Here is a 132,468-nt window from a genome sequence, read left to right as displayed (position 1 = left end):
GTTCCTCATAGCCTGAGTCGCTTTGGGACGTTAAATCCCCAAAAACCATAAACATAAAGGCCTTTGACCTAAATGCATTTGAGCTGAACGCATTTCCACAAAGGCCTAAATCCTGAAGGCCTTCACCCGGGCCTTCACTCAGATGAAGGACCGCCAGGTGTACACACAGCGCGCCCCCCCCCCCCCCCCATAAAAAAATGCCTTCGCATTCAAAGCACGTAAGTAGGCTTAAGTGCCCTCTAATTTTTGCCCGAACCTGTACCTTCTATTAAGCCGCCGTGGTGGCTCAGTGGTTATGGCGCTCGGCTACTGGACCGAAAGACGCGGTTTCGATCCCGGCCGCGATGGTCGAATTTAGATGGAGGTGAAATTCTAGAGGCCCGTGTACTGCGCGATGTCAGTGCACGTTAAGGAACCCCAGGTGGTCGAAATTTCCGGAGTCCTTCATTACGGCGTCCCTCATAGCCTGAGTCGCTTTGGGACGTTAACCCCCCCCCCCCCCCCCCCAATCGACCAACCAACCTTCTATTATATTTCTTAACCATGCGTGCGCATTACAATGGGCAAGTGTATGATATAACAGCGTCGTTCGGGTGGGAAGGCTGAAAGCACCCCATGCAGTTCTTTCGGTGGAATCACAGCGAAGATGAATAGAACAGAGAAGGTCGGTAAAGGAAGGTGATTTAGTCATGATGGAAAGCAGCGCGCCGAGCAACACCGTCAAGATAACGCATGAAAAGCGAACAACGTATCAACATCTACCAGAAAAGTATAGACGAAAACAAATGACTGGCGATAGATAGGGCAGCGAGGCCGGTAGGAATGTTTCGTCTTCCCTTCCTTCTCTCTTGGCTTATATATATTAGCGGCTATACCAGTGAATTCGCCTGCATCTACATCGTAGCGCCCGCCGGGTACACATGGCTGACAGCATTTTCGGCTCCGGGGTGACGTTGAAAGGCTTCGGCAAGTATCTGGATGGCAAAGACGTCCAATTCGTGGGGGACCGTCCCATCCGTAACGTGTGTGTGTCCTGCGGCGTCCTGCACTGCTGTCTCAAGGTGTCGAAGTGCTTGCACGGCTTCTGCCTGCCATGCAGCGAGAGGATGGAGAGATTGTGCGCGTTATGCCCGCTCGATGACCAGAGCGTGAACTTCAAGAAGGCCATTGTTAGTCACCTTGACAAAACCGGCATGGCCGAGTACCAAGTGCGCTGCGTCAACAAGTTGCTGGGATGCCCTTTCGAGGGAAGGCTGAGCGACTTGGGGGAGCACGTCCGGAAACGCTGCCTCCATAAAGGGCTGCCCTGCGAGAAGTGTGGTTTACACATGCGGCCATCGCATTTGATGTACCACACGTTTGTGTGCTCCGGTGCACGAGAGACCGCTGCAGCTGGCTCTTCAGGAAGCTCGGTTCCCAGAGTCAAGAAGGAAATGGAAGAAGCCGCACAAACCTCGACAGAAAGTTCGACAAGTGATTCTGACCTCGAAGAACTCGCTGCGAAACCGACCTTGCCGACAGACGTTGCGCATGGAAGAAGCAACGGTGGCCAGCCTGCAGGCGCTGCGGCACAAACGCCATCTGACCGCGTCCTTGCCGTAATCCGTAATCACAGGTGTGCTCTTCTGAGGGAGCTGGAGGGCGTCGAGAATCCAAACATCCTCATCAATTGGCCGGACAGCACCGATGGAGAAGCATCCGCGACCGGTGCGAAAGAGGGCAAACAAAAAGGGAAGTCTTCGAAAAGAGGCAAGACATCGGGCCAGGGGTCCCAGCCTGCATTTAACCTCTCGACAAAAGAACTGAAGAAAGTCATGAAAAAGTGTAACCCGATGGCCTCGCCCGCGGACACAGAAATGATGGCAGAAATGTTGCGCGGGCTAAAGGACGGGCTCAAGAACATGCCGGTCAAGAAGTTACCAAAAGCGACGCCAGCCAAAACAGCAGCAGCCACAGAAAGAAGCGCTCACAAGTGCCCTCGAGGCGAGGCCACAGCGCTGAAGGCAAGTTCCCAGGGTTCTTTCTCCCACGTTCCGAGCAGTGCGTCTCGTGCTTCTTCCGTCAGCAAAGAAATCTCCGATGCGGACAGCTCGATCGCAGCCCGCCTGCAAGCGTTGAAAGACCTATCCACCGACGAGGATTCCGAGCAAGAGGAACTGTGAGGTCAGCCTCTGGCCTCATGACGCTCGTGAGCATTCTCGAGACTGCGACACGGTACCGACAAAGGATGGGAAAGGTGTCCTGTGCCGACACAGGCTCCGAACGGCCTGCCTGTTGGGAGCGTTCGACGACTTGATCTTTTTCCTGCTGGAGCTGTTCTTATATTTGAGGAACTGACTTCTGCTCGTGGCTGTTCACCATTAGGGCATTCCTCGACGTCCTTCACCCTTCTACGCAAGCCCGGATTACTCCAGCGTAGCTCCGTACCAGCCAGGCACTGTCATCTAGCGCATTGTACAAGCAGATGCGTGGCTCTTCTTCCTTGCTGCGTAACTGAATATTCCTGGAACGTTGTTGTGACGTGACGGGTGAATTCCGCCGGCAGTACTATTTTTCTTTACTTGGCGTATGTCCGATCGTCATAGCAGCGTGTTGCGCGAAGCTTCTGCCAGAAGAAATAGGGTGTCCCTGTTCTTGACATCTTTGTCATCTTTATAAACTGCTGCCTGGCATTTTATTTTACTGACGCGCTCAACTTCGGGAATAAAGCAAGAATGAACTGCACAACTGTTTCGTTTTTATCGTGTTCTCCTGCTTTTTTTCCCGGTCGATAGAGCAGAAGCATATTACTCTCACAGCAAATTTGGCAACGGCATTCACAAGCAGACATAGGAACCGAGAAAGCAGCATCCATTAGTGCCATTGTGGCTGTTACTCTTAATGCGTTCTATCCTATGAGTGTGCCGCTGCGGTAATTATGAAATCTCGTCCAGTAGCTCGACGAAGCTTCAGCGTTTCGATTCCTGAATCGTTTTTCAGTACTTCATTCTATCTACGCCGTACACTTCACTGTTATAAAAAACAAAGCGAGGACTCCCTATTCTGCGTTGTAATGCTTGCGTTACCAGTGCAACGTTCAACCCGGAAAGCAGGGTTCGTTCCATGGATCATGGTGCACCATGCACACCAGTCACATTTTTAGCTAAGTCCTGCTTTCGCTTAGCGTAGGTGAGCTCATGGATCCAAGGGGGGTGGTTGTAATCTCATAGGCTACACGAATATAGTTATGTAACGGATGCAGCGCTGGAAGTGACGTAGTGCGCCATTAGCTGATGGGGCATCGGGCCACGGCAAGTAACTGCAATAAGGCGGGAGAAATAAACGAAGTACTCGGCCGCTGTATCATGGGTCTTTATCTGAGGTCGGCAGTAATTTTTTTCGTTCTTATCTGACTGTATGTGGTGGACGCGATGATGCTTGCCTATACTCAGTTAAGGGACGACGGCCTCTTGTGTGGGTTGGCTACAATGTCTACATTTCTTGCACTGTTTTTCTTTCCACCCGCATGTATCTTTTTTAGATTTTTTGTCAGATAATTTGTGGTATCGATACACTGTACAAGAATGGAAAGTTGGGCGATTGCTAATTGGTTCATCTGGAAACAAATCCTGCGCGCAAAACTGGACGGAAGCAGATGCACTTAAACGCAGCGCTGAAGCAGCGATGGGAAGCAATTATTAAAAAAAAAACAAATTGTCACAATGCGTGCTTGTCAAGTTTGTATGTTTAGAGTGGGCCTAATTGGGTCTTCACGTTTCACTTCCGTAGTGCGCTACTCTGGTTACGACAGTAACAAGGAACGAAAGAAGTCACACGGACGGACCGAGTGCTCTGGCTGTCCGTGCGTTTTTTTTTTGTCCCTTGCTGCTGTATTCACCCGAGTAGCGCTATATAGAAGTCAAGCATATGAAGTTGACTTCGTCAAGTCAGTTCTCACTGTTTGTCAATAAAGGCACTTCCGATGCGAAAGCATTATGCGTTCCATTAGCACTAAAGCCGCCGTCCGTCGCCGTCCACGAACGCCGGTGTGCGAGGTCACGACACGTTGTTCATGAATGACGTAGGTTAACGAATGAAAATCATGACTGGTATTAATAGTAATGACTTATGACTCAGCCATTTTGCAACGTAGCATGACTCAGCACTTTAATGCTATCGTACTATCACACGTAAGGAATCCTAAGTGTCTGCCAAATTTTTTAAACGAAAACTCAGGGTAGTCTGGCTTACTCACGTGTCCCCATATTACTGGATGTAATATATGCCTCCGCTAAGCTCCCGTGCCACCTGATCTTGTTGTCTGAATAGCAGAGTAGCGCTGCGTAGGCGTGGAAAACAATTTTTGCACGAGACACAGTATTAGGCAAAGTTTCTTTAATGGGAATTTAGGGCGGTACTGGTAATGCCCCCGCAATCAGATCCTTCTTCATTTTCCCGCTCGTCCAGCATACGCATTACTGCAAGTTAATGGGTGCGTAAACATTGAGACATTAAACTTTACATAACAAGCGAGTAAACGTTACTCGATTTCTGTAGCTTTAACATCTTCAATTTTAGCGCTTGTTTTATTTGCATCGTGAAAAGGCGGTAGTTTCTTGCAATTTTCTGGGATTATTCTACGCTGTCGGGTACAGGTGATGTACAAATGTCTAAAGTTACTTTCGCTCCGTGGCTACGGCTATATATAGGCTAGTAATAAAATGCTTTGCACTCAATAATCGAAGCTACAGCCTACATATGAAAAGCAATACGACCTACCTTATATATCTAGTTGTTAAGAGGGCATCAGGTTAAACACAGGCCCCAATGGAAACTGAGCATTTTTGATGACCCAGGTGCCACTTTTTATGAAGACTATTGCCTCTCAAGAAATGTGACACTACCCACATACCACATGTTGACATGGATCATTAGAAGAAACACCCAACGGCGTCCTATATGGTTTGACTTCATAGAGTCTCTGGCACCTGAGCCTATTAGGAAAATAGAAGGAATGAAAATTAGAGAAAGGAAGAAAAAATATTTACGACTGCTCATCCGGACCACCGAGCATGCACAGCGCAATAGAGCCTGGCGATGAAATAAGGGAAACTTCTGGTACCTCTTTCTTGCGGGAAAGCTCCCTTACAAAAATTTCTTTAAACAGTCTATAGAATGTTCATAGACTTCTGCCTATAAAGTATATAGACTCTTCATAGACAAACCCTAGAGAACAGTCTACATGGAACACAAATCCTATAGACAATGTATAGATTTATGGCCATTCACTCTTAGCAGAATTTTGTCTATAAACAGTCCACAGACTATCAATAGACAAAAATTAATATCTATAGGAAGGCAACGGAGTCTATAAGAAGTCTACAGTACTGCCTACAGACAATTTTAATAAGGGAGGGCCAGTGGTGATGCACTGAATCAGGTTTGTGAGTATATTCGCGACTTCAGCATTGCACATTGCATATTCTCTTTTTAAATAAGCTCAACAGAACTTCGAATTCTGTCATGGTTGTTTTATTTTCCAGATATTTTGTGGTTCTGTATATTTTATTCAAATCTTTTTCTTGTATTACTGTTCCCTTATGCGTGGAGCCTCGTGCAAATGTTTAAATATCTACACTAACTTCTTTTTGCACTCATCGCCAACCCTTTGCCGATTGCCTCCCCCCCTCCCCGTTTTCCCGCGTAGGTTTTAGTCATTGCAAAAGTGGTCGACAAAACTAACGACATCGGTTTCCATGCGACTCCCAATGGCTAAGTTTAGTTATTGACTATGACGCTCATTATTTTAGGTATAACGATGCATACCCTTGGTTGCTCTTCTCCGTCATTATTTCGTCATTGCCATGCATACATCAGGATAATGCTCTGATGCAATGCATAAAAAAAGATGATTGGTCAATGATTAAATTTGAAAAGAATTTTTGCTGGATATAATTAGTGTGCGAAGTTATTACCAGTTCCGTTTCGCACTGTAATTTTAAATGGGCTGCTACAAAGGGACTTATTAACAGTCTGCCCTTGTGTTTCGATGGTCGCAATCATGTCTGTCAGGAATAAGCAGTGCTATGAAGGGCAGATATAACACAGGGTCTGGACTAAGCCGAATATAAGATACAGACATTGAGTCATCTCGCCCTCTTGCTCCAAACACCAGAGTCGTCGTGAACTATTATGTTAGCGATTTCGTCTACCGATATGTACACTGCAGCTAAAGTTCTTGCTCGCAATCAGCATGGCCGCTTTTCGTTTGATGATGATGATGATGATGGATTTGTATCGCACAAGGGCAACTGTGGCCAAAGAGCGCCACGGCACAAAGTGTTTTCGATTACTCAATTGATTACTGAATGGGTCTTTGACCCCACCTTAAGGTGGGGTCAAAGACCCATTTCCCAAACATTTAACCCTAAATACGCCGAGCACCGGACTAGGGGAAAGATTGTACCCATCGTATCACCGGTTTGTACCCGGTGGCACTGGGGATCGAACCCCGCACCTCCCGCATACGAGGCGGATGCTCAGACCACCTGGCCGCCGCTGCGGTCTGCTTTTCGTTTGCTTACGCGAAGCATGAGTCACCTTTTCGCTTACCCAGTGGCCTAAGGCGGAGCACTCTACGTCAGTTTCGGAGAGGGCTGATAACCCCTACATGTTAAGAATTCTTGCTGTCCTGCTCTGCGAGGGCATAACTGTGAGACAATGGAGCACAGCTATTGCTCAAAGACTGTTCTTCCAAAGGGCAGCTGGATTATAAGGCTCTGCTGCAGAGGACATCTTCGTCATTTTATTTTCTTCGAAAAAATTTGTCCTCTCTCTCGCCTGACGTTAATATTTCACATATCAAGAGCGACAACTCAAGCAACACAACAGGCTAATTTCACCAGGTTTCAAGATCTTTTGAGGTTCGGTGTTTAGATAAGGTGCCTTAGAACTGCTGCAGCATAGCCCATTTTCGATCAATAGCTGGTCGGGGTTATTGAAGGTGCGACACGTAGAGAAATTAGCCATTTTAATCCACTTATAACATGAATCTATCTTTGAAGTTTGGTCAATGTGTGTACCATAGACTTTAAGAAACGAATCTTTTTTTTTTTTTGCCGTGAAGATGGCATGAAGCGCGTTCTTTAGTGCCTTAAAACGTCGTTTCCAATGTTCAGCGCAGCGGAGAAATGGAATTTTGCACTTTGTTTTCGAGCTTCGTGGCCAGCTCAGAACTTCTCTCAATACTGCAGCTGAGATCGATTAAAAACGCGCACAAAAACTTGATAACCCTCGCCTTCAGTGCCATGACTGGGGAGGAAAAAATGAAATTCAGGCTGTGAAAAGCGGGAGCGTTGTCATGTGACTTTTGCAGACTAATTTCTATTCTTTCATCATACGATACCTGTTTAACTGCTGTTGGCTCCGTTTGCTAGTTCTGTTCGGACTACTCCCGCGACTGTCGAAACACGAGCAAAGTTGCTTCCCACGTCAAAACAGAAAAATAGGGAAACAAACAGCAAGTAATTCGCCGTCAGCATGGACGTATCGAAAGTAGTGCTACCTATTTTGAGGAGATTTTTCATTCATTAGAAAAAGGGCGTGAAATACAATTACAGCTGTGGAAATATTTTAACTCGTGCATCTCATTTTAAAAATTTTCGGGGTGCACTTAAGAATAAAACATCTATCTTGTTCATGAATATCCGTAGTGTGACTGAATATCGACACTTGGGTGTAGTCATCACTTGTGACTTAAACTGGACTACGCATGTTCAAAGCATAGCTAGCAAAGCAATGAACAAGTTATTTTTCCTTAAAAGGGCCCTTCGTCATTCTACATCTGATACAAAACTTCTTGCTTACGCCACTTTTATCCGTCCAGTCTTAAAATACGCTAACGTACCTTGGTTCCCCCACACTAAAAACAACGTTAAAACACTCGAAATGGTCCGAAGGAAAGCCGTTTGCTTTATCTTCAACTGCTATGGACGCATGCAATCAGCCACAGATCTTTTACGCAAGGCTGGAGTTCACACGCTGTCCAGCCGTGCCAAATTACACCGTGTAAAGTTTTTGTATTTACTGCTTAATAATGCATTAAAGATGTCTCCCACAGACATTGTTCCTAAAAACACAACTAGAGGAACACGTCACAAGCATGCACTCACCTTTGAAGAATATTTCTGTCACAGTAATACTTTCCGTTATTCTTTTTTTCCACAAGTTGTCCGAGATTGGAATCGCTTGCATCCATCAGTCACAGCCCAGCGCACCATAGACAAATTTATTACCCTCGCTAAGAGCTTTCTGCTTACATTCCTCTCACCGTAACCTTGTTCATATTATTTTAATATAGTGTTCCTCTCAGTGTATTTATTGTATTCAAGTGCTATCATCAGTTTTATGACTCGATTGCGTTATTTGTTATTGTCATGTGTATTGCATGTTTTGCCTCTATTTTGACTCTAAAAAAATATTAGCACTGAGCCTATATTTGTATGTTTTGCCCTCTCCTGTAAAAATCCCAAGAAGGGATTGACAGTATTTCAAAATAAATAAATAAATAAATAAATAAATAAATAAATAAATAAATAAATAAATAAATAAATAAATAAATAAATAAATAATACTCCATTCCCAAAATCCGAATTGATTGTGCCCTTTAAGCCAAAATACGAACAAAAGGATTATGCAGTTATAATACTCATTAGTTGGTTTGTATGGAAAAATTTTAAATTATGAATAGAACGAGCGGCAACAAAAAAAAAGAAGTTACTTTTCAGTGCTGTCACTCTCAAAAAAATGTCCACATAAAACAGCATTCTTCCTCTCCCCTCATCCTGCACCATGTGATTTCCTAATGTCATCTAGGCAGAAAGAAACAAAAAAAGTTGAAAAGTATCATTAAGCTCCGCCTTATGGATATGACGCGATAGCGTTAATGTCCTTATAGGCGGAATCGGTCATTCCAAATACGTCCATAGGAGTCCTCACACCTCTCCTTCCGCAGTGGTGCAGCGGTTAAGGTATGCACCACTGCCCTGCAGTGTAGGGCGCTGCCGCCGGTGGGTCTTGATCGACAGGTTACTCTTCCCGAGCAATCTCTCGCGATCAATCATCAATTTAACAGCCTCCTGCCATGGTGGGCAGTTTGCGATGACGCCACAGGGTCACGTGACCTTGGTGGCCCACCTTGGTTGCTTCTCCGGGATGGGTGGCCACCTGGGCTACTTTACACCACCCTATCCTTCGCCGACAACGCCGATGCCGGATTTTGTGGGCAACGGAGCCTTTCACGCTATCGCGTTAAAATTGCCACCATTTCTAAACTTATAGTTCCCAAAGGGACATGCTTATTAGTTAACTGTGAAGCGCCAAATTTTCTGGCAATTAAGATACAGTTATACGCCTTGGTGCCATAAATAGAGGGTTTTAATGACACAGCGATCCATCATCCTTGAAAGTTTCTATGAAAGCGGCGTAGTAGTTCAAAAGTTGAAGCTGCAGTTAGCATCGCAGCTCAAAGGAAGTAATTTCAATCCACCGCTCTTGGCAGAGACCACAACATCCTAAAGCGCGACAACTGGGCTTTGTGGGTTGTACCATCGCGATCAAAATATTACGGGACGCGTGTACTCGAAAAAAAAAAAACGTTTATTATTGCGCTAGCGCAAAGGCTGTCAATCCGAAAAAAAACTGTTGTCTGTTACAGTGTCCAAAGCCAGCTAAACGTCCTGAAACGAAATAAATGCGGTCGAGACTCCGCCGCGCCTGGGTTTCGAACCCGTGGCGTCGCAAAACAGATCATCTTCGCTGGCCGCAGCACTAGAGCACATAGATGCTATTACCGTATTTTTTTTTCAACGATCCCCCCTTCTGTTTAGCTGGCACTGTCTGGCGCTGTGCATTGCACGTCGTTGTCTTCATTACCTTTCGCCCTTGAGCAGTGGATCCAGAAAACATCGCTATCACAGTACCCTCTTAAGGTGCGTTAAGCGGTCCCAAAATTTTATAGTGCGCTATCAACAAGGTTTCTAATCAGCGATTTCTCCGACCTTTTCCTGAAGCCTAGCCTCGAACCAAAAGCAAGATGAGACGCGAAATTCTAGCGCACATACTTCGTATTTGGCCAAGTAAGTTAAATACACAAATTTTTGCAGCTCTACCTCATGATAGAGTTCCGGGGCATTCTTACCAGGCAATAGAACACACTTGTCCCCTCATACCCTGATGCATTTAAGGCTACTAGATTATGTAACTGCGCCGAAAAATATTTTTTTTGTTCTGCGCATTCATGTCCTGCTTTTGATCGCGACAGTACATCACGCATCAAACATAAATTGTGTAGCGCGTGGGCATGTATGATATCAGCACCTGCCGCCTCGGTGTTTTCGCCAGCAAGCACTTTCGGAAAGGAACGTGCGACGTGATTAAAAAAAAAGGACATACCGCCTTTGCTACCCCTCCCCCTAAGGAGCGCGTCTTCTATCTCTGTCTATCGCCTTCATCCGTCCAGCAAGGCGAAGTTCAAGGCAGCGTCAGCCCGGAGCAGGCAGCTGGCACTGCCTGCAGCATGTAGGCAGCCAAAATAAGGCGCATAGATAGCGTTCACAATCGTCAATCTGATCAGCCCTCTTCGTGTCCAAACGGGATAAGGTATCGAGCATTCCTAACCCAGAAACGAGGAAACGAAAAGCGCTGGCGTCATGATACGTGACTGATAATAAGGTGCCAGTCGACCGAAGACAAGACGCTAAAGAGGAGCGCATTTCCCCCGCAAACACAAGAACGAGTTCGTTTCTTTCCTCGCGGCATCAGGCCGTTTCTGAAGGCGCACAGTTGCACTCCGACCACCAAAGTGACGCGGATGGCTCCTACCGAAACCGCCGACCACTTTGCCGTGACCCTCAGTGGTTTCGGGGAATTTCTCGACTGGCGAACGGTGCAGTTTGTCGGCCGCTGTCCCAACAGGAACGTCTGCACCGCCTGCGGGGTGCTCAGCAACCGCGTCTGGGTGACCCTCTGTTCGCATGTCTTCTGTCCATCGTGCCGCCTCCGAATCGAAACCTTCGACTGCAACTGCCCAGCGGACGGTAAGACCATCACCTTCGAAAATGCTGCCCTGCTTGAGTTGAGCGAGTCTGACTTGGACGGATACAAGGTTCGCTGCATCAATGCCGGCCGCGGCTGCAAGTTCGAAGGATTGCTGGCCAGCCTCAAGCAGCACTTCTTGCTTCGGTGCGGCTACAACAAGGCCAGCTGCCGCAGGTGCGGAAGGAACGTTGCCCGATGGCAGGCGGTGGAGCACAGCGCGGCTTGCCGAGTAGGCTTAGTCCCGGAAGCCATCTTGGCTCTGAAAGCCAGGTGCCGGGAGAGAATGGACGATGGACTCTTCAAGCGCCCCACGACTCCCGGCGTCCGTAGCAAGTCTGACCAGGCGAACGGGAAGCTGAGGCGTTCTGCACCGGCTGTCAATCCTGACGATTTCCCGTTCCCAACTATACCGACTAAACGACGGTGCGTGATCTACCGTGTATGCTCGGGGATGTCGTCGCCGATGACTTCAAGTCCGTGAAGAAGAAAAGTCTGATGAAAAATGACCCAGCACACCTGGAAAACGACGGGGCAGCATACGAAACAACGGGTTCAAGTCACCAAATAAGGCTCAATCACAAGAAGTATCACACAACGCGGCTTCAGCTACATGGAGACAAAACTGACAGGACACAGCGCATCCGTCGATGTGCAACTGGCATCGTTGCCCCAGCGGCGGAGTTTAGGAGCCGTGCTGAAGAATCTGGCGGCAGTGAATGCGATTTCGCCAACTATGACAGAGATCATCGTCTATACAGATGCTTTGCGCGGTTCAAGAACCGACGATGTGGGTCACGAGGCGGCAGATGACACAAGACGGCATGCAATGTTGAACCGTACAGACAGGAGCCGTGAATAATTTGGCCATGATGTCTAAGTCATTGGACTCATCCAAGAGGTCCATCGTTACGTTCTACTGACACCGCGGAAGAATTTTAGCCTCGGCGTGCAAATCGACACTTCTCACTGAATAGCACCGCTGGCAGGAACACCGAAGTGTTTGAGAAGCGCAGTTACACAATTGCAGCGTGGAAGATATAGATTCCATAGGACTGAGCGTGCCCCCACAAGAAGATGTTGATGCTTCTCGCGGACTGGTTCCACACCGGAAGTGCTTTCGATGCTTCCCGATGCAATAACAGCCGTAATTGCAGCTAGTGACTCTGTGAAAGTGACAGATGGACTGCGGGTGAACTAGGTGGTGAAGAAGCAGCAATCTGAAACCTCAGTTGATCAGATTCCCCCGCTTGTTAGCCTTATGTCTGTCACTGTAGACAATGCTTGCGTTTGCGTCGTTCCGAACGACCTCTGAGAACAACTCGCTCCAAGCTTTGCAAGCGACAATGTGCGGTCGCTATTGTCTTCGCTGCAGCTTCTCAGGTGAAGTCTGTTCTCAACTCTTAGGGCTTGTTTGAGATCTTAGGCTAGAAAACTGAAATGCCTAGACGTGCTTTCCTTAAACTTTGTGTATTTCGTAGAAAAGGGACGCCGTACTGACGTCCTTTCAGCTAAGCGAATTTCCAGACGATAGTTGTGATCACTTCAATCGGTGCGCTTTCGAGCGGAAGGCACATTTAAAGGTCGTTCACGCTGAACACAACACTGTGAATATTGTTTTGGTTGTGTGTGCTGTTCGCTCTTCTGCATCACACATTATCATAATCATCATCAAAAACTTTATTATTAAACATAAGTTTTGAAGCACGCCGCTTGTTACACACAGCTTGTTACGGATTGAATTGATTGGATTTTGATGCAATTTTTTATGAATGACTGAATTTTGGTGCAATTTTTTGAGGACGTCAGCTTCATCACGGATGAAGGTCTTTCTGTTAACGTCAAGGTTGCGTGATAATTGTTTCACAGCGAAAGCTGGAGTAGCTTTGTTCAAGCTACTAAGTAGAAGCAAATTATGGGGTTCAACGGCAGCCGTGTAATGCGTTACGTGGGCACCACCGCCATGTACCTCAGAGCGCGATTGAGGTGTCCACTGACCCAGGGAGCCTGTTACGCGCTTTCCTTTCCTGAAAGTCAACAAAGGGCTTTGACTGTGAATAAAACAATAAAAACTCGACTGTTTTCTTCCTTCAAGCGGGCCCTGGAGTCTGTGAAGTGCGCCGGGAATAGGATCGAGCCGAATATAGCAAGCGGAACTTAGGCCGAGTATGCACGGGAGCGTACAGATGCCCAACCGGGCAGTCGCCTGTGAAACGTCAAAGTGGGCCTGTAACTCAGTATCTTTCAGCTGATATTGCCAATCAGTATTCGCGTATTGATGCGGTAAGCCGGTAAGCATAGATGTAATAATTTTTAGAGCACTTAATTTATTTAATAAACATTTAGGCGGAACAACAGGCGGAACATTCAGGCGGAACTGACATTTTGTCCACGGCCTCGGCCGTGATGCAGCTTTCATGTTGTTTTAATTCCTGTATCTTAGCCTGACGGGCCGTTTCCGAGAAGTAAGCTTTTCTGAAGTATAATTTCGAGGCAGGTGACCAGCGAAAAGAGGAAACTAACATTTTTTGAAGGCTACGAGTGATACTGCAATATCGGCGCTATGATGTGTAGCCGGAACACGGCCATATCGCTTTGTTTGTCAGGCCAAAGGCGAATAGATTTTTCTGGCGAGCTACTTTGCCTGATCTCGAAACTTGGTCGTTATTTTTAAATCGAGATCCTTTACCTGACGACCGTCAGGTGCTATTGATGCTATCGACGGCGCCCAGGCTTTATTTTTTTTTCAGTTTGCGCGCACAAGATCACCTGATAAACAGTTCCGGCTGTACGCCATCCTTGTGTGACGTTTGCAAGTTTCTTCCGGCTTTGGAGCTGCCGTCCAATCCATGTGATAATACCTACAATATCTCGCTTTCCAACCATATGAGTGTTGCGGCCGCGACAGTTGAGTGATAACTTTCTTCATATGAATAAAAATGAATAGTGTTTAATTCAACAAAGGGTTACGTTTAAAGGGAGACTGTCAAGTCCCCCTGCATCAGTATATTACCGCGTTGTAGTCTTAACAGGGCTATTTTTACTTATTACAAGGATTTCAAAAACTTAGTATACAACAAGAAATGAAATGCGGCTATCGCAATCAGTGGCCGTTCTCATGAACTGCAATAATATAAATTCCAATTTTTCACACGGATCGGTGATGTGAGATTGCACTTCCATCTACTTTCAAGGGGCGGTCTTGGGGTCTTTTTCAGTGTCTGGGTGCATGAGCTCGAATCAACGGAGGGGTGGGGGGGGGGGGGGGGGGGTCTGTTTTAAATTTGAAATGCTACGCCACAAATGGGCCTCCAACAGCCGACAAGTATGCACATCGCCAGGAAGGAGTAAATCAATTTGTACTACTAATAAAAATTGTGTTTTGTTGCATCGACCCAGGCAATCGTGCGCCAAACTCAAAGTTAAATGGGTTGGCTTTCGGTGTGGAAATAAAATGCCTTTCACGGGTCGCATATCTCGTTTACAAGGTTTCGTTTATTTCAGAGCATAAGACGAGGGAAACTTCAAGACCTTTTACTACTAAGAGTGACTACTAAGAGTGAAATTGCGCAGAATGCGCTGTTCATAAAATAGTAGCAAGCGCTCTTTTATTTTAGCATCCAGTTTAGCACATCAGTATAAAATTTGGTTAGTGATGATCCCTTCTCTCAGGAGCACTTGCAGCTGGGCGTGTTGGTGCATATTCAGGAAAGACTGGAGCTGAAAAATATGAACGCATATGTAGCGAGCGAACGGGACGAGCGCTGTACTTTAAACAAGCTTTGTTGGAGGGAGAGCGGTTATGCAGCGGTTATATATAAATATATATATTTATATACGGTACACGTACGGTACAGACCGTGCTCATGGCAATTTAACGTTTCTGCAGGCTAAATGAAAAGCAAGTTTTTGCAGCATTAGCGCTTTTCTTGATGTTTTTCTCAAATCAAAGCAATATGCTAACATTCACAAAAGAAAATTAACCGCGAAAGTTTATACTTCTGGCAAAAACCATAAACTTCAACGGGAGTTATCCTGCACCAAAGACTGATGCAATTTTTTTCGCCCATTCGTTGTTTGCGCCTGTTTACGTGTACACAGATTTGTTTTTTAGATGTTTCAATAATACCCTGAATAAAGAAATAATGCCCTGAATTTCGAACTTGTAATTGTGACAATATACCTCTGTGATTACGGTTTTACAATTTAGGTGCTACAAACGACCAAATATGGGATGTTCACAACTTCTATGCAACATTTACATTAGGCATTGCTTCGTTAGCCTCGGCCGTGATGCCACTGATGAAGAAGCCTTGTTCAATCTCAATCCCATTCCCACTCACCCCGACACATTCATTCGAAGACATATCAAAGAACAGTGCAACGTCGAACTATTAGTCATGATGAAGCATTTTTTTAAAGTAGTGACGGACTCCCAACAAGTCTGCAGGGGCTACCTTGCTGGAAAACCTCACGGATGGGCGAGCACATTATTAAGTACACTCACACTCACACGCAATAACATGGACACCTGGTCACGAAGGACTATTGCCGGAAACGAGGTAGCGAATGATCCAGCACGGGGTCCCACAAACCGGGTAGATCCCCATTCCTTCCTCACCCCTCTTCTAGGACCCTATGGTGACAGACTAGAACACCTTAGGCTAGAAAAAGACATTTCCCACCGCTACACAAACAACTGTCCCCCTCGGATTCCATTGGCTGGAAGAGAATACAAACAAACACATACCCGAATATTTGCATTTTACACTAGATTACACCCACACAATACCCAAGTTACTGTCCTTGGGGCTGAGCAAGCCCCACGCTCTACCGTATATCTTATCTTGGGAATGCCAGGACAAAAGTTTATAGCAGGCAAAAAGTTTATAGCGTCATAACCGACACACGAGCAGTGGGAGGAGGCCCTGACCAGCGAAAACCTGGACTAGCAAGCCTGGATCATCCAGCTAGTCCACCAGCAAGTCAGCTGCCAACAGCGGAGCCCTGGACTAGGGGCCCCGACCAACCGGCTCCTGCGACTTACTCTATCCTAAAATAAAGTTTTCTCTCTTTCACTCTGTCCCTGCCTAGTGCCAAGTTTCCTGGAATCCATGCAACGACTGTCCCTCCGTCTTTATCGGGGAAAGCGGAAATTTTCGGGGATGTATAAAAGAACGTGAAATGGAATTTAGAATGCGGCAGATAACATAACGCATTCTTGCTTACCTGGTGAGACCGCCGGTCACGGGATAGGTTAGGATGATGCAGCGATTGTGGCAACACATAAGAATGGGCTAGAAAGAATAGCTCTATGGTCTTTATTGATACAGACGATGCCCAACACAGTGAAGGAAAGAAGGCACACTGCATTGTATCGTCAGAAAAAGCATTACGAAGGATGCTAAATGCTATATAGGCCGCTTTCCTATCCGAGTCTAACTGTAACGAAGGGAAATGTCAATTTGCTTTTGCGCTGTAATAAGGGAGCAATTACTCATTTGCATCCATCGGAGCGCAGCCATATGACTAGAAAAGAAAGCTATTCAGCTTCCTCGGAAACTTCGTAGGAAAAGAAATTCTTCCTGGTCAGGGGATCCAACACTGAGCTTGCATTGTTCTCTATGCCAGTATTCGCATTTAAAGAAATTCAACGATTGCTAGATGCGCGCATATTTCTCAATGTTTCTCGTAAATTTCTAACGAATTAAATTTGAGATTACACTTACGTGTGACCAGGCGACGCCCTTTACATCTACCCAGCGTGACATTTTAGTGGGAGGTCACTACTTCGCGATGTCAAAACGGCTCACCAAGTTTGTGTGAAGCTTGACCTTGAGGGTGACCTCGGCCAAACCATAAATAGAAAAGTAAATTGTACCGCGACTGGGTCTCGAACCCGCGACGTTGCCAGCAGATCAGCTTCAATGGCCATGGCACAAGAACACTATGATATCGCCGCACCCGACCAGGCCTCGTGTTAATGCAGCCCATTCTCGCGCTGTGCAGATCGTCGTTTCATACACTAATACTACTATGGAACTAATATACAAAATCTTGCGCTGTGCATTGCAAATCGTCGTCTTCGTAACCTGATACTACTGTAATCAAGAACATGCTCCTGCGCCGACGTCAACTACGACAATGGTCTTCAGGCGGCCGGCTGACGCTACTGCTGGAGAACTGCCTTTTGTGACCCTGCCTCTCACCCCGCTGTTTCACCGATTACTTGCGCAAGTCTTTGTCGCCGGCGCTTCCCACGTCACCAATAAGCAATTTTTCACTAATACCGAACTAATATCGTTCCCAGACGGGCCGATGACCAAGCAAAGCAAAACCATGAGCCAACGAGGCTAAACGCATTTTTCCACTCGTCTACTCGGTTTACCTACGCTAAAACCCTGCCCAATTTCTTCTGGCATTCATGCCCATGAGTAAGTGTAAAGAAAGGTAATAACCCTATACTTCGTATACGTAGAGGCGGGAAAGCGCGCAATCAGTTCTGCTGTTCACAGAGTCACCAAGGTCTTGGAGTCACTGTGAGGAGGAGGACTAGGTGAAAAAACTTTATCTAAGGCCAGAGGGCCCGTAGAAAAATTGCGGCGAGTAACGTGAGCAAACTCGGCTAGCAGCCTCGCGAAGGAAAGTAACGATTCGAACACTATCGGACAGATAGCACGTGAACTGTAATCGATAAATCAGCAAGACCGCAAATAGAGGCAGAACAGAAATGGGGCATGTCACTCATAGTTTGGTGAGGCTCATTTGAAATTTTTATCGTTTCTTCTTTTCCTTGTGGCATGGTGTTAGTAATCACTGATAAGGTGTGAGGATGCTAAAACGCAGCGATTGTCGGGTGCAGATATTAGACATAAGCGGCAGCGAAGGCTCCCGCATCACGTTATACGGCTTCAGTGACCTGTTGGACGGGAAGGCCGTCCCCTTCGTCGATCCACGTCCCATGGGAAATGCGTGTGCGTGCTGTGGTGCTGTGCACTGCAGAGTCAAGTTGGCGAGGTGCTTGCACGCGTTCTGCCTGCCTTGCAGCGAGAGGATATTGCAGCTGGACGCGCGTTGCCCGCTTGACGGCGAGGTGGTGTCCTTCAAAAATCTTTCGGCTTCTTGCCTTTGCAAGTGCCGCACGATGCGCTGCTCTAACGCAGCGTATGGATGTGAATTCGAAGGTAGCAGCTCAGCCGAGTTGCAGCACCACGTGCTGTCAGACTGCCGGTATAACCGCGTGATGTGCAAGAACTGCAAAAGACAGGTACTTGGGTCTCAGCATCACGACCATAACCAGGTGTGCTTGCAAAGAGAAGTCGCTAGAGCCGGCTTTTCTAGAGACACAATCTTGAAGAAACGCGTAGAGGTAAGCGTCGCAAAATATGTGTCCGACAGTTCGGCACGTGCCTCTGAATCGGCGGAAGCAACAGTGCAGTGTGTCCCGTCGAAAACAGCGTCAGCCCAGGAATACGACGACGAAGCGAATGCAAGTGCCACGGAGCAAACTCCTCTCATGAAGCCAAAGCACTTACTTCGCACTGGCGACGACGTCGTCAGGCTCGCCAGACAGCGGCCCCCTCTCGTCAGGCAGCCACATCACGTCGAAAGTGTGGCTGAGTCACTGGCCAGTCCCGCGTCTCCTGGGACCAGCGGCGGAAGAGCTGCCGGGACGCGTGGAAGCTCGTCGCCCGCATGCGGGGAACAGCCTACGGACACAAGCGAGGTCCATCATAAAAGAAAGTCTCCGGTTCGACCCAAGACTTTGGACTTGGGAAGTAGGCGCCCCCCCAAACTGACGGCATCGGCACTAAATGCAGCTTTGGCAGCTACTGCCCTGACGTTGCGGACTGACAACAGAACGGCACCCACGGGTGACATGGTGAGCTCGCTTTCGATCGCACTAAAAAATATCTCTTGCAGCGCCTCCGATGCCTCTGTCACGCAGGAGGCAAAGAAGGCTGAAGGTGGCCGAGTCTTTGGTGCGGGCACAGCTAAAATTACTAAGCGCTCGCCCGGGCACTCGATAACCCACCTACAAACTTTGAACGAATCCGAGAACGAAGATTCTGAGCAAGAGGAACAGCCTTGTCAGTTCAACGCCCTGAGTGCACAACGCACTGAGGATCGTTCAGAAAGCAGTGCAGCTGTCGGCAGCTGGCAGAGTTCGCACGAAGCCAAGGACGCATCCCAACCAGACATGACAGGGGCACTCGATAAGCGAAAGCTTGGGTACCGATGAAGGTGGTGCAGCTTCTAATCCCAGCCCGACCAGAGCGGCTGGGCCGATGGAAACGCTCCTATTATTACGCCATTTTCGCAAGGCCACCTTCACGTTCTCCCGGCGTCTCAAGGGCCAGAAGCGCTCTCGAGACTGATTCTATGGTGTACATGGAGAGTGAGAGGGACGTCATCTACGGCTACACGTTCCGTGTGGCCTGCCGGTTCCAAGGACTCGGCGGCTTAATCTTGGTCGCGTTTGGATTCTCCCTCTGCTCGGGAGAGCACGACAACTTGTGCCGTTGGCCATTCGATATGAACGTTTTCCTCCAAGTGGTTAACCCTCGCCAGGGCGCCAGGAACATGCTCGTCCAGCTACGTCCGCGTAAGACGGTGGCAGAAGGTGCATTCAGCAAGCCGCAACTTGGGTGGGATAATCCGCGCTGGTTCAGTCAAGATTACGCCTGGGCCAACATTGTGAGAGCCGGGTATGTCATGGAGGACGCACTACGCGTTGAAGTGTGGTTCGAGTGATTGTCGCTGTGGATTCTTAGACGGTGCCTCTACCTGAGGAAATGGTATGAACGCTGTTCATCTCTCTTATCGTCCATTTGTAAGGAAGACTGTGTGCGTATGTTTTATCTCACTGACGCGCTCATATCTGAATAAATTTCAACAGTGAGCTAACATGTTTTTTTCTACTGCCTCTGTGTTCGTCTTAAAAGCCCCCCCCCCCCCCCCCCCCAAAAAAGTATGCATTTCTACCCGGTGAATTTACCATTCAATTGTGCCTAAAGTGCTTCAGGACTGATCCTCTTAATTAAACCTGCAGTATTCAGTATTGTTTCGCAACGTTTATATAGGCCAAATATTCTATTTTATAGCAGTTTAACGTCCCAAAGCGACTTAGGCTATGAGGGACGCCGTAGTGGAGGTCTCCGGAAATTTGGACCGCCTGGGGTTCTTTAACATGAACTGACCGCACAGTACATGGGCCTCTACCATTTCGCCTCCATCGAAATGCAACCGCCGCGGCTGGGATCGAACACGCGTCTTTTTGGTCAGCAGCCGAACACCGTAACCACTAAGCTACAGCGTCGCCAACTATTCCGTCCAACCGTATCAGGTGGTTGCACGGGTCTACTGCTCGTTATGTGTGCCAGCTCGGCCTTCACATGTTCAGAATTTCTATTTCGAAAAGTGCGTTTTGAGCCTTTCGCTGTCACAGGACATTTTTCACGTTCCTTTCGCCCCGTCTTTCGATCTAGAGAGAGAAAGATAAACAGAAGGCCGGAAAGACAGAGGATAATCAGGCGATGTCCACGTCTAGCAGCTGTAGATCTTTCTGTGCAAACTGCGAGCTCATGACAGCGACAGTCTAATTACAGCTGCGACAGTATTGGTTACTGCCAAACCATGCACCAGTCCAAAACAACATCGGCCGGAACAAGAAGTTTGGTGTCGGCGCGTTTCACACTTTTCCAGTTCCTGTGTACAAATGACTGGTTAGCAGCGCACATGGCCTCATCGTTCTTTCCACGCCTAGAAAACTGGTTGACGAGGGAGGTGGCGATTACGGGCTAGGACTAGGCATGCGCTTGTCCCAGACCAAGTTTCTAATTACGATGTCGCAGTAATGCAAGGGCCATCAGTAGAATTGTGCAATTTCTTTCTTTTCCTTTTGCCATGCGGTGCTCATGCCACAGTAAATAAAATGAACCAACGAGAACAGTAGTTTCTTCAGGTATGACGGCACTACCAGGCAGAGGAAATACACAATGGTGGCGCCGAGTCTTGGCGATACATGTTATGTATTGCTGGTTGTAGAAACAAATCATCACTTTTTCGAAAAGTTGCAGCTCGCACTCGCCGCTTGCAGAATATATGCATTCGTAACTGGCCGCTGTAGGTCGGTGTTATCGATCAATCCGGTATCTGGGAACGCAAGACAACCAGTGTCAAGCTAGCGGCGAGTATTGATATGGGGCGCGAGTACTTAGTTACGGAACCATTTTATTCGTTCTTTCTCTGTAGTGCAAACGAGGTGAGTGGGTACGGAAAATACTTATTTTTTCTCCTGCTATCAGTTCGAACAAAGTATTTGGCGACGAGATGAATCCAACATGTAAGATGCGACGGCCTCTTACACGCACTGGACAGATTCTAGGACCGTTTCTTAGGAGAGCCGAAAACATTAGCTCATCCTTTCTTCTCTGTCGGTAGGTGAAATATCTTCAGCGTCTATATGCCTGTTCTGTCTGCCACGCATGCATGCAACACTCTTGGAACACTTTTTGCAACACTTCGTGCCACCAGTAACGTAAATCCACGAAAATTTCAGGGGGGGGGGGGGGGTACGCGGTTCTCTATCCCCTTCCCCCCTCACTCCCCGTCCTAACATACCCAGATGCGGGTATAATCCGAAGTATCGACACAGCTCGCGCCGTCAGCAGAAGCCAGCTGACAGGCGACGAGACAGAGCAGCAGATTCGATATTCGACGAGAAAAGGCTACTTAACATCCCCAAGCGAAAGGCCCTTACTGTTCAGCTACAAACCCTGCATAGTGCCCCATGCGCGCAGTTAAATGTGTCATAATGCGCCTTATCGCGTAGCGGTGAATGCTTTCAACTTGAGCAAAATGGTATCTTCGCCGGCGTTCCTGACCCACGAGGCTGACTAATTGCAGACACTGTATTTTCGGACAAACATTGCGTAACACATGCGGATTTGGTCCTCGGGGTTGCGAATCCCTTTCTTGGATCTGGAGAGTGTTTGGCATTTGGAAAGCTACCAGACCTGCACGAAGGGGAGCTCTCTCCTTATTTGAATTCGATATGATTCCATATTTGTCAGTCTCGAGTCGCCTTGAAATGAAATTCTCGAGTCGCCTTGAAATGCAAGTAAAGCTAGGTCCATAACAATGCGCTCGTAGTGCGCTGGGACGCTATGCGATATCATTGAAGCCTCGCCGGAGCAAGCAGCCGCCGTCCGACGTTCGATGTAGCATCAGTAATTGGTTGGCGTAGGGTGTGACGTCAAAAGGCCACGTCACATGCGGCCGGTGTGGAGGCGAGCGTGACGGCAGCTACGAGCTGCGCCTGGGCGTCGATGATTGGTCGGTGCGGAGTGTGACGCTATGCACCACGTGACAAGGTGCAAGCGTGCGGCACCTCCGCGATGGCGGCAGTCGGCGGCTGCGCTTGGATATGTGAGGCGACGAGGCTCTATGCTATCGCACTGACACACGTAATTGAATTGAATGGTAATAGCATCGGGATGTAATGCTGTAATTGATGCAAGGCACGTTATCTTCCTTCCATGGATCACTAAATATAATTGCTCATATTAAAGGACAGCTGAAGTCAAAACACCCGGAGCTGATAATGAGGTCACAACGGGGGCAAACTTACAGAGGAGCAAGAATATGAAGGTGCTGCAAAATTTGCCCCGTTACACTGAAAAACGCAGAGGCGTTTATTCAACTCTGACCACTGCAACTGTCGGCGGGAGTTCACGTTCCCCGCACTGTCCGAAGAGGCGACCACATGTGCAGAGCGCCGTTATTAAAAATGGAGAAAGAATAAAAAAGACATCGGCGCAGCGTTGCACCCGTCATGCTCCGACATCTGCGCCCGTGACAGGCCGGCAAAGCTGGCGCAGCCGCAGAAGCGCTAACCGCGAGGCCCCAGTGCGTCGCACAAAGAGGCGAGTGCTGCTGGACGAGAGATTCTTTTTGGGCGGGGAATCACGTGCGTCATCGGCGTAGCCAACGGCGAGTCCTGTTTTCGGACGACGAAGAATGGAGCCGACGGTTCCTCTGTGTGCGTTGGCGATCACTCGGCCGATCCCGTGGAGCTAAACCATAGAAGCTTTGCGACTGCAGGAAGTGCGAATGTGTCGTCACTGAAAGCAGGGCGCTTGAGGGCCTGGTGCTTGCATCGGGTGCGGGCCTGCTGGCTGACAAGAAAATGGATCTTCCAGAAATGGTGAGTGGTTTTAAGTTACGCGATTTAACGAGAGGCGCCCTTGGCTTCATCAATTCTAATGACGCCAAGTCTTTTAGAGAAGATGGGAAAGGTCTGCTGTAGTGTTCATAAGCGGCCTGAGAACCCGAGCGCTACTGCCACATAGTGCGGTGCAAAGCTTGATAGGCGTTCCAATAGGTCGAATCTGTTGTGAAACAGCGTCAAAGATGGCGGGATTTTAAGGGTGAGGATAAGCGCAGCCTTCCAGTTTGCACATCTTTTCTTTAGCGCTGTTTCGTTGTGAACGTGTAGCAATTGGCCTAGGCTCATGATTTACTGATCCAGAATACATCCCATTTGGCTGTCTTTTCGAGTAACTGACACGCATGAGTCCGTGCGCACGGTTCTTTGGTAGGTGACGTCCTGTAATCAGGGCCTTAAACAATAGTTAGTTGTGCTGCAGGTACTAAAAAAAAGGAGGAACTGTTTAGTCGCTGCTAGATATGTTCGATTGGTAGTGTATAGTACATGCACGCTACTGTACATGGATACGGCTGATATACTCCCACACAAAATATCCTGGCATATATACAGTGGAACCCCGTTATAACAAACGGCCTGTAACTCAATAATGGATATAACGAAGAAATGGAGATTGCCCTTTAAAGCTTGATCAACACGGGCTATAACGAAACTACAACTATAACGAAATAATCTCCAGGCCCCTTCAAATTTGTTATAACGGGGTTCAACTGTGCACTCAAACACAGGGCCTTCAGAGGGTATATAATTAGTCCTGTGTCCCTAAAAAGCTGAAATGAACATTTCTCCAACGCAACACAAAGGTCATGCGCACGCAGAGTTGCAGGAAAGCGGTGTCGTGGCCTATTTGGTGCTCGTGAACGGACCCGATGGCACTATTTCTTCGCACTTCTTTGCATTCCACTACGTAGCTTACCTGTTTTTTCAAAGTCCTGCTATTCAACGATGTCGGAGTAGAAGGAATTAAAACCGCCGTAGTTCCCCAGCTGTCATGTGGGGTGCTGAGTGCTCTGCCGCGGCGGGCTGCCGACAAAATTATTGACACTGACGACGAAAGCATTCCTTCGATATCCATTTGTGTATGTTCACTTTTTCACTGACTGAGTACACACATATGACACCGTCTACAAGGAATTATTGAAGTGCACTGCTTTTGGAAAATTCCCGGGCCACTTCACCTACAACAGCGATATTATGCTGCCACTAAGCGGTGATACAGACGGGTACAGACACTCTTCAATGTATGATGCAGAGGTGTGCCTGCAAGGTTACCACAGGTAACAGCTGCAAAGCGATGCCCAGTCAAATAACCGAACATGCTCGACGTCAGTGCACGTTAAAGATCCCCAGGTAATCGAAATTATTCCGGAGCCCTCCACTACGGCACCTCTTTCTTCCTTTCTTCTCACTCCCTCCTTAATCCCTCCCTTACGGCGTGGTTCAGGTGTCCAACGATATATGAGACAGATACTGCGCCAATTCGTTTCCCCCCCCCCCCCAAAAAAAAACCAATTATATACATAAACAAGTTGAATACAGTGTAGCGACGAATTCTTGTCGAAGGAAGAAAAGATGCGTCTTTATGGTACGCAATGCAAAGACAATGTACCCCGAACCGCTCGGTTGCACTGCTCATATTTACTTCCGCAGGGCGGTTTCGGGTGTCTTGTGGCAAAGCGTGAAAAGGGTGTACTGTACACGCAAGTGACACACACTGCAGCGCGCTGTTCGTTTCCAAGAAGAAAACCAAGGCTGCCCGAATTTTAATGAGAAGCAGCTAGCGAAGGCAACAGTGCAACGCATACGATGTGAGCAAGTCGGTTCCCATCATCCAAGAACACGCGGCCCACGGAATTTATCGCTGGGATCGAAACGACGATGACCCCGCACTGTCAAGCGGCCGTAACTTTGTGCTTCAGCTGCAACTGTGTCGCCTTTGTGTTCTGACGATGAGACAGCTCGAAGTTCCAAGAGCTGAAAGGACTCTAAAGCAGTCAAACCAGACTTGTATGCCCTCCGTTTTGGTCACGGGTGACGTGAATGCTGACGCGTTGGTGAGCGCGCTGTATGACAGAAAGCTAAAGATTTTGAGAGGATATTGCCTGTCTGGTTGGTTGGGTTTGATAACTCATATTTAATTGCGAGACATCTCCAACGGCAACTTTTTGTTTTAAAAAAAACTGACATTTTAGAGCCGGCTCGGCTCTTTCTTCAGGTGCGAAGAAGACAGTTTGGCTAGCAGCTTTATGTATATTGAAAGGGGGGGGGGGGGGGGGGGGGGGGCGTCGACCCGAGGTTTTATTTAAATATTTTCCGCTATTGCACTAAAATTCGTGACGTCAAAAGCGAGATGACTCTGTGATCACTTTTAAGATATGAATGGCGGTGTAGACTAGTAGTAGTAGTAGTAGTAGTATGTTTATTTGGCCATATTATATACAATATGCCCTCGAGGTGAGGCTAAAGGAGGTAGACCAAGCATACCTCCTGACAAGGCCTACACCCCGATCACACATCATGGAAAACGGGGGCCGAATGGACAAAAGATAAAAAACAATGAGCAAACATGATCACAATAGAAAATAGTTAATGATAGACAATACTAAATATCAATTAACAATAAACGAAACATTTCATATTATGCACATTCAAAAAAAAATAATATAGGAAACAGAACACAAACACACACTCAAAAAAAAAAACCAAGTATACAGAATTAGCTGAAATTTAACCGGGGGGGAAAAGAATCGTCAGTTTTTTCTTGAATGCAGACACACTATAACTTTCTAAAGCAATCTGAATAAGATACTGGTAGGCATTACACAATGTTATAATTTCATAATCAGTTGTTTGTTTACCATAATTTGTTCTGGGTCTTGCAGTAGATAGGGCAACGGAACGTAGACCATACGCAACGTTTCTTGAATTATAAGTATTAGAAAAAGAGCTAAAGTCATGCTTGACTTTATAAAAAATGTGAAGAGCCAAACTAAAATTGTATGAATTAAAGAAATTGCGAACATGAAATGTTTCAAAAAGATTTGCTTCAACAGATGAACTTGAACTTAATAAACGTAGAGCTCTTTTCTGGAGAGAAAGCAATTTGTATGAATCAGTTTTGTTGCATGTACCCCAGACTAGGTTGCAATACACCAGGTGAGAATGAACAAGGGCAAAATATAACTGTTTTTTAACTTGTAATGGGAGGAGATGTCTAACACGATAAATAACATAAATAGATCTGGCCATTTTTAGTCTAATGTAGTTTATATGATCACTCCAACCCAAATCGCTACGAAAAAACACACCAAGGAACCGGCAACTATGAACTTGCTCGATGTTAAAGTCATTAAAAAATAGTTTGATGTGATGATCTAATGGTTTGTTTTTTGGATGGAAGAGCATAAACATTGTTTTGTTTACGTTTAATTGAAGTTGATTTACATAGAGCCAAACCGCTAACTCCTCAAGCCAGGCATTACATTGGTGTTCAATTACTTGGAGACTGGAGCCGGAAAAAAAGACATTAGTATCGTCGGCATACATCATGATATTAGGAGTTAATGGAATGTTTACAATGTCATTAATATAGCGAATAAATAAAAGTGGTCCCAAAATTGAACCCTGAGGAACACCGAATTTTATCATACCAAAACTGGATTTTACATCATGAATCTTAGTGTACTGTATCCGTGCAGTTAGATAACTTTCCAAAAGTGAATTTGCCACTCCACGGATCCCGTAAGTCTTTAATTTATGGAGCAGTATTGTATGTTGCACAGAATCGAAAGCTTTGCGTAGGTCAAGAAAAATTCCAACAGAAAAAAGCTTAGTTTCAAAATTGTTAATTATAGAGTTTTTAATATCTAACAGAGCAGATTCTGTTGATTTACCGGCCTGAAAGCCATACTGTTGGGGGCAGATAAGATGTTTAGCTTGTAAGAAATTGTTTAGTCGCCTATAGAGTACACGCTCAGCTAACTTCGAAAACAGTGGCAATACCGAAATAGGACGGTAATTATTTGGGTCATTTTTGTTGCCTCCTTTGAATAAAACGGTAACGCGCGCGACTTTTAATTTGCTAGGGAATACACCAGAAAGTAGCATTCTGTTACAAATATGCGTAAGAGGGCCAGCAATAATATTTACAGCACATTTGATAGGAAAAGCAGCAACTTCGTCATCTCCAGGTGAGCAGGTGTTCCTAAATGAATTAATGATAGAAATAACTTCATCCACTGAAGTAGGGGACAAAAATATAGATTCAGTACTGCAAGAGGGTAAGTATGAGTCGACAGTCCGGGTTGAATGACATTGAAGGGCTACACCGCCTTCCATCTCAACCAGATAAGGTGCCTGTGGTTCTGATCCGTTTTGCCAACCGATCCACAAAAACAGACTGGATTTCAAAGCGCAAAGAATGCGAAGATGACATTCGATTCTTTGATAACCTGACGGCTTCTAACAGGAATTTACTGTGGCTCGCTAAAATGAAGGCTAAGGAAATGAAGTACGCTTTCGTCTGGTCTAAGGAAGGAAAGATCTACGCTCGAAAGCAACCTGGTGCACGAGCCATCAGGATCGCTTGTGAGGAGGACATTGATAAGATGGTTTAATCACTGTTGCTGCGAGTCTGCGTAGTACGTCTGCTCAACAATGGCTTATTTTACTGCCGAGTCATTCACCGAATTTCTAAAGGACGGTGCTTACAATCCTCGCAACACACTATCTCTTTACCACTTGAACTGTCAAAGCCTAAAAAATAAATCAGAAGAAGTAGAAGCTGAATTAACTAAACTGAACTTTAATTTTGACCTTATTGCCTTCACTGAAACATGGTTTACCTCAAATGCAGATGTCAGCGAGTTTCCTGGTTACAAACCCATTTCAGTATTTCGAGATGGAAAGCGTGGTGGTGGTGTATCTTTATATGTGCAAAATTATTTGTGCTTTGAGGTCTTGTCGGATTATTCACTTGTTTGTACTGATTTTGAAACTGTCTGCATTGTTTTTCATAGAGTTGCTATTATGGTTGTGTATCGCCACCCTCAAGGAAATTCTGACAATTTTTTTCGCTTCATTGATTGTTTTCTGAAGTTTGCAAACCAAAACAACTGGCGTATCATTGTGCTAGGTGTCTTCAATATTAACTTTTTGGAGGATAACGCTCTGAAGATTAATTTAAATGAAATAATGCTGTCTAATGGGTGTGACAATACTATTGAATTGCCTACTCGCATATCTTTGCACTCTGAAACATTAATTGATTTGTGCTTCACTAATTTCCCACCTCAGAGTTGCATATCCGGTGTTTTTTTTTCTGGTATTAGTGATCACTTGCCTTTCTTTTCACTTTTTCCTGATACGACCAAATTGAATAAACCCGTTCACGCTCGTAGAGTTAATGATGAAAAGAGCATCTCCAGATTTTGTCACTTGTTGTCTACAATTAATTGGGTAGATGTATATGGTGAAAATGACTCGTCCCGTGCTTATGATATATTTATTCAGAAGCTGCTTAAATGTTATTACGCCGCGTTCCCAACTCAAACTATAAAAAAACATAGAAAGGCTAGAAAAGAATGGATGACAGGAGCACTTTTGAAACAAATTAAAGAAAAGAACAAAATGTTCTCTCGTTTTTTGGAAACGCGATGCCCGGATGATTTAGTTAAGTTTAAGAAGTTTCGAAATAAATTAAACTCAGATCTAAAGAAAGCTAAATCTTTTTTTTATATTAATAAGTTTTCGTCAATCTTACACAATCCTAAATTACTTTGGCAAGGTATTAACGTTATTATAGGGAACAGGAAGAATTGTCTTCCCTCTGAGCTGAAAGTCAATGGGGTGAATTATGCTGGAGTTTCACTTGCCAATATGCTGAATGAACACTTTTTAGCTGCCGGAGCATACCGACCTTCTGCTAGCTGTCATTCAACCCGGACTGTCGACTCATACGTACCCTCTAGCCCCAGAGATCCGCACTAAACAAGCTGTTTTCGTCTCCCGACTATTTGCTTACAAAAAGGGCCGGTGCTGGCGATGCCTCTATTCTGTTTTAATACGATAGCATTAAAGTTTACGTCGGGAGCAAAATCCGCTGATTGGTAGAGAGAAGTCACATGACCTTGTGGCGTCTTCCGAACATGGCCAGCGGATTGTGAACAACCTGCCCACCGCGGCAGGTGGCAATTGAAATCAATGATCGGTCTAGAGAGGTCACGTGACCTTGTGACGTCATCGTGACGTCCCCACCGGGTTGTGATATATGAGATATATGCAAATGCCATCCCCGTCACAGCTGAGCGGATACCTGCTGCTGCAGCTAGCAGTCGGAACATGGCGGTTGATGACGCGAAAACTGCAATGAAACTGACGCACACACACACAGAAGTTGGAACAGAAGCTGCGACAAGGATGAAATCTAACGCTATCGAATTCTTGTGTTCAGGAGACTTAAGCGTCCCTATGATTCTTTTTTTCTCTTTTCTGGCTTTTAACAGCTGCGCACTCATTCAAACCAACCTCTTGGTCATTAGGATGCGGTAATCTGTCGGTGCAGGCCAATCTGTGTTGGTCCTTGGCATCCTTTTAACCCATTTCCTTGGCAATGCTAGCACACAGTGCGGAAATAAGAACATAATATATTTCTCGTGGACACAGAAGTTTTGCAAAGCATATCTTTTTAAGGCTTGATGCCGTGCTTTTGTTTATTGTACCAACGCAAAACAGCGCTGGGATGGGGCAATAAGAAAGCGACTGGACGAAGCACTGTCCCGTCTCCCTTATCGTCTCCCGTATCAGCACTGTTTTGCATACTGGCTCGTGCTGAGAGGGGCAAGAAGCACGAATAAGTTTTCGTGGAACGCGTTCGTTACTCGCGTGAGCATTTGTTCGAGTCTTGCTATCATCTCAAGCACCGTAGATTATGCTCTGAAAGCGAAGAATCATTGCGCACTGCTGTCAGTCTTCAGCTATTTTTCTTTCACAGCTCTCTCCCACCGGAGCGAAAAGCTATTTGAAAACGAGAATACTGAAGCGGATTTGCAGCTACGCTGTGAACATAGTATTGTTCAGAGCAGCATCAAAGAGAGCATGGTTTTGCATTGCCTTTCCACCCTTCATCTACGCATTTGTGGCCTTGACTCTATCCATCTATGTGCCGATATCTTTATTACAACGTCAGCTGCAGCCGTTCTCCGCAGGAAACTGCCATCATGCAGAGCCCAGGGCACGATGGAGGCTGTATTGCATAACATAACGCAACATGACAGCCGGAGGGAGTTCGTCGATAAGCTTCAAATTAAAATGTAAGGCCAATTCGCAATGCCATTTCCATATACCGTTTCCTGTTGAGAGGGTCGATGCTTTAGCAGATGGCGTCACGGTTGAACGGAGTGATGATATCGCCGGACAGCGAAAATGGCATGCGCCACGAATAAATAGAACGTGCTGCCGGCTATTACATTAAGAGGGCCGGGAATGGGTTGAAACATGTGTGTAGCTCCGAGCTTGCCCAAGAAATGCTTATATGGAGGCACCGGATTTGCTGAGCGCGGAATTTAAACCACCGACAGTTTGCGTTATGTAGCACGAGGCTGTATTCGAAAGCGGGCACTCGCATGTGTGACGTTCATTGTGTGTGCTACGAGGGTCCGCGTTCGACGGCGCGGCGTTGACGGAACCCCCAGTGGCTGCAAAAGCACTCAAGGGAAAACAATTCAGCTGGAAGAGAGGAGATCGGCGACAGCCGGTCTCGTTTTGGAAGCAGCCAGCACACATGTTTCTACTGTATATGGCTGCAAGCAACTTGAATGGGATTGCTTTCGGGCCTGCCGCCGTGGACCGCACGGAAAAGACCCAGGTGAGAGCTGCGTCCAATTACCGAGCCATACTCGTTGAGAGTGAACGACCAAAACGAAGGGGTTTAAGCACAACCGGACCCCCTTTCCATAGGGTCGGCACGTGTCGAACGCCGCCGCCGCCGCCGCCGCCGCGGGGAGACGGGCGTTATCTTTCCCAATTGCCGTGACCGTGCCGGGGACAAAGGGGCCTCGTTTCGGCGGGCCTGGCCCCGTGACAAGACGGCGGGCATCATCACCAACCCTCCCGAGCACATCCCAGGACAAGGGACCACTTTCCCGGCCTTTTAGTGACCTCGCGTTCCGGCCTTGAGTGGCGAGTGTCATTTGATGGAGAACGGAGGTCGGTGACCCGCGGGAACCGTCAGCGGGCCAGAGACCGTCTACCACCGCCGACGCTACCTCGACGACAACCTTCTTTCCCTCGGACTCAACACGTGACGGGGGCGAGATTATAAGTGCGGTGGTGTGTTTGTGCGCCCAAGTGAAAGCCCTAGGCCCCTCCCACTCCGGCGTGGGCGTCCTCACCCTAGGGAATGTGGGGATAAGAGGATGCAAAAATCGACAAGGAGTACGGAAGAGGGAACGCTCAGGACGACATCGTTCGCCAAGGGGGCCTTCAGCGCCGAAGCCCGACGGCGTGCAGCTTCTGCCAGCAACCGTTCGAGCTCAACTCCGGAGCCCCTCCATCGTCCCCATGAAGTCGTCGGCACGTAAGCTCGGACACCCCAGCCTCTGATGTATAATCAATAATCAGGTATAATTATTGAATATATCTGTTTGTTTAAACTGAGCCATACGGTGTCTCTTTGCCTCTCCGTCCCGTGTGGACCTGCGCATTATGGGGGGTCGTCACACATGTCTTACTCATCAAGAATGTTGCCCGACATCAATGTTGTGTTACTAATCGATGAAATCACGCTCTACAGGAATCTTTTAGGTTAAAACGTCAATCAATCAATCAATCAATCAATCAATCAATCAATCAATCAATCAATCAATCAATCAATCAATCAATCAATCAATCAATCAATCAACCAATCAATCGCTATTAACAGATTAATCAGTCAGTCAGTCTGTTAATCGACCATCAATCAATGCAGTGTTGTGTGCTCAAACCTTCATATCGCTCCTTTGACATGAATATAGAATAGAGCTAATGCACTTGAGTTACATTTGCTGTGATGGATTTGTACGGGAGGCTTTCCAGACTTATTGGCGCCTTACCAAAGCTGTAGTACTAGGAATAACAGTAGTAGTAGTAGCAGCAAGAATTTGTCTTAACAGAAAATTCAACGGCGTAATGAAAGTCTTCGCTTAGAAAAGGTAGGGACAGGCTGTTAATTTTCGCCTCGGAGAAGATGAAAACGTTTCTGAAAACGTTTCTAGTTTTTTTTTGTACCGACGTGAAAATTAGCGTCATAGATACGTTTCGGCCTGCGCATGAGGCATATGTCCATTTACTGCTTGGAAGTCATGGATAAACGGAATAGATTTCTTAGTTACCGTCAGTGCATTGAGTTATTGCTATCTACGTAACGCCGGCCTGTCACGTATCGCCGCACATCCCATTTTGCAGTGACAGATTGTATTAGAATAGAAACCGTTAATAATCGTTCCGCCATTGCACAGTTGCTCCACGGTGCCCGGCAGGCCTTTGCAGGAGTGTGATGATGACGATGAATTTTTAAAGCCAAAGGGAAGCTTTTGGCGAAAGATCGCCAATAAGAAATTGCGAACGCCTGATCAACCCTTAAGAAGCCGAACGCGACAGCGTTAGAAGTGACTTACCCCTCCTCCGCAACTCCAGAAGCACCATTACGGAACGCATGCATCCGTCTCGGAGCCTCTTAGTTTTTGAGAAGCGCTCCCTCTCCGCTCCTCTTCCCCCACGGCTACGTCACGCACCCTGTCACATGACACGACCCGCTAACCTCACAGCTAGCAACCCTAACAGAGAAGTGGAAACTTTCCACACACTCTTGACTGCTGCGCTGCTGACACCCTGCCAACCCCTCTGCTCTCCGTGTGTGACGTCATACCTCGTTCTCATTGGTTGACGTGTAATAAAGGAGCAATTTTTTTTGGCATCAACTCAACCGCAGCCATACAGCTGCAAAGAAAAGCTATACAACTTCCACGGAAACTTTGTAGTTTCTAGTGGTACTGCTCCGGTAAAGCTGTGGCCCTGGGTTCGAACCTTGGACCAGGAGGAATTTTTCTGTAAATACGAAGTTTCTGAGAGAAAGCTGTATAGCTTTCCTTTGTAGCCGTATGGCGGCGCTTCGCTGGATGTCAATGAGTAATTACTCCCCTGTAAAAGGTATCTAGGGGAATCCCCCCGTAACTGTATGGCTGTGCTCCGGTGGATGCCAATGAGTAATCACTCCCTTCTTACAACTTTACTTTACCTCGGGGGATTTCCTTAAGCATTCAACCATCATTGGTTGACAGTGTCTGATGTCACGACCGCCGCCGACCAATTCCGAATTAGTGCGACAAAGCGCTCGGCTTTTCCTCCGAACGTCAGCTCTAGTGCTGTCGCATCAACAAGGTTAAGTGCTGCCAGACAACGAACAGACAAGGAACATTGTTGCAGGTTTTCGTGACCTAAGGAAAATTCAGGGCGCGATATTCTTATTTTGTTCGTGGTTACCTTGTCCTTTCTTTGTGACTTCCACACTCCGCAATTTTATTGCAGGCGAGACCAGAGTTTTTCGCTCTTCGTAATACGAGTACGTCTCACTTGGACGGGTTCAATGTCTGAGCTGGTTTATTTGTGTTTCGACGAAAGCTCGTCGTTTGCCAGCGTTCCCTCCCACTTTCAGGTTTAAATGAATGCAGGACAACTCCAAACAATTTTCATTGTCATCAAACTTGACTTCATAGCTCTTTCCAGCTATTTTGGTGCTTGTTCGGCAGCAGAACAAGAAATTATTGCAAATAAATTCCCAGTTATAAATTTCTCCACCACTGAGTTTAAGCTCCCAACGTTAGGGCCAAAGATGTCTACGGCCAGCGCAGCACTATCGTCTTTTAAACGGTTTTCCATCCGTTTAAAGTAAAACAGTGGTGTAGCCTAACGGCGGGAATTTGCACACCAAAATCTGCCCTAGCATCGCTGCGGTTTACTTGGCGATACCTGCATTTAATGCGATAGAGCGTGTTGATTTATTTTTTGTGGAACATCGAATTTCTTCCCACGGCCAAGGAGGACCCAAGCTTCAAGACGAAGACTTCGTCCTCTACCGCTACTACTTCCTAAAGGAACCAATAAAGTTTTTCATTCATTCATTCACCGGCGTTTTATGAAAATTTCGTTTTGGGGGAAAGGAAATGGCGCAGTATCTGTCTCGCGTATCGACGGACAACGTCTCCACGGGGTATCAGTACTGTGTAGGCAGCATTGAGAGAACTGCGTGTGTTACTTTACCGATCATCGGGCACTGTTTATCTCTGTCAAAACAATTGAATCAATAAACAATGTGTTTCACCGAATACTTCTTCAATGATTAAGATTTCATTCTCAACAACAAGCTCCACAACATGCATCACCAGAGGGGAACTGCAGTGCTCGCTACGTATATCCTGGTATAGCTAAGCTAAGCCACTGCCAATTTTTTTAAGCCATGGTGGACTACGCGAAGATGATGCTTACTTTTTGCTGAAAAAAAAAACATTTTGGCGATGTCAACTACCTGGTATATGTGCGTGCGTGCGTGCCCGCGTGTTGTGTAACTACGTAACCTCTTTCATCCTTAATCACTGTCACCCTGAGTGTCATCTCAGGGACATGACAACGTAGCGTATGTCTCCCTCTCAGTTTGCATGGACTTCTACGTTCACGCGAAAATTCCCATGTGAAGAAGCAAAAGTTTCTGCCAAGAAACCATGTGTCTAACTATCACCCGGCTATTGTCAAGATGGCGCAGGAACAGCCAGGTGACGCAGCACAATTATCTTGTCTACTATACTCACTACTTTCCACACCACTGCTGATGCGCTCACAAAGCATTGCCGTTATCCGATTCCGTTCACTTACCGGTTTCTTTACCCACCGAGTGGGATTAGCAGTGTGCCTTGCTCACTTCTAACATTACCTTGGTTCGTTCAAAGTGCTGGTGCGCACCAACAGTTAAGCCCAAGTCTCTTTTCGGGTGTAACGGCGCTTTCGCGCTTGAAAACAGCAGCATAAAAGGTCACAGAACTAGTCGAAGAAAAATACATGACAGCGGCGGTCGAAACTAGCTCCTTTAAAACAAGCACATGCAGTACACACCTGAAAAGGGAAGGGCCAAACACTTTGTTGAACACATCAAGGGCATATAATTAGAGGAAAAATGCCTTTAATCGTCCGTTTGTCTGCCCATGAGCTTGCAAGTGGCTGTGTGCGGTCGCTATATACCTTACAAAAATGGTCTATATACAGTCTATAGGCTTCTTATATACTCTATTGCCTTCCTACAGATGTTTTTTTGTCTATTCATAGTGTATAGACTGTACATAGGAAAAAGTCTACTAAAAGTGTATGAACATAAATCTATACCATGTGTATAGACTGTCTACAGGATTTGTATTGCATACGGACTGTTCTCTAAGGCTTGAATATAGAGAGTCTATAGACTTTGCAGACGGTAGTCTATGGACAGTCTATAGACTGTCTAAAATTTTTTTCGAGGGCTTGCGCCTTCGCGCCGGAGTGCAGAGCTGAGTGAACATGCAATTTACGGGTCCCGGGATTGCATCCCGGCACCTCCATGACGAGCGTCTTGTTCTGCAAAAATGTCTCAGTGCACCATAAATTTTGCTTCACAGGCTCACTACAGCTCGCCACGGGTGGTGATCTCCGTGGTGCTCAAGTGGGTTGCGTTACTCTCCCTGCCTTTGGGCTGGCCGGAGCTGCACCAGAGGACGCTGACCTGCACCAGGGTCAAGTGCTACACTCTCCTGGATGTCGCATACCTGGTAAGAGCATACCATGCATCCATGGCCCTGCTAACGCTGCCATCAGGTCTACTTCTTCATTGGAGCTTAGCACGCTTACTTGACAAAATTTTAGCGCAAGTGTCTCTTCGCATGAATGAGAGAGACTCGGCTAAAGAGTAAACAAGTGCCCTCCATTTGTAGCCTTTAAATTGGGTATCTTCTTTAGATTTTCAGAGAATACCCTCGCGGTGAGAAAAACGAATACTCTAATCATAAAGGTTGCCATTATTTTTGGGCGTAATAATAATAATAATAATAATAATAATAATAATAATAATAATAATAATAATAATAATAATAATAATAATAATAATAATAATAATAATAATAATAATAATAATAATAATAATAATAATAATATTAATAATTGGTTTTGGGGGAAAGGAAATGGCGCAGTATCTGTCTCATATATCGTTGGACACCTGAACCGCGCCGTAAGGGAAGGGATAAAGGAGGGAGTCAGCGCACATAAATTTGGGAAGGAGAGCGCTCAAGCAGCGTAACTGTAATATTGATAAGTGTCATCTGTGAAGGGGCTCACGTTGTTTAAGGAGGCCGCGTGGCCGCTGAAGTACGTGCGCATTTTTCAAATTGTGTCAAGAACTGCACGGTACAAATGTAAAAAATAAAATTCTTTTCGCAAGAGGTGTAGCCGGCAGCGGACACAACAAGTCTCCTTTGTCAGCGAGCAGTGCCGTGAAAAATAGTGTTGTCGCTGATTGTTTTTCTCGTTCTGGCTTGTAAAGGTGTTCTGTCGGTACAACACCAGAAATACATATAAGACACAAGCGAAAATAACGCAATCACATCACTGGCAGCCGACATTCGGGGAAAAAGAAACTAAGGCTGTGGCTAACTGAATCCCATCACGATATCGTTGAAGCCAAATTCTTAAAATTTATTCTTCATAACAATTTCGTTTTATTGGTTTCTACGATGCTTATTTTGGTGCTTAGCTTATTTTGGCGGGCTTCCGAGCTCCATATTTCAAAAGCTGACAAATAAGGACACAATTTGCCCGCAACTGCCATCGAGCAGCGTAATCGCAACGAATACGAAGGTCTAACCTGCTCAGCAAGAGCTAATAATTGAGACAAGTAGGCGGCGAAATAAACTTGCAGCTTCTCAAGTTTTCTGTGTCGTTTTCATGAGTTCGCATCTTTGGACAAACTACAAATTTTCGAAAATTTGTTTTTATACTGCCCAAACAGAAATTACGTTGATGGTGTTTTCTAAAGCGAAAATTTTGTGTCCAACAAGGAGATACACTTATTATGCAGAGCTGTTAGGTTTTTATGATTCAGAAAGTCGCATGTCTAAATAAGACTGACATCCAAAAACAAAGTTGTTCCTAAGCGGTAGCAGAACAACAATCTACAGGTGTTCCCCTTATCTAATACGAAGGGCCTTTCTGGGGTAATCTACGTCGAAAAAGTGAACAAATTACTGGTACATTTAAAATAGCAGCTTTCCAAACTGACACACTTTCTAGATCAGTGCGATGAGAAGAACTTTATTGAGACTCAAGGTAAGATATTGAAAATTTGCCTCTGCCCTAATGTCTTAAAGCTGCATCATACCTGAAAGGTTAGTCAATTTAAATCGTACCAGTGGTTCAAAAGCTGTTGACCCTTAAGCCCCCCATCTCCCGTTAAAGAGAACTAAGGCAAGATATCAGCAAAACCGTACAGCTCCAGTTCAATAATCTTAATTCTAAGAGACACCACAGAAGAGTCGGGCTGCCACAGAGCACTGGAACAAACACCTAGATTCTGGGTCTCAGTAGTTTGGCTCCTGCCTAGTGGCCCGGTGAGGGCTAATTATAGCTGCGACCAGTTGCAGGAAGGCGCATAATTAGCTTGCTCGCTAATGTGGTGTGCCTGTGATACGTCTGGTCTAGATTGGATGTCGCTGTTCTTGTTGCTGTTAGCTGTACATAAAATGTTTATTTTTTTCTTGCTCGTCTAACACTATGGGCTTAATTCGTTCCTAGCCTTGAGATTTCACGCAGAGTGACCACACGTCGGCTTGGAACATTACGAAATTATTATGATTGTTTATGGTTATGGGGGTTTAGCATCCCACAGCGACTCGGGCTATGAGGTGACGCCGTAGGGGAAGGCTCAGGATAATTTTTACCACCTGGTGTGCTCTGATGTACTAGCCTTTCACCTCCATCGAAATTCGACCTCCAAGAACGGGATCGATCCCGCGTCTTTCGAGTCAGCAGCAGCCAAGCACTACAACTACTGAGGCACTGCTGCAGCTTTATATATATATATATATATATATATATATATATATATATATATATATATATATATATATATATATATATATATATATATATATATATATATATATATATATATATATATATATATATATGGGCATGTTCAGATAAGAACGGTAATCGAGGTTTTTTTGTTTTCAATTAAATTTTTATATGTGATGGGTAAATGTGTCCACACAAAGGAATGCACCTTAGTTTTGCAAGGAACTTCATGGTTTTCTCGGAAAAAAATCGTATGCCACAAGAGGTAGAGAATGTCGTTTTTGCCACTTCGCAAAGTTGCAAGTTTGGAGCATCACTGTATGCACAATAAATTGTTTCCGCGCATAACTATTTTTTCGGTACTTTATAGCAACTTGCACTATATGAAGAGTGGAGCGCGCGACACTTCCAATATGTTTCGCGACGCCGCCGCCAGGGGATGGGCGCATGCGCAGTCGCGTCGTGAAAAAATCCTGAAAGGCGCCTGGTTTGGCCTGTTCATTTGCGCAGCGGCGCCTCTTTGGCCACGCATCTACAGCGGCTCCCATCTTTGTGTTTGTGCATTTTGTTTGTGTGTTTTGTTTGGACGTTTTGCTTTCATACGCCTGTGGTTGCCGCGCTGCACATGTCCCCCGCACCGTCTTCTTTCCCTTTCTCTCGTTTCGCCATCTCCTTTTTTACCCCGTCCTGCCTTACTATACTAGTTCCACCCCCCTTTTTTTTCTTCTCTTTCTATTTTTTGCTTCCTCCCCCAATCTTGATTGTCCCTGTCTGCTCCCCGAACTCCCATTTTTATTTTTTCTTTAATTTCTTAATTCTTTAATTTGCTCTACCTCACCGCTCAGCTTCAGGGATTCCAAGTTACTCTGTGACCTTTTCTCTTGCGTAACATGCCCGCAGCCGCATTTATGAATACGCATTCTGTTTAGTGATTGATGCTACAACGCCTATTTTTATTTCATAGCAATATTGGTTCACGTGAGTTCTATAGGCTAGGCCTTGTGAGGTTTATGTCATCTGGTGGGGGAAACAGTTAAAAGCTATCACGCATACCTGGTGGTTGACGAGAAAAGTTAGCGAGCGGCCACCGCCATTGTGCACTCTGGAAGGTCGACCTGGCTCGGTCTTTGGACTCCGAGAAAGCGCGGGCCACGGAGGAAAGGGATCGGGCGTGCTCAGTGTCACTTATTTACGAGTAAAGGGCCTTATCGCCGAGGCAAATTCTTGCATAAGAAGAATGCAGTGTACATGCTTAGTCACAAACTTTATCGCAACCATAAATTTCCCTTAAAAAGGCAATTTTCTTACGCGCAAGTTTACTGTCGCCTAATTCAGTTCCTTTTTCCGGTGTTTCACTCTTTCACAGATCTTCGTCGCCCTGTCCTCGTTGTCAGCGCTGACGAGAAGCGCTCAGGTGGCGACAGTCGACGACGGAAGTGCACGCGCTGCCGAGCACTCGACGCAAGACGTTCTCTCCAGCATAGCGGCATCCGCGGCACTGGTACCGAATTTCTGCCCACTCTTACTGCAAAACCTGTCTGTGGCATCTCCCTGTTTACAACTCCTAAGCTCTTAAAGCTTCAATTCTGATCCTTGAATTGAATAAATGAAAGGGTTAATCAATTAACATTTAACAGCACTAAAATTAATTCGAAGACGGGCAGCAACAATCATACGTGTCGAAGTTTCACGATAACAAAAACGAAAGCTTAGCAGGAAGAACATCCAGGCACTCATATGTGATGTTTGTAGTGATTTAATGCTTTGGTGCTTCACACTTGCAGTCGCTTGTAACTTGCAGTTATAAGGCACACCGCTCACATCTACACTCACGATGAGAGACTCGCAGTAGCTGTACCAAGCATGCATTGTCTTGGACAGGGGCCTCTCGTTCTGTTGCATGGCTCTGGTGGCTGCTGTAGTGTCCCTTTAGCGGTAAACCTTGTATTTGAGAATTTCAAAATTCTCGTGTCCACAACCGTCAACGCAGCGCCTAAAAGGGTTGATCATTTCTTTCATCGCGTTTGTCGTGATACATGACAGTGGAAGCGCTTGCACCGCAATTTTGGGGGGAAATTTCGCTCAGCTGTTTAATAGGTAATAGCGAAACTTCATAGATCTGCGGGATTCAACGTCCCCAACTTGCCCATAGATTATGGAGGACGTTGTAGTGGAGTGGTCGGGATTAAAATTGGCCACAAGGGAATATTTACAGTGCGCTGACACTGCACCACACACTGCAGTCCTCGCACATTGTCTCCTACAAACGGCGGAAACCGTGCACGGGATTCGATCCCGAGTCCCTCGGGGTCAGTAGCCGAACCCAAAAGAGACTGAGCCACCGCAGGGGATCCAGGGGCAAAACTGCGTACAGAACACTAACCACTGATTCTATTATTAAAGGAATAAATAAACGAAAGTAGCTATCTGAATATTGTCCTTTTGAAACGTATCTCTTTATACTTTAAAAAGAAGAGATAGAAACAAGAGGCTCGAGTCTATACTTCGCCATGTCGATACTCTGATGCGCTAACGGGCTGGGCACAGCGACTATGCCTGTCGGAGCAACTGCTCCTGCATTTTTCTGCGCTTCTCAGATGAGTTGAAAACGCCAGAAAAGGGGACCTTCCCCGTCCCTTTGTCCTGTCCTGTCCTGCTTCACTTGCTAGCTTTTCTGCGTACACCGACTCAGGCTGGAGGTCCCGCTGGAGGTCACTGGAGGTCCCGCAGGTCTGCGCCTTGTTACGGACGCTACATAAATCGTTCCGCGGCTCCACAGCCTGACTTGCGTAACAGGGGGCTCCTTGGGGCTCCTGCCGGAGCACGCCACACCGTGGGCTATTGGTGAATAAGGTGTCCGCGCTGCTACTCTTCCAGAAGAAGTGAGCGCAAACTATGAAAGCATAAGTTGCCGCTTTCTGCCTGCAGGTTGGCCTCGGCTTCATTCCCCTCGTCCGCTTCAACAACGGCCAGTCGGTCTCCGGCTTCGTCTGGGCCGTGCTGGGAATGCTGTGCACCGCAGGAGTAGCCGACTTTGCGGGCCGCTACAGGGCGCTGCAATTCGTGGAACAGGTACGCGGGGAGGTTGTGCGTGGCCTGCCACCGGAGTGTGGGCCAGGGTGAAAACGAGTTATAGTTTTAAGATTTGCTGTCTAGCGGGCGCCTGTAATATATGCTAGGTGGAGAGGGTCAGCTTTCACGAAGCTCTGGGTCTTAAAGGGACACTGACGAGAAATTGAAGTTGGCTTGTATCGATAGAATAGCAGCTCCTGATCACAAAAACGCCACTCTTACTGAAAACAAAGCTCTTGTAATGTAGAAAATAGCAAGAACCAAAATACAGGTGTCGCCGCCACAGGCCAATCTCGCAAGTACAAGCGTGATGACTTCCTAGGAGAAGAGGCGCCAGCTTGGAGGAATTTTCCTTACTTCATGGAAACCACGAATCTCTGAGGCTGGCAAATGAAGGTTGCGCACCGCACCGCTAGCTACAGAAATCACGGAGTCTGCGTTTACGTCACGTATCACGTCACTCCGTTCTGAGACGTCATAAGAGTTCCCATGGCGTCATAAGAGTTCCCTTAGTTTGAATCAGAGCGGCGGGAAAAACTTTTCATCTTCGAATCCAAATTTCTTTGAAATAAATGCATCTTTCGCGCCCGGACAAGCGGCAACAAAGCCATGAAATGCCGAACTATCAGATTTTGCTAACAAAAAAAATGATAGTGTTCTCCTCAGTGTCCCTTTAAGGCTGTATAATGTATCATTGAAAAGACGGGGCAAAATTGTACTCACGTTACTGAGAACAATGTTGTTTGGCCAAAGAAGGCAGCTTCATCGCTAAAATTCTTCAAGATTTACTATGCCATTAAACGGCTGAAGCAACACAAGAGCTGGGATATCATGACGTAACAGAAGGAAAATCTGTTTGGACACGTACCCAGTCCCAAATGATCTGGCTGGCATAAATTTCAGAAAACAACATTTGGAGGCGAAGCCTATACTGCCGCTCGTTTCAGAGTATATGACACGAAGAGCGTGAAGCCTACACGTCTCACTGTAACCTCTATTGCCACTTGTTGCTATCTGAGGTGGGAGGAATTTCTTTAACTGCAAAATACATATAGCACGGTCTGAAAAGTGTCGATTTTTTTTATCGCTGTTATAATGCGGTATAATTATCCAATTGCGCAGAATGTTTGGCTGTTTCTTATGCTTTAGTTCAGAGGGAGACAATTACATTCAAGGGCTGCTAGCTCAGACAGTTTTCTATGATTCTAATTATTGCTTTTCTTCTTAAGCAGCTTAATTTCAGCGATCTTTTTTCTGTTAACATTATTGCCGAATTGTGGAACAGCCAAGGGACCTTTATATCTGTCTGGGGCTCGGGAGAGACGGAACGCAAAGGGAAAGAGCGCTGTTTGCATGTACGCTGTATGACATCTTGAGAGAATGAGGATCTGCCGATTCCAATTCCCATTCACCATTCCCCGTTCTTAATTTCAACATGGGTGCCATCCTATTCGAGCACAATAAATAAATAAATATGTTTTACCCTACTGAAAAATGTATATAGGTTTGAATGGGTCAGCAAATAGGATTATGGAACATTTGGTTTGGCTTTATAGGATGGATGTCCCGAAGCGGCTCAATCTATGAGGGACGCCGTAGTGGAGGGTTCCGGATAATTTCGACCACCTAGGGTTCTTAACGAGCACCAACAACGCACAGTAAACGAACCTTTCACATTTTTCCTCCATCGAAGTGCTACCGTAGTGGGTGGGTTCGAACCCATGACTTGCATGCAGTGTGTGATGTAAGTGCACGGTAATCATTCACGGGTAATCGAAGTTATACAGAGCCCTCCACTAAGGAGTCTCTGAAAGGCTTAATCGCTTTGGAAGCTTCATCCTATAATGTTCAACGAAATGTGCCATAATCCTATGTCGACTTTGTCAAACCTGTACAAATTTTTCAATAGGGTAGTAACTGAATTGCAACATTTAATCTAACATTGCAAAACGCACTATGAGATACAAAAATGCCAGCCCCCGTTTTAGATGTTATTCTCTTAACTATATCCTTTCATATTCAAATTTCTCTGCGCCTGTGACGTGTTTCCCACTGCTGTCCGCACCCAGCACCACGGCATCGTGTTGTCCGACGCCGGCTACGCGCCCTCGCTGGTGGTCACGGACACGCTGGCCATGTTCTTCCTCCTCGGAGCCTTCTGCACCATGGCACTCCGCTGCAAGGTGTACTACAACCGGAACAGGGGCACGGTGAGGACGTCGCCTTGCTACTCGAACTCGGCAGTCTACACTGGCACCCAATTATGTACCCCTGTCGAAGTACACAACAGAAACGTTTCTGTCGTCACAATAGATTTCGTACCTAACGGTTCTTTACAAAAGCATTCTCGAGCGGGAGACCATTGATGAACACATTTTTTTCATTTAATATAATGTTTTACTATAACAATCAATATATCCGTACATCACATGACGGCAGTCTTGAATTTTTCTTCTATTAACGTTTTTGCTATCGTCAAGAGCGTTCCCCATTGGTTTTCTATGGCAGCCTTAACTGCTCGATCCGATCGATGGAATCAAACACTTTGAAAGAAAGATCTTTCCACATATCAGAAGAATGGATTTTTCAATTTTCAGAATTTTTCTCCAAGTGTTGGGCATGTCGGTAATGTTTGTGTGGAAAGACTTGTAGTAAGCAAATAACTTTATTTAGGAAGAACAGAATTTTGGGTAGTTACTACAGAAAAATTTCTACCGAGCTCAGACTGCAGAAAACTGCAACAGAAAAAAACACTAGCACTACAGAAAATTCTACAAAGCGACACGAAAACAGGCTGTTAAGACAAAAACTACAAAAAAAACGTTTTGTCGTTTTTTGACAGGGTTTTGTCGTTTTTCTCGTCTCGGATACGTTAAATATTCGCCGTATATGACACAGTCTTGATAGTTTTCTATGCTTGCCACAGCGGCAGTACAATTTACATGTTTTCCTCGTCACTTTTGCACTCCCCAATCAGCACCAGAAGTCCATGAACGAGGACACAAGGTCACCGCTTGGGGTCTTCTTCTGCTCCGTGTTGTACAGGTGAGAGCAGCACTGGTCACGACGGCGGCCAGGGCATGTAAGTGCACGCCATGAAAAGCGCCCATGTCAGAACTTACCGTCGAGCTTCCTTAATAGAAATTAATCGTGACGGAGGGGCACCCTGTCTATGACACCGCTAGCTGAAGTTACTGGTTCACGAGCAGGTGTTGCCACAATTCTGAGCCCTTTGAAATATCTCCAAATATTTATCCCTCACGAATTCTCTTTCTGACGCGTGAAGCAGCGAGTAATATACGCATGAGGCACTTCGTCGTCACCATTTAACTTAATCATGGAAACGCTGTGGTGTTCCAATGAATAAAGTTTAGAACTTCATCGTGCAGTAGAAGGCTGGTGCATTCCATGGTAACCACCAAAATTAGGCGTCCATGAACGGAGCATGGTGTCTTTTTGTACAATTAGTTCATTTCCTCTGTGATACCGCTAAAGACGGTTATCCGGAAGACGGCCCCATCGTCGAGAAAACCATCGAAGCCTACTGATCTAATCTGACGGCGGTGACATGAGGCGTGGCGAGGGTAGGGGAGAAAAGAATTAACAGTACGATTATGGAACCTGACGCGAGAAGGCTGCGACAGCAGTTCGAAACATCTTCGATTATTGTTTTGATGCTTCTTTTGTGAATTTTTTACTCGGTGAGTAGAGGTTGGGGTGGAGTGGTGGCTGGTGGTTGGTGTGCGGCATTTCTGAAGGGCAGCTAGCTTTGCCATTGCGTCTGTGAATTCGATTTCGCCGCCACTTTCTTGTTCCGCTGTTGCGTTGGCTTCCAGTAGGTGCACTGGGCAGGCAGGTAGATAGGAGGTGGGGAGCGCTTCTCAAGGGTAGACTTGGGTGAATGGCTCGTGGGTGGGGCATCTGGAGGGTGAAGTGGTGGGTCGAGTGTGGCGGTGGGTGAAATGCCGTGGTGAGTTTTGTAAACCAAAAACTGCGGTTATACAGGCATTTACGAACGTTGCATGTGTTATGCGAAGCCCGGCTTTAGCCACATCATGCAACCTATTAAAATGTACTTATGTCGACAGTTGTTTGCTTTTTAGAGAGCAGCTGTTATGCGCCCGCGTCGTAGTCGTCGGCTTAACACCTGACAGGTGGAGTGTGCAGGCGTGTGACAAGTGGCGCGAAGGGCGAGAGCGATGCGGCAAGTAATGCTGACGGCAAGGTTCCGACAGAATACAGCTTCGTGACTTGCCAGTCGCTAACTGTTCGAAGCAAGCGGAATAATACCCCTGTCACACGGGCCCTCTAAAGGCACTTTGAACTAATGCTCCTTTACGCTCCCAAAGGAGCACTAATTCAAGGGAGTTCGTCCGTGCTACATGGTCGTGGAACGACCTTCGCAAGAAGTTTTTAGCGCCCTCATCGGCGAAAAGCGTTATTAAAATTGCAAACCTCACTGCACATGTAAGTACAGAAATGTCAACTTTTTTTAGTAAATTAGTTTTATAACCGTATTATGTTAAAGCAACGCAATTTTACCTGCAATAATGACATGATTTTCCAAGTAAAGAGCATAACATCACAGTGCTCGCCACACTGAGCCCAACTCGATCAGTCTGGCTCAGGCTCAGCTTCGTTCTTCGGTTGTTCCCTTGATCTTATGAACCACTAATCTTATGAAGTGAATTTATAAAATGAAAATTGAACGTTTCTTTTCTCAATTTATTTATGCTGTTAACTCGCTGGGAGAGAGATTACTCCCTCGAAGCCTCAAAGGACGAACTCGACCTGCCTTGTTTCGAAGCTCCTTTGAGTTAGGTGTCCTTTGGCGTGTCCGTGTGGCAGCGCGCGTTCGTCCTTTGAGTATTGGAGCATTATTTCAAAGTACCTTTACAGTGTCCGTGTGACAGGGGTATAAGATTTTTTTTTTTCACACGGAATGAGAAAAACGCGAAAGTGTTTGTGCGTACAAACAGTAGCGCTATTCAAGTTATTCTGTGATATGCCTTACATGTTAATAGTAATAAAATTCTGAGGGAACTTCAGTCTCCTAAATACCCCCTTGTGTAAAGGAGTAAATAAAATGCCCCATTTACATGGAGTAAATAAAAACTCAGTTTAGATGTGCGCTATAGGACAAGCAATTTACTCCAATTTGGGCATTTTTTTTTTAACAGTGTGGAACTGGGTACCATTACAGCATATAATCTGACTTATTTTCGGTTTCTCGATTTTGCTTATTTGAAAAAAAAACTGATATTATAGCCGGCTGTCGATGGCTTCAATCCGGAGGGGCTCGGATATTTGTTCGTATTAAAGGCAGCCCCTTTTTTTTAAGATACATTAATTGTTGACGGGTTTAAAGCTTCAACTCGAGTAAACCAAAAGTTCGAACTAAGCGACTTCGAAATAACGAGAGTGTTTTGTAACTGCTAACTCGAGCGGCACTTTCACTCTGTCTGCCATTTACTCTCGTAGAGGCGCGTCCCTCTGCTCGCGAGAAAGCAGGAGGAAACCTGGAAATGTTCCTACCCTGCTCCGGAGCTCTCAGCGCCACGTTCCGTGATTGCGACTCCCTCGCGTGGGGTGGTGGTTGTTGCTATGGAGGGGGGGGAGGGGGAAACTGGTCCCGACGTGTTCACGAGCACCGGGAGCGTTGTGGAAAGGGCAGTCGAGCTGTGGCTGTTGTTGACCTCAACCATCACTAGCGGCCGTCCGTGGATCGCCACCGCTGCCTTGCCTGCATTGCCCTCCTCCTCTTCCTAATCTTAGCAGTCGCGCCGCCTCCGTGCACTAACCCCTCCCCCCTACATCCCCTCCCCCCCTCCCCTGTACCCAAGAGTGATACCCAAAGGGCCAACATACGTCGGGACCAGTATCTCTCCCCCCCCCCCCCCCCCTCATAGCAACAACCACCACCACCACCACCACCACATCCTACCCTTGCCGCCAGCACTCGTCAGCTGCTGCTTGCACAGCTGGCTCGGCCACACACTATGTGAGGGCCTGCGGCTCTGACGCCGCCACAACCGGTCACGTGAACGCGCGCGCGCACACTCGCGATGACGTGGCCCGGTCGAGTCAAGCGGCCAATCCGGTGCGCAGGTCGCTGCATATGCGCTGCTTGGAAGGCGGCACTCGTCGTAACTTGCTCGAGCAGTGTGAACTCCCCTTTCTGTTTTTAGCAGGCTCGGTCTCCCCCGCGCCCTTCTACACTCGGCGTGACGGTCTTTACTGAGTGCAGGCCGGAGCAATCGGAGCCGGATGAGTCAGACCGAGCACTTCTTCCCTGTGCAGTCATTCAACCTTGGCTATTGCCGGGGAGCAGCCACCACCTCAAACCGGTGCCGCCCCGTTGCGGTGACCCAGAAATGGTGACGTTACCTTTATGTTGTGGCGAACAAGCGAAAGTTCACTCGGAGGAAGTGACGCGGTGACCGCCGTAAACTCGGAAGCGCACGGTGGTGATAAGGTAGTAGTAACAACCAAGCCACAAGTACAGAGAGAAGCGGCAAATGCCCATCAAAAGACGTCCTCTAACCAATGTTGTCTACCTACTGTCATGACATTGCAGTGACTCGGTTTGCACCTGCTAGGCTCCTCCGATGCCACGCTAGCAGGTGCAAGGCTGTTGACCCCGAAACCATGACAACAGATTGAGGAGCATATGCCGATTTTTTCCTAGTATAAGGGAATTGGAAGGAACTCCTGGGAACGAGATGTGAAATGCGTTCTAAAAAGTAACGGAGTACTGGAATACATTTCGATGGATTAAATAAAGGCTTGTCCCATATTTTACTATTTTTGGAGAATTGCGACAGTCCTTGTACCCAGAGTGCAGTGCACGCTATCTGCAGAAGTGGACATACTACTGTTGCGGTATATTGCTGATTATGGAACTGTGGAACATTTAGTACAAAGGTGGGTCAGTAGAAAGGCGTGGCCCGCTACCTCTTTGATACCGCTGTTGAGTCTTTATTTGCAAACGTGAAAAACAAAAAATAATGTCGGACAGAAGAACACTTGGACACAAAAGCGTTACTCTCAACCTATATGGTAGAGAAATTCATATTCGGGCAACAAGTTTAAGGCTTCCATTTCTGAGAGCCATTCTGATGCTTGAGGTTGCTGTATCTTTTGCACCTTAAAGATGTTGTATATGTACTCTTCAAGGTAGGGTTTCAGAGACCTAGCATCCTCAACAGCATGTATAGCTGATCAGCATGTATACCTGCCGTTATATCGCCAAATTCCGTGAAGGCCCCGGAAGCATTATCATATCTAGTGGCATGCCATCATCACTTTCCATTCGTAGAAGTCTGGTTTCATAACTGCGGTTGGTAAGTTCTTTTCAATATTCGCCGGTTTTTGATCGATTGAACAACTTCAATTTCCAACAGAAAAGACGTTTCTCCCCGCCCCCCTGGCACGCAGGCCTAGGAGATGAGGAGTTGCGCGTCCGCGGTTAGAGGCTGGCTGTCAGTCCTTGAATGGTAGCAGACTCTACCGCCAGATGGATGGTGGTGCGCTGGAGTTTAGTGTCCGGGCTTCTTAGCAGGGTCTCCCAAGCTTCTGTACTATGTTCCGAGGTGTTTCGTTGGTGTTCCGATGCCTGAATTGCGAACAGTTCGGGATAACTGTTAAAGGGGCCATGACATGTCACTCTTGATATTGCAGTTTTGCGCTTCAGTAACTAATACAATAGCATATGATTCAGTTTCCGAAATCTGGCTGCCCTGGACGCGCTGTGTATTCCAAAAATGGCGATCGAAATTGAGAACGGGAAACTTCTCCCACCGGCAGCGACCGCCATATTGAATGCTATCGTGACGTCACCAGGGCACACACGGAGCAACGTCGTCTGCTCTCGTTGCTGCAATGTGCGCAGCGAGGTCTCTTGTCCCCTGTACTTCCCGGGCGATCGAAGTAGCAGTCGTCATCCACATATGAGTGACTGGTGCCGCAAAAGCGTGAATAATAGTAATGCGGTTATTCTTCGGTATAGGTATAGGGCCCGGTTACACTAGGCCGATGGGACGGCGATCGGTGGCCGGTTGGCTGGTCGGTATGCAAATGCCATCGCTGACGCACTGGTCTGTCAAGCTAGACCGACAACGACGCCAGCACGACCAACGACCCCGTAACGCAGTAGCGTAAAGAGTGAACTTGATGGGAACTGGCAGAGTGTGGTTGGAGACTAGTTGGTATGACCTTCTGTAAACTCAAGAATTTTAAAATGTATTGTACCTCATGCTATAGCTACGGCGACATACGCGATGTGCATTCACCAGCGAAAATGTGCTTTCATTTGGTGCCTGTGCATATAGAATCTATCGCCGAGGCAATTGAGCGACACGAGCAGAAAACGCCGCACGACGGTGCCGCTCGTCGCCGTCGCCTGGGCTTATGCGGCCGAGCGAAAGCTTCACGCCCGGTGAATAGACGGCCCAAAAAACTGCGCTTGTGTACTTTATCCGTATTGGCTGCATTTCATATCTTCACAATTTCTTACTAATCAGCGGGGAACTCTTGCCAGATGCTTGAATTTCGGCCGACGGTGGACCGCCGGCCCATAGCCTCCTCTATTACAAAAGGATATGGCCGTCCCCTTTCGTGACAAGACCTAGCGAGTACGCAGGATTCGTGTGAGCGATTTCGGCGATTACGGAGAGCGAATTCGCAAGTTTTAGCCCCTGAAAATAGCTGTCGAGCGTATAGTTCTGGCTACAGTGCCCTCAAAGCGACAACTGGCTACATCGCAGGACGCGAGTACAGGGGGATGTGCCGATATATGTGACCCGGTCTGCACAGCGAGCGCTGAAGGCAGCCGGCAGGAGCCGTCGGCGTCGACTGTGGACAAAAAATCTGGCTGTATTCATTAATTCAAGTAATGTCCGAACGTATATTTAGCTAAACCGCTTTAAAATCAAATACTGATGACATACGGGGAAGAAGCCGGTCCAACGCGAAGCGTTTCTCAAGCAGGCGATATAGCATCAGCGACGCTTATTGCAGTGTTATCATAGTGTGTAAATGAGTAAAACTACAATTTGTGAGCAATACTACGTAATATTTAAGATAAGGAGAACCCACCTTGCGTTTTATGCCAAGCAAACGAGCAGTGTTGTTTGCGCACGCACAGTAAACGCTAAATGACGTACTATAATTTCCAAGCGCTCATTCAGACGGCGGCGACTACTCGTCGGTGCGGGCAGTGAAAGCATTCGAGTCGCGTAAGGTTTTGCACGCGGCTTGGTTCCTGCAAAAGGGTTCTACGAGTCGAAGGGAATCTATGTTTGACTTACAAACGCACACGTGCAGCGGGAAAGTCGTCTCATTCGGCACTTTTCTCGGCTCCTTTCGTGCCTCAAGGTCACTCAAGCGCCACCTTGTGATAAGTTGAGTTTAATTATCGAGCCGATGAATAGCGGACAAGAAATTGGTAGCAGCTACAAAACGCCGCGGCTTTCACGGCGCACGACGGCGAAGGCATACACGGCACGTGCCGCTTTTCACATACGGGAGCACTTGACTGCTCAAAAGAACACACACACACACACACACACACACACACACACACACACACACACACACACACACACACACACACACACACACACACACACACACACACACACACACACGCACACGCACACGCACACGCACACGCACACACACACACATTTTATGAGCGTAAATAATAAAGCAGGGGTTCATCAATTTCTGTTTCCTCAACAATCAGAAAAGCGGTACCACGGGCAAGTCCGCTTTCTTAAGGATCACTCAGGTCGCGTATTAAGCTGACGGCTTCCGAAAAGAAAACACTGAAAATGCATTTTATTGCGTTAAGGTAAAAAAAAAGAAAACTTTTCGAGCGACCGCCGTCTACGGTGTGCATACAAGCATCTCAACAACGCCCAGCAGACGACGCGGCGCGGCTATGCTCATCTGCCGTCAGCCATCCGAGGTTGCCAGACTAGCAAGCAGTTCGCTGAAGAAACAAAGAAAAATTCGTTTTAAAAATATTTACCCCACAGAATCAACTGAAATGTGGGGGAATTTTAATTTAACTAGTTGAGAAGTAAATGCGATAAGCAGGGTATGCATGAAAATAGGCTGTCATGGCAACTTTAATGGAGAGTACCTAAGTAATCTGCGATTTTTTTATGACATTGCCTTGCTAAGTCACTCAGGAGATCAACTGCAAAGCATTATCAATTAGTTATACAGGCAAAGCAGAACGGTGGGTCTAAAAATTAACATGCAGAAAAGCAATGTAATGCTCAACAGTATAGCAAGGGAACAGCAGTTTACAATTGGTAGCGAGCTACTGGAAGTGGTGAGGGAATAGATCTGCTTAAGGCAGGTAGTGACAGCTACACTCCGTTTCAAACACAATGTGCAACGCTGTCAGAGCTAGCAAAAAGTAGTCGTTATTCGTGGTGAGCTAAATGTAGTAAATACTTCGCCTGTAGGCTTACCACATGCACATTTAATATGATCTTGACTAAATGCACTGTTATTGCTGATAACACGCTGCCGCTTCCTCGTGCCATAGACCACTCGGTCACAGAACAAGCGCGGAGTAACACGCCTTTCTTTTGAAGTGAAAAGCTTCACTGCGCTAGTCAATACCGCGCTTCGCGCGAGCCGGCGTATGTCGGAGCACGAGTGTCACGCATTGTGCAGGTGGCCGCCGCCTTTTTTCTCTCTCTCGCTCCTTAGTCACACCACTGCTTTTCCTCAAAATGCAACTTTCAGTTTTCAGTCTTCTGTTTCTTCTTTCCCTCCCTCCTTTATCCCTTCCTTTACGGCATGGTTCGGGTGTCCACTGAGATATGAGACGGTTACTGTGCCATTTCCTTTCCTCAAAAACCAAACAAAACAAAGTGAGCCGACCGCGTTCATAGAATTCATTTCCATTGACAACTTTGCAAAGGTTGTTCATTTTCACGAAAGGAATGGCGCACAACCGGCTCCGTGGGTCAATGGAGACCTCAATGTCACATTCATGTACATGGCGTTGGCGTCAAATGCCTGCTTTGATTGCTTTCCGCACAGTGGATAGGCAGCGCGCCCTCCCTGCCACCTTGGGAGGTCGCGTGCAGTCAATGGTTGATCGCGAGAGATTGACCACGCTGCAGCCTAGCTATTGCTGCAGTGCCGCATGTCAGCCGCAACGCTGTCAGCGCTAATTCATTCCTCATCTCTCTCACCATGAATCAAAGCACGAATGAGGCGTCCACATATCCAGGGAGCTTGTTATGCACCCTTCCTTTGATCAAAGCCATCGGCGTCTAGAATATTGTCAACGCCAACGCCAATGAACACAGTGAACGCCGACATCTTTTGCATTGTATATCCTGTATTAGCTCAGCTAATCTAGATTAATTTTTATTTTCCTCTCTGGACTACTTCCGTACCTTTCACAGCGTGGCACCTGATGTGGAGTATAATCCGGATCATACTAGAAGGATAATAATTGGGTGGAGCGCATATGGCACGTTCTCTCAGGTCTCGAATGGCCGTTTACCAATATTCCTCAAGAGGAAAGTGTGAGAATGGAAAATCGGTTTTTGGGGAAAGGAAATGGCGCAGTATCTGTCTCCAATCGGCGGACACCTGAACCGCGCCATAAAGGAATGGATAAAGGCGGGAGTGAAAGAAGAAAGAGGCGCAGTAGTGGTGGGCTCAGGAATGAATTCGACCACCTGGGGGATCCTGGAACTTTCCTGTCCATCTGCTTGGTCTGCTGTCGCGCTCGGCACATCACTGACGTGACCTTTTCGTCCGCGTTCCGGTCTAGTAGACCGTGGTTACCGCTCCAAACAGGATGCTCAGACAAGACACTTCACCGAGGTACGGCCTATTGGTGGGTACACCAATAAAGGCAAGGTTTCACCGCAAGATTTTAGGCGATATTCAGTGACAAATTAAAATTATAGATTTTTGTTTCCTCCGATATCGCACTGCTCCATTCTTACAATATGGCATTTTCTTTTCGAATATGATCTCATGACACGTGTTTCGGGCAGTTAAAAACGTCGAGGCAGGGTACACAAGTCATGGCTTTCCTTCTCAAAAGCTGCTGTTTCTCTGAAAAGGGGACTGGAGTCTAAAGTCGCATTTAGCTCCGTAGCTCCTGCAATGCGCGACTATGTCCTCACACAGCAGCAAACCCGAAAGGGTTCGCGCAAGTGCCAGGGAGCAGTACACAGAACGCAAGAAATACCTCGAACAAGTTTCATTTTGAACATAACGACGCTTGGCAGCTTGCTAGTGGAAACCAAGGTCCACCTGCACGGGCCACAAGGGACACCCACCCATCCAACAGTGCTGCTACCTGTGTAGTGGGTTTGCTTGCAGTGTGTTCTATGGCCAAATCCACCAGTCATTGACACCAAGTGCAAACCTGGCGATCTAACCGAAATAATGACTAGTGAAGCTGGCCGCTATTCCTTCGCCCCCCCCCCCCCCCCCCGCGCGCGCGCGCGCGCGCGCACGCGCACACACACACACACACACACACACACACACACACACACACACACACACACACACACACACACACACACACACACACACACACACACACACACACACACACACACACACACACACACACACACACACACACACACACACACACACACACACACACACACACACACACACACACACACACACACACACACACACACACACACACACACACACACACACACACACACACACACACACACACACACACACACACACACACACACACACACACACACACACACGCACGCACGCACGCACGCACGCACGCACGCACGCACGCACGCACACACACACACACACACACACACACACACACACACACACACACACACACACACACACGCACACACGCACACACGCACACACACCAATTTGCAATTTGGTCGCCCCGTGTCAAAATCTTGTAAGAACACTAGAAACCCCACCAATTCCCCATTTATTTCAAGTTGTCCAGGGAAAATACAGAGCAATACAAGCACTTTTAGTACACACAGTTAAGATTTAAAAACTAAGACCCTATCAGTTAACCTACACAAAATAAAAAAAAGCTTTGAACTTCAAAGGGCACTGAGCGAAACTTGCCATCGAAGAGGAGTCTTCACTGATGGTTGAACCAATCGCATGATGCAAAAATTGTGCGCGACGCGAAAACCAAACGAGTGAAGACCGCAGGCTAGAAGTGACGTGGCCAGGCACCCTCAGAAAACCAGCACGCAAACGCACCTTGTTCAGGGCGGCTCCAGGATCCAGAAAACCGAAAGTGCATCGCGACTAAGCGCCGATGATTGAACGACACATGACACCCGACAAATGACTGGACGTCTTCTGGGAAGCCTCCGTGACGGAAGCAGCAGGCGAAAATAACTTTACTGCTGTCTAATTTGTACACAGTATGGCGATAGAGAAAAATGCAAAATATTGCGTCTAACAGCTCCCTAGCAGAGTTACAAAATAAACGGCGGTCTCGGAACAAAATGAGAACAAAGCGTCTCAGAGTGAAATTACAGCCCAAAGACAGGGCAGCTTAACCAGAGACCGGCGTTCAGTGGCGCTCTATGCAATCGTAGCATGTGCACAGCGCCCGGCGTTGCACGCAGAGCTGAACCCCGAAGCACCACAGAGGCTAGGATCACCGTGGGGCAAACGTGACGCAGAAAAAAAAAGATGGTGATGGGTTGCGTTGTCAGGGACGGGATACTTACCATGAGACGGCATCGACTGCTGATAACCGGACGGACCGGCGATAGCAGGAACGCCAGACGCGTCCATGACCTCCATGGCGGTGGACGCGCCGTCCCCTGATAACGCGGCGGCAGGAGAGGCGGCGACCACAGGTGGTATCGTCTGGTCATCATATGGTATTAAACTGGATGGCGGCGGCTTGATGTCTACTGCAGATGACAAGTTACGAGGCGATGTCAGCAACAGCGCTGAGAAAATTGAGCAAAACTTTGTTTACCTTGACTCGTAGCAGAGATGTCTGAAGGCAATGAACGTTGAGCAGGAACAAGTGCAGAGTTGTCGGATGTGGACGCTGTGTGATGAGACTGCTGCGACTCTTCCCCTAGTGCTTGTGATGATGAGGCGACGTCCGGGAACTCTGGAACCTGAGAACAAAAAAAGGCGCATCGTAAGAACCAAGAACATGTTTCGTGATCGTTAAGCAAATTACGGAGTCCAGCGCACAGACACTTAAACGGGGAGCACAGCACCAAGAGGCCACCTACGTTCTCGGTCGTCGCAGATTCTTCCATAGCGTCCAAAGGCTCCACATCGAAGTCTGCATCGTCGCCCTCCCCACGTCGTCGCCAATCGAGTCCTGAGTATGCTGAGAGATGCTGGCCTGAAGACTTGAACCGTGACGAGCGCCTGAAGGCACGGCAGTAGACGACGACGCCGCCACATTGGAAGCCCGACTCGAAGGAGACGTGGCGGGAGGGTGGGTCATGTGATCACTAGACATACTACCGTCGTCAATAATTTCGGGACTATCGGGCCCCTTTATACGCGTCGCCGGCGGAGCGTCTTCAGAGTCGCTCTTGTTGGAGTCGCTAGATGAGCGCCGCCGATTTGGGAGGACAACTGCGTCAACGCCTGAAGAAAGCTTTTTCCGACAAATCGTTTTATGCGAAGCTCCCGTTCGTGAAGAATGCTGCAGATATTCTTACCGATGTTTTGTCTCTGTTTCAAAAGAGCGAACCTTTTGCTCATCTGCTTTATAGTGAAATGGTGGGTTTAGTTTTTAAACTCTGTGGACATTTCAGGACAAAAGAGTCCTATAGCTCTAAGAAAGGCACAGAGCTGCATGCTACTACTGCAGGCCGAGTCTCCTGCAAACTGGAAAGCTGAAGTGGAGATTGGAGAGGACACTGAGCGGGAAATATCATCTTGGGATGCAGTGGAGAAAAGAGCATTTAGGCTGGGTGCCAGAACGTTTTATATCAAGTTCACAGAGTACCTCGTCTGACGACTGCCATTCGGTAATTTATTGCTGAAGAGTCTACGCTTCCTGAAGCCAGAGTCCAGGGAACAGGAATCCTCATGCAGTGATCTCAGACAACTAGCTTCGGGGCTTCCACAAGTTATACAACCTCGTGACATCTCTGCTTTGATGGACGAATACAACCTGTAAGCGCATGCGTGCGCGCGTTTTGTTTCACTTTGTGTCCATGGCCGCACTTCCAACATGGCAAGCAGCGTTACTTAAATAATGCCTTCCTTTCCCTTGATCTATTATTATACGCACTCCTTCTATTAGCAAGAAATACTGCATATTGTGGGCTGGACGTGATGCAGAGCCGAAGACCACGAAAGGCAGAGGCAATAGTAAAGGTAGCGCACAAAAGACTACAATAGCGAGACTGCCAGCGGGCCTCGCTCGAGCAAAAATCGTGCAAGGTGCTCAATGGCATGATGCACGCACGCACAAAACAGAGGCGATGCGGCAAAGCGGGCTTCCACTATGTTTCGCATGTCACTCTAGGGCGGCGCGCGGACGCTCGCGTTCTCATGTACACACACGTACACACACGTACAGTAAATGGCATGACGCACGACCGTGACGGTCGCGTTTCGATGGAGGCGAAACGCAGAAGGCGTCCGTGTGCTATTCCGGAGCCCTCCCCTGCGGCATTTCTTTCTTCCTTTTTTTTCACTCCCTCCTTTATCCCTTCCTTACGGTGCGGATTGGGTGACCAGCGAGATAAGTGGGACTGTCACTGCGCCATTTGCTTTCCTCAAAACGAATTCTCATGTTCAAGCTCTGAAGAGTAGAGTAAGCCTCACAATATGCGAAAATTAAAAACCGAAACCAGTCGAGCTGGCCATCATCATCATTCCAAATTCTGCGACGCAGTTACGGGGAAATAGCTAAAGCCTTAGAATGAGATAGACAGTGCCGCCGCGCAGCGACCGCGGCTCTCCGCATGAGCCCAGCTGCGCCGCCTGCAGCTTTCCCGCTTTCGAATGGATGGATGGATGGATGGATGGATGGATGGATGGATGGACGGACGGACGGACGGATGGATGGATGGATGGATGGATGGATGGATGGATGGATGGATGGATGGATGGGTGGGTGAGTGGGTGGGTGGGCGGATAGATGGATGGATGAGTGGGTGGATGGGTGGGTTCGTGGATGGATGGATGGATGGGTGGGTGGGTGGGTGGATGGATGGATGGATGGATGGGTGGGTGGGTGGACGGAGGGATGGATGAGTGGGTGGATGGATGGATGGATGGATGGATGGGTGTGTGCGTGTGTGGGTGGGTGCGTGGGTGGGTGGATGGATGGATGGATGGATGGGTGGATGGATGAGTGGGCGGGTGGGTGCGTGGGCGGGTGGATGGATGGATCGGTGGGTGGGTGGATGGATGGATGGTTGGGTGAGTGGGTGGGTGGGTGAGTGGATGGGTGGATGTATGGATGGAGGCTGAACGCTTTAAATAGGGTGATGGCTCAAGCCTTCTAGCCATGCCTTATGAAATTTTACTCTTGATTTTAGGCACCAATCAGATAACCTTCTCTTGGTTACTTCTACCCGCTTAAAATATACTTTCCCTTCACTGCCCTTAAACCCCAATGCCTTGGATAAATCAGCCCCGCTGCTTTCCACTGCAGGGTGAAGCCCTTTACAGAAAAGTATCAAGTGTTCAGCCGTGGCTAGCAGCAGTGCAGGCTAGCAGCGTAACGCACCATCTGTCAGCCGTAACAGAGGTAATAGCTGTCACAGGTCTTAAGAGCTGCGCTCAAAGTTCGCATTGCTGACTAATGTAATCGCCTTTAGGTTTCTTTAAGCCAAAAATTCAGTTTTCAACACCAAGTTTCAATAGCAACACGAGGTACTTAATTCCTTCTCTCAGCATTAAATATAAAGACACGTTTAGTCTGTGAGTGATGTGCCGACACTAAACCAGGATCGATATATCAATAGCCATGCACGGTAGTTGTTCTAATTCGTTTTCAAATCTGAGACATCGGCGAATTCACCATGTACAAGATCAGTTGAGAGGTCTACAATGGGGCAGGAGATTATTGGGTATAATTTCTGGGCTAGCAGTACAAGATTGAACGGATACACTGACGAACGAAAAGGGGAATTGCGCTCCTAAAAGGACGACCTTCAACCAAAGGCATCAACCTATTGTCATAACGCCGTGAATAACAGGGGTTTCACCTGCCACAGCTGCTGGGTAGTGCATGCTAGCGGGCTGAAGGCGGCTGGCTGTCCGCGACGTCACGGCAATAAATCAACGTCAGTAGCTCAAAGCCGTCCGTTGAGGAGATTTGATTAATCGTAGTTGATTTGCAGGTGCCTCTAGGTATTTTTATGGGGTCCAAGGAGATGTTAAAACACCTGCTTTGTTGGAGTGTTGCGAACAAGTTCAAAGAGCTAGTGCTGCCGCTTCCTATATGCTTGCGCCAGTAGAGCGCAACAGTCCAGTGAACAATATGGCGACGCTCTGAAAATTTTCTTAGAAAAGTCTAAACCTCGTACTTAGATGTGATGAATATCAAAATTCCATTCATGTGCTTTTGTCGCGCTTTTCGTCCTCAGGCACCTGAAGAATGTGGCGGTACTAGGAAAATCCCGTCTACCGAGACCTGCCGATTCCGAGTCAACGCATGAAGTGCGGGCCGCTGTCCAAAGAAGCCTGGGGTCGGCTGTCACGCGTACAACAGTAAGTAGATCCTCGTCTCAACAAATTGCGGTAAAAGAGAAGATAGCCCCCCCCCCCCCCCCCCCACCGCCATAACGGTTAAGTGTGTTTAGCGTTCGGATACCGAGCCCAAGGTCGCAAGATAGAATTTTGGTTGCCGAGTTTCTATAGAAATGAAATTCAAAACCAGCCGTATTCATTAAGATATCAGTGCACTTCACAGAATGCCAGGCGGTTGGAACTAATCCGGAGTCCTTCATAGAGCAAACCCCGACAGCCGCGCAGCTTCAGGACGTCAATACCCGCATATCTTATCTGGTAACCATCCGATAATAAAGAGTTAAACGCCAACATGTAAAATACTGACGAGGGGCCGTGAAATGTCAGCATGATTTTTCTGATCCAGTTTTTTTCGTTTTTTCATTGCTCCGGTTCGATTTATATATCGGAGAGAGCGTAAGGCGCTCGTTGCTAGCCGTCAAGCCTGGCATCAAAAGCTACAGCTGTGAATTGTAATGGTGCAAAAAATTTAAAAGTGATATAAATCGGTACAAAATAAGGCCCCAGAAGACAGCAGCTAGGGATGCTTGCATTTCATAATGCTCTCATTGCGCTATTGATATCATTAACAAAGATGTAAGTTGATCATTTTTCTGCGTATGAACGACAGTATAATCTTGACATCTTTTCGCCACTCTTGAGAGCACTCAGAATTCAAATACTTGCTCGCTATGGATACTTTGCTTCTTCAGCCATGACCGTCTTCCCGAAATTTTACTCACCGAATCCTACTTCATAAGGTGCAGTACTTTTCGGTACTATGCGAAAATTTCATTTCAAGATCACAGTACGTATCTCAACGTGCCGATCGCATTCACGAGGTAGGTTCCCCAACTGGAAAGCCCGCCGTGGTGGCTCAGTGGTTATGGTGCTCAGTGGCTGACCCGAAAGACGCGGGTTCGATCCCGACCATGGCGGTCGAATTTAGATGTAGGCGAAATTCCAGACACCCGTGTACTGTGCGATGTAAGTGCACGTTAAAGAACCCCAGGTGGTCGAAATTTCCAGAGCCTTTCACTACGCCTTCCCTCATAGCCTGAGTTGCTTTGGGACGTTAAACCCCCATAAACCAAAACCAAACCAAAATGGAAAACGTCTTTCTTCCTGCACTTAAATATGTCACGTGCATCCAAAGAATCGACCAGTCTTTCTATTTCAATCTTACAGTTTTTAGATAAAAGTTCAAGTGTAACTTTAGCTAACATTATGCGAACAAGGATGATCCTGTTTTGTACTGAAGGGTTGCGACTTAGCGTACATGCGTGCCTGTGTGTGTGCGTGCGTTTATGAGTTATTTATTTATTATTGAGAAAACATTAAAAGAGTCTACGCAAGCGGAAATGGCGGCCGCCGTGAGCAAGTGCAGTGGCAGATTGCCACCTGCCATTGCACTTACACTGCGCTTGCACGAGATTAGTATACTACCTCGAATATGAGACGAATGTTATTAGGATATGCCACCTCGAATATAATGCATTTCATGTGCTAACTTCAGATATAACTTAGTATGCCATCTAGGGTATGACGAACTTCAGTGTGTTAACAACGTATATACCGAAACTATATATATGTATGCCACCTCGGATATGACAAACTTTAGTGTGTTAACCTTGGATATAATGAACTTAGTGTTTTGACATCGGATATAACGAACCTAAGTGTACCATCTCGGACACAACGCTCTTTATTGTGTCAACATCGGATATACCGAACGTTTGGTTGTTAACACATTCGAACGACGCATCAAAGGTCGCCAAAGAGTTTTTCTTCCTTTCATTTCGTTCTTGGCGCAGAACGGACAGGCTGACCCGGTGGCGGCTGTTCTACGCCGTCATGCGAACCGTATGGGATGACCTCTTCTGGACCATGCTGACAACATTCACCTACTACGCCAACGTGCTGAGCAAGGTGCCGCTCCTCGAGTAAGAACCTCTCCTGCGCCTCAGCCGGGGGGGGGGGGGGGGGGGGGGGAGGGGGGGGGTCTTAAAGGGGGCCGCACCTACTACTAAGCCTTCGGAGGAAGTGCCGGTCGAGTGGGGAGGGGAACGTGTCTACTCCTACCAACTTCTGCTGGGTGAGAGAGCAGTGTCGAGCCCAGCAGTGTCATTAGCAATATAGCTAAATCTGAACTAACCGAAATATGTACGCGACTTTGCACACTGGCCATATATACCACGCCACTAATTGTATAAGCTACGATGGAAGCCAGTGGTTTTTGAAACTGATGAAGGCATGCAGAAATATCGCCATTGTTGTTCTTTAGTTCGGAATGCTTTAGATCGGCGATCTCTTTCATATATTAATATAATTCATCAATGCTTTAGCTCGGCGATTTTTTTCATACAAGTTGACATCTGACATGCGGTTAGCGGAAACCGATTCGAACTAATGAGATCCGCATATCGTGTGCAATGCTAAATGATCAACTCTGCCAGGTGTTGACCCTTCTACTTTCGAAGGTATAGTTACCGCAAGTGAACATAAGCATTACTGCAGCTCACTTCAAATCAAGTGTACAGAATAATTCTAGCTGTCCAAAAAGTACTATTGTCATACTATCAATAAGGTTGGAGAGGAATGTGTAGGTAGTAACTTAATGACGTCATAGATTCAGACCTATTTAGCAGTGGCTTAGCTCGGCTATGCCAGAATATACGTAGCGTGAGCAGCAATTTCGCTCTCCTTCTCCATGGCTATACCACACTGGAAAACGCCCCGCTATATGTATACCCTCAGTGATACCTCTGCGCATGCGCACAAAATTGATGATGGCCTAGCTCTGTTCGGCCAGGATATACGTAGCGAAAGCGCGGCGACATCTTTTTCGGAAGAGTTAATATATGAAAGGCGCACATTCAGTACATCCGCCTTTATTCATGCTTAAACCGTGAGTCGTCGTGGCGGAGTGGTAGCGTCTCCGTCTCAAATGCCAAAGGTCCTGGTTACGGGCAATAAAGATAAAAAAAAAGCCAAAGGCCCTGGTTGGACTCCTAGCCTCGACACAGGGTTTTTTTTTATTCAGTGAGTGTGAGGAGGGTTTGACCACGTGGTTGACCACGTGGTCGATCACGTGGTGCGGAGCAGCTGCCGGCGGCGCGGCTGGTCACGTGGTTCGTCATGCGGTTGGTCACGCGACCAGTTACGTGATTGGTCACGTGGTGTGGTTTCCAGAGGATGCGCAGACCGGCGCGGCGGCTCTGGCGCGCCAGCTGTGCACCGCGTGACGTCACTGCTCCTCGCGCATGCGCAGCACGGCTCTCCAGGAGCCACGCGAAACTGCTCAACCTCGGCCAGTGTAGCGCACGGTAGAAAAATATTTCATTCAGGGGAAACGTCCGCAGTCATGCAGTCATTGCTTAGACAGGCCATAGAGTAATCATAACTGAACACGTTAGCAAATACATGCTGAGCGTGTACAATGCAAACAACCCCCTACATGATGAGTGCAGTAGTCCCAGCCTGAGAATGTTTCTGGAAAGTTCAAGCAATTTTGCGTTTTTATGCACGTCATAGCTCCATGTATTCAGTGGATTTAATTTCGAATATATGTGTATGAGAATTACCTAGGAACATCACATTAACTTCGCAGTGCCTGAGGGCGGTAAATAAATACTAACTGAAGACACAGTGCACGAAGGACGGGACAAGAAAGAGACAAACACAGTTTGTGCCATCAGTTAGTACCATGTACCGACTAGCCCAGGCAAACACCCTATGCGGTAAATAAGTACCTGTTTCGAAGATGTACGAGAAGTCAAGATGACTGAACGGTATGAATATATTCAACGTGGTATCGAAACAGATATAAACAAATTGGTTGTGAAATATGCGCGCGTGTTCCAAGTGATACTGGCCTTATTTTGGTGAGTCTCATTTTCCTAGTAACAACTGATGCACGAAATTCACCGCGGACCGTTACACAGAAGCTCAAAGCACATAGTTTCAGTAATGCCTACATCTCTTATTGTCACAACTTTTATAACAGAAGACGCATTCCGAGCCACGAGCGCTCTTGATTTATTTTTAAGGTGTAATCCTGACCTCTTCTCAGATAGACTTCCTTTGGGCATCATTTCAGATTGTGAGATTGTTACGTATTGACCGGAAGCATTAGAAGTGGTATTTTGTGGGTGTCGCCTTTTAGACAGGCCTACTTCGGTCCGTGCCGATTGGCTCCAGTCCAAGGCTTCTGGAGCTCGAGCCAATCGGCATGGACAGCAGTAGGCCTGTACAAAAAAAAGCAGCACCCGCAAAATGCCATTCCAGGTTTCGTTCTATAGAAATAAAAACAAATAATAAAGAAATCAAGTGTTAAAACAAAGATAACTTTAACAGAGTCAACTGAGAATCAAATCGTTTTGCTGTCCACTTTTTGATTGAGTATTCCTCGCTGTCCATTTAACACGACTATCACGTTTTTTAAAAAAATACGCTCATTATAATTAACGCATTCGCGCCGGTCATGCCCATGGCACACAGAAAGAATGTGTATTGGATAAATTGGGGTTTTGGATGCTTGAATAATTCAAAAATGCGATTGCACCGACAGGCAACTAAATATCGGTATTCGAGCTGGAGGGAAAGGTAAAATGAATCCATAAATATTATCACTGACTACACAAAACTTCCCGCCATAATTTTCTTACTTAAGATCGTCTATGCTAAAAAACAACCCTAAAAAATTTTGGTGCGCGTTGAATGCTAGTACTCAGTGCAACGTGATGCGTAATGATGCCAATGACCTGCTAATTACTGTAAATAAATGAGATCACGTTCTTAACGACACCTTTACACCAGAAGACATTATCTCCTAGCACAACAAAAAAATTACACGACATTTTCATGCCTGAAATAATCATGACCGCAACTATTTCGCGCTTTTAAATGTCTCTGAAAATTTGGCAGCTCGTATATTCTAGATTCTCATAATACCACATCTACATATACATTACAAACCATTATCTGCACTATATCACGTTTGTTCTCGCAGTCATCATCTTTTGGTTGAATTCTACATGAACAACGGGCTGCAAAAACTGTACTTTTTGTTAAATCCACTGATCGCATCTCTCCTGCCAAATACCACTCATCTCATTAGCCATGATTTGCACACGTCTTTTGCATGTCACCAGTAATAATAATAATTGGTTTTTTGGGGGAAAGGAAATGGCGCAGTATCTGTCTCTATATCGTTGGACACCTGAACCGTGGCGCCGTAAGGGAAGGGATAAAGGAGGGAGTGAAAGAAGAAAGGAAGAAGAGGTGCCGTAGTGGGGGGGCGGTGGACGCCGTCGTGGATGCTGACGTGTTCTTGCTGGTGCTTGGCTTCGAGCTCAACTGTGGTTCCCTGGTGGTGCCTACGTGGTCATCTCTGGTGAGGCCGTTCTCTGTGGGGGATTTGGCCAGGTCTCAGGTTAGGTCTGTAGGCCAGGTTAATGTGCATTTGAGGGTGCGTTTGGCTTAGGTATGTCGCTGACCTCCCCGGGTGGAGGGACGGCAACCTGGTTTGCCAGCTTGCCCACCCAAAGCTTGCCGCTAGAAAATTTTCGTAAAAATGGAATTGACATCATCCCTGTGGCTTTCGTGCCGATCGGTGAGGGAACGATCAAGATGAAAAGCCCCAAGGTCCTTCAGCAGGAGCTAAGATCTCTCACTACCCACTACCTCCAGATCTCTGAGGTGCGACCGTTCGGCCGGAGAGGCATTGTTTGCAGGTCCGCTGACATTGATTGTGTCACGGACCTGCTCCAGTGCAAAATATTTCAGTCCTTAGCGGTTAAAGCCTTCATCCCGGAACAGCTCGCATGTTCCAAAGGCATTGTTCGTGGCGTGGACCCAGCATCTTCCCCGCAGGATATACTGAAGGAGTTTCAGGATGCAGGTGTGGGGGTTCTTTCTGTCTACCGGTGCAGTAGAGAATTCAATGGTGTGCGTGTTGCGACAGAGTCAGTTATCACTACGTTTGCTGGTTCCTCCTGTCCTTCTGAACTCAAGGTTTGGCCGATAGTGTATCGTGTGGACCCTCTGCAGCCCCGTCCTCTTCAGTGCAACAACTGTTGGCGTTTCGGTCACAGTGGTAAAGCGTGTAAGTCGGCGACCCGCTGCCGGGTTTGTGGAGAAGGGCATTCAGATGACAGCTGCACCTCTGATCAGCCCCAGTGTTGCCTATGCAAGGGCAACCACTCAGCTGATGATGTCAACTGCTCGAAACGAGCCGACGAACAAAGCCTGCTCGATATCATTCAAGCGAAACGATGTTCGAGAGCAGATGCTTATGCACTTCTGGATCGGAGGGGTAATACATATGCCAGCCGTGCGCGAAGCTCTGTTGCTGATATACCGTCAAGTTTGACTACTTCAATAGTGTCCTCAGTAGAACAGGCTCTTTCTGTGGTGGTCGAGCGAATGCTGGGCAGTTTCACCGAGGCTCTATCTCAACTTGTTGCTGGCCAATCTCTGCCTACTGAATCACATGTTTCGGCGGCTACGCCGGCATCACTCCCGAGTGCTGCTAGTAAGAATCCTTCCATGTCGCCTCCTACCGTGCCCCAAGTACCGCCTGCCAACAGCGCTCCTGACAGTGTCGCTCACGTAGATCCTTGTAGTATGGACGTTGAAATGCTCACCACTTCCCAGAAGCGTCGAGCTTCTTCCTCACCCTCGAAGTCAGCTGTTCCGCAAGTCAAAGCAAAGAAAGGACCCCCCAAATTAATTCCCCAGACTGATGTGCTGAAGGAGGCTGTTGATGCCTCTTTAACCAGTCGATAATCATGGCGGGTCTAAAAGTTATGCAGTGGAATTGTCGCTCCGTACTTTCTTCTTTACCGGATCTTGAATTACTTCTTCATAAACATAATCCAGATATTGTGATTTTACAAGAAACGTGGCTCTCACCACTTAAATCATTCACATTTAAAAAATTTCGTGTTTTCAGGGTAGATCGCGTTAATGGCAGGGGTGGTGGGTTAATAACTATGATCTCTACGAAAATATGTCACCGGGCATCAATCTCGCAGACGGTTATGCGCCCTGACTGTGAGTTGTTGGCGGTTGAAATCTCCCTTCCACAGTGCGCCAAAGTCACTATTGCTAACGTCTACTTCCCAATCGGTGTTCACAGGACAGACTGTTTGGACACCTTACTGAGCGGCGCAAACAGCACAGTCATCGCAGGAGATTTTAATTCGCACCACAGTGCCTGGGATAGTCGCTCTGACTCCTGCGGCCAGCTTCTGTGGTCCTGGATGTCAATGAATGCAGTGCGCTGCTGTAATTCCGGAGCAGTAACCTTTATGCGTGGAGGATCCCGTTCAATCATAGATTTAACATTAGCATCTCGTGGGGTTGGCGTATCTGCATGGTCAACTGAAGAATCAGGTACATCTAGTGACCACTTTCCAATAACCTTTTCTATTATATCCTCGCCTATCAGAAAAGGTGGTGCAACCATGAAATTTCTAAACCACATTATGTACAAAAAATTGATATCTGCCTCACTCCCCTCCATAGTTAGCTCAGGTCGAGCACAAAGAGCTCAGCGGACAATTACCTTTCTGCAAGATGCTGCTGAGAGTTCTGTATTCTCGGTGTGCACTACTGCTCCTGCCAGACAGCCGTCTCCTTGGTGGACGGAGGAGTGCGAGAAAGCTTATCGTCGTAGAAAAGCAGCCTGGAAAAGCCTTTCCTATAATCAGAGCCCAGCTAATTGGATAAATTATAAGTTCTTCTCTGCATGTTTCAAACGAACTGTTAAAAAGGCAAAGGAGGATTATAATCAAAATTTAAACACGTATCTCTCAAAACCCCAGAATAAGAAGGCTCTCTACAGATTCATGGCGCAGAATAACAGCTCTCCGGCCTCCAATCGCATAAGGTCAATGGTAATGTCTCCGCAGGAGGCTAAGCAAAACCTTGAACGCATCGCGCAGGGGCTGGCCTTACGTTTCCAGGTACAGAAAGCAGAACCTTTGCACACTCTCACCCCCAGCTCGGACTATCCTGAGGTCGACGTGTCGGAGCTCCTGCAAATTGTTTCCTCGATGCACTCTGCTGCTCCGGGATCTGACGGGATTACTGTGGGCATGTTAAAGATTTTAGCGCACGACTTTCCAACTCACCTTCTAGATATTGTAAATGCGTCATTGGAAACCTCTTGGATTCCTCACAGTTGGAAAATTGCGAAAATAATTTTACTTTTAAAAAATGCAGACAATGGATTTCAATTAGACAATATTCGGCCGATTGCTTTAACCTCAAATTTAGTAAAGCTAATAGAAAGAGTAGTACACAGTCGCCTCACAAAGCATGTTCATCATATTAACGGCCTCAGCCCCGCACAGATTGGCTTTCGTCGCGGTTGTTCCATATGGTCCGCGCATGTGGATCTCGAGAGCCGAATACGACTCTCAATGCGCCAGAGAGAAGTTTCGGCCTTGGTGACGCTTGACGTTGCGAAGGCCTATGACAGCGTGGAGCACACAGTCCTCATTAACAAGCTTGCTCAACTACAACCACCGCATTACCTCTACGCCTGGATTTGTGAATTTCTAAAAGATAGATTTTTCTTCTGTACAGACGGATCTTTTTGTTCTAATACCTATGGTCAATCAAGAGGTGTGCCGCAAGGCTCTGTTCTTTCTCCGCTGCTTTTCAACATATTAGTTCGGGACATCCCCATTCATCCTAACGTTACAGTTTATGTATACGCAGATGATATAGCTTTTTTCGCATCAGCAAATGATATTCATGTGCTCTACGGGTATTTGCAGGCATATCTGAATGCTCTTGAAGTCTGGTTGGACCAAATCAATTTATCTCTTAATGTCAGCAAATGCGGCGTGCTGGTATTTCCACCCGACGCTCCTATGTACATCTCGCTAGCCTACCGCTCCACTCCAATTCCGCAGGTGGAGTCGGTTAAATACCTAGGTGTTACTTATGACCAAAATTTGGACTGGCGACACCATATTAAAAATAATGTTATTAAAGGGGAACGTGCACTGGGCCGTTTGACCCGAGTTGGCAATAAAAAGTTTGGCATGCGTCGTGACACGCTACTGTTGCTCTATAAGGCTTATATGAGACCGATTCTGGAATTTGGTTGCCCCTTGTTCTCTGGTAGCGCGAACTACAAGCTGCAGCCATTAGCCATACTGGAAAGACGTGCCCTACGGCTATGCCTCGGGCTCCCAAAATCAGCTTCCAACGCTGTCCTTTATCTGGAAGCGCGTATCCCCAACCTCTATTCCCGCTTCCAACTTCTAACAGTGCGTACTTTCCTCAAGTCTTTTGACCCGGCCCCAGGCGTTAGTGTTCCAATTTTTGTATCCCAACCACACCTTTTTTTGACTAATCACTGGCCACGTTATCAGCTTCCGCAAGTTAGGTTCACGCAGAATCTGTTAGCTCCGCTTCAGGTTGATCTGATCTCCTTGCAACGAGTTGCTGACACGCAGGCTGATCCCGTCTTCTATTACGACTTTATTTTCCCGTCCCATGCGAAGCATATGCCCGCACATACCCTAAATGGTCTTCTTTCTGAACACCTACAGAATTTTCCACATCATACTGTTCTCTCCACTGATGCCTCCGGCAGCTGTGAGAAGGCGGCGATTGGCATATATTCGCAGGATCTAGATTGGAGCTACTCCGTTCGTATCCCTGATTATACTCCTATATTCTTCGCAGAGTTTTTGGCCATTGGTTTGGCTCTTCTCAAAATTCCCAGACATGTCGCACGGGTTCTTATTCTCACAGACTGCCTTTCAGTTATTGTCTCTCTCCAAAATTCGGAAAAATCTTTCTTGACTCGTTCACTTAGGTTTTTTGTTCCGAGCACAGTGCGCGAGATCCGTTTGGTCTGGGTACCTGGGCATTCAGGCGTCTATTTTAACGAGGTGGCTGATTTATTGGCAAGGTCAGCTCTCAGCGCACCTGTAATATATCCCGTCCCTCACCTCATTCTGTTAGCAGCTTCACGTTTCCAGCGGTTCCAACATATTTCAGCCACTTTGAGTGATCCGTTGCTGAATACCGTGGACTTTCAACACCTAAAGTACCCATGGAATATCCGGTGGTGTAAGTCAAGGCTTTGTGAAGTGTCCATGACGCTCCTGCGATGTAGAATCCCTCACTTAAACTTGTACTTATGCAGGTGCGGGTTCGCTGCGACAAACCTTTGTGTATCATGTGGGCAAGTTGAATCAATCGATCATTTTCTCCTCTCTTGCCGGCGGTTCGCGGTTCAGAGAAAGCAATATCTGGAGGTTCCTCTTTCGAGACTAGGACTGCCTCTGTCTCTTACAGTTCTTCTATCGTTCGGTGCGAGTGCCAAGGGATTCCCGTTAAGCAGTGTATGCGGCTACCTTCACGATTACATAAGTGCAACTAATCGATTATCCTGTTAGCTATACACAAAATTCTTTCGCATGTCCAAAAAGGCTAGATTGATTCTATTCCGGATGACTCATACCTCTTGAATTCATTTTATTTTTCCCAATTTTTTTTTTTATCTTGATTCAGTCTTCTGACGTTTCCTTCCCCGCGCAAATGCTTCATTGGCATTCTACCCTATACCTTGGCCAATCCCCCCACGTGGGTATGTGCCATATTACTTGAGGAGAAGAAGAAGAAGAAGAAGGGCTCCGGAAGAATTTCGACCACCTGGGGATCTTTAACGTGCACTGACATCGCACAGCACACGGGCGCTTAGCGTTTTTCCTCCATAAAAACGCAGCCGCCGTGGTCGGGTTCGAACCCGGGAACTCCGGATCAGTAGCCGAGCACCCTACCACTGAGCCACCGCGGCGGGTTGCATGCCACCAGTAACAAAATATGCATCTTCCTAGAAGTAGATAACAGAATTTTAAAGTGCCTGCACAGCTTCCGCAAGGGTTTTTCGTGATACTCAACTTCAAGGGTTTACTAATGACTAGCGGTCATAAATAAATACTGCGGGTTCAGCTACTTTTCTTAGCCAATAAAAACAGCACACTGTAAACACTTAGCACGAAAAATATAACACGGAAAAAGATGTGCTTGTTAACAGTTTCTGATATTTTTTCTCTCACGTATCTTTATATTATGTAATGGTGTGATGTATAACTGGGTTCGTTATATATGAGAGTTGTGCTTGTCGCCGTGTAGCTTGTAGGAGACGGTGCTCTTCCCGAATGTTCGAAACACCATTCTATTTTTTTTTTACTGATAGAAAGCTTCATTTCAATTTATATGGAGTTCTTCATGCTCATCTTCATGACGACGCTGTGAAGACCCTGGAAGGAATAATAATAATAATTGGTTTTGGGGGGGAAAGGAAATGGCGCAGTATCTGTCTCATATATCGTTCGACACCTGAACCGCGCCGTAAGGGAAGGGATAAGGAGGGAGTGAAAGAAGAAAGGAAGAATGAGGTGCCGTAGTGGAGGGCTCCGGAATAATTTCGACCACCTGGGGATCTTTAACGTGCATTGACATCGCACAGCACACGGGCGCCTTAGCGTTTTTCCTCCATAAAAACCGTTGGAATATTCAATACATTCGAGATCATTCATTTATTCATTAACTGACCTCTTCTCACGTTCATTTTTGCTCGTCATCATTTGCTATTTATCGTTTTGCTGTGTTTCTCTGCCTCACCCTCCACTTACTAGGCGGCTGGTCGAGGGCGGCGAGGAGGTGACGGTGACCACATGGCTTTTCGTCTCGGCCTGCATCGCCGACACGCTGCTGGCCTGCTACCAGATGCATACCTGCTTCCGCTTTGCCAACCGCGTCCGGTGCCTCCTCCTGGGCGCCATCTTCAGGAAGGTGAGCGGGAGCCCATTCACTTGACTGTCCGGAACCGCACCCAAGTTGACCACGTGGTTGGTCACGTGGTCGGTCACGTGGTGCGGAGCAGCTGCTGGCGGCGCGGCGCCGTGGCTGGTCACGTGGTTCATCGCGCGGTTGGTCACGTGACCAGTTACCTGGTTGGCAACGTGGTGCGGTTTCCAGAGGATGCGCAGACCGACGATGCGCGCGCGGCGGCGGCGGCTCCGGCGCGCCAGTTGTGCGCCGTGTGACGTCACAGATCCTCGCGCATGCGCAGCACGGATCTCCAGGAGCCACGCGAAACTGCTCAACCTCGGCCGGTGTAGCTCATGCTACGAAAGTATAACACCGCAGTTGTCGTTGATCGAACTCGCGTTCAGCGCAATGTTCAATATATTGGACGGCGCCGCTCCCCTGAAAGTGGTGCTTATGTCAGCGCTCTCAGATAACTGTTCGCATACAGACATAACAACTAGCTTAAAAGGCACAGACAGGAAACTGCAGCACACATGCTAGTTCCCGGTCCTTCGGTCACTTGTGCTCATTTTCAGCGCCGCATCGTTACCATGCTGTGAGGCCAAGCTAACAAGGCCTAGCAGCGGGCTTTGCTTGGCGGGCTGCGCCGGCACAGGCTTCGCGGGGACCAGCTACACATTGAATTTAATGCGTTAATTTATAGTGCACTGGGAACAGGATTCGACATTTTATGATAGGCAGCTTGTTTCAGTGCACCGTTGGCTGCGGCTTCGATGCGAAGCAGGTTAGGCCTAGCAATGCATAACTACAGCGGTAGGGTGGCTAGGCAGCCCTACCGCTTCTTACGCCGCTGTATACCTAAATACTGAACACTTACCTCCATCCCTGCTTAGATCCTGTAGGAAATGTAATGAGCAGCTGTATTTGCATCCTGAAAGCCCATATCGTATTTCAAGTATCAACCGTCGAAAAGCGCCCTTGTGTTGTGCAATGTTAGCGCACGTTAAAGAGCCCCAGGTTGGCTCACTAATCTGGAGCCCTTCACTACGGCGTCCTTCGTTGCCATGGCATGTCGATTTGGGACGGCAGAACCCACAATTCACTTCAGGCTGGGTAACATGACTTATGCGGCAGAAAAATGTCGCTAAATGTCGCCCGCCATGGCGTCTTTCTCACTGTAAAGAAGCACCTGCTGTGGCGACATCGTCGATGTGAGTTATCAAGAGCGGAGCTGTGGCGTCCCCAACAGTTGCCCTCCTGAACGTACGTCACTATGGTAGCGCTTGTGCGGGTCCCGACAGTCGCCAATCTTTCAAGCCGTGTTCCTATCCTCTTCGCAGATGGTGCGGCTCTCCCCCCGTGCGCTGTCCAGGAACTCTTCCGGTTACGTGCTCGCCCTTCTGGGCGGTGACTGCCTGCAGATCTGCATTGCGTGCACACAGTTCCCGCTGCCCATGACTGGCACATTTCTCCTCCCGGTCATCATCTATCTCATCGGGCTGCGTGTGGGCGCGGTAGCTGCGCTCATCACCAGCATCTGGCCCGTAGTGGCACTGGTGCTCGTCTGGCCAGCAGCCGTGGTCCAGGACCGGCTCTGGGTGAGGGTTGTCTAAGGAATGCCGGTTTACGCATGTAAAAATCCATCTCAACCAGTTTGTATTCAATTTTAAACTTTATTCTTGTTTTCGGATTGGATGTATTGGGTACTCTCTGTCAGAACATTTTTGTTTTCATTAAACATAGTTCAGGCCCCGGCAAGCGCCTTAAGGCTTTTTGCCTTACCTCCTAAAATACCGTTTTCCACAAGATGTTGGATAAATTGACATCTTTAAAACGGCTTAATGAACATGCGCATGCACAGAGAGAAGCAGAGGCTGAGGTAAAGAAGGATAAGTATCTTGTTATCCATCTAGTAAGCACCCAAAATTGTTCTGTGTGCAGCAACCTTGCACACACAGATGGACAATCTGGGGGTATACCGTTACTTTTTTAGCCTTAGCATAGCGTACTAAGAAAGAATTTCTTGTGAAAATTGTTTTTGCTTGACATAATGAACAGTGTCCGTTGCAGGCTCATTCTTAAACATTGCTCATAGAGTATGTTTGGGGAGCAGGAGTCTGTTAAGTTGCTTCTGTAATAGTGTGCCTAGGCCAGTCTGAAAAAAAACACGATATCACCGCTTGTGAAATTATGGCAGTGAAGGAGCAGGGTAGCAATCGGCATTGTTTTCGTAGGACAACGTGCTTAGCCTCCGCGACGAGCGGCTCAAGCAGACCTCGGACCTGCTCTCGTCGGTGCGCCTGGTGAAGATGTACGCTTGGGAGGAGGCCTTCTCTGCGGCCATCAGCCGTCTGCGCGCCAAGGAAGAGGAGGCCAGCCACAGAGTCAACGTGCTGGACGGCCTCATCGACTCCGTGTACACCTCTTCAGCCTCGATGGTGCGTGCGCTCATTTCCGATGAAGAGTAACGATTATTAGCGTTGCTATTGAGTATGACTTTGAGGAATACTTTGGATTCGGCTAGCTTGTGAATCACAGTACGGCAGAGCAGCAGCAAACACACAGCACGGAACAAGTAGCACAGAGGAAGCGGTGTTAGTTCCCTGTTTCTGTGTGCCTTCTGTGCATGTGTTCTTCTAGCGACCTGTTCTGCTCGGCGTGAGTGTTTCATCATTCCTTTTCAACTCGCTGAGAAACTGCCTGGGGGCGAGTGAAGCAGCTGTTCTGGTAGTGCAAAAGCTATAGGTATGGAGTGGGAAGGAGGAATACAAATTCCCAACAAAGACGATGATTTCATGTAGAAAACAGGAACGTCACGAGAAATGGTCGTTACGGTAAACCCCCAGTTAACACTACTCTTGTTAACGCTGCACAAAACACGCGCAAGCTGAATTAGTTGTCAGAAATTCCAAACTCAATCCAAAGGTCGCAAAATACTTTCCGTTGGCGCCGTTTTAAATTTCGCTTCACTATTTCATCTTCTCTCACTCATATGTGTGCGTTATCTTGCTGCTGCATCCCTCCCATGCCTTTGCAGATGGCCATCCTGCTGTTCTCAGCGGTGGCGTTCCTGGGCGACGCGTCGCTGCTCACGCCAGCCGTGTCCTTCTGCTGCTTGTACCTCATCTCGGCCACAGATCTCGTCACTAGCTCTACATCTCAGCTGTTGCGTAGCCGCAGCGTTGTGAGTGCCTTCTACCCATGAAAACCACGCTCCTCGGCAACATTGTGTTTAACCCGATCAGCTGAAGCCCGCAGCTAAACTAAGTTGCAGTCCGCGAAAAAAAAATTTGCTGTAGTTCAACCAGGATCAACCTAGTAAGACAGCTAAAGGTCTGTTAAGCATGGTTAGACGTGGTTTAGCTTTCATTAAACTTTATTGCATGTCAGTGACTTGGCTTAAACAGCGAAGATCAACCTTTGTCCTTAAAGTTTCGAGACTGATTTATTTTCTTCTCTAGAAATAATTCCCCAAAACAAATGTTGGTGCGTATGCGTAGCGCCATCTTTTCGGGCTAACCTTAGCTATTTATGTTAATTGCTGTGGCAGCGGCTAGATGGTACTACATGTAGAAAAATACGTTGTTGCTAGTCGTTTGTGCATTCTACAGTGAATGAATCTGGAGATATGTACGTCCATCTCGAACAGCGTGTAAGCATAAAGTTCTGTGTGAAGCCTGGCAAGACAGCCCCACAGATGCACGAGCTCCTTCGTGACGCTTACAGCAAGGAGACACTATCGCGAGCTCGAGTTTTCGAATGACACAAGAGGTTCGTTTCGGGGAGAACTTCGGTGGAAGACAACACAAGGCAGGGGCGCCCTTCAACCTCACAGAATGAAAACAACGTGGCTCGGATCAGGGAATTTGTACAGCAAGATCACACCATTACAGTCCGCATGCTATCAGATGCTCTCTACATTAGTAAGACAACATGCCGCCAAAGTTTACGTGCGAACTTGGGGGAACGAAAGATGAACGCCAGATTTCTGCTGAACTCCCTAACACCGGACCAGAAGGACACGCTGGCATTAGTGAGCGCTGATTTCCTCCGCGAGGGAAAGATGCTGCATTCGTCGACAGCATCATTTCTTAAGACGAAACATGGCGGTTTCCTCAAACAAAGAGGCAGAGTGCCGAATGGGAGTCCACGAGCTCTCTGACGTCGAGAAAGGTGCGGCGACAGGAGGCCAAAGCAAAGACGATGCTGATAGTTTTTTCGATGCCAGAGGTGTCCTACACAACGACTTCGTCAAACAAGGGCAGACGGTAAATAAGGAGTTTGATATCCGCGGGCTCCAACACATGCGTGATGCACTGCGACGCCGTTGCCCTGACTTACAGGCATCTGGACAATTGAGCCTTCTCCACGATAATGCAAGGCTGCACACTGCTCTCAGCGTGACAAAATTTCTCTCCAAGCGCAGCATTACTGTGCTTCCCCATCCGCCATACTCGCAAGACCTCTCCCCATGCGGTTTTTCGTGCTTCCTTGTGTGAAGAGAGCCACAAAATGTCGCTGGCTGGGGAGGGTGGAGGCCATCCAAGACGCCACGACAAAGTTGCTGGCAGCCTTGCCAAAAATACAGTTTTCCAACTGTTTGCAACACCTCAAGAAGCATTGGAAGCTGTGTATATATAGACTGCAAGAGAGACTATTTCGAAGGGGTGCCGCACAAATGATTTCAATGTTAAACGATTTTTTAATGGACTAAGTCTCGGAACTGTACGGACAACGGTACATCTTCGGAACAGCAGTTCCAACACGTTGCTCATCCATAGCTTTCTGTGACGGTGAGCACAAGCCATATGCTTTTACATAGGGAATGGCGTAGTACGCAATTTCCGCCAGTTTCGAGAGTGCCGTCGGCTCCGCATACGCAGCTGTGGAGAGGCGTAGCGAGTCACGTGATGCGATAATTGCGAGGCGAGCGAGCGCCGTCGGCTCAACGCGCACAGCTGCGGCGAGGCATGACGAGTGACGTGGCATGACGCCAGAGCTACGCCTCCGCTCCTCCTGGTTTGAAGGTCAAATTTCATAGCCACATGACCTTCAGATTTGTACGGGAGAAGTAGAGCTTTCTCTCTAAAATTGCAACTGAAAAGTCTCGCTTCCTTAGCGTGTTTATGTTGTGCACCTAATACACTATCTCCTCATATTAAGAGATCTTGTGGGTTTAGTTAGTGAGACCTTCTGTTCGCGCAGGTCGGCTTGGCGATGCTCCGGTACTGCGCATTCTTCAGTGAGGAGGAACACCAGGAGAGGCCGCCATGCTTCCTGGAAACTAAGGCCTCCAAAGGTCAGTCGGAAGAGACGTCAGCTGCATTTATTATCGCGTATCACGAGTTTTTCCTTTCGCCTCAACTACGTTCACTTAGTTTTATAATTCCTTTGTTTTTTTAGTGTCGTGCTGTATATTATAGGCATTAATCGTTGGTTTGCTCATAACAGTATGTTGAGGAGTTGGAGTTACCATCAAGGGGATTCACCGCAGTTTGCCTGTCGCCCATCAATGCCCACACCCATCAGCTGGAAGCTTTTTCTTGTAGTTTCAAAGTTCAATGTAGCGCCGATATTTACGCACCATCAGCAGCGCTATTTGGCAGCATTTGTTTTGAGCAATTTGTGTGTTGTCAATCAAGGAGAATGTACACTGAGCAACAAAAGTGAAAATATATGAAAGCGTGTATTTTTGCGCACTTTTGTTGGCGCCATCGGCGTCGACCGCCGCATAATATATTTGCTCCCCTACTCTCTTTCCCAATACTAGGCTACTGAACCATTCTGATTCGAGTAAAAAGAGCCAGTCAGCCCATATTTATTTCAGAGACCTGGCAGGCATTATCATCTCTGTATGCTGTCTCCTAATATCGCTATGAAGCAACGGGAGGTCTGTTCGGTTCAACAATATTCTTCTTATTTGGCTGCCACCGGGATAACGCTGCGTTCCTAAAGGTAATTTTAAGTGTTTCCAGGATGTGTGGTACCTTTTATTTCAGTCTCTGTAGTGCTAGAGGCCTAAAGCATGCGAAAATCGGGAATGTGGAGGCTGCCGAAGCTATTTATTACGGTTGATAAAGGTGCGCAGCAGAGATGAAAAGAAAAACCCCTATAAATGCTTCGAAAGAAGTAAAACATGTTCGAAGTTGATTACAAATAATACAATGACATTGGCATCTGTAGAAATACAGCGCACATCTCTGGCCACTACTTTTGCGCTGCGGAGTAGAGCTGGCATTTTTTAACGCGGAGAAATCATCTAGGACACTTTTTCGAGCGCCCAGTACTTTAGTGCTTTTGAAATGCGTTATGTGCAGGTGAGTTTTCTTGGAAAGCGGATGGCTTTTAGTTACATGAATGCGCAAAGACGACTTTAGATTTATGTACTTCGCTTGCGGCGTTGCATTCCATCAGATATTCAGTTCCAGGCTGCTTCCTTGCCACTGACATGCGTGAAATATGTACTGCAGCGAAGTTAAAAGCATCGCAGTGCATTTCAGTTCACGTTATTACCATAAAGACAAAAATAGGCTTACATAAATGGGAAGCCACCATCAAAGCATCAACATAGCATCGTCGCAAGTTAGTAATAATTGTTTTTAAAATAGTGTAAAGTTCACTTTTTTTTAATAACGAAAGGAAAACATTAAGCACGGTACACATATGTAATATAAACAGCGGAAGGCACGGAGCAAAGGAATAACAAAATAAACAGCAAGCATTTAGTTTAAGTCTTGATCACAAAACTAAAGGCTCATTATTTATTTTAAGAGGCGAGAAATTTTCAGGGCTGTACAAGTCGAAACAGATAAAGAAAAATGCATAATATAACAGGTATCTAAAGCACAACATGTTACCATTCATGTGCATTATTTGTTGCGTGGGAGTCCGCTAACAGAAAAACACCACCCGCTACGTGTTTGTTTTTGCACATTCTACTTTTCTTGCAGGAAAAGTCCCTCACTGTGATGCTTTGCTTGCTTCCTATTATCTCCGTTGGAAGGCAGGTGGCGCAATCTGTAAATCATGTGATGCGGTTTCTAATGTGGTAGTGAGGAAAGCGAAGGGTGCAGCATAACGCTGTCTGCTGAATAATTATTATGCTTCACAGTGAGGTCAAAACTATCCAATGATTTCAGAATTTTACACAAGCAGTCGTAAGTCAACTTTTACGACACTGCCCTATTTTATGAAGTGATGATTTATTGGGCGCGAATTTGTATCGTTAACACGACGCCAATGCACCCTTGCACAGCCTCGGGTATCTCGGCGCAAGCCCTGCTTTCCCTTTTGCAGGCGAAGTGTTCATCGAGAAGTGCGACTTCAGTTGGGACTGCGACAAGGAGAGCTTCAGCCTCCGCGGTGTCTCGATGGAGATCGAGCCGGGCTCCTTGGTGGGCGTGGTCGGATTCGTGGGCGCCGGAAAGTCGTCGCTGCTCGCCGCCATCTTGGGGGACATGCAGCGGACCCGAGGATGGTTCGATGTCGGTGTGAGGGATGCGTCTTTCTTCGCAGAGAGAGAAAGTCCGTACTCGAGAGACTGTCTCTTAAGACGTAAATGACGGGATCGTGGCTGTGGTAGGTGGTCGGTAGTTGACTCGTGTCAAAACGCCCGTAGTTTTCGTTCAATAATGCAAGTAGTACACGTTATTAAACATGGTAATTGAAGTCTTTGAATGTAAGCAGGGTGAGCAATCCAGCTGCCCGAAAAGAAGGAGATATTGGATGAAAGTAGAGCTGTGCAGATTAAGTGGAACGTTTTTTTTTTTCAGCTCCGGAGAAGGCTTACTGGGTTGGTTTGACGTCAGGATATAATATACGTCGTGCCAACTTGGGATTCTAAGAGTGGCCTTGAAAAAAAATTCCAGTGAAGGAGAAATAGAAGCATCTTGGCGTTGCTGCGTTGAATAGCGGTCCTCTAGGGCCAATTAGCTGCTTTATTTGTTCGTGGGTATGGGGTATGATCTCCGCACGACTTGCTTCATGCGGACAATAAAAAGCAGTAGCTGCTGGAAGTAAAGATTCGGCCGAGTTGTTTTTACGACACTTGAAGTGCCATGGACAAGAGCAGTGAAATGGTTCTGGAAAAGAACTCTGGCACATTCCATGCAAGATTATTAGTGTTACAATACAAGGAAAACTTTTTCTTTCGGAAACATTGCAATCTCTTGTTTAACTGTTAATCAATACGAACTCTAGTAAACATTCGGAAGAGCAATTGAGAGGGCGCGCCGTACTCAGTGCGTGATAAAAGTCAATACCCATGACTAGCAACGCCTGTCACCTGCTTAACAAGGTGCCGATGAAATTATCTACCCTCACAGAACGCAAACCAAAACTTCTGATATTTTCTCGCGCTTTTGGAAATCGTAAACCCGCTATAAACTCTCGGATACAAGCTTGATATTCTTCAAACGCACTTCGATCGCTCAAGAACGTATTGAAATTTCGCAGTGGAAGGCGCGGACCATTATCTTCAACGATCACTTTCATACCAAAGATCATATTGTGATCTCAGTTTCGAAAGGTAATCAGCTGATGGGGACGAGCCCGCAGTCTATGATTTCGGTATCATTTCTGCATGAGTGCTGGCCCATGAGTCTTAGTTTTGCGCTTAGGATTCGAACACACTTTGACTGGTCAAAAAGGTCGAGCTCCGCAATAAGAGGCCTGAAGAAGTGAGTACAGGCGAACATCCCTATTAGGCTAGCCTCGTATTCTCGCAGTATTAACATTCCATTTAGAGGGGTAGAGGGTGAGAGCCGTAAAGCATATAGTGCCGCATTTTTCGCTCTTAATTATAAAAAGCTGTCTGCAGGGCAGGGTCGCGTACGCCGCACAGACTCCAAGCATCTACAACATGAGTGTTCGGGACAACATCGTCTTCGGCCTGAAGCTGGAGCCGCTCCGCTACCTGAACGTCCTCAAGGCGTGCGAGCTCCAGTCAGACCTCGCCTCCTTTCCCGCCGGAGACCTCACAGAAGTGGGCGAGAAGGTGCGTTAGCAGAGTTAGCCATGCATTTCGCGTCTCTCTACTTTCCTTGTTAAAAGAGCTTATTTGAAAGGGAACACTGCTTGACGCGGTATACACACAAACACTCAGTACAGTCCTAACCTCTGTGCTTCTCTGGATCTGTTTCAATCTCTGAGTGGTAACTTAAGGAAAAATGTGTCTAAAAGTTAGTTATAAATCCTGCAGTTGAGGAGTACTCTCCGTGCTTTCAGAACGGAGTGCACATCTTTTCACTATGTAGCTGCATCTCCATCAAACACTCACTCTCTTTACTCCACCACCTCTTCATATGTCATGTAGTCATTTTTCTATCTATATATATATACACGCTATTCTTCCAGCCTTCCTGTAAATTGGTTTGCCTGTCCTCGTCTACTTCAAAATTAAATCCCCAGAAACGATGCGTTTGCACATAAAGTTAAAATCTCAAATGCGACGTGTTTATTTAATCGTACGTGTGTTCGTGTATGCTTCAAATGTCCTACGGATCTTATCTACAGCTCGCATTCGATTATATTGCAAATGGGAACGTTAAACTCTCACGACCTTACTCGACCGGACACGTGATCGTGCCCGGCTCAATAATCTCAGAGCAATTTTATCGATCTCATGGACACACGATCTCAAATGCAAATATTGATTAGCCGGCACGCTATAGACAAGGTACTTACCAATTGCAGGCCGATGTAACGCTTGTGAATGCAGCGCCACCTGTACGTTACAGAACGGGATGAGAAAATCGAGCGTATACTCAGGCCACGTTCTCCCCGTAAAGCGTGCACCGCCACATCAATGCTGCATTGCAGTGAAGCTTCTAACCTCTGCTCCACGCTCATCATATGTTGAGTGCAGCCCGAAAACGAAACATAAATGAATGTAAAGCACAAATACGACCAGAACTAGCATCCAAGTTATTAACGCGGGAGCGTTAATGAGCTCGTAAGCCTGTAAAGCCGTTGTCGTCATTGTCGGCGTCACCACAGTGTAAGGCTGCCGCGCTCTGTCCTGTTGGTTTCTTCCTCGTCCTTTGTCTTTTTTGCGCGGTTTCAAGAAGCACTCTACTAAGGCTGCCGCGGCTCCGTCGCGTCGTTAGTGCACAAAAAAACCTTGCACAAGCTCTCCACTTCACGCGGAGGACGCCAGGAATGCTTTGAGTGAGTGTGACGTCATCATCCTTTCTTGAGGAAGCGGAGTCGAAAGTTTCCATTGCGCACGGAGGCCTCTAGGAGCAGTGTGGAGTGGTGTCGCCATGTAGATTGCATAAAGAGCGAGGCTTGTTTGCTTCTGACACATGTGTGCGATAAAGCCGGTAACGTCCGCTAGTGCAGGGCTTTCTTTTGAGCCTGCGCCTTCCCTGAATGCTGATGCGCCATCTACATCGAAGGTGCTCGACCAGAAGGAAACGCCACTGCGTTTCCCTGTTAACGCGAAGCTTAAGTGTCTCCAAAGTTTTTTTTTACTGCTCCTAATCTGTTTCCTTTTCGCCAGTGTTTCTTCTCGCGCTGCGCTTTATCTGTGTTTAGAACGAAAGAATTCGATCAAACAACTCTTCAGCTTCGATACTCCGATTCAACCTTTAAGAGACACGGAGGACGACTCCATCAAATGATTGTTCTCAGCAAAAAGTGACTATCTGGCCCTTTCTGGCCAAGTTGACAATTGTACAGCAGCAGAAGTTGCTTTTATTGGCGAGAAATTTTATTTAAAAAGTTCCAGCCACTCGATTCAAACTAGCGACGTCCGTACCAAAAAGGGCGGGTTTCCATCTTTTTAAAGTGAATGGCAATACAGCGTATAGCCTCTGAGACCCGAGACGAAATTCGTGTCGATGCTCGCATTTTACTTTCGAAATGGGCCTCTATTGGGGATATCTGTATTTCGTCTTTTTTGGTGTTTTCTAACCTTTTGAAGTTCCTTGTTGGATTAAAACGATCTTTTTATGATTGAACGCGGTAACTTTTGGATACAGGCCAACTCTGTTTATCCTCATTGTCTCTTTAAAGCAAAGTCATTCTTAACTTGTGAATCTTTAAAGATTTCATTATGAAAGCCTACGAGCGCACATGCCCATGCACTTGAGGCAAATAATTTTGGAACGCTGTAGTGAGAACGTCTTCTATTTGCGATGCGTCTTCTTCGTATCAGCAGCAAGCTAGTGTCCACGCCGTGGGCACGGTGGATCCTATCTGTTCATCTATAGAAAACAGGGGCCTTACCGTCGGATCAGTATGATTAATTTGATCAGTATTTAACGATTAGATCCCAGCATATTTAGGTCAAAGTGGTTCCTTGCCGGTTTCACATGACTGATAATGCCAAAAAAGTAGCCAACAGTGGGGCTTATGATAGCGCAGCTGTGTCCGACAGCCCTGTAACTTAGCGAATGTTGTGTAAACTAGACTTTTTGAGATTTCTCGCTGTACACAGAACATACAGTCTGGTTGCGTACAATAATTGCTTTTGTTTCTATGCTATTTGCTTCTATGAAAACCACGCATCATACTTATCTGTGTACAGTTCTGCTGAGTCGCGTGAAAAACACAAAATTAGCCGTTGAAATTAACGCTGTCTTCCTCGGCATAGAAATTACTAACAGCTTTGCCAGATTTAGTACTGACGCCTCTCCATTCTATGAGGACCTCGAATCCGAAGTAAGCATGAACCATGCCTGCCTGGATTATTTGGTTACACAACCTATATTATCAGGCGATGTTTTGAATATCAGAAACAGTAGTGACGCGACTTTTTCATTGCGATACTATCATACGAAAGTGGAGACTTCTGCCTTGCGATTCTGCGCTTTTGGCATCGCAGGGCACGACACTGAGTGGCGGCCAACGGCAGAGGGTGGCCCTGGCTCGCGCAGTGTACAGTGATTCGGACGTGTACCTGTTCGACGATCCACTGAGTGGCCTGGACGCCCAGGTTGCCGCAAGAGTGTTCAGACAGGTGATGGGACCCCAGGGCCTGCTACGCAGGAAGGTCAGTCTCGTTCGTTTAGCCTCTGACCTTCCGCCTACCCTGATCGTACTCTATACTGAAGGCCATAGATAAAACGAGAGTAGCCTTCGAGTTCAGCGAAACGAACGAGTTGAACTGTCGAGTTCATTTGTCTTTTCGCGCTCCTTCCAAAAGCGTTTTGGATAGAGCGGTCATTGTGACGGCGGCCGTAGGCGGCCGTTGTGGCATCCTTGCAAGCATTTCTACCCTTTTATTGGTCCTCTCTCAAAAATATACAAAACTGCATAAAAGAAACAAGGAGCCCGGACTAGTAACTCTTTGCTGGGCTTAAAGCCAATTCAAGATAAATTAAATGTAGCTAAATGCTGAAAGTAAAGAAAACACAAATTAGTAATTGTGCTGCTTATGAGGTGAACCATTGGAAGTAGAACTGCACAAGCATTCGGCCTTGTTACAAACTCCGCGTGTGTCCCGTTCGCCCAGACTCGCATCCTGGTCTGCAGCCAGGGCAACCTGCTGAGGCACGTCGAGCGGGTCCTGATGGTGCACGACAGGAAGGTGTGGAGCTTCCCGAACCTGGCCGCACTGCTGCAGGACCCCAATGCCCCCCGAACGTTGCGCATGGGTCAGACCCACAAGCCGGCTCCGGAAGAAGTGACGAAAAGCACAAGGTGGGTGTTTCGCAGGAGCTCAGTGGCTGGCAAAAATTGTTGCGGCAGCGTGCTGCGCCGAAGTTCATGCCTTTCTCCGAGTAATCATTCACGTTTCCCACTGCACTGTGCGCACTTAGATGTCGTTAACGTTCCCAGTATCCTGAGTAACACAAACCAGCCCTCTAAAAACGGAGCTAAAGTTTCCTGATTAGCAGCGATCCCTTAGGGGCGCTGGGTGTGTTGCCCACTCTTCCACCACAATTTTTCTGAAGCGCCACCACCCACCCGCTTCCCTACACTCTCCATAAGATTGGCCGCCTGGCCACGCACACAGATCACGGCTTTTTCACCAAACGGGATGGACCGCGACCTGCCATCTTGGACGAGGTCCGTGCTTTGAATTTCGTGCACCAGTGAGAGTGCAGGAAGCGTCAGCACTGAGTTGCCGCCGCCTCATCATGCGATTTGCGACCAATGACGGCTCGAGCCGGATCTTATTTTCACTAAGCTGTAGCCTTGTTTCTCCGACAATTCCTTTTCACCGCTAGCCCGCATCCTGTAATTTTCTTGCCCGTGGAGTGCTTTCGTTCATGACTCTACCTTGTTGTATAAGAGGAAAAGTCCGGCTTTCGGTCAGTAAAGCAAAAATTTGGGCGAGTTATTGTATGCATTCAATGTAGGCAAACATCGTCACAGTGGCGGGACATAGACAAGAGAAGGGGTTTTCATTTGCCAGCGTACCAATGTATTCGCTGGCCGCTGGCAACCACATGAAATGTGGTTTTCACGTTCGCCATACGCTAAGTTGCCTGCCATGATTTGACGCCTATTTCATTTATTTCTCCTTCCACAGAAAGGAACTCACAGACTCTGGGCGCCACATGGGCAGCGGCAGGGTTACCACCGACGAACGCGCCCTGTCTTCGATGGTGAAAAATTTCGTCATCACTGTACTTCCCGCTTTCTCGAACACCAACTTGTCTCCACTGTGTGAATTCGCCTAATGAAAGCTTCCATTTTTCTCACCTCTCGTTGAAATAGCAGCCCTGGTGTTGAAAAAACCTAACAAAGCTATATCTTTGTTCCTTTGGAGTATCATAGGTCAATCAAAAGTCTTTTATTTTTACCTGATATTTTGTTACCCTAATTTGAATTGCTTGCAAGTGCGAAACGCCCGAAGTAAACTGTACCCTGGCGCTTTCAATTGCAAAGGGTCCGAAAACGTAGTAAAGTGTCCTTCGCTTTTGTTCACAACTCATCTATCACTTTGTTTTGATAGAAATTGAGGGTGTACTGCATTTATTACTTGAAAATTGTAGATGATGGCCTCACTCTAACCTCAGGGAAACGCAGCGTAAAATAGAAAGCTTAGTAACTTGGGTCTTTCAATAATGGCTGACCTGAACTCAGCACGTTTTTATTTCACTCAAAAAAAAAAGCAGTGCGCTGCAGGAAGCGACGGAAATTTGCTTGTCATGATTTATAGTTTCAGTGATTAGTAGGCCGCTACGTTCCTCGAGGAATGTTTTTAACAAGTTCGGTTATCCGTGCAAGAACGGGCCGATGAAGTCGGATCCCGATGGACAGACTCCGTTGATGCATTGGTAAGTTCATTCAAATATTTTCGCGCTCTTACGTGAGTGCGTATCAAAGAAATGAGCGTCACGTCGACGGTTTAATACGCCCCTAGCAAGCCACCCTCGACTCAGTTGACGGATGGTGGGATCAGCTAGATTGCTTTCTTTCGTTTATCTCACTGCCCATCGCTTGGCCGACACGTGTTTCTCGCCCGCGAGTGCAGAGCTCCTTGGAGGTGGTTCGACGCCTGCTGAGCTTCGCGGGGCCCTGGAGCTGGGTGTCCATCCTGCTGTTCGTGGCATGTGCCGCGGCTGTGGCTGGCCAGCAGTTCCTCATCAGGGGCTGGACAGACGCTGTGGCGCAGAGGGGTGGCACTAAAGGCAGAAAAGGCGCGGACGAGGCCTGGGTGTCCGGTCTCGTCGTCGTCTCCCTGTGCGACGGTAGGCTCAATCTCCTCATGTCATTTACAGCGCTGCCTGTACGAGATACACTCCCCAGGATAAGTGGCAGTTGTTTGTGGCACACTATGAAGCACACAACTCAGTCTGTAGGAGCAGCGCAGGTAAGAAGACACACAAAGAAGGTGACACACACGAGCGCTCCTTCGTGTGTCTTAGATACGCTGCTCCTACAGAGATGCAATACCAACTAGCCCGCCACATCGCTTTTGTGAACACAACTATGAAACACGCTGCAGCATAGGCTGCGGAGTAACGTCAGCCACCTGGGGCTTTTTGAAGTGCAATGACAACCCTCAAGATGAAGCCGCCTTTGCATTTCGCTCCATAGCAGACGTTTAAGAGGTGGCGGTTTCTCCGCCCTTGTGCGTGTTGACTGCCAGCCCCGTTCCTCTGATTGCAGTGCTGTTCCGCTGCCTCGGTGTCTTGGTCATGGCCATGGGCAACCGGCGCCTGTCGCACCAGCTGCACGAGTCTATGCTGGCCCGGCTGCTGTCCAGCCCGACGTCCTTCTTCGACGCCACTCCACGTGGACGCATTGTGACACGCTTCTCGCTGGACCTGTACGCCGTCGACCTGAGGCTGTTCCTGAGCGGCAAGCAGTGCGTCCAGAACGTCCTCGTGGCCACGGCCAAGCTGTGTGTGGTCGCCAGCCAGGCTTCGGTCGTGGTCTTGGTAGGGGCCATCGGCGCCGTGGCCACGCTGGTCGCGTTGGTGAGTGAATGTCTAGCTGGTGCAATCTCAATCACGCATACACCCCAGAAGATTAGTAATATGCAGCCATGCATAGGCCCTTTAAATATCGCCATTGGACCTTGTCTTCTGCAAACTACAGTCGAGTAATATACCGGTTCTGGATCTTGTTTGCATCTGGGTCTAGACTGACCGACCATACGACGGATAGATATTTGAAATGGACAGCGCAAATGTTTCAGCTTTATCTAGTGTAGACATATCTAATTCCTGGCAACGGAACCACTGCGTAACGCGCTGGAGATAAAGGCAATAAGTGGGCTGGAACGTTTACTATTCTGTACTCACTATTAGTACAGTGTTAGAGGGCGCCAAAAGGAATCCATACAGAAAGACACTTTGCTTGTGCTTCAATTCCGGGCTGAAACACCTGGCGGTGAAGTCACACTGATACCCCTACAGATCTAATGTTCTACGGATTTAATTTTCCTTAATGCTAATCTTTCTCTATGTTGCACTTTGTACTGATAATGGCGTCACTAGACGGCCAGTAAAACAGGGGTAGTACGCCACGCATGAAACTGCTTCACGATAATGTTGTCACCGGAACAATGTTTGCTTATTGCGCTTCATAAAACAAACGAAATACTTTTCTGTGAAACGGTAGACTGGACCCCTTCTTTTAGGACCAGTAGTAGAATAATATACCGGTTGCGGGTCTCTCTTGTGCCTGCGCACTGTCTAGTAAGGTATATCACGTACCCGCGTGATGGGCAGGTATTTTAAACATTTAGTTCAATAATTTCAGCCTATTTTTCTTTCCGCGCCGTAAGATCATTATTACAACGAACCCGTGATGTGGCGCCACTAGGTGTCCCTTGTGTAAGTGCGCAAACGCGTTCCCAATTCTTGGCTCACGTTAATCGCAGTGTTAGAGGCAAGCAAGCTGTAAGGATACGAAAAGCCATAACGCCTTTGTATATCTATGCACACATGCAAGCAACATAAGGCGGCATAGTTCAAGCAGAAAAAAAACATAATTCCTGAAACTTATATGTATCAATCACAAAATATTATTCTATATGGATCGTTCGTGCAGAAAAAAACAAAACAAGACAGGGTATGTTTCTTACTCTACGTGGGAAAGTTATGATTTGGTACAGCGAGATCAGGCTTTCTGTCTTATATTTCAACTGCACAATGTAGGTGTTTTATTGCTCTTTTTGAGCCAATTATACTGCTGCTTGTATTATAGCATTGGTAAAAGAAAGAGAACTACTCCCGGGTTTTCCGCCTTCCTCAACGACGGACAAGTGTGAGCGATATTGCGCAGGCCGATGCAAAACACACGTTCCCACTGATGACTCTTTTTCATTTGTTTTTTTATTTTACCTCAGAGGACCAGTAAAAGGGTACAAGGGAGTAGCCGCTCTCTAGAGTGTGCCACTTATGGCCGCGCAGTTCATGTGACCTTTCCTTTGAATGGACGAAGTCATGGACATCCAGTGTGCAGTAGACATATTGCTCAATCCTACCACCAGATGGCGAAATACTTCGTGTTCTTCGCCCGCACAGATGTCGTTGCGTTCTCGGGGCTACACACCGTGCTCAGTGCCCTCACTTGATGCTCCCTACATACACGTCACCAAGCTCTGCTCCACGAGTAGCGTGCGTGTTTTTGTGCAAGTGTAGGCCAGTTTGCCACGCCCCTCCGGCAGGTGTACAGCGTCAAGGCCGCCTCGCTGGTGCTGTACACCGAGGCGGCGCTGCTGGCCCGCGCCATGCAGCACGTGGTGGAGACCAGGGACACGCTGTCCACGGTGCGCAGCTTCGGCGCGGCGGCGCGCTTCTGCCGCCTCTACTGCCGCCTGGTGGACACCGAGGCGAGGACCTTCGGCGCGTACCTCTCGGCGTACCGCGTCACCCGCTGCCTGGCCGCTCTCTCGGGACTCGGAGTGGTGCTGGCCACCCTGGGGTTCACCCTGGCCGCCAGGAACCGCGACGGCGGCAGCAACAGCGACGTCGGACTCGCCCTCAGCTCGGCCCTGTCGGTAATTCCGTTTATTTATTTTTAACAGTATTAAAAGAAACACTAGAAAAAAGAAACAGTCCGATTTTACGCTTGGCATTTCAGTGGGGTTTGCGGCAGCATACTACAAGGCCTCTTCATGCAGCTTTCTCCTCGGTCACTCACGTTGTCGTGCTTGTGTGGCCAATGACATGAAGCTCGTACAAACCACACCGCAGCGTGCGCTTCCGTATGCGTGACCATCAGGATATGCACGTGAACCATAAAAAAGCTGGCAGAGCGGGCCAGTCCGGCTTGCATTTCCCTATTAGTAAAACTTGAAGCTATACGACGTAGCCATATCTACATCTCACCGGGGGTTCTTCTCAGCGGTCTGTGTGACGGTTGTTATTCATTGTTGTCGTTGTCCTTGTCATTGTTGTTGTTGTTCTCTGTTGGAGTGGAACATACCCGCAATGGGGTATTGGGCAGGGTACATTGTACAGACAAACCATTCTGAAACAATTACTCATTTAAGGTAGCTGAGACGGTCTAACTTTGTGCTTGAAAAAAAAATTGTGAATTATACTTAAGAAAGGAGTCTCCCACACGCAATGATGAAATTATGCAGGTAATTGTAGACTGGTTTCAAGACATATCCCCTGAGATTTTCCGCAAAGGAGAGAAGAACCGGAATATAAAGAGGAAGCCCTGATCGAGCAAAGGGAATCTGCAGATAAGTTTATAGCTGATAAGCAAACCGTCAACAAGAGATGATAATCTAGTGTAATCCTTTTAAGACCACTTCATTTTTTTATGAACATTAGAACAAGGAAGAGAGCATTGCGATAATTATATGCTTTAAGGTATTAAAGAATGTAGCTCGAATGATCGATTATTAAGATTATTTATCGAACTTTTTTTACCTGTTGGACATAGTAGAAGGGCCCTGGTTAAAAAAGTGCTAATGTTCGAAGGAAGCTTGACACAAAGCGCGCAGAAAACAGGTGAATATGACAGCTAAGTGAGGAAGCTCACGTTAATAGATTGATTTTTCGCAGCTGGCGAAAAATATTTCGAAACATTTTGGACCTATTAACGCGAAAAGGGAAAACGGAGTCCCCTGTACAATACTACGAGGACAGATAACCTCCTTCATCAGCACGATTACAACTGAAAATCATATATCGGATATAATTCGTGGAAGGTTGTTGCAAAGTTATTTTATTTTTAGCATCTAAAGGTCGTGACTTTAAAATTTATCGTCATCATTCGAAAAATCTTGTTCATGTATCTTAGAAAAAAGACAGCAGTCTCTAAAAGCAAGTAGCTTAGGGGAATGTTTTCTCTTATTTTATAATTTCTTAGCTTAAGCCGTGGGATAGTAATAGTATAATTAATTTTTCACTGATAGATAACTGTTTAGAAAGCAGGAATGCTTCGGAAATCGTGGGCTTCCGTTTCACTGGTGGCATGTGGTTGTTTTTTCTTCGGCTTGCAAAAAAGTTGTCTTTCAGCGATAAATTACCCTATTACTAACCGATTGATTGAGCCGCCAAATTTTAAAATAAGACGCAAACATTCTCATATGCTATTTGTTTTCGGTGGCTGTTCGCTTCCTACAGACACACTAGGTGTTTCAGAGAAGACTTTAAGCAATTCTAAAAAAAGAAATTTTTGGGGTAAAAATATGGCTTTTGCGGCATACTCTTACTCTTGTTGGAGGACACCTGAAATCCTGTCAATTGTCTTAAGTAGTAAATGGTTAACAAATTTTTAATTAAATTTTAGCTTTTTAATTTCGAGGAGCATGTCACTGCTCGAAAATGGTAGCTGTTGAATCTCGAAGGTAGGTAACTTCTGAACGCCTGCTCGGATAACACGATAACTTCTTAAAGCGGCGAAGTACCAGGCGCAAGGAAGAAAATCACTACTCGAGTCCTTTGTCGCGCGGCCTGTGAACAGCGGGAACAGTAACGTTGAGCATCCGATCGCAGATGCCCATCCTGATGATGTCCATCACGTTGTCGCTGTTCGCCGTCCTCCAGCTCCTGGTGCAGTTCCAGAGGGCACTGGAGTACACGGAACTGCCGCAAGAGGTATGTTGTGTTCGGGGATTTTCCTCCCTGTAAAAACCTGTAGTCATCATCATCATCATCAACCTGACTACGCCCACTGCAGGGCAAAGGCCTCTCCCATGTCTCTCCAATTAACCCTGTCCTTTGCCAGCTGTGCCCACCGTATTCCCGCAAACTTCTTAATCTCATCCGCCCACCTAAATTTCTGCCACCCCCTGATATGCTTGCTTCCTCTTGCAATCCACTCCGTTGCTCTTAAGTACCAGCGGTTATCTTGCCCTCACATTACAGGCCCTGCTCAAGCCCATTTGTTCCTCTTGATTTCGACTAGGATGCCATCAACACGCGTTTGTTCCCTCACTCACTCTGCCCGCTTCCGGTCTCTTAACGTTACACCTATCGCTTTTCTTTCCATAGCTCACCGCGTTGTCCTTAACTTAACCTGAACCCTTTTCTTTAGTCTCCTCGTTTCTGCCCCGTAGATGAGTGCTGGCACACTCTCAAAAATAGTAAATCAGCCTCTGTGCTCTTTCCGCCAGACGGTTACTACGCCTGAATTAACCAAATAGTGAAATGCCACCTTCGGCAGGGACTATAACTGCGTGAGTACTCCTTTTACAGGAAGAGTAGTAGGGTTACAGCTCTGTGATCTCACTTGTATGATGCTGCAGAGCTTGGTGGTTACCCCTAACTTGCATCTCTCATAAAACAGAGATGCAAGTTAGCGGTGACTGCAAAGAACAGACTTCCTCAGTTGGCCCCAGGTGCACCGGAGATAGCTATCAGTTTGGTCGTTTTAGCTTAGATTGACTTTCACCATCTTGGCATTAGAAGAAACAGAACATAGTGGTGGCTAAGTAGACAAAATCATAAGAGGACCTTGCTGGGACAGCCATAACGATGACTTGCTATGACAATCATACAGCAGGAACGTGGAGTTGAGATGCACGTTTCTTTTTTTGTCTTTCTGAGCATAAGCTTTACTATATGACATTCTATATAGTACTCTCGGCTGATAACTTTGCTGCACAGCTCGGCGTTTTGCTCTCCACAGTTCCCTTTATTCTTCTAAAATTTTCTTCACATATATTCACTTTCTCTACTTGTACACGCAGACGGTCCTGGTTATTTTTTTTTTAGCGAAAGTGTATACGACAGTGTTTGATGCAATGGTATGCATACAAAGAGGGCACTTTTGGGAGGGAATTCGCTTCGAAGTAAAAGCTTTTCTTGTAATGGAAGTTTCTTAAATACTATTTCAGCTTGCATAGCAAGCACGTCCGCAACGATAAATTCATAAGAGGGCTCACAGTTGACCGAACATACCTTCACCAAACGATAACGAACAAGACCAGTTTTATTCTAATAAGCTGGCAGCGGCTAACTCACGGTTACAATAGCGTGTAATCAGTCTGATTCAAATGATGTCAAGCAGTGATTTGACACGATAGATGTCAGTGCCCAATGAGGCTAATTGGTCTTAGAACTAACATCTCTCATGTTCATGTACCACCCCGTCTGAAACGGTCGCAACTATTACAACATGTTCTAAACGTAAAGCCCAATGATTTAGATGCTGAACGCAACCTTTCTTGAACTTAACAAGCACGTGCTCTGGTCGCCTGCAGGAGAGTGACCCGGAGCCCAAGAAAAGGCCTTCAGTGCAGTTCAGGCGCCGCCACAGCAACTCCATCACTCTCGAGGAGCTGTGGCCGACGCGAGGGAAGATCGAGTTTCAGCGCTACACGGCCTCCTACAGGCCCGGCGTGCTGCCCAACATCCTAATCAGGGTCAGCTTCGTCGTCGAAGGCAGCGAAAGGGTGAGCTCTGCTCTTAGTTCATCAGAGCTGGGTTTTTAGCTCAACTGCTTTTGCCTTGTAATGCCCATGTCCACGACACACACAAACGGTCGAAGCGTTGTCGTCGGTGCTTAACGGTGTCAGCCAGTTGAACAATTTTCAGTGCCCTTCTCAAAGATGTTGCTTTAGTCTTCCTTGTACGACTTCCTGTTATTCGCAGCGTCCCCCCCCCCCCCCCCCCCCGTCCACATATGTTCAGAGCGGTTCGTTCGAATCTCCTTCCAGGTAGGCGTGGTTGGCCGCACAGGTGCTGGCAAGTCCTCTCTGGTGCAGGCTCTCCTGCGGGTGCTCGTTCCCGTCGAAGGGCGCGTACTCATCGATGGAGTGGACATAACCACGCTGTCGCTGAAGAAGCTGCGCTCCGCCATCACCGTGATTCCGCAAGTTGGTACACGAAGAGCTTTTCCGTTTAAACGACTTTTATTTATTAGTTTGTTTCTTTGCTTGAGCTCGCAAAAAAAGAGAAGGCGGGGAAGGTGAAATCGACAACGTGCAAAATTCTCTGCCAGATTCTCACCGACGATGTTTTCCAACCAAAATTTCGCGTCCGCGGAGGGAGTCCTCGAATCATTTTTCGAAAGGAAGGGGTATGTGCCCCGGAATCTAAGTTTAGAACCTGAGCGAAATTGGAAATTATGGATGTGAGTAAGGTCACCGTAGAAAAGCCTTTCTGAAATCCATGCTAGAAAGCCGAAAAATTTGTGGTTGTCATCAAGAAACGTTTTAATGTAATTGCCTATGATATGCTCAAGAATTTTCCAGCATGATGAGATCAATGATATGAGACTGTAATTATTAAACAATGCGGCATCATCTGCCTTGGGTATGGGAAAGACATGGGCCACCCTCCAATCTGGTGGTAGACTTGAAGACAAAAGAGAAGCACGAAAAATAATTGCAAGAAAAGGCAAAACCATTTCAGCATAACGATGTAAAAATGAGTTAGATATATCGTCAGGCCCAGGAGTTGCTTTTGTTTTTAGAATTAATAGCATTGTAAAAACACCAGGTTGCGATACAAGATTGTGTACAGGCTGGGAGCATGAATCACGGGTTGTAAAACTTTTTGTAGGTTGGGCCACCGCGGTGGCTGAGTGGTTATGGCACTCGGCTGCTGGCCCGGAACACGCGGGTTCGATCCCGGCCGCGGCCGTCGAATTTCGATGGAAGCGAACTTCTAGAGTCCCGTGTACTGTGCGATATCAGTGCACGTTATAGAGCCCCAGGTGGTCAAAATTAACGGAGCCCTTCACTACGGCGTCTCTCATAACCTGAGTCACTTTGGGATGGTAAACCCCCATAAACCAAACCATTTGTAGGTTGGGAAAACACGATGTTAAATTATGAACTGAACTTCTCAGCAATATCTTTTTTGTAGGTGAGCAAGGTGCCCTCATGCATCGTTGCATGCAGGGGTTTTCTCTGTTCGCTTAAAAAATTCCAAAATTTCTTGGGGCGTTTCGAGTGAAATTTGGCAAAACGTTATGAAAGGAACGTCGCTTAGCAGCCGCAACAGCTTTGGTCAAACAAGCCTGCTTCATTTTAATGATGCTGCGAGGGACACATGCTTTTCTTTAGCGTTAAGGCTTTCTTTTGAGGTGCAAGATTTCTCGTAATCCAGGGATTACCTTTGTCAGTTTTTTGGCCCTTGTTGGAATAAATTGACAGATGCAAAATGCGCACATGTTTTTAAACTTAGACTAGAGTTCAGTCGTTTAAGTTCCGTCAGAGCTGCTGAGACACAGATCTAAACAATCTAATACACTCCCATCCGTGGCACGAGAGAAATATTTTACAAGCACGGTTTTGGACGGCACGGCACGTTTATCAGCGACTAAATCACAAGTGAAATGCACCAACTCATGATCAGACAATCCTTGATGGATCGAAACAGAAGACTTTTCAAGAGAACAGCTGACAAAAATCAAGTCAAAAGCGGAGTTAGACGAGCCGTGAATACGTGTAGCTTGTCCTACTACCTGTTTCAAATTAAGACACAGCATAATATCAAATAAATGTTTAGCATTTGCGCAATGCTGAAAAACGGTTACAAGATTATAACGGTTAAAAGATTGTTGGATGTTTATAAATATTGTATTGATTTTCACTTAGTTCCTGCAACCTTATTTTGCTACTTACACCCTCTAGACCCTAAATTTAGGCAGAAAAGCATGCTTCCATAACCACAGAAGATGCCGACGACTGAGAAATCGTAGAAATAATTAGCGAAATATCATCCAGGAACTCTCCTACATTACGGTATCTAGGTGCATAGAAATTTCACCGAATTGTGAAAGAGGATAAAAACAAAGGAGTTATAAATCTTTGGTCAAGGTAATATTGTGTTGAACTAAATGTTTCAAAGAATAGCGAGGAAAACATGTCAGCTCTTTTGCATATCTATCCTAGTTTTCGGACTATTGGTAAAAGTGCCTTTGTCTCGAATTCATTTGTTCGCGGTAGAAACGATTATGTCACTCGCCGTACAACACTACTGGCGCAGTTTACCTAGACACATAGAAGCGGTAAAGTTAAAATTTGCAACAAAGTGCTCATCAATTTTAGCGCTGCTGCTTGCTGGACTGCTGAGAGCAAATGGCTTTAGATTGGGTGTGCTCACTGGTCACAAAAATAATTGGCAATAATTTACGTTTCTGTGCTTTTTCAAAGCTTCACGTCTGGGAAAAGAACTGAGATGCCTAACAATGCGACCTTCTAGTTTCTCACAAAACTTAAATAATCTTTTACCTGGCATTCGCTTTCACGAAACAGGAACTTTGGACTGAACATTTGTCAGGTAGACGACGTTTCTTTTTGTTAGACGGTAAAAGATGCTTTGAAACGCGGGTTCAAACAAACAAGAAAAGTAGAGATGTATGTTGCGATTTATCCGTGCTGGCTGTCTTGCCCAAAACAGATAAGAAAGGATCAATGAAATGCTGATATCGGCAAGTAATCTTGTGGACTTCGTTTCAGGACCCCACTCTGGTCACGGCCAGCCTTCGGGATAACCTGGATCCAACGCGAGTCCATTCGGACGCCGAGATCTGGGACGCGCTGAGGAAGTCCCACTTGAGCGAATTCGTCTCCAGGAGTCCGCACGGGCTGGACATGGCAGCTGGAGAAGGAGGCTGTAACCTGAGGTGAGTTCAAATTGCTTTCCAGCTAGGCATTCATTTCTACTCAGAAATTTTTGAGAGAGGCATCTTCTAATGTAACTTTGTTTATTAATGAAAATTTCGCACATTGTAACACTGCAACGTAACCATTAATATATCCGCAGATCCCCCTTCGGAACGCTTGTAGCTTTATGCCTTTAATCGTCAAAAACGCACCTGATTGCTTTTCTGTTGCAGTCTTAGATTAAAGAACGTCTTGCTGGGGCAAGTTGGTAACTGTACATCTTTGGTTACAGGCGCGAAAACAGACACAACACAAGGCAGAAAGACGGGACGGAGGGCAAAAAGATGAGAGGCATTCCGTCCCGTCTTGCTGCCTTGCGTTGTGTCTGTTTTCGCGCCTGTAACCAAAGATGTACAGTCTTAGCTACACAGTCCGAGCGCAGGACAAACTTTGAAAGCAAGATTTGGCAGCGCGTCGGTCATTACAGTATTACCAACAATACATTCCTAACAACATCTTGCAATATTCCACAGTCGTCTCACAATTAAAAGTGATGTTTCAGTGCGCGTCCTTTAGAACGTGTGAGGGGCATATGTGGTGGGGTTGCGATAGTTCCGTGCAGTTCTTCAAAAAGGTATGAGCAGCTCACCTCGGGCTTGTTCTTCCCCCAGCGTCGGCCAGCGGCAGTTGGTCTGCATGGCCCGCGCACTGCTTCGACGACCCAAGATCCTGGTGCTGGACGAGGCCACGTCGCAGATGGACGGCGACACGGACCGACTCATCCAGACCACGTTGCGCATGTGCTTTTCCAGCTGCACGCTTCTCGCCATTGCTCACCGGGTTCACACCGTCCTGGACTACGACAAGTACGCCCCTAGTGGCACAGGGTGGCGCGGCGCAAAGGCGTAGTCCTAAACAGCGTGGAATGCGCAGCTAGACGTATACTATAGCCTGGCATGGCGTGGGATAGAATGGAATCGAAAGGCATGGCATGGTAGAGAGTGCATGATATGATGTGATAGAGCGTTGAGTGACATGACATGGCATTACACGACGTGACACACCAAGACATTATGTGATATACCCGGCATGACTTGGCCTGTAGGATGACAAAATATGACACTGCATGAACATCGTAGATGTAGCAGGTATGCGTCACTAAAATATATTGACATGGGGCGGTAGACAGTAGGATGCGTGAATGAGGTTAAGAAGTTTGTGGATATAGTTTGCTAGGAGAATGCGCAAAACTACCTTAATTGGAGAGATATGGGAGAGTCATTTGTCCTGCAGTGCACGGTGTTGCCCTGATGATCATGGTGGGGATGGTGGTGATGTTAGGGGTGGTAGTATTTCAAAAAGAGTACTAAGCACGGCAAAGCTTTAACAGCTTAGCACAAACCTCTACTAGGGGGCACGATTCAGAGATCGCGTGGCATTATTGGCATAGCTTTTTTTCGTATTCACTTCACGTAACTTCAATGGCTCTGATTGCCATTATTTTCTGACTTCAAAAGGATTAACAAAGCTGTGCTGATGTAGGCGCACGATTCTAACTTACAGGTCAAGTTGTGTTGTATTTGCTATCTTTATTCATAGCCTTTGTTCCAAAGTATGCACGAACTTCACGTCATGTCACATAGCAACGAAGCCTGCACCGTGAGCCCTACTGCTCCAGCCCGTTCAGTTCTTCTATCGAGTTATGTGCTAGTACCTTTTTTTCACAATACAGGGCGTAGTCTTCATTTTCATGACGTTTAGTATGAGGTGTCTACAGTTGAATCATTCAATATTTCACTTGGGACGGTAATGAGGTTTGACGTGAGAGAAAACTGCAGTGTAATTAACGTCTGGATTATCCTTGTTCCGACGAGCATATTAATTTTCAACTATTTTATCCGAATGGCATTCTTGGGTGGGAATGGCTCGTGCACAGGTTCTATTATTCTTCCTTCTGTTTTTGTTTTAGCTCGCTTCAGTATTTATATGACTCCGCACGCGACTAAAATTCAGTTACCAGTTATTGCTGCGTCCTCTCACTCTCACGTCCACAGCTTTTTTTTGGGGGGGATTAAAAAGTTGTTCGTCAATGTGAGCAGCGAACTAGACCAAGAAAAGTTTCTGGATGATGGCATCCTTCCGGCAGCCGTAGTATAAACTAGGCATTTTCCAGCTCTCAGCAAGTAAAAAAAAATTAAATACGTATCGTTCAATATATGTCAATCCTTGAACTAAAACAAATACTGAAATATTGTGATGAAGTGTGCTTTACTTCTAGCTGACCCTTCGTGTAGTACTTCACTATTTGCATATCGCAGAATGCCCCCATTCTCCATGACCTAGATTTTCATCTTCCCGACCAGAAGCGGTGCCTGGAGCCTGAGCCTTTGTTCCATTTGTTCCATTTAGTCTCTGTTTATTTCTTCTCAGAGTATATTGTGGCCAGCAGCAATTTTTTTTTCATAGCCCTTTTTCTTCCATTGTACTGAGTAAAGTCGCGAGTATTAATTGCACTCTCATCGTTACGCCCTTGTAGAACCTGCGCAGTTTGTACACAGGTTCAGAGGTTTGCCCACACGTTTTAGACCGAAACCTCTACTCTTCGCTCTACAACTCTCGAGGTCAAGTTTTGTGCGCGTTCGACCTTGAGCCGGCGGAGCGGTGGTGTAGCAAGTGACTTCATACCACGTGACTCGCTGTGAGAAGGCGGCGCAGCGGTGCTCGCTCGGAACTTCGCCGCTGCTGTACCGCATGACTAGCAAGACGTATAAGAGCTGCTTCGCTGGCGCTCGGTCGCTCAGTCTCGCCATGGATGAGGCACGCGCCGGGCTGACTCCGTCACCAACGCATGCGTAACCATGCTTAACAGAGCTTTCGCTCGTGTCACTAGGTATAACAAGCGCTAAAGCCCTGCTACTTCTTTTACCGTCTCACTTTCCCTCCAGGATCCTCGTGATGGCCGATGGCGAGGTGGCCGAGTTCGGTCCCACAAAGGAGCTCCTGGGAGACCCCACATCGCTCTTCCACGACATCGCAAGGGACGCGGGCATCATTCCACCCAACGGAATCACCACGCCCGAAGCGGCGTTCCCGGCGGTGCGACCACGCTCGAGCTTCGTGGCAGACCGAATCCTTAACAGTGTGCCACACGCTTAATTGCGGGGCCGATCACGTGGCTGAGAGATCCCTGCCTGCCTCCTACAGAGCACCGGGCTGCAGAACACGAAGAAGCTGAAAGGCCGGTGTGCTGAACTTTGAACGCACGGTCAAGGGTGACCCGAGCTCACCGCCGAAAGCCTCCCACAAACAGCACCCCTCATTACCCCATGGCATTGCTTTGCCATGCAAAGCTTCGCTGATGTCTCTAAAGCAATGTGAGTGTCCATAGCTCAGGACTGGCACGTGGTTAGCGTGCTGAGTACATAATGTACCTTGGTGAATTCACTGAGCATGACGCATCGTACTTAAATAAAGAAATATTTTTTTCTGCAACCGATAACTGTGTTTCAGATGCTTAGATGTGGAGCAGTCAAGACGATTCTCTCGTCGTCTCTCTTCTACCCTCCCCCTTTTTTCCAGATACGTGCCATCAGCGTGCAACTACGCACAAGAAATTTGCCGATGAAATACTGTGCGGAATTTAATGCCACCCGTGGGGCGTGGAAGTCGCAGAGTACCTGTACCACGTACCTCAGGCTATGAAAGCGTCCTTCCTATGCACATGACTTATGACGCTTAAGTAAACGCTCTCTCCCACGTCAAAAATATGAATTGAGCCACTCTGGGAAACGTTTTGGAATAGATGAAGTGCGCTCTACAAATATTGGGCACCCTGTTGTGCTCGTAATGGCTTTCCATGTATCCCTTGGGTACTGAGGACAGGGATGCGCAACGATTTCTCCCAAACAAAATCTCCGGTATAGATGGCAAGAGAGGACACCTCACTTTGCTAACGTAACATTGTTTGCAATAAAATCTAAATATTCCTGTACTTCATGCAACGCAAGGTTGCCTCCCTTCTGAGCACTGACAGCAACAAAATTTCCACCACGAACAAGGGGAACTCTGAAAGGCCACGTGCTCGAAAGAAGTTTTGTCACCATAGAGTGCATATAACTTCGGGGGCATTTAAAAGTCCTAACGTGAAATCTTTGTCTGCCGTGAGAGTAGCAGTCCCCATAGCCACATCGAACCGATTCAATGTTGGCCCCACTTCGTGTATCATGTTTTACAATACCGGTCATCTTCCCTCACAGCCATGACGCCACTCATTCAATGACCGCCATGGGCCAAACCTAACAGGAACACGTGACCAGACGGGGCGCATTCTTGAGAGCGTCGAGTCGGTCATACATCGGAATGTGCTGTCGTGATCAAAATATTGCATGTTCTCGGGAAAATAATTCATCGCAGTTCTACCTCGCTACCCAGTCGCGTAGTATTGTAGCGAGCAGATAGCGTGTGCTTGTGTCTTCATACTCATTTCAGGAGACTGGATTGGGTGACGGCGCTAAAATAATTTCTTTTACAGCCCACTCGCGTCCCGTAAACTTTTTATTGCGATAGTACATTAATGGGATACTGAGGGTAACTCCATCTGGTTTTCGTTATTAGTAAAATATGTTTGCAAATCTCGTTGTGGCTAAAATGCTGTTTTTTTTTCGGCAGCAAAAACAGTATTTATTGTTGTAAAAAAATTCCAGGAAGAACAGCTTTTTTTTCCTGCCACTCTCTTCAAACTCGTGCCGTCAAGACTGAAAACTCTGTGATCGATTGCTTTATTAGCTTCTTAAATGCTGGACGATTCAAGTGGGCGGACTGTTCAGTTCAGGACACCGGTGTCTTCCGGTGATGTCCGGACCCGTCGGGAGGTGTGACAGACCTCCAGACCATTGCTGGTTAGGGCTGCCTTCCACTGCTCGTATGGTGTCTGTGATGTTAAGTGGGATGTTTTGCACAGGGAACTCCACGAAATGTGAAAAACGCGAGCTTACCGCCGCGTCAGGGACAGGTAGGGTGGTATCTAGAAGGGTGGACGAGGCTATACACGAACAAGTTAGGAAAGGTGTATGTAGGGCACCATTCTTGGTCACGTATTTTGCGTAGAGCTCTGCTCTGAACATAAAGGTTCTATATTTGCCAGAACAGTGGAGAGTTGGGCTTGTTGGTTTAAGATCGCGGGGTAGAGCGCCTGTGTTGTGTTTTTGCTTCGTCTTGTGTCAGCGCTATTTCTATCATGTTCTATATCTGTACCTGCAATAGGCTTCGACGTCTGGTGGCAGTAATATTACGTGCACGTGGTCTTGCAGGCCAGAGAGCCAAGTATGCTGTCTTCTGGAATTGCATTGCTCCGTAGCAATGTTGATTTTCAGCCCCAAAAAAGCGCGACGGTCCTCCTCGATAAGTGGAGGCGCTGCTCATCAAGACACCTTAACGGCAATACTGTCAACAGGACGAGCTGTGCTCAGCAACAAGAACTTCAGTTGGCAACATGGAGAACTGTAAAAGTGCTCTAAGGGTCCACTTATGCTTCGAGAGGCCATCGTAATGTAAAATAAAAAAACGTAACGAGTTCTTGTGCTCCTTCAAAGTGAAAAGGTGGAACCAACAGCACTACTGAAACTGCCCCAATCTTTTATAAGGGCGCCGACTCACAAGCCCATCTAGATCACAGACCAGAGCCTACATATTGTCGCGAGTACTCGGAATCTGGTCCATATGTGCTCTGGGGATCAAGCCCACGAGGTTAAGCATATTCAGGAGCCATCCGTTGAGCTCGCAGCGCAGATTTGCTACTTGTGACGGTGATGCCCCTGCCGTTTACTTGAAAGAAACTCCCATGTGCAAAAATCATTCTCAACAGACAAAGCAACAGCTCCATCCACCACTTCTGCAAATAAATGTTTATTCATTTATTGCAGATGGAACGAAATGAGGAACTTTTTCCTGGGTAAGACAACACCACCTTTGCATTCATAGTGATTCGCGACTGGTGCCTATCGCGTTCATCCATAAGCGCATGCTATTGTTACTGGGGGCTGCTGTGCCGTGATGGGTATGTGTGTCAGGGAGCCTGTGGTCTCGGGAACATTGTCATCTGTGATGTAATAAAAGGCTCGTTGTCACGTTGCGATGAAGGCAAGCAGTTCGGGAGGAGTCAGGCAGACTTGCACCTAAGCCCAACACTGTCGATTAGAGAGAATGTGCTCACTAAGATAAACTGACCTCGCCAGCGCACTGTGCTGTTGTCAAAGGTCACCATCACCGCCGATCCCGGACATGCCCAATTTGAAGGCCACGAAGAACATTCGAGATATGGCGTGGAGATTGCCGACAACGAGAAATTGTTGCAAGCGGTTACAATGCTTCCAAAGCTGCGTGGTCGCGCCTCGAGTGGCAAGAAAAGTTGGGAGGATCCGTGCCGGTGGCGAGGAGGAAACCTAACATAACACCATAACACATAAACATAACACCGTGTCGCGGCCGTACAGAGAGCAGCAAGTAGCAGATAAAAAAAACAGCCACCATCGAACACAGGGGTTTTCGTGGCAACCAGAGCTTCGACTTCGTATCATCAGTAATACCAATCATACCATCATTTACTGACTTCCTAAAATTCAGGCCCATTCGTTTATAAAGCTCCATTCATCTTTATTGCTTCCATGTCATCTACTTGATTTTTTTTCCCGCACAGCAGTATCATTTTTATTCGAACGAGTACCTGATAACGAACTAAGGTAAAGAAGTCGACTCTCTCGTATTGTAAAGTTATCCCACAGCGCACAGTAGAATTCGCGGGGCGAAGCGAGCTTCTTACGAGTTCCGGGATCCCAAACGAAAACCATTTTTTCTTGGTATCGCAGCCTTATCCAAACCGCTCACCAATCACGTCTCGGGGTTCTTTTAGTGCGGAAACACTCATACGATCGTCAGAGCCGAGCAAGCATCTTGCTTGTGCATCTTGCACCTTCCTTGAGCATTGCTCGTTGCCATAGCAACTGCGATGCCAAGTGGCAAGGATATGACCCGGGCCGCCCCCAAAGTTTGACCTTCGCCGATTTGGACTAAAATCGATGTCCAATCTTAATTGACACCCGCCGCGGTGGCTCAGTGGTTAGGGCCCTCGGCTACTGATCCGGAGTTCCCGCGTTCGAACCCGACCGCGGCGGCTGCGTTTTTATGGAGGCAAAAGCTAAGACGCCCGTGTCTGTGCGATGTCAGTGCTCGTTAAAAATCCCCAGGTGGTCGAAATTATTCCGGAGCACTCCACTACGGCACCTCTTTCTTTCTTTCATCTTTCACTCCCTCCTTACCTCTTCCCTTACAGCGCGGCTCAGGTGTCCAACGATATATGAGACAGATACTGCGCCATTTCCTTTCCGCAAAAAACCAATCATTATATTATTATTATTATTTACCACGTCCGACACGATAGCGACTTCAAAATTTGACCCGGATAATAATAATAATAATAATAATAATAATAATAATAATAATAATAATAATAATAATAATAATAATAATAATAATTGGCTTTGGGGGAAAGGAAATGGCGCAGCATCTGACTCATATATCGTTGGACACCTGGATCGCGCAGTAAGGGAAGGGATAAAGAAGGGAGTGAAAGACGAAAGGAAGAAAGACTTGCCGTAGTGGAGGGCTCCGGAATAATTTCGACCACCTGGGGATCTTTAACGTGCACTGACATCGCACAGCACAAGGGCGCCTTAGCGTTTTGCCCCCATAAAAACGCAGCCGCCGCGGTCGGGCTCGAATCCGGGGATTCCGAATCAGTAGCCGAAGTTCCCGGGTTCGAACCCGACCGCGGCGGCTGCAAAAATCTGGTCCTGGCCACCCCTTACAAAGTTGTTCACAGGTTTGTGATTTGCGCCTTCTCTTTGCGATGGCGTTGCTTGTGGTATCCTCATTTACGTCACCGCGCTTTCGCACATCCCACATCGGATTAAGCGGAGTTAAACACCGTCTAATTACTTTCAGCGTGAACAGCATCCTGACCATGCTCAACGCGTGCAGCATGCTGCCGTTGTCCTGCTCGCCAAGCTCCCCACCGACAAAGTGGTTTGGCCCATGAGTGACTTTACATCGGTGTGTGACCTTCCACGAGGGCTTGCAGCTTTTTACAAGATACATAGCTTGAGTTCGTGATTAAAATGCGTTTTTTTTAATGCGACGGCATTTTGGCTGTCGTCTTGCAAAAACATCGAATTTCTCCATAACGAAATTCCCAGACTGGTCGAGAGGGCCATGACCTCGTCAGAACCGCCAAATTTTAAAAATCTGAGGACTACAATGATCGAGTACGTTCCATTTGATTATCATGTGGAATTATACTAAACCTACCTACTCCGCTTTCATCAACTCTCTAATACATCTTATTCCACCGAAATAAATTCGAATTAATTCACATAATCCAGCTCTGCTCAACTAATCCACCTTAATTGCACCCACTAATCCTCATTATTCCAGCTTAATTCATTTTCTGGGGCGGAATCTACCATCGTGGCACTGATGTTGAGCTGACATTAGCCCTAACTGAGACGTCACGTGCGAGAAACCAGCTTATGATGGTCAATTATACGCTTATCTCCTTTGCTTCCACTAAGACGGACATTCTGACTGAGTAAAAATTAGGCGGACACACTTAAGACAGCTTACGGGTGGGAAGACCCAAATCAATATTCGACCATCCTGCATGAAGAGCAAGCCTCCTCTGGAGGAGAAAACCTCGTGCATATCTGGGAACGCCAATGCTTTTCAGGACAAGATAGTATTTAGACTCATTGAAGGGTGCCGCTTCGTATCGTCTTTGACAAAATTAACCGAGCAGCTGCATCGGCGGCCGGAGCGGGCACGCAGCCGATCGCAGTGCGATCTCCGGCATTGCCCGCTGCTAACCGGCTCCGAGTGTAATCTGCCTGGCTTTATCAGCGTTAGTCTTCCCCCTCGCCCTCCTTCCTTGGATGATAAGGAGTAAACGGGTGGCATTTGCGAAAAGCTATTTCGCGCCTTCGGAGCACTGCCATATTGAGCGAGCGCGCAGGCTTACGTCAGCCAGTTAGCACAGGCAGCCGCGTAGCATCGGGCAGCGCTGGAGTTCACAACGCCGCCTCTCGGCTGCGAGCCCGCTCAGGCCGCTGACGCGGCTGTTCGGTTAATTTCGGCGAACACAGTATGGGGAACCTGCGCTGCCAAGGTGGCACTGCAATTGTTCCATTCGGTGACTCAAAACTGCTTTTGTCAGCCGCTTGGGCCACTGCAAACGCGAGAACACATTCTGCGCGAATAGATACCCGCGTTTGGCTGACAGCATTAATTGGCTATCTTCTCTCAGCGTAGCCCAGATAGCTGACGCACGGCACGTGCGCCTTCGACGGAGTGCGGAGGCTCACGCCAATAAGCGCCTGAAGGTGGCGCGGAAAAGTACTAATAGTACTACCCAAAACTGCTTGCTCTTCTCGCTAGGCAGTGTGTTATGGCGCTGCAATCGGCACCGCAGCGCAAGTTCCCCATACAGTACACCTGCCGGTGCTGGTTTCACCGTTTTTCTCCCGAACTTCGAGGAACGGACCCACTGTCTGTCTCCGTGCCGTGCTGTCAGTGAGGTTAAGGCCGGCCGGTCAATGACCGAGGGGGAAGGCGAACTTCGAAGGAAATGGCCCTGGTACCCTCGCGTTCGGGCTTGCGCCAACAAGACATGGCCAATGAGACAGCGACTATAAATGAATCCAAAATTTTGTTCTGAAAGCCTGTGGTACAAGTGTTTTCTTATCGGTATTTTGTGACGCAGATATATTTGTTTAAAAACTCAGAAATCTTCTTCTTACCAGTACTATTTCGCAAGTAATGATTGCGGGATATTTTAGAAGTTTTTTAATGAGGGCTCCAGTGTTTATCATCCTGAATTTTTTATTACGAAGACAAGTTTTTCAAGCAAAATAATGAAAATAGAAGTCAATAATTCCTAAAAGCTGTGCTGTATTACAAAGAGAAGGCATGCCTTCTATAAATATTGATTTTTGGTTTCAGTACCATTTTCTGTAGCACAAGAATGCTGCCTAACTTGTTCTCGTACGAGCTAGTTGTTGACTACATCATTGTACTAATGAACATTACAGTTGCTTTTTAGGCAGCTACAGTAGTTGGCTAAAGTACCAGTTGACGCAGCTAGCGCCATATCGACAGGAACGAAGCAACCGCGCAGGGGCAAAGGCCAGGCGGCAGTCTTGCAGCTGAGCTGATGGCGGGGGGACGCAGTTACAGGTGGTCTACCCATGTGGCTTTCTTTTCATGGTGATATCGCACGTACTGCCTGAGTGTAAGGGACTGTAAATCCGTCGCTCTCACGAGATGATCTTTTCGATACAGCTAGGATTGAGCGAAAGGTGTACGAATAGTGAACAGTGATAGCGGATAGCTAAAAAGACTTTAGGAACTGAAAGCTGCATATCTGTAGGCTCAGCTCCCAAGCATACGAATATTAAAGCTGCGCGCAATAGCTTGGTGCGGTTGAACACAATATTCGACCAGCCTCCACACTGGCAGACAATACTAGATGCTGCCTGTGGTGCTTACAACTAGGTGGGCACCGAGGTTTGCTAAAGAAAGACGAATACAAAATTTGCGGCGAATAAATGAACGGAAAACACAAGGCGAGAGCAAAAAAAAAAAAAACGTCGGTGCAGCCCGAACCTAATTCTCAGATAAGCGCATCAATAAAATAAATTACACACACGCAGTCATCAAAAAAATAACAAAATACAGCGTAGGACGCTGCTCCCCAATATTTCCGCCCCCAGAAGTTTCATCCAAGAATCCACTACGGCCATCACTCGAACCTGACGTCACTGCAGGGGTCATCCTGGGCGACAAAGCCGGCATTCACAACGCTTGCCCAGCCATAATCTCGGCATGTACAATACGAATAAAGGAAAGCCGATTCATTTTTCGTGTTTCTTGGTGAACGTAAGAATGGAACTGATGAAAAATACATTCCCGAACTTTATTCTGGAGCGTGACCCCGTCAATAAAACAAATGTACACGTACAGTCATCAGCAGAAACAGAACAAAACGCAGTAGCGAACTCAGCGAAAGCAGCTGCACTGTTTCCCGAGGCACCCCCGTGGCGTTCGGCGCTCCCGACGTTGAGCTGGGCAGACTTCCTTCCTCACGGTAAAAATCTTCCGCGTCGATATCGAGCTCGTGTATTGTTCGCAAAAGTCTTACCGTCGAGCACCCCCTCGGGAACTTTAGCTGTGCTCGCAAAGAGATGGTGTAGAGATCCATTCTCCTACGCCTTTCTGTTGACGGAGCCATCGGGTGATTTACACATGTTTTTGAGTTCGTACGATAGCGATGTGAACATGTCAGTTGTAGCTGCCGCTCTGTCGTTGGGCCTCGGTGTTAGGTCACTATTCGCCAAGGTTGCCTTTAGTGCCGTTTCTACAGTTTATACGCGTACGCCTATATGATTCATGCCCAAGGTCATGTGTCGGACCGGAGACTTCCTATCTTGATTGACCTCGATTTTGCCCGTAGACTCTGCCACGCATGTAGACGACTAGTTTCCGTCCGTCTCCGATTTTTTTACGCATATGCCGTCAGGAGAAACGGGGCCTGCCATCGAAACAGTCACACCAACTTGCAGACCTTCGACGCAGTGTGTCTGCCTGATGACGTCGACGTCGTGAGGACGCGGACGCTTCGGCTTCACGGGAGGTGTTTCCTCCCTGACACCTTCATTCCTGGCATCATAGCAATCCCCTGGTGCTGCTTCCATCGGAGAGTTCCACTTCACCGCAGCTTGTACCGGTTCTGGGACATCTCCCGCACTGTCTGTGACGGTTACGACGTCTTCTTTTTCATTGCTCCTTCCCCTGCTTGAGGGCTCACCAAAGGCAACTGCAGCGGTGGCTCTTCTGCCGCACGCCAACAAGCTGTGGTCCGCAAGCTGAGATGGTGGTACCTGTTCCCCACATTCTCTGCAGGTCTCCGGGTTATGCAGGCAGCGTTCCAGAACATGCCGCTCCAAGTCGGCCAGCCTTCCTTCGAACAAACACCCGTGAGGCGCGTTGAGGCAGCGCACCTTATAGTCGTACACGTCGGTCTCGCCGAGATGACCAGCCGCAGGCTTCTTGAAAGAATCCCGCCGGACGTTGAAAAGCTTGCCCAGCTTCAAAATCTTTAGGCTGCAAGTCAGGCAGAAGACGTGAAAGCACTTCGACGGCTTTATGCAGAGATACACGACGCCGCAGGAAAGGCACATTTCACCGACAGGACGGGGTCCGACGAAGTGGATGGTCTTGCCGTGCAAGAAGTCGTCGAAGCCGTACAAGGTGATGCCGGAGCCTTTGCTTCGTCTGCTGTCGGCCATCTGTACCCGCAGATCAATGCAACTCTGAGCACTCCCACTTGATCGGCGACCACTAGTATTTCCATCGTCCAATCCCCTTCCACTTCCTCTCGCTCGTTTTTGTGATAAATCTTTATTTTTGCAGGTGTAATCTCTCCCTATGTAACCGGCCCGCTGCGACACAGCCAGCTATCGGCTTCTCGCATTGTCTCGATTAATCTTCGACGAACATACCTGAACATTGCAACTAACTCTGTCCCTTCCTAGCTTTCCATGCGTAGGACGGAGTTATCAAGTACTTTTGCGCATGCTGATGCGCATGCATGCTCGAAAAGAGCAATGCGCATGCTTGGTGTCAAGGGCGTCGCTTTGTGACACGTGGCTGTCATCGGGTAGGTTTGCGAGAAGCATTGAAAACTGCGTATGCGTCAGGTATTTCATGACATTCAAACATGGCCAACGTTGCTTTATTGGACATGTCGAAATAAAAGGAAATTTATGTTTCGCATTACTTACGTAGGTTTTGTCAGGATAAGGCTGCCGTGGAAAAAATTCGCCTTATATAGCTTCAAGAATCCTTTCTTTTTTTTCCGTAGATATGATTAAGCGCACTTTTTGTCCCGATTGTGTCGGGTGTCGTTAGGTTGAATATGGACCGTATATGTATTCTTTTTAGAGAATTTTAATCTCCTGCCACGATCGGCACTTGGGCCTAGCTTATAGCTCGTGTTGGGCAGTCTGTACATACTGCGCAATCCTGTTTTTTTCATGGCCCCTCCTAGTGCTGCTAAGGTGTTCTTTTAAGCGTGAGTGAATATTTCCTATTCGCTGATACAGGCGGTGGGGCTGTCGTTGCATGCAATCCAGGGAACTTGTAGCAAGGCACGGGATTTTCCACCTTGACAAGCACGGCTCGGAGCCTGGAACTAATTCTCATAATTGGAATTGGAAATATTTCTAAAGAAAAAATTAACTTACCTATGTTTCCGTTCGTCTTTCTCTCTCTCTCTCTCTCTATCTCTAGGCGCGCATCACTTACGTTTTCCTTGCCGATCACATAACCCGACAGTGGCCTGCCAGGTTAGAGCGGTCTTGGCTAAAAGAATTCTTACGCTCCATGAGGCGCATATCTAAACACACTGCTGTTCTTTTCACATACTATAACCAATTCAGGCGTTAGTTAAGGGAGGCGAATTACATTGCAAAATAAGCTGGCACGTGCATCAGCAAACCTGTCGCCATAACAAACCATGAGATAGCTTTCCTTGATGGCATTTGATCTTGTCCCGTGTTCTTTTGTGCCGATATTCACAGCTGGTTTGTTGTTCTTGCACGTGTAACCCATCCCTGATTAGGATCCCTTGTGTGGCCTCAATGAAAATTTAGTTTCTTGTTTTCTTTGTATTTTCGCGTTTTATGCGCATATAATGCTGTCATTCTTTTGTGTCGGAATAAATGTACAGGTTCGAGTGAGCACTTTCGTCGCGTTGTCGTCTTATTCTATGCCGTCTCTGTCTTTTTTTTTTTTGCTCGTTAAGCATCCCAACTCGTTAACCAGTAGAGCAGGGCTCGAGAGTAATTTACAAATCATTGGGTTTGTGACGTGCACTGGCTTCGCACAGCGCACGGGTGTTTTTGTATTTCGCTTCCGTCGGAATACTGCCGCCGCGAACGGAGCCGAACCCGCGACCTTCGAATCATATTAGAGCATTGGATTAGAACATGGCAGGGTGTTAGAAATGGGTAATGAAATCTATCGTACATTTCGGTGATTGTAACCTTTGCTGTTTATTGGTGGAGTGAAAATCTGAAGGGAACACTACATAATAAATTTCCGAATTTCGCCATGCTTCTCTTAGTACAATAGTATGGGCATCTATGACTTATATGAAACTGTGAACCTGATGACGTTTCCGAAGAACGCCTCGTATGTCGGTGAAAGCAATGAAGAGTCGTGAAGGAAGGTTGCGAGCTGGAATTGGCGAAAGCGGTTTCGCGATGCGTCATTTGGGTTTATCTGCTGCATTCTTGCGCGTTTCACTTATTTTGAGCGCGTGCGTTACTGGATCAGAAGAGGGCGCATAGGCGTAATACATTTTGCCTTGGTTCGACTGGACACAGTATGCGACGAACCTCCCATAGGCTAGAATACTGGATTCCGCTGGTTAAATTCAGAATAGCCTGCACTTTCAAGTTCCCCAATCATATGTGAATACCGAATTCACTGCGAATAAATTCATAATAATAATTGGTTTTTGGAGAAAGAAAATGGCGCAGTATCTGTCTCATATATCGTTGGACACCTGAACCGCGCCGTAAGGGAAAGGATAAAGGAGGGAGTGAAAGAAGAAAGGAAGAAGAGGTGCCGTAGTGGAGGGCTTCGGAATAATTTCGACCACCTGGGGATCTTTAACATGCACTGACATCGCACAGCACACGGGCGCCTTAGCTTTTTGCCTCCATAGAAACGCAGCCGCCGCGGTCGGGTTCGAACCCGGGAACTCCGGATCAGTAGTCGAGCGCCCTAACCACTGAGCCACCGCGGCGGGGCGAGAAGAAAGGCGAAATTCGGAAATTTACTATGTACTGTTCCCTTCACGTTTTCACTCCACCATAAACAGCAAGGGTTACAATCACCGAAAAGTAGGATAAATTTCATTACCCATTTCTAACACCCTGAAATGTTCTAATCCAATGCTCAAATATGATTCCAAGGTCGCGGGTTCGGCTCCATTCGCGGCGGCAGTATTTCGACGGAAGCGAGATACTAAAACACCCGTGCGCTGTGCGAAGCCCGCGCACTTTAAAGAACCCAAAGATGTCTAAATTACTCTGGAGTCCTGCTCTACTCGTTAACGAGTGAACGAGTTGTGATGCTTAACGAGGAATAAAGACGGATATGGCATAGAATAAGACGAAAACGCGACGCAAGTGCTCACTCGCACCTGAGCATTTATTACGACACAAAAGAAAAACTGCATTATATGCACAGAAAACGCGAAAATACAAAGAAAACAAGAAACTAAAATTCATTGAGGCCACACAAGAGATCCTAATCAGGAATGGGTTTCACGTGCAAGAACAATAGACCAGGCGGGGCGAATAAATTCATGCCGATTCCCTTTTCTGGTTTCAAAACGAACCCAAGGATGCAACAGAATAAAACAAGACATTCTCGAAGTTTATTCTCAAAGATGAGCTCGTCAATAAAATAGAATATATGCATACAGTCTTCAATAAAATTGCAAGACAGTGAAGCACAGCGCTCCAATCCATTTGCTCAGCCAGAGGCTTCGTCCAAGAATCCACTAGGACAGTCACTTAAAGGTTACGACAACGTGTAGAGCATTCTCGACGAGGAAGCCGGCCCTCACAACGCTGTTCCAGGCATAATCTTGACTGACGAAGCCGGGATTCACCGATCCAGGATCCGGCTTGCGGAATGCGCTGGCTGCCTCCGCGCGACTGGGACCCAGCTGCACTCGCATATTCCTAGCGTCCTTGCGAGGATGCACGACTTCGAGGAATACGCTCATGTCGAATGGCCAGGCGCACCACTCGTCGTACTCTCCCGAGCAGAAGAACAGGCCAAACGACAACAAAGTTAAGCCGTCGAGTCCCCGGAATCGACAGGTCGCTCTGAAAGTGTACCCGTGCAGTACGCCCTTCTCGCTCAGCATCACCACCTCGTTGTTACGCTTCAAAGTGCTTCTGACCCCAGCGACGTCGGAAAACGTGAAGGTGACGTTATGAAATCGGTACATTTCTCGAAGGGCCGATAGCGGTGGAGATTCCTCTCTGCTCTGGCCGGGATTAGAAGTCGCGCCACTGCTAACTGCCGCTGCTGTGTTTCCTGAAGCATCCGCGTCACATTTCGCACTCATGGCGCTGAGCTCGGCAGATCCTTCCTCATGTTCGGAATCTTTCCCCTCGGCTTCGACTTCGCTCAGCGTTCGCACTCCGGCTGCCGCCGGGCGGTCGGGCGAATGTATGGAAACTCTAGCGATGCCCTCGACGAGATGTTGGTCACATTCACCCGGCTGCGTGATGGAGGCATCGGAGGTTTTAGACGTGAGGTTCTGGAATGATTGTGATGGCGAGGTCAACGTATCATCTGTCACTGGCGTTCTGTCTTTGGGCCTCGACACCTGGGAAGTAATTCCCAACGCTGCATTTAATTCTGCTGCCGTCAGCTTCGGGGTGCGCCGTAACCCCAAGGACAAAGTCTTTGGTCGGACCGGAGACTTCCTCCCTTGACTGACCTGAGTTCTGTCCGTAGATCCTACGCCGAATGTGGCCGACGAGCTTCCATCATCCTCGGACGCTTTCTCACCACTGCTCGCGGGGAAAACGGGGCCTTCCACTGACGCAGCCGCCGCATCAGATTCCAGACTTTTGACGTGATGTGGCTGCCTCCCGAGAAGTGGCCTGTGGCTGATGAGCCTCGGGAAGCCAGCGCTAGTAGGAACCGGGCCCTTCCGACTCACGAGATGAGTCTGATCCTTGGGTCCAGCATTCCCGGAATCGTTGAACTCTCCTGGCACCACTTCTACCGGCAAACTCGGCTTCAGTGCAGTTTCTACTGATCCTGAAGTGCTTACCAAACTCTCGTTGATGCCGTCTGCGACGCCCCCTTTTTCCTTGAGACCTGTTCTGGGGTAGGATTCAGAAAATCTGGCCTGAACGCGCGCTCTTCTATGGCATTCCACCCTATGGTCCGCGTACTGAGACAGGGTCATGAGTCTTTTGCACCTCCAGCAGCTCACTGGGTTATGCAAGCAGTGTTGCAGGACGTGCTGCTCAATGTCTCTCAGCCGTCCTTCGAATGCACATCCGTACTGTAAGTTGAGGCAGCGCACAGTGCAATCGGCCACGACTGATTCGTCCAGGTCACTAACCGCAAGGTTCTCGAAGGACACCGGCAGGCCGTCGACCGGGCAGTGCGTTCCTGCGTTCACAATATTCTCACTGCAAGTCGGGCAAAAGGCGTGCAAGCACTTGGACAACTTGATGCTGCTATGCAGATCACCACAGGACACGCAAATGTTCCCCGTGGGACAGGACCCGACGAAGTGGATGGTCTTGCCGTCGAGGAAGTCGTCAAAGCCGTTCAACTTGACGACGAAGCCGTCCATGGCGCATCCGTCAGCCATCTACACCGGGCGATCGGTGCAATTTAGAACTTTTTCACTCGTTCGGTGACGACTAATATATAGGCTTCAATGGAGAGAAAGAAGGAAATTCTATCACCCTCACCAAATTATCAACTGCGTACTGTACCTGTATCTCTCTCTCTCTTTTTCTGGTCAACGGTGATTTTTTGCTTATTCTTCGGCCGTCGCGAGCCCATGTGCTCAGTCTATCGACCATACTCGGTACGATCCACATTAGTTGTGACAAAACAAAAATCAGAACAAAATTAGTTGCTTTCCGCATTTCCATACGAAGGACGTAGAGCCTTCCTGATTTTTAGTCATATAGCGCGAGCGTCTACCAAACTGCTGGTAAGCGCCTTATAACGGCGATAAGCGTGCAACACGGCGAGAGTTCGCGCACGCAGGGAGAGCATCGTCTGCTACGCTGTTCCGATCACGAGGACGCAAGACCTGCCACAATATCTGTCAGCAAAAAGCCGGCGGGCTTTAGAGCACATGTGCATGACTAAGATGTGTCGCAGAGACGTGCTTTCTCTCTCCTTTTTTTTTTCCTTTTACGGGAGGCCGCACTGGTGAAGCAGAAGTAAGAAAAAATAAAAGGAAGGAAACACAGCAGAACGTGGAAACCGTTGCCTGGAATGCGAACCTTCTGATCTGAGCAACCCTCTGCGATATGCAAAACAACAAAAGGGGCACAAACCAGCTCTTTAATCATTTTTTCGGTTTCTAGATGGTATAAAATAAAACATCGCAGCTTTCAAACGTCAAAGTGTCGTATCTTTGTCATGCACGTGTGCCCGTCGGTTTTTTGCGAATAGATATTAAGGAAAGGCGCTGACTAGCAGTTTGGTCGATGCTCGCACTATATTATTAAATATCAGGAAGGCTGTACTTGTAAAGTGCCTTTTCGCACGCCATTGCGCACGCATCAGTACCGAATCCGGCAGAAGATACATCGTTGAGGGGGATAAAGCGCGAAACTGATGAAAAAGAAAAGTAAAAAGATACAGATGAGCGCAGTCTGTGTCGTATTCTACCATGGTCGGTCGTGTGTTTTGCGCTGTATCAATCGCAATGAACAATTGCACACTTGCCCACCTAAGCATATTTCTTTAGAAGAGACATGCTCGGGCCAACGGCTTCGCATTGTCCTAAGTTTACAGAATTTCAAATTGATGGTTTGGTATAACGGCGACAGGCACTGAACAATGCGCACGCGTCAGGTATTCTTTGATATTCCAAACGAAGAGGGGGTCAATGAACAAGTTAAAAGCAATAGAAGTTCGCGTTTCCGCTTACATATGAAACCCTCGCTGACAATAACATTGCCATGGAAAAAAAAGGTTTATGCAGCCTTAAGCATATTTCATATCATTTTCCTTAGATATGGGGAAGTGTGCCTTGAACACTGTCGAGTGTGCCACACGTAGAATGAATGAATAAGTGCTCTATATGCCCAGCTAGAACATCCTCATCTGTTGCAGCAATCGCTACCTGATTTCGGCCGATATCACGGCCGACAGTAAGCATAAGCTCCGCAGTCGCGTTTTTAACGCGATAGTGTTAAGGAGCCCGCGTCACAGGAAAGTCGACGTCAGCGTCTGTTGTCGGCGTCCGTGTTGTTGACCGGGAGGTACCAATCCACGAAAAATCCCCAGACAAGCAACGCAGGTGCCAGATGTGCCACTATGTAACGTGACCCTGTGGCGTCATCACAATCTGCCCACCACAGTGTGAGCAAACTACAAACCATGGCAGGTGACAGTTAAGTTTAAGATTGGTTGTGAGAGGTTGCTCGGAAAGAAGAGCCTGCGACGCACAACCTACGCCAGTGGCAGCACGTGCCGTCACAGGGCAGTGTCGGCACCTATGCGCCAGGAGTGGTATGAGGGCTTCAAGGGATCTATGAATGTTAAGTATAGAATGGCCAAATCTGCATGAATTTGCATTACACCAATAGCGCTGTAGCAAAATAGTATCGTTAGGGCGGAGCTTAAGTCTGCCCTCCAAATTTTTATGCTGCGCTTTCAGTTCGCGCGGACACGCTCTGCCCACAGCTTCCGGCCGCAGCGCCCGTCCACAGCTTCCGGTGACGCCACTCATAAAACAAAAAATGCTTTCGCATTGGAAAACAACAGTTCAGAACAATCATTATGCTCCCCTGCTAAACAAAGGCATAACTCAGCCGCTCATCTTCATTCATTCCTTTCCTGTGCGAGCAGCGGTCTCCTTACCAACAGCCAATTTGCTCCCCTGATCTCCTGACTTAAATCTCTTCCTCCTGTGGCATTATTTTCCTTATTGCTTGACGCCCCTTCCGCTACACACACGAAGGGACCCCCGTCTAATGGCGCTGTGCTTTGCGTGACGTCGTCCGCCCGTTTGGTCATTTCAGATTCGACATCACGAACTTCACTTTTCTTCCGTAATTTAAGCCCCTTTAGGTACGACTCTTCTTGCATCACACTGCGGCAACATGCGATGCTACGCTTTAACCTCTAACGCGAAGCGTATGGTGACGCATTTTTTCGATGCCATGGAGAAAGACGGTTAGCATCTTTGGAATACTTTGTGTCATTCTCACCGCGGAAGATGAAGAAAAAGCGCCACTGGGACGCGTCACCAACCTGTTCAAGGTGGCGCTGCTTCCAGGCAGCGTTATACAAACGCTGCAAAAAGTGCTGATGTTGGAAAGGACTGAGCCCTCAATCCAACCGGTCGAGTTCCTTACATTGGTAAGCTCTGTTAACAGATCGCCGTTGAGGCTCAGGTGACCTCCATTAATGAGGAAGTGGGGTATACGGTGAGAGTTCCGGCCTTGATCCAATGAAAAAGGACCACATGAAGGCGGCGAGAGACTTCCCTAAAGGATAGCAGGTAAAGCTGTTGGAATCCGGCGAGACCGCTACATTAGGCGTCATCGACGGCAAATCGTACGGAACCAAGGCCCTTCAAGCAGTGCTAAAAAACTTCGACGCGGTCAAGTTGAGTGACAGAGGCCTGAGCAACAGGCGCAATGATGTCGCGGAAACCTGCACTTCCCAGGGTTTGGAAAAAATCGCCGCAACAGTAATGGACAGCAGAGTGCTCACGTTAAGGGCGTTTTTTAGAGTTAACACGCACAACGTGTAGAACCTTTTCAGTGTCATCGTCGAGGACAAAGTCTCCTGGCAGGCAGTGGTGGCGGATTTCCTACAGGTGCACCTCGGCGTTCTCCCCATCGACGACCCGTTCTGCAGAGGTCATGGACTTCTTGAAAAAGGCGCCTCCTCTGACCTGCACTTGCGTGGGTGCAGCGGATATGAATTACAGCGTTCCGCATGATGCTGTGCAGAACGCGGTTGAAGGCACGATAGAAAAGTATGGCCTCAACCGCGGTTTCAAAACACTGCTACTTCAGTAGCAGTGTTCCTTGACATGCTTAAAAAATATTTAAGAAGTTTATTTGACGACATTGTGATGTATTGTACACTTAACGCAAAAGCATTTGCATCGGATCGTGTGTTGCTCCTGTAGTTTTAGACCTGGTTTTGGCGGTTGGGGCAGGATGTTTAAATAGAAGCTTAGGAGCCGTGATGTTGTGAAATGCTTTCGTTACGTGGATGATTTCTTCATTCTAGCGTCAGTAAGGCATAGGGCAAGACGACGGCATGACTACGGCATGACGTTTCTAGCAGAGGTTCCAAAGGAATGTTTCTTGCGAATTTTATACATTTGCATTAACGTTGGCAAAGATCAAACGAGCTGATCTTATAGGATGAGAAGTGTTTCCGCTCCGCGTCCTGGCCTCTGCGCTTGGCGATGCGCTCTTCTCTCTGCTCTGGCGTCTGCGCATTTCTCTTGGCCTTGCGCTGCTCGTTATTCCTTTACCTGGACGGCTAACTGCCAGGCTACAACCTCGGGATCCGACGACTCGAGTTTATCCCGTCTTCTATGCCGCGCAGCGTCAGCCTCGCCCTTCTTGGCCGCCAAGACAGTGTGATTTCCACCGCCATATAATCCCCCCCCCCCCCATTATATATACTACACCGCAACCCCTCCTCCCCTTGCCGCGCATGCGCAACGGCGCGGGGCGCCAGCTCCGTACTCTGACGTCACTCGGCTCCGCGCGCATGTCCAGTCCCATCGGTCGGAGACGAGCGGCCTCAGTTCCGCGGTCGGCGCACCAGCTGCGCGGCTCTGACGTTAGTCGGCTCCTCGCGCATGCTGGCGACCGACAGCCACAGCGAAACGATGAGACTGCGGGAAATGTAGCTCTCGCTACAGAAGTATGCAGGCAGGCACAATGTTAAAATTGCCGTCTCGGCTCCAAGAAACTTGTAGTCGATGTGTGGGGTGGTAGATCGAAATAAAACGCAAATCAGTTGCCTTTCTTCTGGCCGCCAGCATAAAGATTAGTTTGTGTGGTGTCAAACAGAATTTATCTACAGATTTCTTTGTCTTGCGCTGCCTATTACGTATTCCAAACAGGTCGCTGACTGATGTTAGATAGCATGACCATTAAAGCAACATGAGACACATCAACGCGCCTGGCACGCTTCCAGGTAACTGCAAAAGCTGTGAACCTTGCAAAAAAAAGGAAATCTGGTTTGGGAAAAACTACTATTCTGGCCACGTGCAAATACAGAGTCGTCAGGGAGATCATTGAGGCTTTATATATCGCCAACACACGGGAACGTTCGGTCAATACACCGTCATTAGCTCTATCATAGAGGCATGCACTGGTATGCCTCCCATTTCTCTTAATACATTCATTTCTTTAAGAAAAAATTGCAGTTGATGATGGTGATGACGTCCTCAGATTTAATGGCGTATACCCACGATGGGGGATTGGAAGTTGCGCCACGTCCAGTCGTTGTCGTCTTTTGTCTTTGTAATCACTGAGCGCAGTCAGGCCACACATCAGTATGGAAGTGGCTGCACATGCGCTCGACAGTAACAACTTTCACGGAACCGTCAAACTGTTGTTGCAGTTATAGCAACAACCTTAACAAAAACGTCAAAACTGCTGTCGCTATAACTGCTCTGTCGTCACGATGGCCGTGCTTGGCCTGATGCCCTCTTAACAAGTGGACACGTAAGGAAGAAATTTTTGCTGTTCTTCCAAAGGCTGTGACTGCGTATATTTGAACGCCAGGCTTTTCTTCTATAAACAACCGCTGCCAAAAAACGCTTGTACATTTCCTTTAAGGATGGTTTGTGTTATTCTTCAAAACTGAAAGACAGTTGCGCATGTTCGCTATGTAAATAAAAGATGCACTAAAGACCCAGATAATCTGGCCACTGAGAACAGAGAAAGAGGTGCTTTTCGAGTTCGCTGTCGGAAGCGCATTGGCGCATAGCTTCGGACACAGTCTGTACGTTAACGGCGATTAAAATAGAAGAATTACTTTTCTCCACGTCTCCTCAACACCTCCACACAAGTTTTAAGGTATCGTAGTGTTACGATTGCTTCATTCGTTTCGCTGCACACGCCTTTAACGCTGTTAGCCACTTTGACAACATGTCGTGCCTTTCATAATACGCACGAAACAACATCGTCGCTCCTGCACTTTTTTCATACGTAATACCATTCATCAAATATCGGTGCTTGCAGCTTCCTCCAATGGATGCGTTGGTGCTGAGCCAACCAATCCAATCCGATCGCTTTGCCTTGCAACCCTAAGCTCGTAACAAAAGAGCTCTCATGTTATTCTCTTTGGCTCTATTGCTTCGTCATTTCGGAAGGCTGCATGCTGCGTGTGTGCAGGGAACATTTCCCAGAGATCCCGCCTACATCACCAGCCCTTCTCTCACGTTCTCAACTTCTAAGTGCTGAAGATACGAGATCGAGAAAATGAAGTACTGGTGTGCCCGATTGAGGCATCGCAGCGCTGGACATTCGATGGTTCATTCGCTAATCGGAAGTACAGTATTGCTGTTGGCAACCACGGCTCGTTCGGTTGCACACAATGTGCGGTTGACAGCCTAGGAAGAAAAAAAGGGGGAGAGGGACAAAGCGTGTACCAAGTGTACGGCAGAAAGACAGAAATAAGGCTTTTGTACAGCTCATGTTTATTCAATCGGAGCGCGTCACTAAAATAAAAGGAATGCCTAATTTATTTACACAAATAAAAGGCTAACATCAATGCTCTCCTTCACCCAAGAAGCAGCTAATATTATATTACTCAAAAATCACATCAACACTAAGTGTTCTGCCAGTGACGAAGCCAGAAGTCAAAACAGTGTTCCAGCAATATTCCCCAGTGGCACAGCTGTAATTTCTCGAGCCAGGCTTCGGCTTGCGGAATGCGGCGGCTGCCACAGCCTGAGAGGGACGGAGCTGCACTGAAATGTTCTTCGCTACGTTCCGTGCATGAACTAAATGTAAGAATATCTTCATGCTGAACGGCCACGAGCACAAGTCGTCGTACTTGCCCGAGCACAAAAAAGTGGCGAACTTGACAGAGATGAAGCCACTCTGGTTGCGGAAAAAGCAGCTTACTCGGAATGTGTAGCCACACAGGACCACCATTTCACTCAGCATGAAAAGCTTGTTCGTTGTCTTGAGAATGCTTCTTACGAGCAGTACGTCAGAAAACACGACTGTGACCTTCCGGCATAGGCTCATATTTTCAGCAGTCGCCAACTCCACAGCTTCTGCACGGCTTCTACCGGGATTAGAAGTCACGCCGCATACAATGGCGCAGATACCTTCGTCATTTACCGTCCTGCAACTTGAGTGCGCTCTCATGCCTCGCGGGGCTTCGTCACTGGCTTCTAGACCGGGCGTGTTCGGCCAGCTCCCAGAAGCGGAATCGTTTTTTGAAACATCCCTGCTGCCGTGGGTAGTGACGACGTTCAGTTGCGCTAAGAGTTTCTCACGCGCACGGTATTCCTCCATGGTGTCGAGTTCTTTCAACATTTGCTGGTGGTTTGCTGTCGGGCTGCATGACAGACACCTGGGACCTGCGTCAGCGGCCACAGAGAAATGGTTGCCGTCTTCCATACACGAATTATTTGCTTGCTGCGAAACAAAGCTTTTCGTGCCAAGGGGTGTAACTTCGTTTGGGCGTCCCGGAAATTGAGCGGAAGAGGTCACTAATGAGGTTGTGCTCTCGCCTGGCACGCCAGAGTGAACGGGCGCGAGAACTGCTGTCGTCGCTTCTGCAAAACTCCTCTTAACACATGTGGATGCAAATGATTGTTCTGCCACAAGCATATTCAGCCCATCCAACTGCGCGGATAGTACTCGCGGGAACGCCGTTTCAGCCATGCAGTTCTTCAGCGCGTCTGGGAGCGCTGATGGCGCCCTGTCAGTTGTAGCAGCCGCTGTGCCCACGATAGGCGACGGTAGGACAGCATCTGCCGAAGTTGCCTGCACCCATTTTTTCGCCAGCTTCCTGGCACGCCTGGCCCCCAAGTCCAGAGTCCTGAATCGGAACGGAGACCGCATTTTATCATTGCCCTCGATCTGAACCGCCGCGCGTGATTGGAGAGTGGTCATCGGCCTTCTGCGCCTCTTGGATGCCGTTGGGAGGCTGCTTTCGCGAGGAATAGGTGCTGCCTCCGTTGTGGTCGCCTCGCGTGGGAGAGTACCCACTTTGTGCGGTTTCCTCACAGGGGGGTGTAGCTGGCTATCGAGCCTGATGACGTCGCCCGCAGCAGAGAGCATTCGCGTCGGCACCTCGAATGGCGATTCCAAACGGTCACCCGCATGAGCGGAATGATTACCTTTCCAAGGCACTGCATCTTCCACGAAGGTCCCCTTCACTGCTCCGAGCACACAGTGAGAGGCCATTGCTGAGTTTTGCACCAAGTTGGGAACGGCATTCTCCTTTTTCTTGCTCCTATTCCTGTGCGTCGGTTCAAAAGGGTCGACAGTAGCGGTCGTTCTTCTGCTCTGCCACGATACCGCATGATCTTGAGCGTGCAGTGGGAGTACTTGTCCATAGTTGTGCCTGCAGGCCAATGGATTATGCAGGCATCGCTCCAGGGCGGGCTTTTTCAAGTCAGCCAGGCTTCCATTGAAGAGAGATCCGTGTTCTGCGTTGAGGCAGTGCACCGTGCACACAGCCCCACCGGAATAGCCAATGGCACTGCCATTCAGGAATTCACTGAACCCGCTCAACATCATGCCGGAGCCGTCGTAAGTGCCGCCTTCAGCCATCTGTACTGGCTGAAGATGCAACGTGGAATCATCTGGTTTCGTTGCCGAGAACATTTATGTGCTCTTAATCTAGCAGAGAGATTAAGAAAATCCTATCAATCTCACAAAGTTTGCTGCCCTTTTCATCTTTTTTCCGCTCATCGTAGATAATTTTCTCAATGGCACAGCGTTATCCTGACGGTGGCACTTGGTCTATGCATTCCTTCGCAATGCCATCAGCTCAGTCTAGGAGCCTTTGACGGCACGATTTGCATGCGCAGTGAAGCTGCGGAAATGAAAAAAATGATGCGCTATCTCGGGCCTGTTCATCCGGACAAGGCAGTTATAACGCGCCTCTGTATAGCGTAACGCACGCCGATGGTGAAAAAAATGACCGGGAGATAGTACGCAATCAGTCGAGGGTGCATATTTTTCTAAAGTAGGCATGCTCTGAACCTGATGCGGCGACTTTCCGAGAACCATTTGAACAATGTGTCTGCTTCTGGAGCTGCGCACTGAAGAAAATGCGACAATTCTTCAATATGTTATGGAATTAATGGCGTTGGGTAGTGCGCATGGGCTTCCAAAGCGGTTGTCACTCTTTCCCATGAATGGTTGCCCTGCAGTTTGCCAGAATAACAGGTGCGTGGTGGTTTGAGGGTGTGACTAAAAACTGTTGCTGGCTGCTTCCGCGAGCCTTAAACATCCAGTACTGCGATAAATTCTGCCGCTATCCTCACAGCAAATAGCGCATGCCAACGCTGGTGGATCGGCGGAAATTCGAACACGTGGAAAGGCTTAACAGCTGCACATTTTCGCGCAAAAAGAAGAAAAGGAGAGAATGAACAGAAGGAATACGAAAAAAAAAGTGGCAGTCGCTCAACTCAGCTGAGCCAGGATATACAGAGCGACAGCTCTTTTAAGCATGGTAAGACAGAGTTCAGCTCTGGTTCATTTTTATTGTTTCAATACTTCAGCAAGAGCAAATCGCGTGATGCGCCACGTGCCACAAGTGCAAGAGCGAGCGCACAGAGCGGCGGACGTGACTGCCAAGCACAAGAGCGAATCACGTGTCAGATCACATGTCACAAGAGAGCGAGAGAGAAACAGTATTTCTAGATCGTGGGCGACTGTACCTCAGTGTGACCCCCATACATGGGTGACCTCCTAGGCCCAGTTAACAAGCGTTTCCTGTACTGTTAGTGCCTTCTCCTGCTCCACCAGCAGTTGATTCCGGTTCTATTCGGAGGGAGCTGGCACGAGCTTATGTGGTGGAGGCTTCACCTCACATCCCCATAATATATATTCCTGGGATGCCAATTGCTGGCATTTTATGAAGGCGGGCTTATGCCTGTTTCACATGGTGCGACGCGAACGAAAAATTACGGCCCGGTCGCACTGTAGTTGCGACGGTAATCGCAGCCGCCGTTTCACATGCCAACGATTTCAGTCGGTGCCGTCGGCACCCTAGCGTCGGTGCGGCCTTTCAGTGACCGAAAACTCTTTGGCTGCAGTAACTGTCAAACATCGTGGCGGGCGTTGATTTCGTAATCATGGGTAATATTATTGAGGCGTGATGCATAATGATGTTCAGTAAAACGTTTTCGAGATTTTCCTGTCATGTCGCTGAACTCCTGTTAGCTGACTACTGTGGAAATCGCTTCGACCACAACGACGGTGCGAGAGTGCGACCAACTTGTTGAAAGTCTGTCGCAGTGGCCCTGTGACGAGAACGACGCGCATTTTTTTCCGCGCACCGGGAGAAATCGCACTGCGCTGCGGCAACAATCGCATCATGTGAAACGGCCTTTATACTCCCCGTTCTTAACAAATGATAACTTTTGGGGGCTTAGAATGAATCGAGTCTGGATCCTTCTTAGCACCGTGGCCTATGCTTTGCTAATGTCCGCATGCGGAGGCAGAAAAATCTGTCTGCTATCCTTGTAATAGTTAGTTATCGCATGGTACGTGGTCAGTGCTTCACCCCGTAGGTACGAGTCTGAGAGGCTCATCTCCCGGTTCGTCAGACCTCGGGCTTTACGATCTGCCTCTACGTTCCCCGGATTCCGTGAATGAGCTCGGATCCCTACCACTTGCGTTAAATGTTTTGGAGTGAAACCCCGCAGAGCTGCTGTCTTGCCTACCGCGCCTTTACTTAAATTCGTAATGGCGCGCTTGGAGTCACCTAAGATGGCATGCGTCGATGGATCCGTGATGGCTAGCGCCACGGCAGCCTCTTCGGCTTCTACAACTGAGACTGCTTCAACCACAGCTGGGTTAATTATTCTTCCTTCCCCAGTCACTGCACATGCTGTGAATTTGTGGTAGGTTGGCTTAGGGGCATCCATGTGTACTGCATGCGGGTTGCAGTCATACTCTACTTTCAACGAAGCAGCTTTCGCTGTTCGTATCCCATCATGTCTGCCTCGTAACACATTCTTAGGTATTGGTTTGTGACGAGTAATTGAAGTCGGAAGGCGTCCGGAAGTGGCGTTCGGCCTTCCGATTCCAACAGAGGCTTAATGTTGAGTTTGCTTAGCACGTGTATCCCTGCCTCAGTACGAGAGAGCCTTTCAATCTGTGATGTCTTGTGGGCCTCATCGAGGGTATTATAGACTCCCAGCCCGACAAGCCTTTCAGTGATAGGTGATAGTATGCGCCACTAGTGGCGAGGAGGGGCGGCCGAGCAAGCAGCCAGCGTAGCGGCGGACGTGACGGCCAAGCGCGCAGCTATGGCGACGAAGGTGTAGATGAAGACCGAGGCACGTTACACGCGCAATTTTGCACATGCGGCTCGCGTCCAGTTAAAGGTCAAATCTAAGAGCCAGATGACCTTGAGGCTCAGCATGGTAGGAGCAGACCTTTTCGCTCTAAAACTAGATTATTACACGTACAGGAGAGCAACTCTGAAGGGCCTGTGTCTGGTAAGAATGGACTGAAACCAACCAAGACAGATACGGCAGTACTGTAAAATGCTGCCATCAAAAGTACATGACAGGGAAGCACGCTTCGCATGCTTATTCTGAGTCGAGCAGAAGCTCAGATATGACAGTTCCGTCGAAAGAAGAAATGCTTGCACTTGAATGCTTAAGCGGAAATCTATTCTGTCGCTTTGTCTACTAAAGGGCTACACACACAAATTGTATTGTGTCTATCGCCCTTTAATAGGAAGTGTGCAAGGATAATTGTTCTAGTGCGAGCGTTTGAAACGTTTACTCGTGTTGGGCAAATCGCGGATTTCAGTCACAGATATCAAAACCTTCGACAGTTTGTTTGTATCTTGTTTTTCAAATGTCTGCCCGTTTTCCCCCTCCCATTATCTCTTCCTTCACAGAACGGGGTCAGTGTCCATCTACTGCAAAGCTGCAAGCGCACATTGCCTGATAACTACATACAATCTCTACCAACCCACCCACTCTCAGTCAATTGCGCTCAGCGAGGACTAGTAGGCCTCTTTAACGATGCTATAAATCCACTGTAACGCGTCACCAATACCGACAAGCTACGCAACCGTATCTGAGTTTCCCGAATCACACGGCATCAACTTAACGTTGTAGATTTTCCGCGATTAAATTTGCACACAAGTTTCGGATGTTTTCGGAGAGATTGGTCGAAGGGAGAATCTATAGTGTAGGCTGCCTGTAAGCAGCTCACCACAAGTCTACGGTCAGTGCTTTCCCGCCGGCGCCCAGCGACTGACGGCATGCACGATCGCCCATCCAACACGATGGCCACAGAGGTTGCACTGACCGCGAGGCTCAGGGTGCATGCAGGGTACGGTCTGGTGAGCACTGCTGAGTGCCACCCCGTTCAAAAAAAAATAAAATAAAATTTATTTTGGGAAAGGAAATGTCGCAGTAACCGTCTCACATATCTTGGTGGACAATGAAATTTTCATTCATTCATTCATACCCGAACCGCGCCGTAAGGGAAGGAAGGAAGGAAGGTGGTAGTGAAAGAAGAAAGAGAGAAAGAGGTGCCGTAGTGGAGGGATCCGAATAATTTCGACCAACCGGGGATCTTTCACGTGCGCTAACATCGCACAGCACACGGGCGCCTTTTGCGTTTCGCCTCCATCGTATCAGACATAACGAGAGGCACGTAGTACAGATAGCTGCAACGTTAAGACAGCGGAAGCGGGCAGAGGGGGTGAGGGAACAAAAGCGTGTTCATGACATCGTGGTTGAAATCAAGAAGAATAAATGGGCTTTGGCAGGCTATGTAATGCGAAGGCAAGGTAACCGATGGTCCTTAAAGGTAACTGAGTGGATTCCGAGAGAAGACGAGCGTAGCAGGGGGCGGCAGAAGGTTAAATAGGCGGACGAGATTGAAAAGTTTGCTGGAATACAATGGCCACCACTGGAAAATGACAGGGTTAATTAGACAGACATGGGAGGAGGCATCTGCACTGCTGTGGGCATAGCCAGACTGATTGTGATGATGATCAGTACAGATGCTGCTAACGTGACCACACAAAAGAGGGTTGGTAGGTTGTCTTGTGATGTGCCTGTAACGCTTCTCCGTGTGAACGTTGTACAGCACAGCACTCAATAGACACCTTTAGCATACCGTGCACCGTGTCCGTTACCGGTACTGGAGTGTCGGGAGCCCGGGCGCAGCCAATGCCCATGCCCAAATCACCTTGACGGCGCCAAATGGCATCACGTACCCGGCAGGTGCACGCGCACGCCTGTAGCATCGCGACCAATCAGCGCGGGCTCCCGGTACTCCGGTAACGGTAACACCGTACACGGTATGCTAAAGGTGTCTAATAGCTCGTTTGCTTACACCGTCGATGTTGGAACAAGATCATGCAACAATTCTCAGATCACGTGACTCTTGAAACACTCCTTTGTCTCAGAGTCACGATCTCAACACTCACCTGACCTCTTTGTCGCCTGTGATTGGTTCTCACAATTTATGACGTCATCACAAAGGATATATAAGAAAGTGCTTGCCTTTGTGTCGCTGCCATGAAGCTGCATGCAGAAGCGAGTGTATCTGCAGCCCTCGCAGAAGCTGTGTGCCCGCACCGAAGAGATCAAGATGAGAAAACTATCCAACGCATAGACCATTTCCTTCCTCATTGCATAATAATGCCCTTCTCTTGCCTACTGTGGTTGTTCTGAAGTTTTGCAACAACTTTCAAAACTTGAATAGCTTGTAAATGCTAACAGGTCAGCTAAACGCTGTGTATCCAATTAATGTTCTCGCTGAAACTAGTCATGCTATGTTTTTATCCTCAATAGGATATTATAATAATTATTACTGCCGCTAAAGCTGCTTTTTATCGGTAATGCTCTTATTCTAATGATGGATGACTGCTTTTTGTACCTGTGCATTGTTCCTGTACCTGCGCACTTTTATGGAAGTCATTGGGCTTTTCAGGAGGACACAGGGGCGCTACAAAAACACACGGACATAGAAGTAGACAGGGACGAGCGCTCCGAAGCGACAAGGGCTATAAGAGACGCCGTAGTGGAGGGCTGCGGATAATTTCGACCACCTGGTGTTCTTTAGTCTGCGCTGACACCGCACAGTACACGGGTCTCTCGCATTTAGCCCCCATCGATGTGCGACTGCTGCGGTCGGGGTCGAACCCTCCTCTCTAGGGTCAGCGGCCGAACACCGTAACCACTGAACCACCGCGGCGGCTGATGTGTAATAAGTGTGCTTATTCACTCCTATTATAATGCCGCCATTGAAACCGGTCATACAACTCATGCGCCATTTCTTATTTGCGCTACATGCTGCTAATACGCAATACATCCAAAATGTCGTGAATTTTGTCTTATCACTCAACAATGTTACGAAGTCAGCGAATTTCAGCATATATCGTGTAGATGTCCATCGTATCGTCTCGCCGTGAAAGATGTCCGGAAGAACAAGTTAATTTCCGGTGGAAGCTGGAAGCATGATCTAAGGGATACCGCCAGATCATGGGGTGATCATAGTGGTCGATGGACATAGTGGTCATAGTGGTCGATGGACACATGAAAAACACATAGACTGCCGTGTAGGGTAGCCTACTGGGCCTCACCTGGTTAACCCCCCTGCCTTTCCGTCCTTCTGTTCCTACTCTCTCTCTCTCTCCTTGATTCCACCGCAGTGGTGGCCTAGTATTTCGAGCATCCGCCTCGCATGCGGGAGGTGCGGGGTTCGATCCCCGGTGCCACCGGGTGCCCATCGGCGACACAATCGGTGAAACCTTTCCGCTGGTCTGGTGCTCGACTTATTTGGGATGAAATGCATGGGAAATGGCTCTTGGCTACCGCCTTGTGTAAACAAAACACGTTGTGCTAATGCAAGCTTTTTCTCCAGACGCCCTTGAGGCATAAAAATTATGCCTCATCATCAATTATTTCAATTGAAAGACAAGCTGAAAAAAGAAGCACCGCCCCATCGCTGTCGCCACTATTACTGACACCATTGTCTTCAAATCAACAATTGTTAATTCTGCATAAAAGCGGTAGAACACAAATATTTCACAATCTTCTGCATCATCAGTCGTCCTTATTGTTATTTTTATTGCTGTTAATACGTTCTTGTTGGTAATGCCTTCGCCCCGAGAGCAAATAAACTTATATATATATATATATATATATATATATATATATATATATATATATATATATATATATATATATATATATATATATATATATATATATAATATGTATATGATATGACGTACATGATTAAACGCGTGGTGGCAGAAGCATTCCGTACTCCTAGAGTTGCCCATCCAAGATACTTCCCTAACATTCCGCCTCGTGCCAAAAATTTCTTTCCATACTTGGACAGCCGAACGCTGCTATTCAGATACCTAGATCAGTATACTAGGGACAAAGCCGTGGCATATTAAATCGAATAATGTAGTGACATATACATAAACCAGACTACCAACAGTTTTCATTAAAAACGGTTTAGGTTTATTCATAACTGGTGATTGCAGGTAACTTGATTACTCTTTTGACGAGCGCAACTTAACATGTCAGACCTCTTGGTGCGCTGCTGTCGTGAAAACAGCAAAATGAGACGAAAAAAATCGCACGGGTAGCCAGAGTGCTATGTTTGTCCGTGTGGTACTTTTCATTCCATGCTGTCGCCGTCACCATATAAGCGCACTAATAGAGTGAGACATGAAAAACCAACTGGGATCAATCACCCATTTAGCAACTTCTCCCGCTCATTCTGCGGATGTAGTTTCGCTTTCTTCTATTAACTTGTTTCAGTTGAATGTACACCGTTCTTTTTGAGTCTCTATTCTTGCGTGTCGTTTCTGCAAGTCGGATTCCTTTTAATACGAATAAGAAACAACCAGCCAAGCAAGGGCTTATTGTACAGTGAATCGAATTTTCCTTGCATTGACATCACAAGTGATCTTGATAATTTCCAAAATAAAGAAAGCTTTACGCATGCGCAGTATGGAAAGGACCACAAAAAAGTTGCACACTCCGGCCCCGCAAAAAAAAAAACAGATGCCATTATCCTTATCCCGACTGGAGGAGGAACCCATGCATTGGGATCAGACTACGGTTTGAACCAAAAAAGACAACCATAAAAGCGCACTGAATTCATATTTTCAAACTCGGTTTCCACCGGAAAACATCAGTACCTTGATATGCACGCCGAATCAAACCGTCAGCCCAGTATATACAATTATACGCTCAGTATAAAAGAAAGAAACAACGTGCGGAAGCCAGAGGACCCTTGAGATACTGTATCGTGCGATCAACTCCTTAAACAGCGAAGTTGTGCATTTCCGGGTATCGCGCCGCCATCTTACAGAACACTGCATATTGGTAGGCTCCATGTCGTTGCCAAATGTTTTTACGACCTCTCAGCTGTCACCGCCCGCTTAGAGCAATCGTCACTGCGTGTGAATACCAAATAGCGGCGAGAGGACACTGGGGCAAAAGCAGAAAAGTACTTTGTGCACTTCGCTGCGTACTTTATTCTCACGTATGAGTGTGTCAATGAAATAGAACGTACAGGTCAACCGGAGTCAAATATTGTAAAAGAAAATGCAACAATGGGCGTTTCCTATAATTCCAGATTAAGAACTTAAAAGACGCCCCAGCGGCCACCAAGCACGCGAGACATCAACACGAAGTGATGCCGGCGACCATCACAACAGTTATCCGGGAATATACTCGAATGATGCAGCCGGGATTGGGGGACGAGTTTAGGCTTTCAGAATGCAACCGCGAAGAATGCCTAGCATTTACAGATGTAAGGATGAAGGGCATCTAGTAATTTGCCGATGAGAAATAACCATGAGCACAAGAGGTCGCAGTGCCACGAGCAGAAGAACAGAGCCAGTGAAGATTACGGCACCGAGTGCTCGGAACATACAGCAGGCCATTATGAACGGGCATCTGTTAAGTACACTGCTTCCGCCAACCGTCATAATCGTGCCATCAGTGTCGAGAATGCTACCGTCCCTCAGAAGGCTGCAAAATCCGTGCGTGTCCTTCTAGAGTCTTCATATCTTAAATAGCCTCTATCAAAACTGTTTCGGTATCCAGAGACCCTGATGAGAAGCCGCTTCGTTGCGAAGAGCGTCGAAGCCTTCCTCCTTTTTCATTCGAGTGTGCTTTCAAGTCTGGTTGAGCTCCATTACTCGCATTGTTAACACCACAGAGCTGCGAACTGTCTGAACCTGGCTGGTCTTGTAAAGCATCGCCGTCGGCAGTCGCGCAGCTAGCGAAGCTCAAAGTTTCTCTTCCGCAGAATCTTCCTCCTCGGTGTGGAGTTCCTTAAACGTCTGCAGGTTGGCAAGACCCGAGCTGTCGGACTGAGGTTTGTGGTCGCTAGCTGCGCTGGCATTGAGACGACCGACAACTTCAGCAGTTTTCTGGTGCCTGGCGGACGCATCTGAAGTGCCTTTGTCGACGGAAGTAACCCGGCTCGCACCAGTTTCTGCACCTGCTTCGTGTTTCACCTCGCCTGTCATGGTTGCTTCTTCCACAAAATCTTCTTCCTCGATATCGAGCTCGTGTATCGTTCGCAGAAGGCTTACCGTCGAGCACCCCCTCGGGAACTCTAGCTGTGCTCGCAAAGAGATGGCGTAGAGATCCAGTCTTCTACGCCTGTCTGTTGACGGAGCAATCGGGTGATTAACCCATGTTTTTGAGTTCGTACGATAGCGATGTCAGCATGTCAGCTGTGGCTGCCGTTCTGTTGATGGGCCTCGACGTCAGGTCACTATTCGCCAAGGTTGCCTTTATCGCCGTTTCTACAGTTTATACGCGTAAACCTATGCGATTCAAGCCCAAGGTCATATGTCGGAGTAGAGACTTCCTATCTTGATTCACCTCGATTTTGCCCGTAGAATCTGCCACACATGTGGTCGACTAGTTTCCGTCCGCCTGCGATTTTCTTACGTCAATGCAGTCAGGAAGAACGGGGCCTGCCATCGACACAGTCACGCCAACTTGCAGACCTTCGACGCGGTGTGTCTGCCTGAAGACGTCGACGCCGTGAGGACGCGGACTCTTAGGCTTCACGGGAGGTGTCTCCACCCGGACACCTTCAATCCTGGCATCATAGCAATCTCCTGGTGCTGCTTCCGTCGGAGAGTTCCACTTCAGAGCAGCTTGTACCGGTTCCGGGACATCTCCCGAACTGTCTGTGGCGTGTACGACGTCTTTTTCGCAGCTCCTTCTCCTGCTTGAGGGCTCACTAAAGCCAACTGCAGCGGTGGGTCTTCTGCCACAAGCCAACAAGCTGTGGTCCGCAAGCTGCGATGGTGGTACCTGTTCCCCACATTCCCTGCAGGTCTCCGGGTTATGCAGGCAGCGTTCCAGAACATGCCGCTCCAAGTCGGCCAGCCTTCCTTCGAACAGACACCCGTGAGGCGCGTTGAGGCAGCGCACCTTACAGTCGTACACGTCGGTCTCGCCGATGTGACCAGCCGCAGGCTTCTTGAAGGAATCCCGCCGGATGTTGAAAAGCTTGCCCAGCTTCAAAATCTTTAGGCTGCAAGTCAGGCAGAAGACGTGAAAGCACTTCGACGGCGTTATGCAGCAGTACACGACTCCGCAGGAAAGGCACATTTCACCGACTGGAAGGGGTCCGACGAAGTGGATGGTCTTGCCGTGCAAGAAGTCGTCGAAGCCGTACAAGGTGATGCCGGAGCCTTTGCTTCGTCTGCTGTCGGCCATCTGTACCCACTAATCAACGCTACTCTGAGCACTCCCACTTGATCGGCGACTACTAGTATTTCCATCGTCCAATCCCTTGCCACTTCCTCTCGCTCTTTTTGTGATAAATCTTTATTTTTGCAGGCGTAATCTGTCCCTATGTAACCGGCCCGCTGCGACACAGCCAGCTATCGGCTTCTCGCATTGTCTCGATTAATCTTCGACGAACATACCTGAACATTGCAACTAACCCTGTCCCTTCCTACCTTTCCATGCGTAGGACGGAGTTATCAAGTACTTTTGCGCATGCTGATGCGCATGCATGCTCGAAAAGAGCAATGGGCATGCTTGGTGTCACGGGCGTCGCTTTGTGACACGTGGCTGTCATCGGGTAGGTTTGCGAGAAGCATTGAAAACTGCGTATGCGTCAGGTATTTCATGACATTCAAACATGACCAACGTTGCTTTATTGGACATGTCGAAATAAAAGGAAATTTACGTTTCGCATTACTTACGTAGGTTTTGTCAGGATAAGGCTGCCGTGGAAAAAATTCGCCTTATATAGCTTCAAGAATCCTTTCTTTTTTTTCCGTAGATATGATTAAGCGCACTTTTTGTCCCGATTGTGTCGGGTGTCGTTAGGTTGAATATGGACCGTATATGTATTCTTTTTAGAGAATTTTAATCTCCTGCCACGATCGGCCCTTGGGCCTAGCTTATAGCTCGTGTTGGGAAGTCTGTACATACTGCGCAATCCTGTTTTTTTCATGGCCCCTCCTAGTGCTGCTAAGGTGTTCTTTTAAGCGTGAGTGAATATTTCCTATTCGCTGATACAGGCGGTGGGGCTGTCGTTGCATGCAATCCAGGGAACTTGGAGCAAGGCACGGGATTTTCCACCTTGACAAGCACGGCTCGGAGCCTGGAACTAATTCTCATAATTGGAATTGGAAATATTTCTAAAGAAAAAATTAACTTCCCTATGTTTCCGTTCGTCTTTCTCTATCTCTCTCTCTATCTCTAGGCGCGCATCACTTACGTTTTCCTTGCCGATCACATAACCCGACAGTGGCCTGCCAGGTTAGAGCGGTCTTGGCTAAAAGAATTCTTACGCTCCATGAGGCGCATATCTAAACACACTGCTGTTCTTTTCACATACTATAACCAATTCAGGCGTTAGTTAAGGGAGGCGAA

The 132,468-nt window shown here is 47.5% G+C and overlaps 2 protein-coding genes across 2 annotated transcripts; both read left to right on the top strand.

The window, feature by feature from the left end:
* Positions 1 to 10,731: 10,731 nt before the first annotated feature.
* LOC144107129 (uncharacterized) lies at positions 10,732 to 13,074 on the top strand. Its single transcript, XM_077640118.1, has one exon. The coding sequence runs from the start codon at positions 10,850 to 10,852 to the stop codon at positions 11,555 to 11,557; it is 708 nt and encodes a 235-aa protein (XP_077496244.1). The 5' UTR covers positions 10,732 to 10,849; the 3' UTR covers positions 11,558 to 13,074.
* A 9,903-nt stretch (positions 13,075 to 22,977) lies between these two features.
* LOC144107127 (ATP-binding cassette sub-family C member 4-like) lies at positions 22,978 to 98,964 on the top strand. Its single transcript, XM_077640117.1, is given in 28 exon segments — positions 22,978 to 23,281; positions 35,980 to 36,129; positions 39,792 to 39,926; positions 41,354 to 41,497; positions 43,567 to 43,707; positions 44,475 to 44,542; positions 59,101 to 59,134; positions 59,136 to 59,224; positions 61,057 to 61,185; positions 70,915 to 71,071; positions 72,391 to 72,648; positions 73,285 to 73,488; positions 74,088 to 74,234; positions 76,256 to 76,349; positions 78,347 to 78,540; positions 79,869 to 80,045; positions 82,878 to 83,045; positions 83,508 to 83,695; positions 84,531 to 84,606; positions 85,479 to 85,695; positions 86,117 to 86,427; positions 88,125 to 88,457; positions 90,412 to 90,513; positions 92,121 to 92,312; positions 92,577 to 92,735; positions 95,328 to 95,494; positions 96,146 to 96,340; positions 98,420 to 98,964. Coding segments are annotated over 28 exon segments (4,458 nt in total). The 5' UTR covers positions 22,978 to 23,263; the 3' UTR covers positions 98,631 to 98,964.
* The last annotated feature ends 33,504 nt before the right edge of the window (positions 98,965 to 132,468 follow it).

This window comes from Amblyomma americanum, chromosome 10 (genome assembly GCF_052857255.1).
Source record: "Amblyomma americanum isolate KBUSLIRL-KWMA chromosome 10, ASM5285725v1, whole genome shotgun sequence".
NCBI classification, from domain to species: Eukaryota; Metazoa; Arthropoda; class Arachnida; order Ixodida; family Ixodidae; genus Amblyomma; species Amblyomma americanum.
Note: the sequence above shows the minus strand (reverse complement) of the source record. Positions and strands in the feature narration are given on the sequence as shown.

What these genes read in the sequence shown, in the direction of transcription:
- LOC144107129 (XM_077640118.1), top strand. Translation starts at nt 10,850, where the DNA reads ATGGCTCCTACCGAAACCGCCGACCACTTTGCCGTGACCCTCAGTGGT.